The 144179-nt window shown below is 45.1% G+C and overlaps 4 protein-coding genes across 4 annotated transcripts; all 4 read left to right on the top strand.

Moving 5' to 3' along the window:
• The first annotated feature begins 28797 nt into the window (after nucleotides 1-28797).
• LOC133340988 (deleted in malignant brain tumors 1 protein-like) lies at nucleotides 28798-51034 on the top strand. The gene is made up of 23 exons (XM_061549557.1): nucleotides 28798-28812; nucleotides 30439-30456; nucleotides 31342-31356; nucleotides 32753-32770; nucleotides 33649-33666; nucleotides 34889-34918; nucleotides 35596-35715; nucleotides 36497-36511; nucleotides 37429-37446; nucleotides 37962-37979; nucleotides 38696-38815; nucleotides 39439-39450; nucleotides 39749-39775; nucleotides 40521-40832; nucleotides 40976-40996; nucleotides 41226-41252; nucleotides 42430-42617; nucleotides 43115-43248; nucleotides 44101-44227; nucleotides 44374-44483; nucleotides 44925-45021; nucleotides 47024-47207; nucleotides 48360-51034. The coding sequence occupies exons 14-23, from the start codon at nucleotides 40619-40621 to the stop codon at nucleotides 48521-48523; spliced, it is 1266 nt and encodes a 421-aa protein (XP_061405541.1). The 5' UTR covers nucleotides 28798-28812; nucleotides 30439-30456; nucleotides 31342-31356; nucleotides 32753-32770; nucleotides 33649-33666; nucleotides 34889-34918; nucleotides 35596-35715; nucleotides 36497-36511; nucleotides 37429-37446; nucleotides 37962-37979; nucleotides 38696-38815; nucleotides 39439-39450; nucleotides 39749-39775; nucleotides 40521-40618; the 3' UTR covers nucleotides 48524-51034.
• Nucleotides 51035-58841: 7807 nt separating this feature from the next.
• LOC133340830 (oncoprotein-induced transcript 3 protein-like) lies at nucleotides 58842-90686 on the top strand. Its single transcript, XM_061549257.1, has 22 exons — nucleotides 58842-58896; nucleotides 59145-59251; nucleotides 60636-60668; nucleotides 61085-61120; nucleotides 61645-61677; nucleotides 62175-62333; nucleotides 63372-63563; nucleotides 65991-66017; nucleotides 66568-66753; nucleotides 68170-68196; nucleotides 68730-68852; nucleotides 69785-69811; nucleotides 79736-79762; nucleotides 80214-80336; nucleotides 80700-80726; nucleotides 81016-81203; nucleotides 82515-82648; nucleotides 83732-83858; nucleotides 84692-84801; nucleotides 85933-86029; nucleotides 87649-87832; nucleotides 89577-90686. The coding sequence occupies exons 2-22, from the start codon at nucleotides 59185-59187 to the stop codon at nucleotides 89738-89740; spliced, it is 2091 nt and encodes a 696-aa protein (XP_061405241.1). The 5' UTR covers nucleotides 58842-58896; nucleotides 59145-59184; the 3' UTR covers nucleotides 89741-90686.
• A 6819-nt stretch (nucleotides 90687-97505) lies between these two features.
• Nucleotides 97506-113271, top strand: LOC133340981 (CUB and zona pellucida-like domain-containing protein 1). Its single transcript, XM_061549544.1, has 10 exons — nucleotides 97506-97770; nucleotides 99540-99563; nucleotides 100236-100355; nucleotides 100722-100903; nucleotides 102089-102222; nucleotides 103731-103857; nucleotides 106744-106853; nucleotides 108118-108214; nucleotides 109436-109613; nucleotides 111125-113271. The coding sequence occupies exons 1-10, from the start codon at nucleotides 97683-97685 to the stop codon at nucleotides 111265-111267; spliced, it is 1203 nt and encodes a 400-aa protein (XP_061405528.1). The 5' UTR covers nucleotides 97506-97682; the 3' UTR covers nucleotides 111268-113271.
• Nucleotides 113272-119381: 6110 nt separating this feature from the next.
• Nucleotides 119382-135328, top strand: LOC133341942 (deleted in malignant brain tumors 1 protein-like). Its single transcript, XM_061550787.1, has 7 exons — nucleotides 119382-119400; nucleotides 125408-125734; nucleotides 126902-127216; nucleotides 129867-130195; nucleotides 131807-132164; nucleotides 133448-133762; nucleotides 135282-135328. The coding sequence occupies exons 1-7, from the start codon at nucleotides 119382-119384 to the stop codon at nucleotides 135326-135328; spliced, it is 1710 nt and encodes a 569-aa protein (XP_061406771.1).
• The last annotated feature ends 8851 nt before the right edge of the window (nucleotides 135329-144179 follow it).

Here is a 144179-nt window from a genome sequence, read left to right as displayed (position 1 = left end):
CCCCCCCCACCGCTCACGTGACCACACAGACTCGTTGTGCGAGACAATTAATGTTCGTGAAAAAAAATTCAAAAATTTTACACTTTTTAGGGAAAACAAATTAAATATTTAATTACCAATTGCTTAATACTGGCAGACAATCATCTGACCCATAGGTGGCAGCCATCTCAAGCCAGAGGACGAGAGGACTCTAGCCGCCACGCATATAAAGGATTTATAGTGAAAAACTTTGTTTTTACTGGTTATACTTATTTAAATCCTTAATATTAAGTTCGCTTGCTTGCTTAGGACCGTGCAAATCTTTCGGTCGTTTTTTAACCAACTTCCCGTGATCCAATCGAGCTGACATTTTGCACACAGACTCGTTGTGCGAGACAATTAATGTTCGTGAAAAGTTTTTTCAAAAATTTGACACTTTTTAGGCAAAAAAAAATATTTTACATTTATTCAAATAGAACTCATTCATGGCTTTGGCTGAACGTCACCGTGTAGAAGCCCAGAGCGTGACACCTCCACAGGCCGTGGCGGAGTAGCGCAGTCGGTAGCGCCCTCGCTTCCTATGCCAAAGGTCGCGAGATCGATCCCCGCGTCCTCCACAGGCGAATATATTTTTCAATCCTTTATATTAAGTTTTGTTGAATTTCGATTTAAAGCTTTCGTGACTGCAGGGATTCATCTTCTTGGTTCTTTCGGTAAAGTCACGTAGAAGGGAAGTAATAAAATAATAAAAATAAAACATAATAAAACAATTCTCACGACGTTTCGGCCACAACGCAAGCAGCCGTCTTCAGGTGAAAACCAGGTCCGTCGAGGCGACAGAGTCTGAATGAAACAGCACACGAGCTTGGAGCATATATATAAGCTGGGCGCATTGACAAAGGAATTTGCATATCAAAAGGAATTTAGCATATTTATGGGAAATGCAGGAATGTGATTAGTACTGCATATGCATGTGCATTATGCAGGATTAACAGCATCAAAGGGAGCTGCAGTTACTGCTGCTGCTGCAGTTGCTGCTGCTGCAGTTTCTGCTGCTGCTGCAGTTGCTGCTGCTGCAGTTGCTGCTGCTGCTGTTACTGCTGCTGCTGCTGCTGCAGTTGCTGCCTTATCCATTTTAATTAATGGATAAGGCAGCAACTGCAGCAGCAGCAGCAGCAGTAACAGCAGCAGCAGCAACTGCAGCAGCAGCAACTGCAGCAGCAGCAGAAACTGCAGCAGCAGCAACTGCAGCAGCAGCAGTAACTGCAGCTCCCTTTGATGCTGTTAATCCTGCATAATGCACATGCATATGCAGTACTAATCACATTCCTGCATTTCCCATAAATATGCTAAATTCCTTTTGATATGCAAATTCCTTTGTCAATGCGCCCAGCTTATATATATGCTCCAAGCTCGTGTGCTGTTTCATTCAGACTCTGTCGCCTCGACGGACCTGGTTTTCACCTGAAGACGGCTGCTTGCGTTGTGGCCGAAACGTCGTGAGAATTGTTTTATTATGTTTTATTTTTATTATTTTATTACTTCCCTTCTACGTGACTTTACCGAAAGAACCAAGAAGATAAGTTTTGTTGCTTGTTTAGGACCGTGCAAACCTTTCGGTCGTTTTTTAACCCACTTCCCGTGATCCAATCGAGCTGACATTTTCCACACAGACTCGTTGTGCGTGACAATTAATGTTCGTGAAATGTTTTTTCCAAAATTTTACACTTTTTAGGACAAAAATATTATATTTAATTACCAATTGCTTAATGGTGCAATGCAATCATCTGACCCATAGGTGGCAGCCATCTCAAGCCAGAGGACGAGAGGACTCTAGCCGCCACGCATATAAAGGATTTATAGTGAAAAACTTTGTTTTTACTGGTTATACTTATTTTAAAATCAGTGAAGAAATAAAGAATTGCAGCGCAAATCGGCCGCAGAGTTTCGGTTTGTTTTTAACCGGCGCGTGACGTGTTACGTGTGACCTCTGGTGGACAAGTATTCAATGCGTGGTGACGTCTGCTATCTGGTGGACATGTGCAGTGCAGGCCAACACAGCACGCCAGCAGTTGCCGTTGTCAGGCGTCACCCCCGAGTTGTGAGTCGCTGCTGCTGCTGCTGCGGCGGCGTTCTGGCGTTTGTTCCAAGCGGGTTGGCTGCAATGAAGCCGTGAAGACACCGAACAATTCCTCTGCTACAATTAGCGCGCTGAGGCGCTGCAGTTACACTACGTGGCCACACGGTGGCGCTACAGCAACCATGTTAAATTTCGATTTAAAGCTTTCGTGACTGCAGGGATTCATCTTCTTGGTTCTTTCGGTAAAGTCACGTAGAAGGGAAATAATAAAATAATAAAAATAAAACATAATAAAATATAATTCTCACGACGTTTCCCTGTCCCCAGACGACCTGCTTGTCAGTTTTGATGTGGTTTCCTTATTCACCAAAGTTCCTGTACCTGACACCATCGCAATCATTGAAGACTTGGTTCATCAAGGACTGAATGCTGGGGTACCCCCCCTGGTGAGACACTGCTTAACCAATACATACTTCACCTGGAATGGAACTTTCTACAAGCAAACTGAGGGCACCCCAATGGGCTCCCCCCTATCTCCGGTTGTAGCCAACGTCTTCATGGAGAAATTTGAGACTGACGCCATCCAGACTGCCACTCTACCCCGACCTTGTGGAAGAGGTACGTAGATGACACTTTCGTCATCTGGCCACATGGCCGGCCTGTTCTAGACCAATTCTTCAACCACATCAATTCCATACACCCAGCCATCACACAGTGTACACACAATGTACACACGCACAGTGTACACACACAGTGTACACACACACACACAGTGTGTACACACAATGTACACACACAGTGTACACACACACAGTGTACACACAGTGTACACACACAGTGTACACACACAATGTACACACACAATGTACACACACAGTGTGTGTACACACAAAGTACACACACACAGTGTACACACACACAATGTACACACACACAGTGTACACACACACACAGTATACACACACACAATGTACACACACACTGTCCATGTGTGTGTACACACACAATAATGTCCACATTGTTGAGCTGAGCTCACACACCCAAGGGGTCTCTATTCAAATCACGTTTTTGCCCCCCAAATCACGTTTTTGCCCCCAAATCACGTTTTTGCCCCCAAATCACGTTTTTGCCCCCCAAATCACGTTTTTGCCCCCAAATCACGTTTTTGCCCCAAAATCACGTTTTTGCCCCCCAAATCACGTTTTTGCCCCCCAAATCACGTTTTTGCCCCCAAATCACGTTTTTGCCCCCAAATCACGTTTTTGCACCCAAATCACGTTTTTGCCCCCAAATCACGTTTTTGCCCCCCAAATCACGTTTTTGCCCCCAAATCACGTTTTTTGCCCCCAAATCACGTTTTTGCCCCCAAATCACGTTTTTGCCCCCAAATCGCGTTTTTGCCCCCAAATCACGTTTTTGCCCCCAAATCACGTTTTTGCCCCCAAATCACGTTTTTGCCCCCAAATCACGTTTTTGCCCCCAAATCACGTTTTTGCCCCCAAATCGCGTTTTTGCCCCCAAATCACGTTTTTGCCGCCCAGTCTATAATGTAGACTGTAGCCTGGTTATTAAGCTGGGTGAGTGCACTGGCAGTCTATAATGTAGACTGTAGCATGGTTATTAAGCTGGGTGAGTGTACTGGCAGTCTATAATGCAGACTGTAGCCTGGTTATTAAGCTGGGTGAGTGTACTGGCAGTCTATAATGTAGACTGTAGCCTGGTTATTAAGCTGGTTGAGTGTACTGGCAGTCTATAATGTAGACTGTAGCCTAGTTATTAAGCTGGGTAGTGTACTGGCAGTCTATAATGTAGACTATAGTTTGCTGCATCAAGTGAGGCATGATTTATAATAATTTTATTATTTTATTTCTATTTTTACTTTTATTAATTTTAATTTCATTTTTTACCTACGTGGTGACTTTACCGAAAAAAACCTAAGAGTACGTGAGTTGGTGTGTTGACCGACTCTCTGTGTTGCATTACATTAAGTGTCTCTCTCTGTGCAGTCTCCAAACCTCCAAGTCTCTCATTGACACAAGGCCGTCATTATAACATGTTATAATAAGTATAATATTATGTTTTAATATATAATAATTATAATGTTATAATAAGTATAATATGTTATAATAATTATATTAATATATATTAATTATAATGTTATAATAAGTATAATATGTCATAATTATAATGTTATAATAAGTATAATATGTCATAATTATAATGTTATAATATGTTATAAGTATAATAATCAAATATGCCTCCCCAATATGTTTCTGTAAAAATATTTGTAAATAATAATTGCGATGCTCTGTTAATAAAGACAACAATTTGCTAAACCTTGGCCACGAAATCTGGACTTGTCTTCATATAACAATGCATAGATTCCTGTTTGTAGGATTGCGTTGTACTTTATGAATCCCTAATCTCTGCCATTACATACTATGAAACAAGAAAGGTAAAAAAGAAAAAACAGAGCAATGTATTACAATACACTATTAGACATTATTGTATCAAATAAAACAAAGTCCATCCCATGTGCTAGTGAACTTTTAAAAATATTTTAGGGAGGAAATGGCAGGAAAATTGTTTTGAAATTTAGATATTTTTCTGGGGGGGCCACCCCAGACCCGTGGAAGATTTGGTCCCCCCCAATGTTGACTTCATGGCTACGGCCTTGCATTGACGTGCTAGTTTCTCTACCCCCCCCCCCCCTCTCTATTTAAGGCCTCAACACAGAGGCGTTGTTTCTCTGTGTGCCTATGTGTGTCTCTCTCTGTGTGTCTCTGTGTCATCTCTCTCTGTGTGTCTGTGTGTTTCTCTCTCTGTGTCATCTCTCTGTGTGTCTGTATGTGTCTCTCTCTGTGTGTCTCTGTGTCATCTCTCTCTGTGTGTCTATGTGTGTCTCTGTGTGTGTATCTCTGTGTGTCTCTGTGTCTCTCTCTGTGTGTCTTTGTGTCATCTCTCTCTCTGCTTATGTGTCTGTCTGTGTCTCTGTGTCTCTCTCTCAAAATGAGCAATCTTTGGAAGAACGTTATCAACCAGGTAGGGTGTTGACTGTTATGTTAGATGACTCTAAGTTTACTAGGTTTTTTTTTCTCTTTCATTTGTGCCTGATGATGATTGCTTGTGTTGCAGTTGAAACGTCGTATGCTATTATATAATGTATTTATTTATTCTACGTGACTTTACCGAAAGAACCAAAGAGTATCTTGCTTAAGTTTTAATTACCCTTCACCTGGCTCGCTACTTTGTAACTTGTTTTGTTTTAAATATTCACACAGTTTTTTCATTTTTTACCAGGCCACGCTCGCTTGAGCTGCTGTACCGCTCTTGTGTTCAGAAGCGACCTGCCCACAACAACAACAACAAGGTGAGGCTTGTCAACAGCGTGGCGGTGTTCACTCTAGATGCGTGGTGGTGTTCACTCTAGACACGTGGCGGTGTTCACTCTAGATGCGTGGCGGTGTTCACTCTAGACACGTGGAGGTGTTCACTCTAGACGCGTGGCGGTATTCACTCTAGACACGTGGAGGTGTTCACTCTAGACACGTGGTGGTGTTCACTCTAGACGCGTGGCGGTGTTCACTCTAGACGCGTGGCGGTGTTCACTCTAGACACGTGGTGGTGTTCACTCTAGACGCGTGGTGGTGTTCACTCTAGACGCGTGGCGGTGTTCACTCTAGACGCGTGGCGGTATTCACTCTAGGCACGTGGAGGTGTTCACTCTGGACGCGTGGCGGTGTTCACTCTCTACATGTGGAGGGGAAACCCGGGGATCGGGAAGGAAATCCACGCGACCACGGGGAGAGAGAGAGAGACACGTAAATTACAAATATACAGCAGGCGTCAGGGTCGGGATCGAACCCACGACTTCCTGTATGCCAGGACAGGTAGTTAAAATCTCACCACAGAGAGACACGCAGCCTCGGCTGTGTTGGTTGATCCTCGATGAATTACTTGGTGGAGTGAGGAAGTATTAATACTGAGCAGGTGAAGGTGGCCAGGCGTGGGTCTGGACACACCACCACCTGTGAGCCGTGCCAGTGTGTGACAGTGCTGGAGCCAGTGGGGGTGGGGTGGCACGTGCCCCCCCAACGATCCGATAGAAATCCGTAATTTCGATAGGATCATTGGGGTTTATTAGTAACTAGCTTCACTACCCGGCTTTGCCTGGGACTTGGATTCTTGTCTTGGATTAATTTAATATTCCCTCATAATTCAATGAAAAACCCTGAAAAAATTGATGCTTGCAAGAAAGAAGCCGAAACACTTCAATTTACCTAAATCGGATGTTTTCACTCAAGGAAATTCAACCTGAACCCACTGCTACGTCAGGTCGATTTTTGCCACTCGGGAAGGGAATGACGCGGCGTTCGCTTAGAAATTCCAGACAGCATAAGCTGTGAAAATGTCATGACGCCAGAGCTCACAGCGTTGGAGAGTTTTTGCTGCTTCACACAAACAAACAGGTGTAAGTTCTGTTTTATATTTAAGATGGCAGTTGTACCCGTTCTTCGCACGGATTTGTATTGAAACTCCGAGAAGCCATTGACTTAATCGGCCAGGAGCGAAGCGCCACCTAAAATCTCCCGGCACGCTGTGAACAGCTGTAGAAGTACGGCGTGCGAAGAGCCATGTGGTAGGGGGGTAAGCATTGCAGAGCGCTTAGCTCAGGTGTGATGCGGGTTGATGCCACATACGTTATGGTCATTCTCCCCCCCCCCCCCCCCCCCAAAATACAAAAGTCTATTTTTCTTTCCTGAAGGCATCAACACGTTCAGCGAGCGCGATGACGATCACACGCGTCGAATGAAAAGCAAGGGACAAGTCCTTTCTTACTAACAACTCCTTTCTCACTAACAACTCCTTACTTACTAACAACTCCTGTAATGTTTCATTGCTGGAGGGGTTTCCCCCCCCCTACCTGAAAATCCTGGCTCCACCTCTGAGTGTGTGACAGTGTCAAGTTTGTATTTGCAGTAAAGTCTATTAACTCTATTGAGCACAGAGGTTATATAAAAACAGTAGTTTATTTTAGTTTTCCTCTGGAACTCTTTGTAAGAATTGAGTCAGTAAGTGATCACAGCACACACGTGCAGCAGCTGAAGTCGGAACTGCTCATCCCAGCAATCAAGGACATCTGTGCCTGGCTTCACACCTCTAAGTTGCGATTGAACATTAATTTATGCATTTGTGCATGACACAAATAGTATTATTTTCAACACCCTTTGCTATGTCAGCTGAATTTAGCTTTCATAAACATTTATTTTGAAGCCAAACAGCTGAAATTGTGTGCCCTGAGTTTTGGGTTAACGTTCATTTTGAAGATACGAGGGCTTCCAGCCATGTTTATGACCATTTGCCCTCTCATTGTGTGCCATAACAGCCCGTGTGATAAATTTGGGACACTTTTTCACTATATCATGAATATATGAATAAGTATAGACGTGTAAGTCACGTGTGACTGTGTATATGCATTCCTCTGTGCCTCGATACTGACGTGTAGATGGTGTGGATATTCTTTGTTTCTGTCTGCAGCTGTCGCTGCCTCTGCAGAAGTGGTCTCATGGAGCAAAGGCACTCGGCGCGGCTCGGTGCAAAAAGGCAACAATGCGACCGGTGTCCATACAGCACGGATTGTCCTGCACATTTGACACGGCACCAGAGAACTCACACAGGAGAGAAACCCTTCAAGTGCAGTGTGTGTGGGAGGGCGTTTGCACAGTCATCTGTTCTTGTAGCACACCAGAGAACACACACGGGAGAGAAACCCTTCAAGTGCAGTGTGTGTGGGAAGGCGTTTGCACAGTCATCTGCTCTTTTAAAACACCAGAGAACACACACGGGAGAGAAACCCTTCAAGTGCACTTTGTGTGGGAAGGCGTTTTCAGATTCATCTACTCTTGTAGCACACCAGAGAACACACACGGGAGAGAAACCCTTCAAGTGCGGTGTGTGTGGGAAGGCGTTTTCATATTTATCTACTCTTCTAACACACAAGAGAACACACACGGGAGAGAAACCTTTTAAGTGCAGTGTGTGTGGGAAGGCGTTTGCACAGTCATCTACTCTTGTAATACACCAGAGAACACACACGGGAGAGAAACCCTTCAAGTGCGGTGTGTGTGGGAAGGCGTTTTCATATTTATCTACTCTTCTCACACACAAGAGAACACACACGGGAGAGAAACCTTTCAAGTGCAGTGTGTGTGGGAAGGCGTTTACACAGTCATCGGCTCTTGTAATACACAAGAGAACACACACGGGAGAGAAACCCTTCAAGTGCAGTGTGTGTGAGAAGGCGTTTACACTTTCACCAAATCTTCAAAGACACCAGAGAACACGCAAGCATCAGAAAATCCACAAGGAGTGGAGTGTGAAATCAGCTTGTGAAAGTCAAAGTGCCTCAATGAGCCCATCCCTCATCAAACAAGAACTGGAAGAAAATCCCAGCTTGGACACTTTTGAAGAAATCAAGGTGAAATATGAAGAGATGAAGGTGAAATGTGAAGACGTGATGGTGAAGAGCGAAGAAGTGAAGGTAAAATGTGAAGATGAAGATTCAACTCCCAAATCGGACCTGCACATCGATGGAGACAACGTGAAGCAGGAGGAGAATTCTGACTGTGAGGCAGAGCGAGGCAACTCCCAGCAGTTTGTGGAAGTGGAGGTGTGGGTGGACTTCCTCCGAGACAATACAAAGTCAAATGGAGACCCGGGAGATGCGTAAGCCTTAGACCAGTGGTTCTTAACCTGGGTTCGATCGAACCCCAGGGGTTCGGTGAGTCAGTCTCAGGGGTTCGGCGGAGGTTAAGACACACACCTGACTCATATGATTGTGCACCAGTAAAACATGTACCTATGTTTTGAATTTGAAAAAATAATTTTATTTTTCCAATTAACAAGGGTTATGTGAATGCGCATATGAAACTGGTGGGGTTCAGTACCTCCAACAAGGTTAAGAACCACTGCCTTAGACGATGCCGCTCCAATAGATGCACCTTTGTCACAGGCCTTTAATGACAAGAATGTGAAGTTGAACACTCAGTTCCTAGGTTCAACCTGCAGGGTAAGAGCGGCCAGTCTTTGTGGACCTGTGTGTTGGGTAGATCTCTAACCAGGAGCGAGAGCCAATAAGCTCCCAAGCATTCACTATGTTATCATAATTGTATTTATATGGTGCTTGCTTAATTGCCCCAGCAACACTGAGTTTTGTATCGTATCTCGTCTCAAACACTCGAAGAGCATCCCCAAGTAGCAGCTGCCCCTGTGTGGCACAAGGTGGTGGCCCTGCACCGGCCTGCATGTGGACAAGAGCCTGTCAGTAGGGGGCGATGGTTGATGTGGTGGAAGACGAGAGAGAGAGGGGGGGCAGGGAGAGAGAGAGAGGGGGGCATGGAGAGAGAGGGGGGGCATGGAGAGAGGGGGGGGGGCATGGAGAGAGCGAGGGGGGGAGAAAGAGGGGGCAATGAGAGATTGAGAGATGGAGAGAGAGGCAATGAAGTGATCACTGGACAGGGGGGGGGGCGTGTGTGTGACGACCCTGAGCTTTGTATATTTTACCAAAAACTACCACCACCACCACCCCCATCAATCAGTCTACTTGTTGTTGTAGATGATGTCGTGCTTTATCATCGTTGTTGTTGTGGAGATTGACCTTCAGATCCCGGGAGTCCTGGCAGCATACAGGATGGCTCCTCATGCGGCGACCGGATTCTCGCCTTTTTTTTTAATGTATGGCCGCGAAGTTGACCCGTCTGTCGCGACTCAGTTGACAGTTGCCGCACCACACGCTAAATCCAAGCTGGCGGACCATGTTAAGTTTAACATCCTCCGGTTGGCTGAGGCACGGGAGGCAGCCATGCAAAACTCTGACTCTCGCCAGAAGCAGAATGAAAGGTTGCGATCGCGCCGGTCACACACGCACGAATGGCACCCTGGCGACAGAGCGTGGCTGCACTGCCCCCAGGTGCCATTGGCCACCTCGTCTAAGTTGTTGCGACCGTGGAGGGGCCCCGTGGAAATTGTGCAGGTTATGCGGCCTCAATGTGTTCGCATTAAATGGGGGAAGCGTCAGTGGTTCGTGCACCCTTCACGGTTGAAGCCGTTCTTTGCTCCACATGCTTCCTCTCATGACTGTGGCCGAACATGTGGGGGGTCCACGGACTCCTGGAGGGTGGGGTCGCCGCCAGCCTCTGATCCGCTGCTAACTCTAGATTTGAAGCTTTCGTGACTGCAAGGATTCACCGTACCTCTCCATAACAAAGGCTCAGCCTTTGTTATGCAGTCTATTCTTAGTCTTAAGCCTCACCTTACCATATGAATAAAAAGTGTGCTTTACGTGGCCCTTTCCCCTCCATCTCTCTCCAACCATTATATAAAAGGAGTGGTAGCTCCTGCAATCTCTCATTTACTTGATACAGATGTCGTGGCTGTGACGGTTCCACCTGAAGACGGAAGCTTGTGTTGCCTCCGAAACGTCGTGATTTTTATTTTATTTTACTTTTATTAATTTTAATGTTTTACCTACGTGACTTTACCGAAAAAACCTAAGAATATGAACCGCTGCTAACTGTTCTGTCTTCAGGGGCCCAAGGACTGACGCCCTCTCGGCCGCCAGCCTCCCCCGAGGGGGTCGGCGCTGGCTCGTCCAGGAAGCCGGAGGGCCAGGCACCTGAAAATTCAACACCTGCCGCCGACCCTACCGAGTCGGGCCTTTGTGACGGGCCCGCTGCACGGACACGCGCCAAGACGCGCCGGTTGTTATGAGTTGCTTTCAGCGCGTGTTCCGCTGCTGGAGGACTCGCTCACCTGTTTTGATTTTTTTTGTGGGTGGGGATGGGGAACCACGTTCTGTACATATGTTGCATTTGGGGGCGGTGGGTATTTATAGGTGACCGTCGGTTGTTGTTACACTTGTTCTTGTTATTGTTACGAGGCACACGCGTGTTGACTGTGTTAAGTCTTTATTCTTGGGTTTTGAGGGATTGTTGCAGCCGGGACGGCTGCGAGCTGTACAGGGGGGGGGGGGGGTGATGTAGGGGTTATTACGGGAGAAAAGCCGGACGGGAAACACAGGGGTGTCTGCACCCACACACACGGGTGTCTACACCAACGTCCGCAGCCGTTAACCACTGGGGGGCCATGGGGGCTCTGTGATCCCCCATAACTCCGCCCCTCTGAGGAGATCTCTATAAAAGGCGGGGAGCCAGAGAGCTCGGGGCCAGTTTTACAAGAAGCTGATCAGTGAAGTCTGAAGACCGGCAGACTATGCCCTGGGACTCCCCTGTCTCGCTGCCCTTGTCAGGGCCAAGCTGGGTAAGCCAGCAGCGCAGCCCAAGAGCTCCCGGACCTCTGCCCTTGTAAGGGCAAGGCCGGCTTAGCTGGGTGCCGGGATCTGTGTTTACCAGGGCCAGATCAGACAGCCTCCCGTAGCCTATTAGAGGAGGACTGGGAAACAGGACAGAGGACTTAGTACTAGGGTGGTTTCCCAGCTAGTACAGGTGAAGGGGCCGTTACCCCTTCAACTATTGTGTCTGTCCCTGAGTTAATAAAAAGAGTGTGCCTCAACTCCGTCGTCCGTCTCCCTGCAACTCACTACACATGTTTCAACTCTATTAAGCAACCAGTAAATATTGAGGCAACATGTGTAATGGGTTCAGGAGACACTTGTAGAGGTAACTTCTTTAGTACGATCCAACACTCCAACACTCCAACAGTCCAACACTCCAACTACTCTGTTATAGCCTAGGTACACAGCCTAGATACACTACTCTGGCTACGCTCTGGAACTCGCCCTCACAAGGTCGTAGAGTCGGGAGTTCCAGAGTCCCACCACTGGCTCTCACAACATCCCAGGGTCCTGAGATGGCTGGTCTTGGGTCTTGGGTCTTGAGCTTCAACTGGCCCTGATCGTCCAGGGAGCTCCCCTTTTATGCCTAGTCCCCAACGAGGGGTGGGGCCGTGTGCGCCCCCAGATATCCCACAGAGCACACACAGCCCCCCCCTTTGGCGGCGCCAAGGGGCTTAAGCGCCTGGGAACCCAACGCCTGGCGCCAAGAGGCTTAAGCGTCTGACCCGCCTGGGAACCCAGCGCCTGGCGCCAAGAGGCTTAAGCGCCTGGCCCGCCCAGGGTCCCAGAGCCCCCAGCAGCCCCTCCCTTCTTATGTCACTACATTACCCTCCTCTATGTAGCCTCCAGCCATCCCGGCTGTCAATAATTATAAAGTTTAAATTAACGAAAGGGAGAGAGAGAAAAAAATACGCGAGCCTCAACAGGAAAAGAAAAGAGAACAAGAAAGCAACCATAAATACCATAACCAACCTGTACAACTTTACACTATGTACAAGCGTCAATCAACAAAAAGGTGAAGCAATGACACGTGGACAAACGACCCGCGGCACACCTAACCCTCCTCGGGATCCACATAGAAAACAGGGAATTAACAACAACAAATATACAGATTCCGACGCGTTGGATGCACAACCACCGCATGGATGGCAGGGTTCCACACCACCCTACCAGCCTCCCATCCATCAGGTGGAGAGAAGGCGAAGACCAACGTGTCGAGCATCCCTCTACACACACTAATCCGGACGTCTGTCTACTTCCCGGGTCGAGAAGTCGTACTTCAGGGCCGACCCATGTACTGGGCAAAGAAGTCGCACTTCAGGGCTGCTCCAGTATCTACATTTTAAAATATATATATAAAATTGACATGACACAAACAAAATAAATCTGCCTGCTCCTGTCCATAAATGGTGGCCGCACGCGCAAACCGCATCTCCAAGGCATCCCGTGCTTGCGTCCCAGCAGCCCTCAATGAGGACCACCACCGACATTACATGTCAACCATTAGCACCCCCCGCCTTTCCAACGTGGCGTCTCCATCCTAAAACCGCACATGTCGGCCATATCGGGAGGGAATTTCCATGTTACCACCCCACCGCCTTTCCGACGCGGCGTCACAACCAGTAGCACGCGTCGGCCATATCGGGGGAACTTCAACCCAGTCTTTCTCCAAGACTCGCATCGCAGCATATAGCTGTACCGACCGAGCTGAGACCTAGTCTCTCTCCAAGACTCGCATCGCAGCATATAGCTATACCGACCGAGCTGAGACCCAGTCTCTTTCCAAGACTCGCATCGCAGCATATAGCTGTACCGACCGAGCTGAGACGACCGATCGTTCACTCCCTGCACAACATGCACCCTAACAACTGAGGGATACAGTCCCAACGTAACGGGACAACTACACCTGAACACCACGAATCTCCAGTCCACTGTTTCAACGTGCCTCGGAGTGTTTCAATCTCTGGGTCGTCAGGGCGAGCCTACTGCTCCAGACGCACCACGGAGGGTCTCAACCTCCGGGCCGTCAGGTCAAGCCGTCAGCGATTCCATGACGGGACCACACTCTCCGAGCCATGTGAGCGCACAGCCCACTAGGCTAGACCTGCCACGGAGTGTTTCAATCTCCGGGCTGTCAGGTCAAGCCGTCAGCCATAGCATGACGGGACCACAACTCTCGTGTTAGACACGCAACACCCGCTGGGCCATCCTGGTCAGGATCTGCACCCCAAGATATTTGAGAGCCAGCATGACAATTCCAAATCCTTGGCAGCATGTCACCATCTCAAGATAAATGCCCCATACAGTCTATACATCATTAACAATGACAGCACAAGCTATACATTAACAATCACGAACAAAGCTCAATACAAACCATACATTGTTAACAATCACAAGCAAAGTTTCGCACACACATTGACAACACTCACGAGCGAAGCTCCACACAGTTTACCCAACAACAATCACGACTCCCCGACGACAACGAAGAAAATGTCAACAAAAAAATCATTAATCCGGAGCGCGTAAATGGACGAAGTGTCAGGGGCCTGTTCTCCCGACCTCCAACCTTTGGCCAGAGCAGCAAAGGCGACGACCAGCGTGTCGGTCGATGTGCCGGCCCCGGCGCCGGTTACAGTAAGAATGGCGCTCTCACTGTCCGGTCGCAGCGCTGATGACGCGGTATGCTAGGTTGAAGCCAGCTGTCGTCCGGCAGTAAAGGTCGCAGCGCTGATGACGCGCGTTGTTTGGTTGGACCACGCTGGGCCCGGAAGTGACGTTGCTCCCAGCGGTCATTGCTCCCCCGGCAGAAGTGACAACACACCCGGAAGCATCCCCCACATCCGTGGGGGGAACGCCGGTGGCGGGAACGGCAGTGGCGTCCACCATGTTTGTGGCGGCGGCGGGCTCGGGCGAGCGCCGCGCCTCCTCTCTCCCTCCCGCCATCGCCTGTGAGCGCCGCATCTCGCCCAGGAGGGAGGCGGTGGCGCAGAGCAGCTCTGCGAGGCGAAGCAGCGCCTCCTCCATCCCTGCTCCCGACGCTGGAGAGGGGACGGTCGGCGGAGCAGACAGCTGCTCAGCCGGCGGTGCAGCGTCGCTGTCGGCCGGCGGTGCGGCGTCGTTGTCGGCCGGCGTTGGCCGCCCCATCGCTGCTTGCTCCTCGACATCGCCGTCAGGACTGAAGGTACGTGGCTTACTTCTTGTCTCCATGGCCACTTCTGACTCCAAATGTAATGGGTTCCGGAGACACTTGTAGAGGTAACTTCTTTATTACGATCCAACACTCCAACACTCCAACAGTCCAACACTCCAACTACTCTGTTACAGCCTAGGTACACAGCCTAGATACACTACTCTGGCTATGCTCTGGAACTCGCCCTCACAAGGTCGTAGAGTCGGGAGTTCCAGAGTCCCACCAATGGCTCTCACAACATCCCAGGGTCCTGAGATGGCTGGTCTTGGGTCTTAGGTCTTGAGCTACAACTGGCCCTGATCGTCCAGGGAGCTCCCCTTTTATGCCTAGTCCCCAACGAGGGGTGGGGCAGTGTGCGCCCCCAGATATCCCACAGAGCACACACAGCCCCCCCCTTTGGCGGCACCAAGGGGCTTAAGCGCCTGGGAACCCAACAGCTGGCGCCAAGAGGATTAAGCGTCTGACCCGGCTGGGAACCCAGCGCCTGGCGCCAAGAGGCTTAAGTGCCTGGCCCGCCCAGGGTCCCAGAGCCCCCAGAAGCCCCTCCCTTCTTATGTCACTACACATGGAGTGGTTTTAGCTTAATGGGCAAATTAACAAAACCAGGATGTTTGACCTTGAAAATAACAAACTTTAATTTTAAGTTGCACCCCAGTGTGCACATTCTTTACACTGGATGACACTGTGCAAGCACCCTTAAATTGCCGCTGATCCAACGAATCTCAGCTCTATCCACACAACATCTCCCACACATGTTACCTCCTCAACCCAGCTGTCGCTGAGACCCGTGCCCCCATCACACCTCGACTCAACTATCGCAACTCTGACCTCTTCCAAAATTTCTCATCTTCAAACTCCAGATGATCCAAAATGCCACTGTCACACTTCTCAACCGCACCCATAAACAATACCATCACTCAACTAGATGCGTCCAATGGTTCCCAATTCAATCAAAGATAATTTTCTAGATCACATTCACCATCCAATAAATTCGACCCTGCCTCTCATCCTATGCTACGAAGCCGCGTGAACTCTCTGCAACCAAGGCTTTCTGTCGAAGTCCCCAGTCAACCTTCACTCAGTGATGGGAGGTTTATAATTCTCCTCTGCTGCCCGTGTAGTATGGAACATCTTTTCCCGAGACACCAGTTCTGTTGACTTACTGCCCCTGTTTAAGTGAACGCTTAAGATCTCCCTTTTCCCCCAACTCACTATTTGACCGACTATCTCTCTCTGCAAAATAAAAAATAACCCACGGTTTTTGAACAGCGTCATGAGAAGCGGATGCGTTTAGGATGCTATAGGAATAAAAATTGCATTCTATTGTATAAAAGTCACTATTTATAAAAAAGGTCCCCAAAATTCTTTGATAAAAGGTCCGACTCACTTGCATCTAACCTTAAGAGAACCCACAATGAGCGTTTCTACAAAGAGAATTGTAAACGTATTCACATTTATAGCCAACCCCCATGCAATAATGGGCCTTTCACCTTTGAAGACAAAGAAGTTTAAAACGTGGAGTACGCACTTTCTGTTCTCAACGTTCCTATTTTTGGGGAAAATGCAAATGACTCAGTTGCAAATGACACTCAAAACCGGTGTTAAACTTAGTGCCGTTCGTTGGAGTTTCACCCACATCTCTTTGACCTTTGGAGTTGTAAATGTCTATTCATAATAAATACAGAGTGGTCCAAAAGTCAGGACACAGGGTTATTTAACTTATTTCAACACTGGCATTATTTATTAATTATTTATTCGTAAAGTTAATATTTTATATACAGGATTATCATTATTTAAAAAATCATTTTCTTTAGATGATGTTTGCTAAACTCGACCAAGAAATCTGAATGAATTGAGACGAAACATGTCTGCAGAATGTTAAAAGATTACACCTGTAACCTTAAAACAAAGTCCTGAATGATTTAAAAAAGATTATTAATTCAAGCATTCATATTAATTGGGTCAGTTTGCACATCTGTTCAAATAAATGAAACAACCTTTTGTGAGTTGTTAAAATTAATCTAATAACCCTCAATACTATACCGGCTTGACAACAGCACTTGAACAATACAGTACCTTTATTAATTCTAGATTTGAAGCTTTCGTGACTGCAAGGATTCATACTCTTAGTTCTTTCGGTAAAGTCACGTATCACTGATTTTATTGTTTTATTTTTTATTAATTTTAATTTCATTTTTTACCTACGTGACTTTACCGAAAGAACTAAAAGTAAGTACCTTTATTAGTTTATGATCTGCGGTTTTGCATGAAGAGGCTTATTCAGCTTTACACCCGTGAGAAAAAATGGTTAAACAGCCCTTCGAGTTACGGACCAATCAATAGTGTAGGTTGGTGGAGGTGGGAGGCATTGATGTGGGACCATAGAACAGTACAACAAATGTATATTGCTACATGGATTTCTTTTTCGGTGCTTGCATGGTTGCCCATGTCATGTTCGCTCCTCACTGTCAGCTCACAGTCAATGGATTCAATGAACCCACAACTTCAAGGTGAGATAGGACCCTTCACTGCAGCCATGGGTTGTCGGCCATAAACACGACACCAGTTGGTCACCTATCAGTTAAAGTGTCCCTAAAAGAGCTACAAAGTCTTCTGCAACAACAATCTTGAGATAAGTAAAAAACACCCAGATGGCGTTTGTGGATAACTACAAAAGTAATATCTGATAGTACCTATTTACTTTTTAAATATTTTATTTTAACAGGTGAACCCAATTGAGCTATTAGCTATTTTTCAGAAGCGGCCTGGCTACAAATGACTGTTCAACGAAGTGGCTTATTACGTGGAAATTTATGACAGCCAAATACTCTAAACGCATGTTTCTAAATGTGGAACGAGGACCCGGAGGAAAATCCACACAATCTCTGGGAGAGAAAGAGAACATGTAAACTCCAAATATACAGGCGTCAGGGTCGGAATCGAAACTACGACCTCTTGCATACCAGGCGAGGGTAATAACATCTCGCCACCGCAGTGCCCCTCACCACTGCCACGCCCCATAATGCACAGAGTTAATGTGCACCATGCAATTGCTTGCCTATGGCACTTTTCGGTAAAGTCACGAAGAAGAACCAAAGAGTATGGATCCCTGCTGTCAGGAAAACTTCAAATCTAGATTATGGCACTTTTGCTAATGCCTTGGAAGTATGAGCACCCACAAATTACTCTATCAGCACATACAACCTGCCAATCGACTGTGGTGTTTAGTGCTGCATTGGGTAGACAAGAGGCCGGGGTGATATAAGTAACTTGCACCATTGTTTTAAAAGAACGCGTCGGGAGGTCAAATTGAACCGACGACCTAAGGAGTGCGGTTTCCCAACTCCTAACCATTACACCACGGCAGTACTTGAAATCTTGAGTCAAGAATATCCTGATATGTTTCATGACTTTCACTTCAAACGCTGGATCTTTTCGTCTGTAAATTATTACCGTCTAACTCTAAAGTCACACCTTTTTAAATCCTTTATATTAAGTTCGCATGCTTGCTTGCTTGCGTGCTTGCTTGCTTGTGTAGGGGTGTTAAAGAGAGGGCCCGTTATGCATGGCAGCCTATGGAAAACAAACACAGTGGGCGGGGCTACGTAAGTGCACGAGCAAGTGCCCTCTACGACGTCCGAGCCAGACACCCTGGGGGGGGCTGGTTCGAACGTTATGATCCCCCGGGGCCCCACCCCTCAGGGAGGGGTTGGGTATAAAAGGGGATGTTGAAAGGGCTCAAGGCAGTTATGTTTAAGCTAAGGGAAGAAGATTGACGATGTCTTAGACAGAGCCCTGGACTCCCCTGGTTCGATGTCCTTTTCAGGGCCGGACAGGATTGAGCCAGCGGCGTGGTCCCGAAAGCCAGAGCCGGTGCTCTTGTAAGAGCTGGTCTGGAACTCCGGGTACCGGGCCCGACTTACCAGTGTCGGGCCAGTTAGCCTCCCCTAGCCCATTAGTGGAGGATTCGGGGCTAGGACAGAGTTAGCTAGGGGTGTATCCCGAGTTATACGGGTGAGGGGGCCGATACCCCCTCGAGTGTGTATATGCCCACTGTCATATTGTGAATAAACATACGTGTGCCTCAACCTCGGCGTCAAGCGTCCTCACCGGTACTTCCACTGGTGTCAGAAGTAATTCGAACATGGACACGCGGAAAACAGCGCGGGCCAAAGTACCGCAGGAAGAAGACACTGCCGAGATCGTTGAGCCCGAGACGGCTCCACAAGACAAGGTGCAGCCGGGGCCTGACGCCTCCTTACCGGGGCATCGAAATGAAGAGGGGCCGCAGCCAGACGCGTTTTGGCTGGCTCACGGGAGGCTGGCGGAGCTGCTGTATGCCGCTGCCGCCACGCTGGAGACCATCACGCGACTAGGGGCCGGTGATCCAACACGGGGCGAGGCGAGCCAACGACCAGGGCGCCTTCCCGCCATTTCGGAGCAGTCCGAATTTGAAATTCCCGCCATCGACGCTACAGCTGTTCGGGGCGTGGCCAGCCTAGACATCCACTCCGACATCGCCGTCGCTGAAGCTGCAACGTCATCACAACCGCGACAGGCGATCCCATCGGCCGCTCGCACCGACGCACAGCCGAGTGGTGGTGACATCAGCCTGCGGGAGTCTACAACGACCGCTGCGCTTCATCAGAGACTGCCCCCGCTGAAGGAGTTCATCGGCGCGGAGGGGGACTGGGCCGGTTTTCGCCGACGTTTCCTCGCCCATCAGGAGATGGCGAAATGGTCCGATGAGGAGGCTCTCTGCGCGCTGCCGGCGCTCCTCGACGGCGACGCGCTCGCCGCCCTCACATCGGCGCCGAGAGAGAATCGGTCTACGTTACCGATGGCACTACAGCTGCTGGGCGGGGTCTATGGACCATTGGCTGAATGCCGACAGCAATTTTACGACCGCAAGCGGGGTGAGAAGGTGTCGCCCCTAGCATATCGGACGAGCCTCCTGGCGATGGCTAAGTCGGCCTTCCCTCGTATGGACGACGACGGCGTGGACGCTATGGTCACGGAGAAAATCCTCCTCCTGGCAGACGACCTTGATATCGCTGTGGTCGCGCAGGAGGACGCGGAGATGACATCGCTCCAGGCGGCAAGGCTCCTCCACGCCAACCTCCTGTCGCTCCGGCGGAAAGCCAGCAGGGCATCGGCGGGGCGTGCGGTGGCTGCAGCCACCCTTCCGACGGAGGAGCTCTACGCCGTCGACCACCGACGGCAACAGGCGACGGGAGCACGGTCGGGCCGGGATGGGTCGGGCCGTTCCGACCATCCGTCACCTCCGACGGCGCTCCCGCGGTGTTTTAACTGCGGCGTCCGGGGCCACGTCGCCTCGGGGTGCCGCTCTCCTCGTCAGCGCGGGACGACACCTCAACGGGACGACGGGCCTCATCACAAGCTCCACCATCGTAACCTGGCGAGTCGCGGCACCCCACACGTTTGGCCCACACACACGCCCGTCACGCACTCAAACACCGCAACGAGAGGGGGGCCGATATCGCGCACCATCGCACCATCACGCACCACTCCGGGTACTCATATCGAACCCGGCCAGTGGTCCGTGCTGGCCGATCGTGTGATAGCCGCATCGTCGGGGTCGTCGGCCGTTGTGGGGCACATCGACGGGGTTGAAGTGCGCATCCTGGTCGATACGGGAGCATCGGCGACCATTATTTCGGAGTTAATTTACAATATTCTCCCTGTCCGGAGCCGTCCTTTGATGCCTGTTAACGTACCATTCTATGCGGCTAACGGGGGCTCACTTGGCATCATCGGACAAATTCGTGCCCAAATTTGTATTGGGGAAATTAAATTGTCTGGGCCGATTTTTGTTTCCTCCTCGCTGGCGGTTCCGTGCCTGCTGGGGACGGACTTCCTGGCCAAAATGCCGATTAGGATATTAATCGACCAGGGATGTATTGAGCTCCCGTCGGGCAGACGTATGGCGTTTCTGCCATCGCCAGTTACGACTCGGACGGCGTTCGCGACGGTGCCGGCATTCATAGAGAGAACGGTGCGCGTCCCTCCGGGGGCGCAAATGTTGATTCCTTTGAAACTTCGGCGGCCCTTCGCTAAGGGTACCGGGGCCCAAGGGGTTCTGTTGGGGCCGTCTAGGGCCGGGGTTAGTGGACCTCATTTACTTCCGGCCCAGACCATAGTAAGAGGGGACGGTGAACCCTTCATCGCGGTCCTCAATGTGGGCTCGCAGGCGGTGGTGGTCCCACAGGGGACCGTGCTTGCTCACGCAACGCCGGTGCCATGTGAGGAACCCGTCGCAAATCACGTCAGCGTTGTCCCTGCGTCGCGACCGCATTCGGACAGCGATGAAGGGTGGCTCGAGGCGCTTTGTGCGGGATCGACGGACCTGTCAGATTCAGAACGTCAACAACTTAAAACACTACTGCGGGAATTTTCCGACGTTTTTAGTCGGAATAAATACGATTTGGGTTGTACTCACCTGCTGTGTCACCATATTGACACGGGTGACAGCGCGCCAATTCGCCAAAATCCGTTTCGGTTGAGTCCCGCCGAAAAGGACCATGTCAAATCGGCTATTGATGACATGTTGGCCGCCGACATCATTTCTCCGTCCACCAGCCCTTGGGGAGCGCCGATTGTCCTGGTTAAAAAGCAGGACGGATCGTTGCGGTTTTGCGTTGATTTTCGGCGCCTTAACAAAATTTTGGTTGCCGACGCATGCCCGCTCCCTCGGATGGATGAATCGCTGGACGCCTTGGCGGGAGCGCGATTCTTTTCCACACTCGATTTACTTTCGGGATTCTGGCAGCTTCCTCTGGACGATGATTCAAAGCCTAAAACTGCTTTCCGTACACCGCACGGCCTGTTCCAATTCAACCGGTTGCCGATGGGCTTACACTCAGCGCCGGCAACTTTCCAGCGTTTGATGGAATTGGTTTTGGCTGGATTGCAATGGGAGTCGTGCCTCATTTATTTGGATGACGTTATCGTCTTTGGTAAAACTTTTGATGAACATCTCCAGAGGTTGCGGGCGGTTTTCCTAAAGATGCGGGCTGCTAATTTGAAATTCAAACCCCAAAAATGCCATTTGTTGCGCGATTCGGTGCGTTATTTGGGGCACATCGTGGGACGCTCAGGTATTGCTACCGATCCCGCCAAAACGCAGTGTGTCAGCTCCTGGCCGACTCCCACCTCGGTGGGAGAGGTCAGGAGTTTCATTGGGTTCGCGTCGTATTACCGACGGTTCGTCGCTGATTTTGCGACAATTGCAAAACCCCTGCACGCTTTAACATCTAAAGGGGTTCGGTTCCACTGGGGTCAAGAGGAGGAGGCTGCTTTCTGCTCCCTTCGGGACGCCCTGGTAAAAGCTCCTCCCTTGGTTTACCCAGATTTTTCTAAGCCCTTTTTGCTCGACACCGATGCGAGCAACACGGGTATTGGGGGTGTGCTTTCCCAGGTGGTTGATGGCGTGGAACGGGTGGTCGCGTACGGTAGTCGGGTGTTGTCTCCTGCGGAGCAAAGATATTGTGTCACCCGTAGGGAACTGTTGGCAATTGTCCATTTCATCCAACAGTATCGCCAATATCTGTACGGTCGGCATTTCACCGTCCGCACAGATCATGCGGCACTACAGTATGCCCTGCGAGTTCAACAACCATCGGGACAGTTGTCTCGATGGTTGGAGGTTCTCCAGGACTTTGATTTTGAAACCACCTACCGTAAGGGCGTTCGCCATACGAATGCGGACGCTCTGTCGCGCATGCCAACCACCTCCGAATGTGCATGCCTCCTGGGGTCGGGACGTTGCAGGCCTTCAGGGGACGCATCGGTTCCGGTCTTGGCAGCCACCGACGACGACGAAACATTAGTTACTAATTCGATCGAACAACAGGGAAGAGATTCCCTGTTGGGGTTGCCCGTCACTGAATGGGGGCGCCTCCAAATGGAGGATACCTCCCTCCTCGGGTGGCGTCGTCGCGTCGGGGGTGCTGGGCGGGTGAAGGGTGATTCGGATGCATGGGAAATGGTGCAAGGTCTGCTGATGCATTGGGACGGCAAATCCCAGCGACATCGGCTGGTGGTCCCTTCGGAGTTGCGAGGCAAGGTGGTGTGGGCCGCGCATGAGCGCCTATTACACCTGGGGACCCAAAAGACTCTTGCACTGCTACAACTTGATTTTTTTTGGCCTGGTATGACGAGGGATGTTGGGGATCTATTGGGATCATGCCCTCGGTGTGCGCAACGGAAACCGCCGGCGCGGGAGTCTAACCCGCCCTTGCAATCGATCAAAGTGTCCAGAATAAATGAGCTTGTCGCGCTGGACATTTTGGGCCCATTTCCCGCCACCCCCAGGGGCAATAGGTATTTGTTGACAGGTGTCGAGTATTTTACGCGCTGGCCTATGGCCTGGCCCCTTGCCAACCAGTCGGCAGCAGCCATCGTGGAGGCCTTTGTTCAGGGATACGTCCTGGACAAAGGTGCTCCGGAGCGGCTGCTGACCGACCAGGGCAGACATTTTTCCGGTAAATTACTCAAACAAGTCTGTGACCTCTTAGGCACAAAGAAAATTCGTACCTCCCCGTATCACCCGCAAACTGACGGAATGGTCGAGCGCCTGCATCGCACCATTACGTCAATGATGTCACAGCAGGTCTCGGACTCGCAGACTGACTGGGACCTGCATATTCAAGGGGTCTTGGCGGCATATTGGATGGCACCCCATGCAGCTACGGGATTTTCCCCCTTTTACCTCATGTACGGTCGCGAACCAGACCCGCCTGTTCGCGCCCAGCTGCAGATCCCCGACCCGCAAGGGAAAACTAAATTGGCTGACCACGTCAAATTTAATCTGGCCAAATTAACAGAGGCGCGGGATGCTGCTATGCTAAACTCGGACCTCCGTCAAAAAGCGAATGAGCGCCTCAGGCTGGGTCGGGCGCACGTGATACAGTGGAAGCCGGGGGACAAGGCATGGTTGCACTGTCCCCAAGTGCCCCTGGCTACCTCCCCTAAGCTGGCGCGGCCGTGGCGGGGCCCTGTGGAGGTGGTCGAAGTTTTGCGACCACAGTGCGTGCGCATTAAATGGGGGAAGCGGCGATGGTTCGTGCACCCCTCTAGGTTAAAACCCTTCATTGCGGTACACAAACCCACTTCACACATGCGTGGCCAAACGTGGGGGGGGTCGACCGTCTCATTGGGTCCGTCTCCGTCGTTCTCACCTAATGCCTTGCCGGCCGTGCCACCTCCAGGTGCATCAGGACTGACGGGCTCACGCCCGACCACCCCTCCTGAGGATACCGACGGTCGCGCGGCATCGGATGAGGTCTCACTCCGGGACGGACAATTGCCACCTGACGGTCCGCCACCCGGGGTTACCCCGTGTGAGGGGCCCGCTGCAAGGACGCGCGCAAAAATGCGCAGACTGTTATGAGACCGGAAGATGTGTACATAGGTTGTGTTCATCGTGTGTTGTGTGGGTGGTGTGTTCCCTGCCCAGTGAATGTACATATGTTGGGTTCATTGTGTGTTGTGTGGGTGGTGTGTTCCCTGCCCATTGAAATGTACATACGTTGTGTTCATTGTGTGTTGTGTGGGTGGTGTGTTCCCTGCCCATTGAAATGTACATACGTTGGGTTCACCTGGTGTTGTGTGTATGGTGGGTTCCCTGCAAATTGTATATAGGTTGTTTTTTTTACGGAATTCGTATTTATTCAAGGGGGGGTGCGTCGGGTTGTTTTCTCTTCTTGCTGTTGCATTTTGTTGTGTTCTTGTCATTGTTGAAAAATAGTGAGGCACACGCGCGGTCAAGGTATAAATGCACTTTTATTGTCATTTTTGTATGTTGGCAGCCGGGACGGCTGCAAGCTATGCGGGGGGGGGGGGGGGGTGATGTAGGGGTGTTAAACAGAGGGCCCGTTATGCATGGCAGCCTATGGAAAACAAACACAGTGGGCGGGGCTACGTAAGTGCACGAGCAAGTGCCCTCTACGACGTCCGAGCCAGACACCCTGGGGGGGGCTGGTTCGAACGTTATGATCCCCCGGGGCCCCACCCCTCAGGGAGGGGTTGGGTATAAAAGGGGATGTTGAAAGGGCTCAAGGCAGTTATGTTTAAGCTAAGGGAAGAAGATTGAAGACGTCTTAGATAGAGCCCTGGACTCCCCTGGTTCGATGTCCTTTTCAGGGCCGGACAGGATTGAGCCAGCGGCGTGGTCCCGAAAGCCAGAGCCGGTGCTCTTGTAAGAGCTGGTCTGGAACTCCGGGTACCGGGCCCGACTTACCAGTGTCGGGCCAGTTATCCTCCCCTAGCCCATTAGTGGAGGATTCGGGGCTAGGACAGAGTTAGCTAGGGGTGTATCCCGAGTTATACGGGTGAGGGGGCCGATACCCCCTCGAGTGTGTATATGCCCACTGTCATATTGTGAATAAACATACGTGTGCCTCAACCTCGGCGTCAAGCGTCCTCACCGGTACTTCACTTGCTTGCGTGCTTGCTTGCTTGCGTGCTTGCTTGCTTGCTTACGACCGTGCAAATCTTTCGGTCGTTTTTTAACCCACTTCCCGTGATCCAATCGAGCTGACATTTTCCACACAGACTCGTTGTGCCAGACAATTAATGTTCGTGAAAAAAAATTCCCAAAATGTTACACTTTTTAGGCAAAAAATTTTTATTTTACATATATTCAAATAGAACTCATTCATCGCTTTGGCTGAACGTCACAGTATAAGAGCCCAGAGCGTAACCCCTCCACAGGCCGTGGCGGAGTAGCGCAGTTGGTAGCGCCCTCGCTTCCCATGCCAAAGGTCGCGAGATCGATCCCCGCGTCCTCCACAGGCGAATATATTTTTAAATCTTTTATATTAAGTTCGCTGCCACGCATATAAAGGATTTATAGTGAAAAACTTTGTTTTTACGGGTTTACTTATTTCTCAGGCTTGATGTGTTTTATGAAATGCCTTTGAATTGTCAATGCAGAACATCTGATTATCTGTGCTAGGTACACAGTGTTGGTCAGCAAAATACAAATTAAACTCAGCCCGCCCAAAGTAGAAAGTACCCACAATTCAAATAGACAAGGTCAACCTTAAACGAAATACGAAATACTTGGTGAGGCTATAACAAGATCAACACAGTCTTAATATCTAGGGACTAGCCTTTTGCCCGTCCAAGGACGAGTGTATTGCAGTAAATCCGTTCAAGAGCAGAAGAAATAAGTGAAGAAAAGTAATGCACTGTGATGCTGCGTAGACATCTAGGGATGATAGTCCAAACTCCAGTGCACAGTCCTGGAAGCAGAGGTGTGATCCTAAGCTCACAGGTATCGGACACAGGCCCAAGCCTGGCAGTTGAAGTCACAAGTTCACAGGTCACAGACCGAGCAAAGTTGTACAGCTCAAAGGGTTCAAGGGTATTGGGCATTGACAGAGCAACTTTTTAGGCAAAAATTTTTTATTTTACATATATTCAAATAGAACTCATTCATCGCTTTGGCTGAACGTCACAGTATAAGAGCCCAGAGCGTAACCCCTCCACAGGCCGTGGCGGAGTAGCGCAGTTGGTAGCGCCCTCGCTTCCCATGCCAAAGGTCGCGGGATCGATCCCCGCGTCCTCCACAGGCGAATATATTTTTAAATCTTTTATATTAAGTTCGCTGCCACGCATATAAAGGATTTATAGTGAAAAACTTTGTTTTTACGGGTTTACTTATTTCTCAGGCTTGATGTGTTTTATGAAATGCCTTTGAATTGTCAATGCAGAACATCTGATTATCTGTGCTAGGTACACAGTGTTGGTCAGCAAAATACAAATTAAACTCAGCCCGCCCAAAGTAGAAAGTACCCACAATTCAAATAGACAAGGTCAACCTTAAACGAAATACGAAATACTTGGTGAGGCTATAACAAGATCAACACAGTCTTAATATCTAGGGACTAGCCTTTTGCCCGTCCAAGGACGAGTGTATTGCAGTAAATCCGTTCAAGAGCAGAAGAAATAAGTGAAGAAAAGTAATGCACTGTGATGCTGCGTAGACATCTAGGGATGATAGTCCAAACTCCAGTGCACAGTCCTGGAAGCAGAGGTGTGATCCTAAGCTCACAGGTATCGGACACAGGCCCAAGCCTGGCAGTTGAAGTCACAAGTTCACAGGTCACAGACCGAGCAGAGTTGTACAGCTCAAAGGGTTCAAGGGTATTGGGACATTGACAGAGCAACATTGCACAAATCTCTGTTTGAAGTTCTCGGCTCGAAGGCTCGAATGTCTCCAAGCAGACTTGCAGAGGCGAAAATGTCGCAAGGATGAGTTCTACTGGGAATAGCCACTTTAAAGTTTTGCTCTCTGGCTGGCCGGAGGGAGGGATGGACAGGCGGATGGTCACGCCGAAAAGGACGTGCAGGTTGCAAGTCTAGTTAAAAAGAAAGCATGGGGATATCTGTCTAGCTTAAAATCCAAACTTGACTTGAGACCTGAAATGGTGGCATAACGTATATAATATAACCAGTGTCCTTCTTTGGCAATCTTATCGGACACTGACCCGTACAAGTTTCATAAGGTGCAAACAACCCTGATAAGAAAAACAACTTCCTCCTCTGCAAACAGGGTGATAAACTGACTATATAGGCAGTGAGGTGTTACGTAATATACGCGTATGCACGTACACAGCACCACTCTCAAACTTGACCTTCAACTTCAGAAAAAACTAAATATAATGAAAATACGAGGCGTGTAGAATGAGGAGCGAGGAGCGAGAGACACCTCTGCTATAAAAGGGTTCGCCTTCAAAGTGGCACCCACAAGTCGCCCAAGAAGAATGCTCTAACAGATTAAAAAACATTTAGAATAATAATATCACTACTCGTGATTAAAATAACAGACGGTGATGATGGAAGGTGACCAACAGCAATCTCTGGCTCTTCGCCTGTGCGCTGCTGTTTGCAATGGTAGCAAGTAAAGGTAGTGCATTGCACGGTTCGGGTATTTTAATTAAAGCCTCGTACAACCTACAAGCATTAGCGATTTCCTCGGTGGGGTTGTCTTATCAGCTATAGGGATAGTGTCCGCCACATGAATGTGTCAATGTAGTCGGCGGTTTAAACTTCTTTTTTTTCGTTTGGCTGTCATGATGACAAAGCAGGTCGTATATTCCTGATGGACGACGGCAGATGTATATGTCGTCGCAATAAATCATGGTGGCACACGATGGGACGTCAATTTAAAGTATATGTGTTTTAACAATCGTCACTATTGCGTGCTGTTGGTATTAGATTATCATGAATGTACTTGAAATAACAATGCAATCAATGTCCGTGTTATATACTAACCATTTATTTGTCTCTTCCAAACGCCTTTATCGTCGTCAACAAAAGCACAAGGTGAGACATTGCACACATTTCTGTTGGTAAGGACATACCTTTCACAGTGATGCCGACCTGTGGATTTGTGTGAACTAGTCTACGCATTCGTCTAAAGAGCACGGAAGATGAAATGATAGTGATGTTCTGTTTTGGTTTTCCTCTGCACAGTCATTTACTTCATATAAAAGGGAAATCAGAGAGAAGGAAGGATTCGATGTGATAATCATAATTGCTTCAGCACGATGTCATTAGGCCCATAATCCCAGGTGCCCTGTCCTAATTAGCGTAGAGGTCTTATCCACCTTCACATCGTGATTGCCGCAATGCTTAGAGCATCCCATTGCAGAACAAATCAAACAATTTTGTCACCATAACACTCCGCTGTAAGAAATTCACAACGACGAGTTCTGCAGTGCTTTACTTCCTTGCATAAGCTTTGTTCTGAGGGTCACAACATTGATGAAGAGCAGTAGTGGAATTGTCTGTGTAATTATGAGCGATGCCAAGATAGTGTCAGTCGTATAATACGTGTACTGTATTAATACTTTACCAACATACATGCATACCTTTGTGTTACAGCATGAGGCAATCGATATGGGTATTGTAGACACCCATTACCGATTGCCAAGCTTTATAAACCCGAACACGAAGGCTCTCTGTATCAGAATCAGAATCTTTATTTATCCTGAAGAAAACCGATGAGATATGAAGCTCTGTTTATGTTTGCCAAATAAAATGTGTAGTTGTGCAAAATAAACATTTGTAATATATAATTATAAAGAATATCCCGTAAAGCAGACTTAATTGATAACTGCGTTTTTTTACATTTTACATATTTTTTATCACCATTATCTTCAAAAGGGACAACTACTTCAGGTGAGACCTCCACACACAAAATGCAGGTTAAATGGACATTTAGAAAATGATTCTGGCTCCGTGCAGCGGGATGATTGATGCTTGCTAAAACAAAGCAGAGACGACTTCTGAACTTAATTCTGTACAGAACAGGTACACGTTCAACCATTTACAAACTCGGGGTTCATTTATCTACTTAAGGGGCACAGGTTGAGTATCCAAGTGGAAATAAGGGATAGTCTAACCGTAAAAATATCGATAACGTTGTTGTGCTACTAATTACTTTCACATTTAACAGTTATCCAAACCAAATTTTAAATTTTTGTCGGCAATGCCTAGATTTTTCTGGATGATAGATGTTATAATCCTGGATTAGAGTCCATTCAGCATATCTCTCCGCAGTCATTTCTTTAGATAAAAATATATTGTGAAAGTGCATCCTAAAAATGGCGTGACAGCACCTTCCAAACCCCTACCCTCATTCACACTCATTTCATGCTGGCAGCTGAGCAATCCACTCTCACGTAAAGGCTCACCAGTCTGAGGTCCTTACACTGGCCAGCTTCTGATAGTTGGAGCAAAGTAGTTCCAGTAAAAGTTGAGTACATGCATCAGCTTCTGTTGTGGTTTTTATCTTTACTTTCATACTTAAAATGAAGGGGATAGCGGAGAGGAATTATTGCACTTGATTATATTATCAGTTGTTTGGGCACGATGCCTGGTGCCCTCTCCTACTTAGCTTAGATGTATCATCCATCGTTACATTGTGATTGCGCAATGTTTAGAGGATCCCGTTGCAGAACTGATGAAAACCATTGAAATCACCGTAACACTCCGCTGTAATAAATGCATGAAGATTATTTCTGCTGTACATTACTTCCTTGCATTAGCTCTGTTCTTAGGGTCACAACATTGAAGAGGAGCAGTAGTGGATTTCGTGTAAAACTAAGGGTATGCTCATTGAATGTTAAGATGGTGCCAGTCATATATGCCTGTATTCCTACTTTACCAATACCTTCATGTTATTAGGCAATCTACGTGGGTATTGAAAACACCCATGCCGATTGGCAAGCTCAGGGGTGGGTATCCTGAGGCTCTGCAGTCACATGTGGCTCTTTGGGTTCCCTCTTGCGACTCTGGCTGCCCCCTTGCAGACAGATTGTTTTGTTAATTAAGTCTTAAACATAATTTAGCGAAATATAATTGAATACATTTGGCAGGGAAGGAGTCACAATGGAATGTCTTGGTGCCAACAATATACAGCCAAACTGTATTGTTAAAAGGTAAAAAATAATAATTAGACGCAGTTGATATCCATCACCTGTTTTGTTTGTCAGAATTTGTAATCTGATGTATATCTGCTGTGTTTGTGTATAAGTATCTCTGCGTGTGATGTGGATCTCAAACTATTTTGGTGAAAGACAAAAAACAAAACATGGCTCTTCTTTGAAAGGTTGCTGACCGCTGCCATAGCTTGATAAACCCGAACACAATTAGTTCCACGCATGTTTGGCAAGTGAAATGTGTAGTTGTGTACGAGGACATACATTCAAAATATTAGAAAATTACGAAGAATATCCCACGAAGCAAACTTCATTGATAACTGCGTATTTTTATGTTCATTTTACATGTTTTCATCACCATCAGAAGTGTTGACTAATCCAGGTGAGACCTTCCACACATGATACAGATTGAATGGACATTTAGAAGCAGGGATTGTTATGGGCGCAATAGTCGGAGAAAACTGATGGAGAACTAATACAAGTATTTAATGACTGTAAACACTCCGCTGTAAGAAATTCCTAATCATGATTTCTGCAATTCTGTACTTTCCTTGCATAAGCTATGTTCTTAGGGTAACAACATTGATAATGAGCAGTAGTGTACTTCGCAGCTGTTAAGATAGGTAGCAGTCATTTTAATGCCTGTATTCATACTTTACCAATGCCTTGATGTTATTAGGTAATCAACACGGGTATTGAAAACAACCATGCCGATTGCCTAGCTCAGGGGTGGGCAGCCTGCGGCTCTTTGGCTTCCTCAATGCGGCTCTTTGGCTGCTCCCTTGCAGGCAGATTTTTAAAGTGTAATATTGAACGTAATTTAACGTAAAGATAATTTATTAAATTTGGCAGGGAATGGGTCACTACGGAATGTCTTGGTGCCAACAAAATGTACAGTCAAATTGTAATGTTAAAGAATAACTTAAGGAAGAAAACAAAAGACGCAGTTTATTCCATCACCTATTCAAGTCAGAACTTGTAATCTGCTAAATACTTGCTGTGTTTGTGTACACGTATCTCTACGTGACATGCAGCTCTCAAACTATTTTGGTTAAACACAAAAACCAAGGTTGCCGACCCCTGCCCTAGCGTCATAAACCCTAACATAATTAGCTCCGCGCATGTTTGGCAAATGAAATGTGTAGTTGTGTACAAGGGATACATTTGAATTATTAGGTATTTATGGAGAATGTCCCACAAAGCAGACTTCATTGATAACTGTATATTTGTATTTGTTCATTTTACATGTTTTCATCACCATCATAAGTGTCGACTACTCCAGGTGAGACCTTCCACACACGATGCAGGTTGAATGGACATTTGGAAGCAAGGATTGTTATGGGCGCCATACTCGGAGAAACCTGATGGAGAACTAATAAAACCTATTAAATGCCCGTAACATTTCGCTGTAAGAAATTAATAACGATGCGTTATGCAGTGCTTTATTTTATTGCATAAGTACTCTCAGGTTCTTTCGGTAAAGTCATGTAGATAGAAACATTGATAAAAAGAAAACACGACGTTTCGGTCGCAACACAAGCAGCCGTCTTCAGGTGAGAACAAAGACGGTCGCTTGTGTTGCGACCGAAAATGTCGTGTTTTCTTTGATTATTTTTTCTATCTACGTGACTTTACCGAAAGAACCAGAGAGTATGGATTCCTGCAGTCAGCGAAAGCTTCAAATCAAGATTCCTTGCATAAGCTATGTTCTTAGGATAACAACATTGAAGAGGAGCAGTCAGGGCCGGATTGAGATGTTGTAGGCCCCTGGGCTACAGCTACTGTGAGGCCCCCAGTAATATTTTTAAACGGGAAAACAAAAGTTGAATAGAAATATAATTACTTTTACAAGGCTAACAAAAAATAATATTCAGCATTCACAAGTGAAACAACTTTTCACTTCATCTCTGGAGGCCGCTACAGCTGGTGGAGGCCCCTGGGCTGCAGCCCCTCAAGCCTCGTGCCATAATCCGGCCCTGGGAGCGGTAGTGGACTTCGTGTAAATTGAAGGGTATGCCCATTGAATGTTAAGATGGTGCCAATCATATAATGCATGTATTCATACTCTACCAATACCTTCATGTTTTTAGGCAATCAACATGGTTATTGAAAACACTCATGCCGATTGCCTCGCCCAGGGGTGGGCAGCCTGCAGCTCTTTGGCTTCCCACTTGTGGCTCTTTGGCTGCCCCTTGCAGGCAGATTATTCTAAATAAAATCTTAAACGTAATTTAACGTAAAGATAATGGATTAAATTTGGCAGGAAATGAGTCACTATGGAATGTCTTAGGTGCTAACAAAATGTATAGTCAAACTGTATTGTTAAATAATCACTTAAGGGGGAAAACATTTACGCAGTTTAAGTCAGAATTTGTCATCTGCTATATACTTGCTGTATTTGTGTACAAGTATCTCTGCGTGTAATGCGGCTCTCAAACTATTTTAGTGAAAGACAAAACCCCAAAACGGCTCTTCTTTGAAAGGTTGCCGACCCCTGCCATAGCTTCATAAACCCGAACACAATTAGCTCTGTGCATGTTTGGCAAGTGAAATGTGTAATTGTGCACAAGGCATACATGTGCAATATTAGGGAATTATGAAGAATATCCCATGAAGCAGAATTAATTGATAACTGTATGTTTTTAATTGTTCATTTCACATGTTTTCGTCACCATCAGAAGTATCGACTACTCCAGGTGAGACCTTACACACACGATGCAGGTTGAATGGACATTTGGAAGCAAGGATTGTTATGGGCGCCATACTCGGAGAAACCTGATGGAGAACTAATAAAACCATTAAATGACATTAAGACGCCGCTGTAATAAATTCTAATGATGATTTCTGCAGTGCTTTATTTTCTTGCATAAGCTATGTTCTTAGGGTAACAACATTGATAAGGAGCAGTAGTGTACTTCGCGGCTGTTAAGATGGTAGCAGTCATTTTAATGCCTGTATTATACTTTACCAATGCCTTGATGTTATTAGGTAATCAACACGGGTATTGAAAACAACCATGCCGATTGCCTAGCTCAGGGGTGGGCAGCATGCGGCCCTTTGGCTTCCCCCATGCGGCTCTTTGGCTGCCCCCTTGCAGGCAGATTTTTTAAATGTAACTATTGAACGTATTTAACGTAAAGATAATTGATTAAATTTGGCAGTGAATGGGTCACTACGGAATGTCTTAGGTGCCAACCAAATGTACAGTCAAACTGTATTGTTAAAGAATAACTTAAGGAAGAAAACAAAAGACGCAGTTTATTCCATCACCTATTCAAGTCAGACCTTGTAATCTGCTAAATACTTGCTGTGTTTGTGTACACGTATCTCTACGTGTCATGCGGCTCTCAAACTATTTTGGTTAAACACAAAAACCAAGGTTGCCGACCCCTGCCCTAGCGTCATAAACCCTAACACAATTAGCTCCGTGCATGTTTGGCAAATGAAATGTGTAGTTGTGTACAAGGGATACATTTGAATTATTAGGTTATTATGGAGAATATTCCACAAAGCAATCTTCATTCATAACTGTGTATTTGTATTTGTTCATTTTACATGTTTTCATCACCATTAGAAGTGTCGACTATTCTAGGTGAGATATTGCACACACGATGCAGGTTGAATGGACATTTGGGGGCTTGTTATGGGCGCCATACTCGGAGAAACCTGGTGGAGAACTGATAAAACCATTTAATGACCGTAACACTCCGCTGCAAGAAATTCATAACGATTTCTGAAGTGCTTTACTTCCTTGCATCAGCTGTGTTTTTAGGGTCACAACATTGAAGATGAGCAGTTGTGGACTTGTCTGTATGAATCTAAGGGTATGCCCATTGGATGTTAAGATGGTGCCAATTATGTAATGCCTGTATTCATACTTTACCAATACCTTGATGTTGTTAGGCAATCAGTATGGGTATTGAGAAACACCCATGCCCATTAGCTAGCTCAAGGGCAGGCAAGCAGCGCCTCTGGAATTGCATGCGGCTCTTTGGCTGTCCCCTAGCAGGTAGTTTTTGTTATTAAATCTTCAACATAATTTCACGTGAAGATAATTTATTACATTTGGCAGGGAACAGGTCACTATGTAGACGTTTTTATTTGTTTTTATTACCATCATCTTCGAACGTGACTATAGCTGAGACCTTGCACACACGAGGCATGTGAAAGAGACATTTTGAAAGTGATTCTGGCTCAGTGCAAAGGGATGATTTATGCTCGTTCGAAAAAGCAGGGACGACCTCTGGACTTCATTCTGTACAGGAAAGCTACACGTTACGTTCAACCATTTACAAATTAAGTATCAAAGGTGGAAGTCAGGGATAGTATATCCATTAAAATATATATCAGGTGGTTGCGCTAATTACTTTGATATTTCAACAGTTATCCAAACCAAATTTGAAGTCTTTGTAGGCACTGCCTACATATGTCTGGTGTATATAAGTTGATAGGGATGTGGTTGGAGAGCTTAAATAATAATGAAGAGTTCAAACCCTGGGTTGGAATCCATTCAGTACATATCTCCTAAGTCAATACGCTGAAAAAAATGTGTTTGCGTAGAGTATCTCGTGCAGTCATAGTCCAGTGATATGAATCCCATGGGGATGGAGAGTGTCTACCACCGACTTTGGGCCTCCATTGGAGGTGCAACAGGGAGACACGTTTACATCTATAATAAATCATCTTGTAGAGTTTTCCAAGTGCAAAGTGTTTGCTTTTGTAAATCTGATAAATGGTAAAGTATGCATGTCATTGAATGCTAATGTGTTTATGTATTTTCAATGTCTTCTGCCATTATCATCCGACTTTTGTAGATACCGTAGATACTGCGTCTACTGCTTACTGTGAGTCCTTGCATATTGCAGAAAACATGAAAATACAAATGTGGATGTGATACTTGTCGAGCTTAGTGGCTTCATGAGCCTTTGTAGTCGGGGTGCCCTGTAAAATGCATCCTCTATCGGACAGGGATATTTTATCACACGCATCTGCCATGATACTTTAATATTCAGAGATTTCCCTTTCCTTCGATAAAAAGTGGATCCCATAAATGCTGTGACAGCACCTTCCATCCCCCTATCCTCACTCACTTCCTGCTGGCAGCTGAGCAATCCACTCTCACGCAAAGGCTCACCAATCTTAGGTCCCGACACTGGCCAGCTTCGGATAATCGATGGAAAGTAGTTGCATTAAAGTTGAAGCATGTATCAACTTCCGTTGTGCTTTTCATATTTACTGTTATTTACTTCATATGAAGGGGATAGCAGAGAGGAGGAAAGATCGAATGTTATATTAGTTGTTATGGCACGATACCATGACTTAGGCCCGTAATACCTGGTGCCCTGTCTCACTTAGCTTAGAGGTCTCATCTACCTTCATATTGTGATTGCCACAATGCTTAGTAGGATCTTTATGCAGAACTATGAACACCACTGTATGACCGTCACACTCCGTTATGACATTAACCCAGTGAGACAAAACATCGGGTAGTGTGACACCATGTGTGCTCGTTTCTGTACAGCGGCGTGCCACTCGAACCCGTGTCTCAATGGCGGCACCTGCGTCGATTATTGGCACTCCCCCGGATACTACTATTGCCATTGTGACTGGAACTTCTCCGGCCACAACTGTGAATATTATGGTGAGGAAAATAACTTTTCTTCTGTTTGTTTAATACCAAACCTTAAATGTGCTCACGTAATTGTAAGCACTGCTGATGAGCTCGGAATACTTGCCACTAATGGCTGTTGGTGTGTAATTGTTTATTTAACTTGTTTTGACCTTAATCAACTAAAAGTGCATACGATGACCACAGGTAAGACCTTCCACGCATGATACAAGTCAAAGGGACGTTTAGAAGGTGATGCTGGGTCCGTGCAAGATAATTATTGATGCTTTCTAGAAGAAGCAGAGACAATGCGAGGATTTACGGGCTACTTCCACGGTCCTATTGTAATGGGCCTCGTCATGGGAGAGCCCTGCTGCAGGACTAATCAAACGACGTAACGACCGTAACACTCCGCTGTAAGACATGCATAACGATAATTTCTGTAATGCTTACTTCCTTACATCAGTTATGTTCTGAGGTTCACAAAATTAAAGAGAAGTGGATTTATAAGTGTAAATCTAAAGTAAAAGCTATTGGATGTTAAGTTGGTGCCAGTACATTGCTGTATTCATACTTTACCAATACCTTATGTTATTAGGTAATCGGCATGGGTGTCTTCAATACCCATGCCGATTGCCTAGCTTCATAAACCCAAACACTAAGGCTCTGTGTATGTTTACCAGGTCAAATGTGTAATGCACAAGGCATACATATGTAATCTATGAAGGATATCCCACGAAGTAGACTTCATTAATAACTGCGTAATGTTTTATTTGTATATTTTACATGTTTTCATCACCATTATCTTCAAAAGTGCCAACTACTCCAGGTGAGACCTATACACACGATGCAGGTTAAATGGACATTGAGAAGGTGATTCTGGCTCAGTGCAAGGGAATGATTGATGCTTGCATTTACAAGCACATTTCTTACATTGACAAGCTAATCTCTCACAATATAATGGCCACCCCCACAGCTTCGTTTTTCAAGATTTACCCAATCTTATTACACAGACACGATTTCAACTGAGAAGATGGGTACAAACTAAGCAATCATTGGAAGGACTGTTATTAACCAGGTTAGGTCATAACTGGCTGTGATGTTCTCTCCCTACCTACCTATGTTAGCAGTTATTTTCAACTTTCTAAGTTACATTCACTAACACATCCACCGTTAGCTGTATTAGTAAATGGCGGCTTGACATCCTTTTCTACCTCCATGTGGTGATGCTCTTGCCGAGCTCTCTCCGAGCTTACATTTACATGCAAATCTCTAACATTGACATGCTAATCCCTCACAATACAATGGCCACCCCCACAGCTTCGTTTGTCAAGTATTACCCCATCTTACATTTACATACAGATTTCATCTCTAGCCCCTCCCACTGACCCTTGGGCTACACCCATCCTAAACTTTTATAACTCCTTACCTTAGCAGCGCTCCCACCATGTATTCCCAGCAGCTCTCCCGCGATATTTCTCACCTAATGACGATTGCTTGTGTTGTGATCGAAACATTCGTGATATTGTTATTATTTGTTTTTATCTACGTGGCTTTACCGAAAGACCCAAGAATATGAAACCCTAACACAATTAGCTCCGCATGTTTGGCAAGTGAAATGTGTAGTTGTGTACAAGGTATACATTTGTAATATTAGGTAATTATGAAGAATATCTCACAAAGCAGACTTCATTGACAAATGCGTATTTTTTATTTGTTAATTTTACATGTTTTCATCACCATCAGAAGTGTCGACTACTCCAGGTGAGACATTCCACACACGATGCAAGTTGAATGAACATTTGGATGCAGGGCTTGTTATGGGCGCCATACTCGAACAAACCTGATGGAGAACTAATAAAACCAGTTTGTGACCGTAAAACTTCGCTGTAAGAAAGATAGAACGATGAGTTCTGCAGTGATTTAGTTATTTTTATCAGCTATGTTTTGAGGGTCACAACAATGAAGAGGAGCACAAGTAGATTTGTCCGTGTAAATCTTAAGGGTCATGGGTAATGGATGTTAAGATGTTACTCGTCACAGAAGACCCATATTAAAACGTACCTGTTTTTTTCTATTACTGGAAAATGCTTATGCTGCTAATTGCCTGGTTTATTAAAAGCTGACACTACGGCTCTATTTTGCAAAGTAAAATGTGTAGTTGTGCATAAAACTGCATTTGTAATATTAGGTAATAATACCAATCCTATTGATGAAACGTCATAACTACATATTTTGTGTTTGAATGTTTTACATATTTTCATCACCATCCGCTGCAGCCATTACTACTACTACATGTGAGACTTTGCACACTTTACTCATTCATGAGGAACCTTAAGAAAGTGATGACGGCTCAGCTCGTCTTCACCTGAAGACGATTTCTTCTGTTGCGATCGAAACGTCATGATCTATTATTTTCTATTTACGTGACTTGACCGAAACACCCAAAAAGTATGAATTCCTGCAGTCACGAAAGCTTTAAATCAACGTTTTATATATTTTAGCCAATGATAACAAAATTTGCATTTCACACTGGACTAAAACCATTGTACAGATTCCATTGATCATAATATATTTGGGCCCTAGTCACCTCTTGATTAAACACGGGTCATTTTGTGCAAAATTTGGGGAAAAACCTTCATGTCCTTTTGACCAGTAAAGGAGTAAATCCAGACTTGTTCTCACATACATACATTCATTCATTTGTTTTGGTTGTTGCAAAATATATCAACAGATTTGGCTACAAGAGTTTCCAATGCAGGAAAAAGAGACCCAACAACACTTTTTTTATTTTAATCAATTAAATGAGAATAAGAATGTATTTCACCACTGTAAAACATTATATAAAAAAGGTGATCATCGTCCCACACTTGTTTGAGCATGGAGGTACTTCGACTCAACTAGATGTTTGAACTTGAATATGGGATTACCCCATTATATATTATGATTTTGTGAGCCAATGCTAACAAGGTGGGGGTTTTCAAAAAAAATGTGATGTCTGTGCTGAATGCAGCTGGCCAGTGTGCGTCCGACCAGTTCCAATGTGCAAACGGATACGAGTGCATTTTTGGACACTGGTATTGCGACGTCATCGTTGACTGCAGTGATGGTTCGGACGAATACAACTGCCCTGGTGCGTCCCACTCCCCATGAGCACTCCCTTGAGCACGTGGCACTCTTCCTTTATAGAGGCAATATTGTGCCCACGCTCACTCCTCGCAGTTAGGCACTGGTTGAATTTTCTGCACGACCGATGTGCACTGATACGATTTCTGTGTTTTCATCAGGTTGACATTGCGTTAGGCCTACTTCCACATTATGCAGTGCAGACTTTTCAGCACACATGAGAAGACCTAGCACTCTTAATTTCATGCAAAACTGCCGCCTCAAGGGGTCCCTATATATTGTGTTGAGTGTCACACTCATTGTATCTTATCGACTACCTTTATCTCTGCGCATGCGTGCTCGCTTCATTGCGTGGTTTGAACTGTAACGTTAGCATCACTCGTTAAATACTAACCAAGGAAAAACGCATATTCGAAAGTCACAATTATCTAACCTTCAAACTCATCTTGGGCAGCTCAGGATACCAGACTATTTACAATGGTGTTTAAGGTTAACATGCACTTTTAGTTCTAAACATGTTTTGAAACTAAACGTGAATGAAACTTGTTTTGCGCAGGTGGTTATTGGTTGTGTATTCACCGCGTGCTTGTACCTCTCTCTTCCACATGTCTTCTATGCCACGCGGAGCAGGTTCAACACCTGGTAAGATATGGTTTTATTCACCAATGCTATGGCAGTGCTCGTGGTAGTAGTTGTCAAAGTAATAATACGCACATTTATTTGTCCAGTGCCAAATATCACAATGTATCAAGACAGAGGAGGGCTGTGGCGATTGCTCCAAACAAATTGTACATAAAGAAAACGAGCAAAAAAAAGTAATTGATTCTCAGATCATTTTGCAAAACCTGAATTGTGACAATTCACCCAATTGCGGGAAACAAGTAAATCAACACATGGCAAGTGCTTATGCAAATTATTGATTTTTGTTTTTATTTTACAGGATACACATCCACATCAAGCTACCAAAGTAAGACTCATATTACTGACTCGTAGTTCTAGAAAGAGGTATTATCTCTATGATTGCAGTTCCATCATCATCAGTCAAATATGACAGCTTATTAGCAACGATGGAGTCGAACACATTTACACAACGGTCCTTTTCCTTTATTCAGTATTACTTATTCGTCCATTCTCAATCATGTTCTAGAATGGTTATTACCACTGCACCTACCCACCTGAGGGCAGTGTTCCTTGCTTAATAGTGTGTATCCCCCTTGCTCAAGTGAATAATGGGGCAAATATTAACTCTCTGTCGGCAACCTTCAGGCGGAGATGTCAGCTTGCAAAGATTACCGCTATGTCTTCGACAAGATCGACTCAGCCAGAATGGGCATTAATGTAAAATATAAAGATACAAACAAACAAAGCATTTCCAGTTCTCATTCACGTAAATGTAAGGTACAGTAAGCTAAGGACGCACATTATAAATAACAATTTCATCAGAAGAAAACACGCTAAAATGTAATGACAATGAGTGAGAATGGATTGCTGGGGATGGGTGTTTTTAAAATAGTAGATACAGTAGGATGCATTAATGAACAAAACCACAAAACACACGCGCACAGCCAATGTGACTTCAGATGGCTCTGTGGTTCAGAGGTCAAGTCCGCCGGGGTCGGATCCACGTTTGAGCCGGCAAGTGAACAGCCCGGGTCCCCAATAACTTTGGTCCTTCCCTTAATTGAGACAACTCCGTCTGGTGTGCCCACCAGATGTTCCGGTCCGGGTGGTCGCGGGTGGCTGGTGTGAGGGCCGCGTGGAGGTGTTCTACGGAGGCTCGTGGGGCACTGTGTGCGACGACAACTGGGACATGCACGACGCGGAGGTCGTGTGTCGCCAGCTGGGCTGTGGCCATGCTGTGTACGCCCTGCAAGCAGCACACTATGGGCAGGGCAGCGGCCCGATCTGGCTGGATGGCATTAGTTGCTCTGGCTACGAATCTGAGCTCTCCCACTGCAGACACCATGGATGGGGTAGTCATAACTGTGGACATTCAGAAGACTCTTCCGTCGTATGCTCACACGGTAATTTGTATTCATTTACTGTCGCCAAATATCGCAGTGCAATAATTTTCCGTGCGATTTGCCCTTCGGACACCCAGTCGATAATACTGTAAATTAACTTTTTGTCTTTCAAATGTGTTCATCATCATCGTCAATTGGAGCAGCTGCCTCTGCATCTACCACAGGTAAAACATCTCCCACATCCTGACCGTGGTTTGTTATTTCGCCAAGCACCTCCACTGTGAACACTTCAGCCATTTCGGTGTTGTTTTGTACTGGTCACAAAAACTATAGTCTTTGATTCATGCAAAGTCTGTCTGATCCATAACTGGTAACATTCATTTTCATAATCAAATGTTTTCCCATGAATGTAAATGTCGTACATTAATGTTCATAACTTTGTTTATCTCCTAGTTAACTATTGGTCTACAACACCATCATGTAAGTTTATGTACAGCATATATAGCATACATTGCACACATACTGCTTTTACATATATAAAGACAAATATCCCTCATATATCTCGATTTGAAGCTTTCGTGACTGTAGGAATCCATACTCTTTGGTTCTTTCGATAAAGTCACGTAGGTAGAAATAAAATTAAATAAAACAAATCACGACGTTTCGATCGTAACCTCTTGCTACGGCAGCTCTCTCGCCTACTTCAGCATTTTCTTGCTGTGGTTGCTCCACCTGATGAAGATTGCTTGTGTTGCAATCAAGACGTCGTGATTTGTTTAATTGTATTTCTACCTACACGACTTTACCGAAAGAACCAAAGAGTATCCCTCATATAGCCTAAACAGAATGTTGGGTAAGTGCTGTTAGTGAGCACCAATGAAGGTTGGCACGGCACACGTGGGGATGGGTGGCCAGCACCACGCGCAGCTGCCTTTGTCTCCCAAGTGGCGATGTTTACACACTGCACCAGATACTCATTTGAGGCTGAGTCGACCTAGGGGAGGCTCAGTTTAAATTATTGCTCTCACTGGCATTGGTAGCCGTGAGTGGGAATTGAAATTGAGTCACTGAGTTCATAGCACAGCATGCAAAAAATATATAGAGACACACATAATTACATATAAAGCATATGCTCATTAAGGTGTACTTTTGTGTGCATATGCAAATGTAACCTTATAGCGGTGTGTGGTTAAAGGCTGAAAGTTCTTAAAGATTTTTACTACGCCGTAATGGCAATTTGGAGGGGTGGTGTGAGCAGAACAACATATGTGTAACCGTTTTAAATGTGACTTGAAGATGACAACCCAGAGAGACATGCGCATATTCTAAGGGGAACGTGCACAGGATTGCACAGGGACTCGGAGAGATTTCTTGAGCCCAATGTGATGTAGAGAGCACCACCACACGGCAGACATTTTGGGTCGGATACTGAACATCTGTGAAAGAGAGCTTTATAGCTCATTGGATTCCTCAAGGATAAATATTGCGATACCGATGACCCTCTCGCGTTGATCACCATGCATATAGGTATCGAACCCATGTCACGGGATTGTAATGCTTTGCCCGCTCCCCATTAACGCTGTGCCCCTAGGATGACGAGCACACTGACTCGCTTGTACACGAACCAACAATAAACGTTACACATGCGCGTTCACAGACAATCTGTCAAAGCAGTTCCACTGCGATTCGCATTCCATGGAGCTGCTCATTCCCCTGAGTGAGATCTCATCACGCGGGCTATCCGTGTACGACATCCACCTTCAGGACCCATCGTGCCACGCCATAGTGTACGGCCAATACGCCCGGCTCCTAGCACCGCTCAACGGCTGCGGCTCAAGGACGGAGGTAAGAGCAGGGCAATAGAGCAAGAGCCTGGGGCTAGAAAGTTCACGAGCTACGGCTTAACTGTTAATCAGTGGCGGTGCATCGTGGTTAGAAAGTGTTTTGTTACATTATCAACAGTGTTGAGGCAGGGAAATGCAGGAGTTGATATTGGTTTCTGTACACTAAACCACGCAAATTCAATTACCTTCCTTATCCAGGATCCCAACTTTATATGCTAAATAACTAAATGTAAACTCGGAAAAAGTGAGATAAAACGTTTACAACAACAGACAGCTCAATAAAATACGTTTAATAGACATTGCTAGCGATTCATATCAACTGGATTTCTAAGCACAAGTAATAATATAATTGGTGGTAGCTATCGTGTTCTGGCACAAACATGAGCCACACAGCCACTCCGAAATGTTTACCGACATATATGAATCTGTCGCCATCACTATTAACTCCGATTAAATACGTTTTTAACCCAGGCTAGCTTTTTTCATTTATTTTTACAGACGAATGGCGACACTATCGTCTACATCAACACGGCGTACGGCTACGCGGCTCCAAATGGCGCGAAGCGGCTGCGGGTCCCCATGCTCTGCTACATGGGATCGAGTGGCCGTGTTCAGGCTAGCTTCACCCCCAGGTTGGTACAGCACTGGTTGCCCGCTCAAAGGCGTTCAAGCCAGTCCCGTGGGTTCAATGAATCTCTCTTGGATTCAAAGCTCTCTCCTGCCTCGCAACTCACTCGCATGCACATTTATTGCACAATTGTCCTCGAGATTTTCCTAGGCCTCACACCTGTTTTCTGTCCCTGCCCTTAGCTTTCACCACACTGCTGACAACCCCTATGGTCCCTCCATTCCATCAACATCTGTTTCCTCTATAACTCCGGTGTCAATGTCCTATCATTGGGTAGTAATATTGGTCGCGAAAGCTACGTGTTAAACATTGGGTAGTTGTTTCTGATTTTACTATGCTGTCTCATGTCTAGAACTACACCCCACATCGTCTTCACTGCCACTTTTCTCCCACGGTTTTGTCAAAAAAATGTTGTTCTAGGTTTTCTGGCATCAAAAGTAGTTATTATTGTACAGGTGAATACAATATAAAGATCAACATCAAGCAGCCAGAAGGTAAAAAACATACCACCTGCCGTGACCAAACACGCCACATTACTGCTATTGTTTTTATAGAAGTGGAAAACATTCGAAATATATACAAATAACAATATCCAAGACACAACGTTTCTTAATCATAAACTATAAAATCCTGGACCGAGGCAAAAGTGATACTCTGAGAAAGTCAAACGTTATGGAGGAGCAGGCCCCATGATGAGAATGTGAAATTAGCTCAGGGCCACCACCAGAGACAATTGCCTGTTCAGCCAGCTGGGCATGACTTTTTTTGAGTGACTGTATTTAAATAAACATTCCACGGATTTCCTATAATTTATTAATTATCTGCGGATTTCTATGGATGCTCCTTCTTGCTTCAGGGTACAGGACATGGTGAGCACGGGCTCCTATGAGCTACAGGTGCACTTCTACACAAACCAATTCTTCCACCAGCCCGTCTACTCCTACCCATACGACGTGGAGCTGGGAAACCCGCTCTATGCTGAGGTGAGGGCAGGAGAAGGGCTGAGGTTGAGAACTGGCATTGGAAGATGGGGGGCATCACTGAGCGGAGGGAAGAGGCGGCAGCAGTGGGTAGAGGGACGTTAGCGTGATTCCACTGCCGACGATGAACGGCGTTGTTTCTCTGGCAGGTGACGCTGACCTCTGTGGCCTGGGACCTGCAGCTCTTCCTGGAGACGTGCAAGGTATCGCCCTACCCGGGGGCACCGGACAGCGCCTCCTTTTTCCTGCTTCAGAACGGGTGCGTGTCGATAAGGATTTACCGTGCAGTTGACTTCTAATAGAATTTGGTGTGCTATTTATAATTTTTGTTGAGCTGCTTTCGCCAACATAATCAGTTCCTGATTACTTGACGTTTTAGAAATTATTTTCTCGTATAATTCATAATTGGGTTTATTTTTGGTTATATTGTGGAGTTATAATGCAATTTTTTTTACTAATCAAATTTTCACGTGGGTAAATTGATTTGATTGGCTTTGTCGGGTGGTTGAGGGTGTATAGTAAAAAAAATTGCATACCTCCAGGATCTAACCCAAAAGAAACAAATTTTGATTCATAAAATTGGTCTTCAAAGCCTCCATATAAAATTAACATTGTTTGGTAATTTAAAAGTAATATAATCTTGTTACCATAAATACAGTATAAAAAATTAGAGATTACTTTTCATCGGTGGGCAATGCAGGTGCCACGTGGACCCCACGTACACCACCTACTACAGTGGCTCCAACAGCAAGCAGCGCTTCAGCTTCGTCAGTGTCGAGTTCTTCGTCGACTCGCAGGTACCATGTGCCAAGCAGCCATTTTGTTTTTGCCCTTTGTTGAAAGGCGTCCCTGCAAATTGCACCACGTGGCTTCACTTGTATGACTGCATATTATAGATATAATAAAATAAGAGGCAATATATTATGATTTAAAATAATAATGAAGAGTTGAATTGAAAAACACCCAAAGAGGACCAATCGTTAAATTCGCTGTACATTTTTGGTTAAACATTTAAATTAGGCGATGGTTATAAATGTGCCTATCTGACGAGGGCTGGTCCTTGCCGTAAACAAAGTTGAGTGGCCCGACTCAAATGAGGATCAGGATGACTCATCTCTGTTTCTGTCTCAGTCAGACGTGAACATCCCATATTTATACAGATAAATAATTATCAAGGTTGCATCTTCCTTCACGTATAATTGTAGCATTCTTTTAATTTTCATTCATATTTAAAAGTGATGGTGTTAATGGTGATGACAATATTTGAGAGCTCTATGAATGTCTGATTGAAAGATGAAGTTGTCCCTGGCAGGTTTACCTGGGGTGATGCTGATGAAGTAGCACACTTTAAAGCACCCGGGCCAAGTGTGTTTTCGATTTAATTGGTTTTATAAATAAAATAAATCTGAACGTTTTATAAATATAAAATCTTACACACAGCACACATCCAGCACACACAAGCAACATTCAATAAACCCTAAAAAATAAACATCAATCGGAACATATATATTACAAAAAATACACTTCATTGTACTGCATTACAAATGTCACTCTCAAAAGTAACTGTGCGGCCTACTGAAATCCCTTCTGCCCTGGAGACAACTCTGTAACAACATTGACCATTTTACACCCACAACGTCAAGTGTATTCCCCCAATAAAGCTTTAGTTGTGCTCAGTAACAACCTTCCACGCCACAAAATCTTTATAAAAGCGAACTTCCTCACCCGAGTGACAAATCATGTAATCTTTTAATGGAGGACAACACACTCTGGCCTAAGGGGCATTCTCAACATAGCCAGATGTTATACTGGCGGCTGCTCAAGTCTATGCTGTGTGGTGCACCCTACTGACCCAATGTGCTCTGCTCACTTTTCAGAGCTCGGGCAGTCAGTCAGTCATTCAACCAGGGGGCTAGATCAGAATGAGCCACTACATATATTAGCACTGTGTGTTCATTCTGGTGGTTCTCAATGACCTGCGAGATCCACCAGAAGGCTTGGACCAACACATACTACTGGTGTAATATATTGGCATGAAGTACAAGCTCTAAGTTATATGTTTGTAATGTGTGTCCCTTTAGTCAGGGATTTTTATTTGTCATGAACATATAGGCTACGAATGTGTTATATTGTTATCTGTATATTATGGGAGTGGGTATTTTGTATACCCCCGACAACGATGATATCTTTCGATTTAAAACTTTCGTGACTGCAGGGATTCATCTTCTTGGTTCTTTCGGTAAAATCACGTAGAAGGGAAGTAATAAAATAATTAAACATTATAAAATAATTCTCACGACGTTTCGGCCACAACGCAAGCAGCCGTCCTCAGGTGAAAACCAGGTCTGTCGAGGCGACAGCATTCAGACGCTGTCGCCTCGACAGACCTGGTTTCACCTGAGGACGGCTGCTTGCGTTGTGGCCGAAACGTCGTGAGAATTATTTTATTATGTTTTATAATTTTTATTATTTTATTACTTCCCTTCTACGTGACTTTACCGAAAGAACCAAGAAAACGATGATATCGTTCATGCAAGGTGTGCCTGCAGTGATGACAATGATGGAGGCGATGATGTGCTTCCCTGGCAGGTGTACCTCGAGTGATGATGATGTGGTTTCTGGCAGGTGTACCTCGAGTGATGATGATGTGGTTTCTGGCAGGTGTGCCTTGAGTGATGATGTGATCCGTGGCAGGTGTGCCTGGAGTGATGACGATGATGGTTATGACGATGATGTGATCCGTGGCAGGTGTGCCTGGAATGATGACGATGATAGTGATAACGATGATGTCCCTTGCAGGTGTACCTGGAGTGCTCAGTGCGCGTGTGCAACGTCTCGGACTGGGGCTCGCGGTGCCGTCGAGGCTGCATGCGGGGAGGGCGGGTGGCGCGAGACCTCGGAACGGTGCACGGAGATGCACGTCATGCCGAGCACTCCGTCGACCTGTCCCAGGGCCCCATCAGACTGCGCAAGACTCGTGAAGGTCAGACCCCTGGTTTCGCTGTTGCCAAAATCTCTCCAGTCCGCCAATGCATGTCCATTGAATGCTGGCAGTAGTATGAGCAGGACGTGACGTGACGTGCCGGGCAATGGTGGCGCATGTCTGTAATGCAGCATTCTGGAGGTGAGGGTTAGTGAATCATACAAAGTTGTGAAACACTCTGTGGGGGTCGAGGTTGCTATTGCCTTGTTCGCCAGGAGATGGAGGTACATCAACTGGATTAAGTTCTGTTACCATCTGTGGGGTAGTGTAACCCTCCCTTCTACTTGTGGGTTTTCTCCGGGTGCTCCGGTTTCCTTACCCATGTATAATCACTCATTAATGGAATTGGCAATATAGGGCCAGACCTTGGGCAATTGTTGGTGCTGGATCTGACTGCCATCCCATGTGTCTGTGGTTTCTCTCTGAAGGTAACACCTTTGACTCAAGGGAAAAAGTATCACGTTACAAATTTGTGACTTTTAGTTTGAAATAAAATGGTAGAAAACTGTTGTTTGCAGGTGTCCGCTTGCACAAATTAAGATGCATAGGTTGATTGTTATTTAAAACTCAACTGGTACTGGGCCGTTATGTGAATGATAACTATTTATGGCTCTGCCTTATTCAACACCTGGCTTGCCAGTGGAGGTACATTCCTGTAATTACAATTTTGGAGGAGGCGTTTGTGGCCCTTGCAGAAATCACTCTGTGCGTGAGCCGTACACACCTGGAGCGCTGCAAGGTGGCCATGATGTGGCAGCAGAGCAAGTTCGTTTTACACTTGTGTGTGATTCCTCCCCGTATGTATGGGTCTGTCCAGGGTTTTCCAATTCCCACCCAATTGCAAAACGTTCTTGCAACACCGGCTGAGCATCCCAAAGCTGAGAATGGTCTATGTGGATAAAGGGGATTTATTTATATATATACACATCGATACATATAATTTCTTCATTTAAAATGAGGACCACTTTTCAGACAATAATCATTTCATAAAACGTTGGGGAACGTGTGAGATTGTCGTAATGAAATTACTTGTTTTGTTTGTGCTGCTGCCGTCTCTGCTGCTGTTTTTGTTGCTGCTGAACTTATTGGTAATGGTGCTGTTGCTTCTGATTTTGGTATCGGTGCTGCTGTGGACCCCCCTCCCACCCATAGCCTCTCTGAAAAAGCAGGGCAGCGATGGGTTGCCCGGCTGGACAGGCATGGTGTACGCCCTGGCTGCCACCATGGCCGTCGGTGCCGTCTGTGTGATCACAGTGAAAATTTACCGCCACCGCGCTGCCAGGATCCAATACCAACCGCTCAGCACTTCATATTAATTTACAACTTACCAGGCTTAATGTTGCTTTTTAACTAATGCAAGCAACATGTAAAAGTAATTTTCATAAATGTTTTGTCAAGGGTTTCCAGTAAATACACAAAATCGTGCAGCAAGATGCACAAAACAGGAAATCAGAGTTGAAAATTGTAGCAAGTATTGACGACGTTTTACACTTCAAATACATGAGCATAACAAAGTGGCGTCTACAGAGCTAAATAAGTGAGGGCATTAATATACACTTGCCAAATGTTGCTTTAAAATTCATTGGCACAAATGTGGTGTTATGTCATCTCAAATACAATACATGTCACTCGAATCCAGTTCTCAAATAAGTCCAGTAAACTACTTGTTTGGATCTCCAGGATAACCTATATATATATACAGTAAGCCACTACATCTAACTAAAATATTTGTTTTGGTGCTAAATAATGTCATTGGAAAAATACTGAGGTGTAGAGATAAAATATAACAAATGTTGCCAAAATTATGTAATCATTTGAGTAGCTGATTTGTTTGAATTATTCTACAATAAACATGTTGCCGACTCATGTCTCCCAAGATAAAAGTACATGATTTTAAAAAAAATCGTAATAGGAGCTTAGTTGTAGTGTAGTAGATGTGGATTAGTACGCTGTGATGATCAGACAGACCTTGGGGAGTGATATCGAGAAGAAGTGTATCAATAGAGTAGTGATAGTGAAAGACACTTGACTAAAATAATTTCAAGGAATTATGAAAAAATTATGGATCTCTGGACATGACCTTGAGGCATGTTCAGACCTTCATTAGTTTGTTTTAAGTACCATGCAAACTTTGAAACTGAATCAGGCAGAGTTCCATAATTCATTCAAGAATAGACACGAAATATTAAACAATGTTTTATTTTACCAGGTAAGGCCCAATGAGCTATATAGTTCTTTTTCAGAAGCGACCTGGCCACAAATTATAGCCCAATGAATTAACTTATTACATGGACATTTATAGCAGCCAAATAATTTAAACACGTTTCTAAATGTGGAGAGAAAAACCGAGGACCCGGAGAAAAATCCACACGAACACCGGGAGAACGTACAAACTCTAAACATACAGGCGGTAGGGTCGGGATCGAACCCTAACTTTAAATGTCCTGGGATGTGACATAACTCCACACAGTGGCTGTAAATTGTCTAATCTGAGTACTTGTTTATTCTATCACGGGACTTTCTGAGATTGTGTGTGTTTTTTTAATATGTCTATTAAACCAGGTAAATGGATATTGGGTGTTTAACAAATTCAATTCGGGTTGTATTCACGATTAATTTTAATTGATTTATAAAAAAATATATATTGTTTAGGCAGGTGAAATAGAGTACTGTACTTACTTCCTGGAAATAAATACATTTAGGAAAGAAGAAAATGTCCTGAAATGTGTTAATCCCTGCTTCACTCCAGGATTGCCATAAACAGGGAGTGGTAACGCCAATTGTTGGATTAGGTTGTAAGATAAATAACATCAAGTGAACAAATACTTCACCTGTACTCACTTTACTTTACGGTAATCAGTATGGCAATTAGTAAAGGAGTGCCTTTAGAATGAGCGTCAAGGAAGCCTACAAGCAATCGGGGTTAATATGTTGTGTGGGTTAAATATTAGTGACATTTTAAAATTATTTTCTGGGATCTATAAAATGTTTGTGTGAAAATTGGTTTGGTTAGGGTTGCTCACGTGGGTGCATGGGGCTTGCAATCTACTTGGCAAAAAAGTTATTATTCCTTGTGGGCTCTGAGGATGGAACCAAGGAAAAGGGGGGGGGGGGTGTCATGGACAGTGAATCATGTGCCCCACACGTGGCAGATATCTATGGAAATAGATGTGTATTGTGTTGTTAAATGGGGTGAGGTGTCAGGCTGGGCTGGGAGCCTAACTCAAGCGGTCTGGAGATGGGAGGACATTTTGGGAAAATTCCAAAGATGTGTCAAATTTGGGATGAGGTCTAAAAATAAAAATCTAATCTTTTTATTTATCGTCGTTGTTCATGAAAATTCCATCTCACAATCGCCGAAGAATCACAGACAAGCTAGAAGGCTGCCAGGCAGTGAGCCGACGCCAACAATTGCTCTGCTGTTCTCTATATATTACGATGAGAATACCCGCACATGCGAGGGGGCAACACTATCCCATACAGAAGAAGAGATGATATCGGTTCAAACTTTGCTGTACTGAATTCTGTTGGCGAGCCAGAGTATTGCACCTTGATGCCTTCGGGAAAAGTTTTTGCAACATGTCATCCACCAACCCGCGCCTCCACAGTGCTGGACTACAGGCCACGTGCATAGCCACCACCGGCTGGCACTGGTAGCTCACAACAGCAACAGAGGTCATGTAATCAGCAATGGGCCAATTAGGTGGCAATGTGGTGACATTGGAGGGGGCTGTGGCGCATTCAGTCTGGGTCCAAACCGAATTGAGCTGGTTACCTGGGGGCTGTTCAAGCAGCATACTAAGAGCATTCGGGGCGTTCAACTATGACTTGTGGCCTGCGTGGCACGGTGCGTTGCCTCTCGTCGCACTCATCCAATGGCAGACTCCGCCTGATTCAGCTAGGTAGAAGCCTGTCCTGCCCCGCTACAGGGAGTTCTCAACCACAAGTTCTGCTTGTGCGTTACGAGAGAATGTTTACCACTTGGTTCCGCTTGACCTGTGTTTATATGATGTTGTGTAGCCAAAAAAGTGCCCACTATAATGGTAAGTTACTGATTAAAGACGTTTGCATTGCAAGGCATACGACTGGAAGTGCCATGTTGCCAGGTTACTCGATGATACGTGGAGACATGAATAAAACTAGCTATCAAGGGATGGATAAATGCTGTGCTATTACACAATTATGAAAACCACGAAAGAGCTGGTTGGAGCGCTTCTGGAAATTAAGATTTAATGTAATTATATTGCCATATAATTAAGCATACTTAACGTGCTTAATGAGCGATGCTATTCAGTATATACTGCCCGATAAGACCAATACATTGCAACATGAATACTGACAAATACAATCATGGAAACACAACTTAAAAGGAAATAACGAAGCGTGGAGATATGATTATTGGAAATTACAATGAGAGCTAAAAGAGAGAAACACGTGGATCAAATCCAAATCATAATTGCCGGTGTCCGAGATTGGTGATGGAATGGCAGTCAAAAGAGCATACACGCCCCAGAGTTTGGCTAGCATGGAGATGGAGCGATGACGTTAGCTCGAATGCAGGAGTGAAATTATGGAACTAGAACAGTGATAGTGATGGTGTGGATAGGCTTTCATCTCGCACTGGATTGATCATGGCTTTTGATGATAAATGAGCAATATTTCCATTCACAGTTAAAATTGCACACCCATATCAAGTCAATCTTCCTCTCGTTTACTGGACATTTGTGAAAAAGAGCTTCATAGCTCATTGGATTTGTCCAAGATAAATAAAGATTCTGATTTTGATCATAATCAACTTCACTATTGGTGGAGTGCCATAATTGTCAGTCCTATAGATAGCATGGTTCCTGACATGTGGGCATGTATTTTAACCACCGGCATTCAAACTGAATATGATTTTGTAAAGGAGGTCCTCGTATCGAATCATATAAGGAGCGGTTTGAGAGATACGAGCAAAAGCATTATCAAAGTGTTGCCAAGACACCTACACAGTTATGGAGACACTCGAGGAGGATGAAGTCGTGTATGGCATCAAAAGCAGCAGATAAAACTCGGATGCAGTGTCAGTAGCATTTGTGGAGAGCAATATTTCGGACCTCCTAGTCCCACATTCATTAACCTCGCACTGCCCAGAATGGTAAGATATCGTCTACAAACCTAATTCAGCATATGACTATAACACTGTGGGCGTCGAGGTCGACTAAACACATTCCACCTCCGATGTCTCAGGCGCATCCTCGGTATCAGATGGCAAGATCGCATGCAGGATGGCAGAACACCCAAGGATGTCTTGTACGGCGAGCTGGCATCAGGCACACGGGTCACTGGTCGCCCAGTCCTGTGCTTCAAAGATGTCTGTAAAAGGGACATGAAGAACTTCGACATAAACCCAAATGACTGGGAGAAAACTGCCGGTGACCGACTCAGCTGGCAGCAGGCTATGAAAACAGGCCTCGGGAGAGGCGAGGAGAAAAGACACACCGCTTGGCAGACCAAGAGGGAGCGACGTGAAGAACAAGCAAACAAACACCTCTGGAGCTGCCACCGCATTCACTTGCAATTGCTGTGGCAAGGATTTCCACTCAAGGATTGGCCTACTAAGTCATTCTAGGCGCTGCAAAACCTACAGCTGACCTCATAAGGCGCAAAAGAAATTGTCTCTCGAGACACAAAGGCCTATATGTACAAACCTAATTCAGCATATGACTATAACAAAGGACTTAAAAAAGTATTAATATATTAGATTATGTATAACATAAATCAATGGCGTATTTGGATGTTTTTCCATGACGCATATGCAAACTTGGTGTAAATACGCGTCTCGCCAAATCGTTATGTGACTCATTCCCTCCCCCCCGCACCTGTTTCATTCTCACCAGCTGTGGTGTGAAGGTTCATCAACAAAGATTAGGGTTACAACCAGCACACACGCTATTTTTTCCGGTGGCGATGGTACTTCTACCGTTGCACATGACCAGCAAAAAGGTTTCGTGGTGCCCTCCATTTTGCTGGCCACTCAGTTCAGTTTATTTCAGTTCAGTTCATGTATTAGGTATAGCCCTGTGAGCCATGCGGCTCTTGAATCCGGTGCAACCGCAACAAAAACATGAACAATTAGGGTTGACTACGCGCAACAGAAAAATCCAATGGTAGACTCACAGCTGCAGTCCGTGCCTCCGAAGCAGGGAGGCCCGTGTCTATGTCGAACTGCTCCCGCCAGGTGCGACGAGGCCAGGCAGCGAGACACTTCCTAATATTCACTTCGTGATCCCTACTTGGTCTCACTGCCATGACTCGACCTGAAATGTCATGGGAAGTCTGTTTCAAAAGCTATTGAGTAGTTTCGTTTGCCCATATTTACCAGCAGCCACAGTTTTCAATAACACCCCCATCTCCCCTAAATTCCAAGCCAAACTGTCTCTATGCTCAAACTAGTTTCTGACGGTCCTTGCTAACAGCGACACCTTGACTTTCGTCCACTTGACTTTCGTCGCTTCGCTCTTTCGGCCGTTTTCAATTATAACCACATTTCACATTTCGTCCACGCGCTTTCCTCTTTCGTCCGATTTCATCCCAAACCTTCCACGATGTTGGCGCCATGCGCCATCTTTTTCGTTCAGTCTTTGAATAAAAGTCGCTCAGTGAGCATCTCTTATATTTGTGTTTATTCATACATTATTAATACTGCACTTATTTCTGTGATTATACTGTAATTAATTAAGTTATTTTTGTGATAACAGTATAATACAAGTGTTCATAGTTATTTTCGTGATTATAAAACACGTGTACAGTATTCATACTGTGCTTATTTTTGTGATTACTGTAAAATACTTATGCTCTAATATATTAACCTTATGGCGGGACCCCGGGGTCCCATAAGGGGCCATCCATTTAGTACGTACGCAAAAATCTGTCAAAACTTGACCCCTCCCCTTCTCCATGTACACCCCCCCCCCCGAATCCTATAGAAAGGCCGATATTTAATCCACGCAGAAACGATCAAGGATTAATAATGTAGTGTGTTCTATTGAGATGCACTCTTGAGTATGGAAGCAACACGTTTTATTCACTAACACAACAGGTAAGTCTACACTCAACGGAATAATGACTAAGGGTGGTGACCACCCTATATAGCTACATAACACACACGGTAACACTATATAATCTCCCGGGTCAGCTAACACATTGCCTGGCTCTTGACAACTTCTCCCGACGCCCGAGGATCCAAGACTTGGCAGGCAGGTCCCATCTCTCTCCGACAGCACTCCAACGACGGCAACCCTGCCGGCTTCTGCGCACCGGCTTATATCCGCTACGGCGTTCCTCTCGTCCCCCTTCCACCTCGTCATGTCACGTGTCCTTCTGGGTTCACCCAAAGGCCATGTTCTCACGCGCTCTCTCTCACCGTTACTCAGCTATGCCCCTACAGCACCCCTTGTCACTGGGTACTGTGGCTTCCCTCGAGTGACATCTACTATGTTCTTAGGTTTTTTCGGTAAAGTCACGTAGGTAAAAACATTAAAAAGTAAAATAAAATAAAAATCACGACGTTTCGGAGGCAACACAAGCTTCCATCTTCAGGTGGTACCGTCACAGCCACGACAGCTGTATCAAGTAAATGAGAGATTGCAGGAGCTACCACTCCGTTTATATAATGGTTGGAGAAGGTGGTGGGGCAAGGGCCGCATACTTTTTATTAATATGGTAAGGTGAGGCTTAAGACTAAGAATAGACTGCATAACAAAGGCTGAGCCTTTGTTATGGAGAGGTGCGGTTTGTGACTCAACCTGTGACAGGGAGACAACCACTAAGCATGGTAAAACTGTAATAGTTGTCTGTCAAATAAGATTGGCAAATAAGTGTAGTTAAATCTTTTTTGCATGGTTAATCACATCTTTCCAATGATTACTCAGTTTGTAACCGTCATCACGGTTGAAATTATGTCTGTGTTTGTATATTTGTATGGCTTCGTGTACAAACCTTTGATGGTAGCCAGGAGGTTTGCAGAGAACCTTGGTCTCGGAAAAGACAATTTCATGAGAGCCCACCGAGTTGTAGCAATGATCGGCAACGGCCGAAGAATCAGTTCTGCCGTGTTTTAGATCTGACTTGTGCTCGCGGACACGATCAGAAACATGACGTTTCGTTTCTCCAATGTAGCAATCACCACAAATGCAACTCATCTTCTTGTTTCTTTCGGTAAAGTCACGTAGAAGGGAAGTAATAAAATAATAAAAATAAAACATAATAAAACAATTCTCACGACGTTTCGGCTACAACGCAAGCAGCCGTCTTCAGGTGAAGAATGAGACACTACCAAACTAGGAGCTTATATATAAGCTGCATTGGGGGTTGAAGAGCGCCTTAACAAAAAAAGAATGTGCATGTGAAGAGGGATTTAGCATATTCATGGAAAATGCGTAGGCGTTGGGCGGGGGGGTGTCAAAGTCATATTATGCCCATGCATTATGCAGGATCAGCAGCAACCAAGGGGGGTGCAGGGATTAGCAGTAACAAAGGAAAGGAATGTTAATGATATGTAGCTGCAGTTACTCAACAAACACGTAGAAAACTAAAGTATAAACTACATAAAAAACTAAAGTATAAACTGCATCGCACCATCAGTATACTTACTATACTCTATAATAAGCTGAGTTACTAACAGCAAGTAATACATTACAATTCTACCTCGTAAAAATTCTATAATATGCTTCCATCTAAACCTTATTCTCTTACATCACACGAGCATATACCGTACTATATACTGCCATAGATAAACCCAACATTAAATTATATACTGTATTGCTGTAAACCAACCTATATCTTATACATTTAATATCACACTATGTATTATTCTACACACCGTAATGTGTATCGAAATGGTTTATTACGTCCTTCCAATGATTGCTGAGCCAGAATCCATCTTCTCGGTTAAAATTGTCTCTGTGTTTGTATATGTGGATCGCCTCATGAACGAATCTCTCATGATAGCCAGATGGCTTGCAGAGAACCTCTGTCTTGGAGAAGTCAATATCATGTGAGCCCACTGAGTTGTAACAGTGATCTGCCACGGCTGAGGTGTTAGTCCTACCGTGTTTCAGGTCAGCTTTATGTTCACGGATGCGGTCCGAGACATGTCGTTTGGTTTCCCCAATGTAACTGCTACCACAGAGGCAACTTAGTTTGTAGACGCCAGGGTACTGTATGTCTGGAACCACATCTTTTACAGACGGTACCAGATCACGGATTTTATGTACTGTGTTGAATCGGACCTGGATCTTGTGTTTAATCAGGATTTTGGAGATCTTTTTTGTGACCCCAGCAATGTAGGGTAAGGTGATGGTCTTGAAAGGCTCCTCAACAGGATCCTTCTTGATGGTTGGAGTGATGGCTTTGTGGATTGTATAGTCGGAGTAACCATTTGCCTTAAGAGCTTGGCGTACGTGTTTGAGTTCACTGGAAATGTGTTCATGGTCGGAGATGCATTGGGCTCTATGATATAGAGTCTTGATGAGGGAATTCTTCTGGGATGGATGGTGGTGGGAATCCGGTTTTAGATAAGCATCCGTGTGGGTGGCTTTCCTGTAGACAGAGTGGCTCATTGAACCATCAGGTCTCCTTTTGAAAAAAAAATGCAACTCAATTTGTAGACTCCAGGATACTGTAAGTCAGGAACGACATCCTTCACAGATGGAATCAAATCACGGATTTTATGCACTGTACTGAATCGGACTTGGATCTTATGTTTGTTTAGAATTTTGGAGATCTTTTTGGTCACGCCTGCTATGTATGGCAACGTGATAGTTTTGGTCGGAGTTTCATGTGGCTGTATCTGTATGGTGGGAGAAACAGCTTGGCGGATAGTGCGGTCAGAATATCCGTTCATCCTGAGGGCCCGATGTACATGTCTTAATTCAACGGCCAGGTGGTGTTGGTCAGAAATGCCATGGGCTCTGTGGTATAGCGTTTTGATGAGAGAATTCTTTTGAGATGGGTGGTGGTGGGAATCCGGTTTCAAGTAGGATTCCCACCACCACACATTTTTGACATGCGTTTTTCTGGATTTTGTTGTTGTTATTCTGTCTCTCACTGTTCAAATAAACCTACCATTAAAATTATAGACTGATCATTTCTTTGTCAGTGGGCTAACGTACAAAATCAGCAGGGGATCAAATACTTTTTCCCTCACTGTACGTATATTGTCAGTAGACCCTCCATACGCAAGCGTACGCATTTGGGTAAACCCCCCTCCCCCCTCCATACTAAATAGATGGCCCCAAAGCCCCCGTCTCTCGCATAAATTGCGTTGTAACATCATTTTATGTCTGTTGAAGGCGAATGATACGGCAATCTATTCCTCTCGTCGAGCTCTACACTGTGCGCTAATAAAAGTTTCAAAGTTTTGTTTATGACTACTGCATTTTTGGAAACATGACAACAGAATAATCTACGCCAGGTGGGTCGCGGCATTTATGTGCGCGGTGGGACATAGTCACAAAAAATAAATAAAATAATTGTGATTTTGACTTCCGTTTATTCGGGACCCCGGGGTCCCGCCATAAGGTTAATATTCATAATGGGTCCTAAGTGTGGTCATAGTAAAGATAAAAGAACCCATAAGGTTCTAAATTTGCAAAAAAAGCTTGACATAATCAAACTTAATGAGCAAAACTAAATAAAGGCTCTGCTTTGACATTCGTCCATTTTTGACATTCGTCCATGCTCTGGTCCCTAACCAGACGAAAGTGCAAGGTATTCCTGTATTTACCGCAGTATTATGATGGGCTGCACTTACGCCAAACTAGTACGCATTTTAACTACAATTTGGCATTGAAATGTTTTGTATTGCTTTCTGTTGTAACCTGCTGACCCGCCCATATTGGACATCCGTGAAATAGAGCTTCATAGCTCATCGAATTCCTCCAGTCTAAATAAAGATTCTGATTAGATTTTAAGTCAAGTGCTGTAGCCACAGCGAAACATAAACTCAGATTCGAGAACATATGCTTGTTAGAAACCACATTAACTGTTAAGAAAAATGGGCTTATGCAGGGCATGTTCTGAGAAAAGGATAAGCCAACGGTCCAGACTAACAACGGAGTGGCAGACAAAGTATGAAAGACACCTGCAAATATGTACACTGTGAAGATGGAGCGATGAAATCAGCTCCTGTGCAGCAACTAGATGGATGTTGAATAGCATGACCGAAAAATATGGCGACGCCTTGGGGAGGCCTTTATCCAGCAATGGATTGATCATCGTTGATACTATAATGGTAAAGGAATTTCTGAACAAGATTGGCCCATCCTCCCCATCATCATAATCACCACCAATAGTCGATAATATGAATACTGGATGGTGAGACTATGCAATATTTTTCTGCACGTCAGAATTCACTTATACAGAGTGAATGTTCCCTGTCTTACAAAAGTAGAATTTCAACCACTGCCTCAGATGGGAGCTTTGACATGCGGTGCCAGCTGTGTGTCTGGCACAAAACACATTATCTGAACCACTGACTTTTAGCCAACATCAGGGGTATCAATATCGTCATCATTGGCCATGATCAATCCGTTTCCGTCGGAATTTCTCTCAGGAGAACCCCCCCTCCCCGAGGGGACATACACAGTGGAAATAGAGTCAGCTCGAGTGCAGGTGCTGGATGGATTGTTACACAGCAACATCAAAGGTACCCTGCCCAATAACCATGACACATTGCAGCATGGACTCTTTTTACAATACTAATACACGTGTTGATGTTATTGTCAACTCCACACTTGTTTAGCCTCGAAACATGATTGATTTAAAAATCAATAAAATCGAGCCAAATTTTATAATGCACAGCAAGGTAATTTTTTATGACCATGCAAATACCTGGGAGTTTTGATGTAGGGTTCCAGCTGTGTGCAGCATTAAAACCCCGTGTATTTTTTTCAGTCTGTACTTCGGGGTGAAAACCCCATGCTGTGAAAGTTCTATGAAGATGCATCCTCCATTGCATGGTGTAGCTTGGGTGCTCCTGCTTCTCGCCACTCAGCAATGTGGTAAGAATGTCTTTTACAAGTGTTATTTGTTGACTAAGATAATTGTCGTGCACTTACAGCCTTTGTCCCTATCGACTGCTGCATGGGGTCTCCCCACGCCGCATAGATCATGGAGATTGTTTTCAAGCTTCACATGGATCATTGTGTGCTGGTAAAAAGGGAAGCATAGAAGTACAACACAACAATGGATTTTGTTACACTGTCTACTGCTCAGTAGATAGCCCAAATAATTATACCAAACAAACCTGTAATGAATTGTGATCGCACATTCGAGCACTATGGAGGCTCAACCTGCTCAACTTTCAGGATCTGTCACGAGCCACACTCCACAATGTGCGGATTGGCCAAAGCACCCTGAATGTGCCCGATCTCGTCGGATGTCAGATGCTAAACGGGGTTGAGTCTGGTTAGTACTCTACGGTACTGGAAATGGAGACTGCCTGGGAATAGCAAGTGCTGGATAAGCTTGAGCTGCGATGTAGTCAGGAGATGGCTTGAGTCGGCGAGGTAGTCAGTATAGCATTACTGTTCTTCCACATCCTGTGCAGAGCAAGGGTAGGAGCGGTCTCCAGATTCTATGGTAACTTACCATAAGCCAAATATTCACTGATGAAATTGGCCAAATATCCCAATGCAAAACCTTCCTAAACAAAAGAGTTCAGAGGTTCAGTAACGTTTTCCTGGATAAAAGTGTAACATTAAAACATAACAATAGTGTCATAATTCAGGCAGTGCATACTAACAACTAAAATTAGAGAAATAGAACTGTTACACCGGCCGATTCATGCAACTTATATAATGCAATTCATACTAAGTTATAATCATAGTAAAAATACTTAAGAGTGGTGCAGTATTTTGTGCACTGCACTTTGAACCAGTTGTCAGAATTACAACTGAGGTCAGTGGACAAGTGATATGAGGTGATCATGGCTTTTCTTCTCCTTCATCGAACCTCCCGACAAGTGTATTGTGTTGCTGGGAGGTCTTCATCCAGCAATAAGGCAAAGGGCTGATATTTTATATTATGTAATTATTGCTTGAGTAGGCGACGAGCTTGTTGAATTGTAAAAAGTCTTCATCTGGATATCGACGAAATTATTCCCAATCATTGTTCTCCAGTAGTATTTGTGTCACTAAATACGACAACTGTGCGCTGGTTTTGATACTCCTCAGTATAATTTCATTGTGACGTATTAATCAGTTTTATAATGTACAGTATGTGTGAAACAGACACCCAAAGATTTTAAAAAGAAAGCTGCCACGAATGTATGTTGCCTGTGAAATGTATGATGCAATTTGTGTATATAAAATAAATCTTGTTGTCGATTACACTACAACACAGCACTTAAAAAATAATGTATAATGTATTATTTCTATTCCACAGCAAACTCTAGGCAAGATAAATGGCACACAACTGGTAAGTTTTGGCATTGTGATAAAGACACAAAATGTATCCCACCGCATTAATCTTAATGTCTATAAACAATACAGGAAAGCATTCATTCATATGTAAGAACTATACAAATAAAGTGTGCATGTTTTTAAAACTAGCTTTGTATGATATATTTGGTTCAGAATTTATCAAGAGTGCTTTTTGTGAAGCACAAATAAAACATTGTGATCGGCTGATTTAACCGACTTGGCTTCATCTTTGACCCAACCAAAATGTGTTGACCTTATCACATCCTGACAGTCTGAGTGCATGGTTTCTGATTATTATAAACTATAAATATACCCAATGTATATTGCTATACGAATTAATCAGCAAATGAAAATAAAGCTTGTGTAGATTACAGCACTTTCTTGACTTATTTGTAACGTATTGTTCTCTAGAAATCTCTCAGCAAGAAGAGAAATGGCACACAGCGGGTAAGTTATGGCGTTGATAGAGGCCCCCACGATGTATCCCGCAACATTAACTTCGAAGTCTAAGAACAATACAGACTCATAGACGGGAGAGTACATTTGTATTTACTCCCTCGAAAACTCAAGTGCGAGTAACAGTCGTGTGGTGTGAATGTGGCTCCACACTCAATGAGATGTGGCTGAAGCGACCTGGTCACAAATGATAGCTCAACGAAGTGGCTAGTCACGTGGAAATTTATAGCAGCCAAATACCCTAACTGCATGTTTCTAAATGTGGACTGCAAAAACAGAGAATCCGCAGAAAAATCCACGTGACCACTGGGAGAGAGACGTGCAAACTCAAAATATACAGCAGGCATCAGGGCCTGGATTGAACCCACGACCTCCTGTATACTAGGCGAGGTAGTTCACATCTTGCTACCGGGGCACCACAATTCAATGCTAAATGCTACGAAATCTTGTTGTGGATTGAACATTAGCACATTTTGTAAAATATTAATTTGTAATGTATTAATTCTACTCCACAGAAAGCTCACGGCAAGAACAGAAATGGCACTCTGGTAAGTCTAGGCATTGTGAAAGAGGTATCCACAATTTATCCCACCGCATTTACCTAAACGTCTATAAAGAATACATAAACACATACGCACGTATTTTCTACTTCAAAAACGTAGGTGTGTATGGCTTTTTTTAGTAATTAGGGGTGCAGGATGTAGTCTATTCAGAAGGTATCGCGAGTGTTTTGTAACTCTAATATTAAGTCATCTCCTCTCTATTTGAACCATTTGTTGTTGCTATACCATGCTCACTTGAGCAGATAGGAACTTTGGACACATAGATTCATCATTGTACTCGTCATCACATCCCATTGTCTACCTACTTCTAAATAAAGGCCTCCCCATGCTGTCACCATCTCTCATTTCCCTGAGATGCCAACGTCCATCTCACTCCGGCCCGTGAGCTGATCTATTTGTTCTATATAAAAGCAATATGTATAAACTCATTATTGCGTGAGATCTGATGCAGTGAATGACAAATCAGGACCTGTGTTTTGCAGCCTATTGCGGCTCATACTCATGTATGAATGGAGGGATCTGTGCAAACGACTGGCACCACTGGCATTGGCATAGCCAGTGGCACTGGCACGAGAACTGGCATCAAGGTTACTATTGCTACTGCCCACCAGGCTTGTATGGCCCCTACTGTGAATACTACGGTAAGATTGGATGGTTTTTACTTTGGTAAATGTGTAATGACTGAAAAATTACCTCAAGCCAATATGCAGCCTAACGTCTATTTGAAAATAAACAAAGGTCTCGGATTGGTAGAAAGCGACCTCCACGGTGATTGCTCTGGAGGCAGACTTTTAAAGGGATTGGAGTAATAAAGTTTGAACTGGATTAAGCGGTAAAGAGAGAGGATCCAATCTAGATCTGAAGTTTTCGTGACTGCAATGATCCATACTCTTTGGTTCTTTCGGTAAAGTCATGTACCGAAATAACCAAAGAGTATGGAGAGAGGATCCGTTAGAGGGGAAGGACAGGGATTGGCTTGGGGGAAAAAACAATAAAGTTCCAGAAAGGGGGCTCGAGGAATATAAAAGGGGAGAGCACAGGGAGTGGGGACGTTTGGAGGAAGTTATAAGCTTTAGACAAGAACAAAGCCTAGGGTCCCGCATTGTGGCTGTGTCCCAATAAAGTGGCTCTGATTGCAACGTTGTCTGAGTCGTTACAAATGGGTCCAGTGAAAAGCAGTTTTGCAAATGACCAGTTGCAGCCATTGCGTGCAAATGAACCTCAAAAATGGAAACAGTTGGAGTCAATGATCGCTAAACAAATGATAATAATCCATAATAGAGGTTTTTGGGTTAAAACGCGTGAATATATAAATGTGTCGTGAAAACCCGCCACCACCACCCAACACAGCCAACTAGTAAGGGTTGTCACGTAAACAGAACATGCCAATTCGTCACTAGTACAGCACACCGGTGTGTTGGAGAGCCAAGCCACAACATTTACAAACTGAAAATGACGTTTCGCCAGTAATTACAACTAGTTTCTTCAGGCAACAGCCAGAGAAATTTCCAACACACCGTTGTGCTGTACTAGTGATGCACTAGCATGTTTTTTGTCTCACAATGTATTGTGGAAGTTAAGGAGAAAACTGTATGTGAATACATTAACATGGGGGTGGTGAAACAAGAAGGAGTTTGGTGATTCCGAAAAGGAATAACATCCGGATGTTTTTTTTCCAGACGTATGCAACTCGTTCACATGTTCAAATGGAGGGATCTGTGCGAATCACTGGCACCCGTACTGGCACTCGGGCTGGGAATCAGGCTGGCACTCGGATTGGCATTGGCACCCGCAATGGCATTGGCACTACAACCACGGTTATTATTGCTACTGCCCTCCCGGCTGGACTGGCCCCTACTGTGACCAATATGGTAAGGTTGTATGGTTTTACTTGGATAAATGGATCCAGTGAGACCAATTTGTTCATGAATAGTTGGAGTTATTGCATGCAAATAAATTTCAAACGTAGAATCGGTTGGAGTCATTGGACTAAAACTAAATAATGTGAATATTTTCTCAGTCTACACAAGCCAACGCATTTTCAGATTTCAAACCCTCATAGTGATGTATGATGATGCCTGCCTGGCTATCAATGTACACCACTCCATGTAGAATATACAAAAACAGGAAAAAAAACCTTGAATCTGACACAATCTTGTTAAAACATGTTTGTGTATGTCTCTATGATATGGCAGTTTTCCCGTCATTCTGCAGTGAACACCCTCCACCCAGCCACATTTTAATTATGTAATTCCATACAGGAAAAGCCTCATAACTAATATTATCATTGGCTGAGTTTATTAGTTGACGATCAGGTTTGTGTCACCCCAATAAATAATTGTTTTCAAGTTAGTTATGATTGATAGGGAAGTGTATTTGCATTCGGCTGCAAATTGTCTAAAAGTGTCAGTTTGCAATTCAAAATAATACAATGCATAAAATGTACTCTTATCAGCTAAGTAATCAATCATATTGTGAGTGGAAATAGTAAGTTGGAGACTAAGCAGCCTTGTGTATAGTGAAATATCAAATAACTACCAAATACTGCGTATGTAATTTATCAGCCAGAAAGATTAAATCAAAGTTTGTAGATTAGTGGACTGCAAAACATGGTAGCTTAGCAAATAATGAACGATACGAGACATAATAAAATGGTTTATAAATGTCAAGGACGAGAATCTCTCTCCAAAATGTGCAGGACTTGAACTCCAAATATGAGTCATAAGCAAGCAGGCCACCTTTAGAGCATACTTGGGGAAATCCATACTGATGATCCCTTAGATGATGATCACTATGATCTATAGTGCAACTGGAGTGTCAGTATTGTTATTTGTTTCTACTTTTATTATTTCTGTCGTGTTTTTTTTATACTTGAGTTTTTGTTCTTAATATACAGCTCTTTGGGATATTTTGATATGAAAGGTGCTTTATGAAATGAATATTATTATTCAATCTTAATTTTGGAGCTTTCGTGACTGCAGGAATTATTCTTTGGTTCTTTCGGTAAAGTCACGAATAAAGATAAAGTAATAAATTAAATAATAGCATACTACGACGTTTCTATTGCAACACAAGCAATCATCATCAGGTATAAAAGAAATAGCAACAAAAATCTAACCAGAAAACTATAGACAGACATATAAGCAGACAGATATCACAAAGATACACAGAGAGAGAACACGTATCGGCACAAAGAAAGAGATCGTCTCTGTGACGCGGCCTTAAATATAGAGAGGGGGCGGGGGCGGAGAAAGGGAGGGGGCAGAGAAAAAATTAGCATGTCAATGAGTGGACGACGACGTGGTACGGTACGCAAGCTTGAAAATTAGGAGAAAGACACACTAAAATTAAATAACCTAGCAAAATATCGAAATGTAATGTAATGCAACACAGAGAGTCGGTCAACACACAATTAACGCATAGCCTGGTTGATTACGTATTTCAAAGATTGCTAAGTTAGAATTTAAGTGTGAAAATTCCAAAGAGAGGACACAGGCAGAGAGAGAAAACAAAAAACCAGAGACAGAGAAAAAAGATAAGCTTAAAACTTCTCTGTAGAAGTGGTTCAATCTTAATTTTGGAGCTTTCGTGACTGCAGGAATTATTCTTTGGTTCTTTCGGTAAAGTCACGTATAAAGATAAAATAATAAATTAAATAATACCATACTATGACGTCTCTCTCTGCCTGTGTCCTCTCTTTGGAGTTTTCACACTTAAATTCTAACTTAGCAATCTTTGAAATACGTAATCAACCAGGCTATGCGTTAATTGTGTGTTGACCGACTCTCTGTGTTGCATTACATTACATTTCGATATTTTGCTAGGTTATTTAATTTTAGTGTGTCTTTCTCCTAATTTTCAAGCTTGCGTACCGTACCACGTCGTCGTCCACTCATTGACATGCTAATTTTTTCTCTGCCCCCTCCCTCTCTCCGCCCCCGCCCCCTCTCTGTATTTAAGGCCGCGTCACAGAGACGATCTCTCTCTTTGTGCCGATACGTGTTCTCTCTCTGTGTATCTTTGTGATATCTGTCTGCTTATATTTCTGTCTATAGTTTTCTGGTTAGATTTTTGTTGCTATTTCTTTTATACCTGATGATGATTGCTTGTGTTGCAATCGAAACGTCGTAGTATGCTATTATTTGATTTATTATTTTATCTTTATACGTGACTTTACCGAAAGAACCAAAGAAATATTATTATTATTATACAGTGCAGACTCGGAGACCATCACATCCAGTGATCTTCCTGCTGCCTTTTCCATCACTGACCATGTCTGTGAAATGTTTAATTCCCAGATTATTCAACGTCGACACCAAGCACAGGTTAGCTAAGATTATTAACCCTAACATCTACAAACAATACATGTGCCAGTTTTTTTTTACCTTAAAAGTATATTTTTTTCAACTCGGGATATACGATGAATTTGGTTTAGACCGTATTAAGAGTGTTTTTTTTTTAGGAGCAAATAGAAAATTGTGATAGTAATTGAACCAACATGGCTTCGTCAAAATGTTATCCAACCAAGATTTATTTATCTGATCACCTTTAAAAATGGAACATTTCCCTCTTCCATAAACTAATACAAAATTGTTAACCTTGTATTTTTGTTCATATCTTCCTATTAATGATATCGCCTGGTGAAAAACCTACCCAAGGATATGGAAAGATGTGTCTCACAATGTATTCGGGTGTTGTGCTTGTTGGTTTGAAACAATGTTAACATAAAACTGTGCGATGAATAGACCATACATTTCAGGACATTGTGGAAATTAGGGAGAAAACTGTATGTGAATACATTAACATGGGGGTGGTGAAACAAGAAGGAGTTTGGTGATTCCAAAAAGGAATAACATCCGGATGTTTTTTTTCTAGACGTATGCAACTCGTTCACATGTTCGAATGGAGGGATCTGTGCGAATCACTGGCACCCGTACTGGCACTCGGGATGGCACTCGGGCTGGGAATCAGGCTGGCACTCGGCTTGGCATTGGCACTACAGCAACGGCTATTATTGCTACTGCCCTCCCGGCTGGATTGGCCCTTACTGTGACCACTATGGTAAGGTTGTATGGTTTTACTTGGGTAAATGAATCCAGTGAGACCAATTTGTTCAGTAATAGTTGGAGTTATTGCATGGAAATGAATGTCAAACGTGGAATCGGTTGGAGTCATTTGACACAAACTAAATCAAGTGAATATTTTCTCAGTCTACACAAGTCAACGAATTTTCAGATTTAAAACCATGATAGTGATGTATGATGATGCCTGCCTGGCTATCAATGTACACCACTCCATGTAGAATATACAAAAACAGGAAAAAAAACCTTGAATCTGACACAATCTTGTTAAAACATGTTTGTGTATGTCTCTATCATATGGCAGTTTTCCCGTCATTCTGCAGTGAACACCCTCCACCCAGCCACATTTTAATTATGTAATTCCATACAGGAAAAGCCTCATAACTAATATTATCATTGGCTGAGTTTTTTAGTTGACGATCAGGGTTTGTCACCCCAATCAATAATTGTTTTCAAGTCAGCTGTGGTTGAAAGTGAAGTGTATTCGCATTGGGCCGCTAATTGTCCGTCACTTTCAGCTTGCAATTTAAAAGAATGATGCACAAATTGTACTTTTATTAGCTAGGAAATGTATCATATTATGAATGTAAATAATAAGTCAAGAATAAATCAAGTCGGAGCTGCAGTAGTGGAGCTCCAGCAGCGGTCGTGGACTCCTCACTTTCGCATGCTCCTCGCTCGCTGATTGCAGATCAATCTTGCCAGTTTGACTGCCTTAAATATTGTATAGAGCTAGTATGAACCAATGCCACCCGGCATCTGAGTATTCAAGCATACCAAACCCTCCAATTGACTAATCAAATAACTGGGTTCAATTTTTTTTTATAACAGATGCAGTAAACTATGAGGGTCTGCAACCTCAGTCACATTCTGCTCCATCAAACCAGTTTATCCTGGATTTACAGTATGCCTGGTGAGCTTAAAGACTATATATTCCACAGGTTTAAATTATCTGGACAAAGCTCAGTCCTTTTCAAAATGTATTGGTATAGACAGGCAGCCTGCTGATTGTATATTACCATATAGCAGGGTTTCTCAAACTGCAGTCCTTGTGACCCACCACGCTTCGTCTTTCTGCGTTTACTAATTTACTCCCTAATCAAATTAACTCTTTTCACACAGCACGTGCCAGATGATTGTTAAACATGTTCCACGCTACACGCTAAGCAATTAACGCCGCCTGCGGCACGTGGAAACACGTGCACTCACGCACTGGGACGCCTGGAGATTCAGAAACTCTGCGATAAAGTGCCACCTTATATTGTCTTATGCATGACGATGTCTTGTGTGATCCACCAACCCTACCTGTAAAGTGCTGGCTGAGAAGTCAACACACCTGGATGTCTTTCTGTTGCCTTTACATCAGTGATAACGTGTGATTTTTTTTAATTCCCAGAATATTCTTTGTCGACACCAAGCCCAGGTGAGCTATATTTATATTGTGCATGCACATTTGTTGGCATATGAGTTCATATTTGAAGCGAACACTGCTAGATGAAGGCCTCCCCACACTGTCTGTCCTGGGGGTTATGTCCACCTTATAACAATAATCATTTAATTATTCATCTGTAAAAGCCACAGGAAGTCGTAGGATACTTGACTCAGTAAGGTCCTGCAATATTGGGTTTTTATTTTAAGAGATTTTCAGTTAATTAAATGATTTGCGTTCATACAAGTGGGATAAAATCGGAGGACCTGCAGAAAACTCACACGTGCGAGGGGGCAACACGATGTCCGTACAAATGGAAACAGCGATTCGTCCACTTGCTATATTGTTTTCTCCTAGCGAGCCACAGTGTGACACATTGACACCACGGAAAGGGAGTTTCACAACATTTGTGTGATCCACCAAACTTGCCTTCACAATGCTGAATCACAGGCGTGTGTAGATAATCACCACCCAATATTTGCATAAGGACAGTTTAATTTCATTATTTTTTGTTATACGTTCTACAGATAAGTGTCAACCGAATCCGTGTCTCAACGGTGGGACCTGTGTGGATTACGGGTCTTGGCATCCTGAAAACATCCATTGCTACTGCTATGGAGGTTATTGGGGCGACATCTGCCAATACTATGGTAAGTGGACTTTACCTGCAGGCCTGCAAAACTACATTCAGTATTTGTGTAGTGACATAGCGCCGGTAACTGCGGTGGACAGTTAGCGCACACGCCGTTGAGCATTTCCACGGGTGTGCCAGCAGGGCAGAGGAACTGGGGCTAGGGTCACGGGAAGACCTCATCGGGAAGCCCCTGGAACCCGCTGATTATATCGTTGCTGAGGATATCAGTTGATAATACAGTATTAACTTTGAAGTAGACATGCACTTTGACTAAAGGCTTTAGGAATCAAATGAATATGAATGTACATGATTTCATCGCTTTGTCTCCATGGTAAACGTTCACTCAGACGTATACCATTCATTGACTGGCACTTAATTATTATGGCTGCCAAATCCCACTTTTCGAAACGGCTGAATGATATTAATCTACATACGTTCTCTAACGCTTTCTTATTTCTGTCAATGTAATTCCAAGCATGCAATTCTCCATACTTTTTTCACAATTTTTATATTTTGTTCTATTTACTTATTTAGGAATATCACATACTACTTTACAGCATAAACTCTCCAAACGTACTCCAAATTGCTTTTGTCTGTATCTATATAATAATTTATATTTCTCCAAATACAAGTCACAAGCAAACAGGTCACCTGTAGAGTGTGCTTGGTAGAATCAATACTGATGATCACGAATATGATGATTACTATGATTTATAGTGCAAGTTGTTAGTATTGTTATTTGTTTCAGCTTTTATATTTCCTGTTGGATATTCTTTACACTTGTGAGTTGTTTATGTCTCTATTAATGTACAGTTGTTTGAGATGTTTCGATATCATCGGTGATTTTTAACATTAAAATTATAAAGTGCTGGCTCAGAGGCCACCACACCCAGTGATCTCCCTGCTGCCTTTCCATCAATGACCATGTTTGAAATGTTTAATTCCCAGATTATTCATGGTCGACACCAAGCACAGGTAAGCTAAGCTTATATCACGTTATCCTTAACACCCACAAAGTACATAAACATAGATATGTATGTAACTACCTGGGAAATTAAATGTGTATGTTTTAGTTCACTTGTTATGCAGAATATATTTGGTTAATAGAGTGCTTGTTATGAAGAGCAAAACAAACTGTATGGCTGGTTAAACCAACATGGCTTCATCAGAATGTGACCCAACCAAGATTTATTGATGTCATCACCTTCAACTACAGCTAATCGCAGGGTACCTGTTTATTTGGAAACTGTTAACATTGTCCCCTCCCTCCTCCTAGCTTTCCCGGGGCGTTGCACTTTCGTCTGCTTTCCTCAGCCAATCCTGTACTCGCTCGCTGACCACGTCATCCACGTGATGAGTTACCAGTTATGTAATGAACGCGGATTGCTTCTCGGCATCTTCTACGCGTGCAGTGGAAGTCATTTAAATAAAAAAATAGGTAAAACTAGTTTTTCAATACACACACTTTAATTTGCACTTCAAAGTAGAAAACACATTATTTTGTTCCCAGGATAAATCAAATTTGATGGGTTGAATAAAAGTGGGTGGTTTGCCTTACCAACACTTAATTCACCTGGAATGGTACTTTCTACAAACAAAATTAAGGTACCCCTATGGGTTCCCCCCTTATCACCAGTGATAGTGAATGTTTTCATGGAGAAATTTGAAACAGATGCCATCCAGATATCCACCCTACGTCCTTCCTTGTGGAAGAGATATGTAGATGACACTTTTGTCATTTGGCCACATGGCCTGCCAACATTGAACCAATTTTTCAACCACATCAATTCCATACACCCATCCATAAAATTCACCGATCAAATCCATCACATTCTTAGGTTTTTTCGGTAAAGTCACGTAGGTAAATTTTTTTTTAATATTAATAAAAGTAAAATAAAATAAAAATCACGACGTTTCGGAGGCAACACAAGCTTCTGTCTTCAGGTGGAACCGCCACAGCCACGACAGCTGTATCAAGCAAATGAGAGATTACAAGAGCTACCACTCCGTATATATAAAGGTTGAAGAGAGGAAGGGCCAAGTACGGCACACTCTTTATTAATATGGTAAGGTGAGGCTTAAGACTAAGAATAGACTGCATAACAAAAGACTGAGCCTTTGTTATGGAGAGGTGCGGTTTGTGACTACGCCTAGCCTACATAACAAAAGTGTGAAAAAAGAAAAAACTAAACCTGGTAAAACAAAAACTGGCTGTCTATCAATAACCTGTAATAGTTGTCTGTCAAATAAGATGGTCCAAATAAGTGTAGTTAAATCTTTTTTGCATGGTTAATTACATTTTTCCAATGATTACTCAATTTTTAACCATCATCATGGTTGAATTGAATCTTAAATTGTCACATGAGACGAGTTTGTGTAGAAAATTTCAGCTCGTTAGCCTTGGTAGATCCGAATATATTAAACGTCAAAGCTTTGAAAGAATATAAACAGACAACAGGGCAGGTTAAATATAAAATGTGTACAAATACAGCACACAGACTTTCAATGAAATGTAATAAATGTGCATCACACATCAAGTCAAACGACCTCAAAATATAAGACTTTGTTAAGGACTATTTCCTCTCAAGATGGCAGATTACATTGTTTTTATGAGCATGGCCATTTAGCATCACACAAGGAGTTCACAATGGCCAAATAGATGTACTCGTCGTCGTCGGCTGGTTCTTTACTTGCGAAGATCAGGGAGGATATATGAGATTAATGTAGTTGATAGGCACGCTGGTGGCTGTACAGGCCGATCCTTGATTTGCATATTTTGTGGCAGGTGGTTCATTTGAACTACTAACCAGTCGGGGCCAGAGTGGGGGACGTGTCCATGGTGGTAGTCTTTCTGTGCCTCCGTTTTTCTGTTGAAGCTTTGTGCCTCGTGCGGTCTGCAATTTTAGCTGTTTATTTGGCTGTGGAGCGCCAGCGGTCTTTCTCAACGGCCCTGAGCTCCCAGGTTCGGGAATCGATACCCACAACAGTCAGTTGCTGTTTGAGCTGGTCCATGAAGCGTCTTCGAGGTCCACTCCTGTCTCCCTTCCCATGACACAACTTGTTGTAGATGACCGCTTAGGGCATCCTGTTGTCCTCCATGCGTGAGACGTGGCCAGCCCAGCGTAGCTGATGAAGAAGCAGGATGGATTCAATGCTGGGTGTTTGAGCTCTCTCCAAGACTGTTGTTTGTGACATAGTCCTGCCATCTGACGTACGTGATAGAGGGCAGGCAGCGCTGGTGGAAACGCTCCAGCAGCCTCAGCTGTTTCCTGTACAGGACCCAGGATTCTGAGCTGTATAGAAGGGTGGTTACTACAACTGCCCTTTATACCTGTATCTTTGTTGTGAGACGAAGTGAGTAGCTCTGCCAGACACGCTTGTGGAACCTGCCAAAGGAGCAGTTTGCCTTGGCAAGTCTGTTGTCAATGTCCTTCGTGATGAATGAGTTGTTGGATATTATGCTGCCCAGGTATGTTAACTGTTCCACTGCGTTGAGATGGGTGTTGTCGATGGCGATTGATGGTGTGGTGTACACTCCACAAGATGAGGGCTGGAATAACACCTCTGTTTTCTTGAGAATGATGGTCAGGCCAAAAGCCGCATCAGAGAAACAGTTCACAATGAGCTCTAGGACCTTTCCATGTGTGCAAGAAGTGCGCAGTCATCTGAAAATAGCAGTTCCAGAACATGTTGCTCTGTGGTTTTGGTCTTGGCAAAGAGACGCCGAAGATTGAAGAGACTGCCATCGGTCCGGAATCGGATGTAGACGCCTTCTGTCAGCCCCTCATTGGCCTTCTGGAACATCAGGCTGAAGAATATGGCGATGAGTGTAGATGCCAGCACGCAACCTTGCTTGACCCCATTGTTGATGGGGAAGCTGTCTGAGAGGCTTACGTTGTGTTTGACCTGGCCTTTCTGTCTGACGTGTAGTTGCTGCACGATGGTACGGAACCGGGGAGGGCAGTCCAGTTTTGATAGTATTCTCCAGAGACCATCACGACTGACTGTGTCAAAAGCCTTGTTCAGGTCAATGAATGCAGCATAGAGGCCCATGTTCAGTTCCCTGTACTTTTCTTGTAATTGTCTCAGAACAAAAATTATATCTGCCATTCCCCTCCTTGACCTGAAGCCGCACTGGCTTTCAGGAATGACTTCTTTGGCAATGGTGGACATCTAATCTGTCGAGTCGGACCCTGGACAGAATTTTGTCTGCGATACAGAGCAATGTGATTCCACAGTAATTGGAGCAATCAGATTACACCCCCTTGTTCTTATATTGGGAGACAATTACTGCATCCCGGAGATCTTGGGGTATTGCTCCCTTCTCCCAGCAAAATGAGAAAAGGTCTGTGAGGCTGTCCAGAAGTGCATCTCCTCTCTCCTTGTACACTTTGGCTGGGATCCCATCGATACCAGGTGCCTTGTGTGATTTAAGTTTATTGATGGCAGATACAATATCTGTCCGTGTTGGTGGTGTGTCCAGTTCAGTCCTCACTTCGCGCTGTTAGATCTTGGCTATGGATGCTTCTTGGACTGTCTGCTTGTCTGCAAAGAGACCGCTAAAGTGTTCTGACGATCGATGCATGATAGCTTCCTTGTCTGTCACAAGGGTTGTGCCATCTGATGATCTTATGGGGGACTGTGTCTGGTGCGAGGGTCCATACACTGAGCATAGGGCTTCATAGAATGCTCTTGTATCCTCCATGTCTGCATATAGCTGTGTCTTTTCTGCGAGGTCTATTCACCAGTTGATTTTGAGGACTCTCAGCTTTCTTTGCAAGGTTTTGCATGCAGCGCTCGATGCAGCTTTTGTACGCAGTACTGTATGCAGCTTTTGTGACTTGGTAAGTGGGACAAGAAGGTAGTCTGGAATGACAGGACCGTTTCGTCTGGAGGAGTGATTCAATTTCCGGATCATTCTCATCGAACCATTCTTTGTGTTTCCCTATTGAGAAGTCAACCACCTCCGCAGCTGTGTCCTGAAGAGCTGTTTTAGATGTTTCCACTGCTCTTCAGGGTCTGCATCCATGCCTGGGTCTTGATGTTCACTGAAACTGGTCTTAAGCTTATTCTGGAATTTCTCTCTTAACAGGGGAAGCTTCTCTTCTTGGAGCTTCTTGGGGTGAAGACCTTTATTCTTGGGTGGTGGTTTGATCCTGAGGGTGACTTTTGCTCTGACCAATCTGTGGTCTGTATAGCAGTCAGTGCTGGGCATAACTCTGGTGTGTAGTATGTTCCTTGCATCCTCTTGGCAGACAAGGATGTAATCCAGTAGATGCCAATACTTGGAGCATGGGTGTCTCCACGTGGGGTTATATCTGGATTTTTTTTGAACAATATGTTTGTTATGCAAATGTTGTGTTCGGCACAGAGCTCCAGTAGCATACGACCATTGTAGTAGCAGTTGCCAAGCCCATGCTTTCCAATGGCTCCCCTCCAGAGGTCATGGTTCTGACCGACTCTTGCATTGAAGTCTCCCATCACAAGAAGCTTGTCTTTGTGGTCAACCTCCCGGAGAAGAGTTCTGAGGTCATGATGAAATTATTCCTTTACATCTTGATCAGCCTGTAAGGTTGGTGCATAAACACTGATGATTATGTTCTCATTCTATGTGACTTTACTGAAAAAACTGAAGAGTAATTCCTGCAGTAACAAAAGCTCCAAATCAAATTTTACTGATTATGGTGTCAAATTGGTTACCCTGGGTGGGTAGCCGTAGAGACATCAGGCCAATTGAAAGGCTCAAGCGCTTTCCAGCGGTGGTGTTCTTCATCATGAGGCCAATGCCTGAAAGGCGTCTCTCCTTGTTGGCTTTCCCTGACCAGAACCGGGTGTAGCTCATCACGTGCTCAGTCAGGGATCTCTGCTCTGCGAAGCCAACTTTGCTGTGTGCTGCGATGTCAATGTCAAGTTTCACAAGCTCCCTTGTCACGAGAGCCGAGCATCTTTGTCGTCGGTTGTTTTTATCTGAGTCTATCGTTGTGCCAACGTTCCAGCATTCAAATTTTGAGAAGTTTGGTTTCTTTCTTTCTTTCTGACAACGTAAAGAGATGCCCGTTGGCTGCAGTAAGCCAACCGGGTGAGTTGAGGCAAGCTTTGTTTAGGCCACCTTTTCTCGGCCTCTCTCCATCAGGAGCAAGCAGTGCTGTCCATTGAAAAGGCTGCTTGGTCGCTCAGGGTGCTGCCGGATGATGTTGTTGCCTCTAGTCAACAGTCAAACGACCAATACAGACGAGCCGCCTACATGCAAGTTCAACGCTGTAGATGCCAGTGCAATATATGTGTAGTGAGTTCAACTGAGTTGCAGACATAGACTTGGAGGCAACACATTTATTCAACTCCAACACACGGGGTAACTTTCCCCTTAACAGAATAGCAACCTATGTTGGTGACCACCAGGCTAACTATACTAATTACAATGTAACTGCTACTACGGACCGGGACCAACAGCTTGGGTCCAGGTCCACGTGTTGAAAACTCGTTGAATAGAGAAGGTAGGTGAAGGTTTATTCCAGGATGAACAACAACCCTGGTCCCTCTCGGGACCTGGATTATATTCTCTGCGGCGTGGCTGGCTCTGCCCTTGGCCACGACCACCTTCCAGAATCCTCAGGAAGGATTGGGAACCCAACCACGTGACCACCCCTAGCCCCCACTTGGGGCCCCTTTGTAGACTTAACTGGTTACGTGTCCTCCCGGGTCAACCAGAGTGCCATGGCCTTTAGTAACCTCACCCTTCGGCCGGCACTCAAACACCCTGTCCTGTAGGGTTGGCACTGCACGCCAAGCGTGGTACCATCCAGCGCCATCAATGAGCGCTCACCGGGCCTCTCTAGGGTTGGTACTACACCCACACCACTGTGGTATCCACGATGTTGTTACACCGCACGCCGTGCCTCTCTAGGGCCGGCACTGCACGTCAGAGGTCGCAAACGGGTTTTGATTCCTTACCCGTACCCATACCCGGCCGCACCAGGCTCGCAAACGGGTACCCGATACCCGTACCCTACCCGTACCCGGCCGGGTACAGGTAGGGTACGGGTATCGAGTACCTGATTGCGACCTCTGGGATGAAGCCATGTTGCAGGCGCGGGTGGGTTGATTCTAGGAACTTGAATTGTGAGAAGAGACAAGACGTTGGGAAATGAGTGACAAATGGTTACTCACCAGTGACTCACGGTCCACCCGTACCCGTACCCGGCCGCACCAGGGTCGCAAACGGGTACCCGTACCCGTATCGGGTAGGGTACGGGTATCGGGTACCCGGTTGCGACCTCTGCTGCACGTTGACATCCCGCGATGTCACTACATCTGTACACCGTCGATTATCTGGCGGCTTCGGGGGAAAGGATGCGCCAGGATTTTTTTTAAACGCCGGATAATCACATTATTTAAAATACCTTATTTTTTCATATGCCTGCATAACATGTTTTAAGGTGTTGTCTTTTTTTGTGTTTTACATTTGTTTACTATTGAAATTTGCATGAGTGAACATCCATAATATAGTTTTTTTGGGTTAGGTCGCGTAAATATAAATGTGTCATTAAACCCACCACCACCCAACACAGCCAATTAGTAAGGTTTGTCACATAAACAAAACATGCCAATTCATTACTAGTACAACACACCGGTATGTTGGAGAGAAAATCCACAACATTTACAATCTGATTACGACGTTGCGCCAGTAATTACAACTAGCTTCACAAAGCGACAGCCAGATTTGTGGAGAAATCCTGTTGTTTCATCACTTAGAGGGAAAGATGTGATTACGTCACTTATGAGCCCTTCTTGTGCATAGGGGGGGGGGAGATTAATTAATTCATAAATGACAATGGTTAGCAATTGCCGGTTGGGTTATTCATATGGTAATCAACGTACATTATGAATGAACATTATGCATGCACATTGTTCTTGTACCTCCTGTAATTTGCGTGCAATAAAATAGCAGTACCTGTTATTGTCTGTGTACAGGTAATCCACATTTATGTATGGTGACCTGCATGCATATCAGCAATGTATTATTTGATGATTCGCTTCCAAGCAGCACTAAGCCTGTAGCTATCCGAACGGTTAAAATTATTTTTATTTCTCTCAATTTCGATAGATGCTCGCGCATTGTTAACCCATAAAACCTATATTATGGATGATATTTGTCGCGAAAGCCTACGTGTTAAACATAGACCACAATAAATATCCTACTTTCAAAAAGTTACCGTTTTTACTTTACCGTATTTAACGACTCCAATATTGCAGAGTGCATGGGGTGCTGTACATACTACGCTCTTGTTTCAACAACATTTGTTTGACGATCGTTGATGAAGTCTTCAGACCAGCGAACGCCGAATTATACACAACTTTCGCCGGATCGCACTGTATTTTATGTTTTTATCTCTGTAGTTATTAGTAATGAAAATGTATATATGTGCAATGTTTTCATTGTTTAAGTTGTATCTATGTAGTGTATAATGACCTGTATATAATTTTGGCAATGAAATCAAGCCTGTTGGAAGCCGGATAATTGTGCACAGGATAATTAATGATCAACTCTACAGTATTTAGAAATTGCACAGTTTCCTCTTTTGTAAACTACAACTAAATTGTTAACCTTGTATTTGTGTTCGTATCTTCTTATTATATTGATAGCATTGCCTGGTGAAGAACCTACCCAAGGATATAGAAAAGATGTATCTCCAATATTTTCTGGTGTGTGATTGTTGGTTTGAAACAATCTTACTGATCGTGTGATCTATATGCCATGCATTGCAGGACATTGTGCAAGTTAAGGAGAAAACTGTATGCGAAACATTAACATGGAGGTGGTGAAACAAGGAAGGCGTTTTATGATTCCAAAAATGAATAACAGGATCTTTTCTTGCAGACGTATGCAACTCGTTCACATGTTCGAATGGAGGGATCTGTGCGAATCACTGGCACCCGTACTGGCACTCTGGCTGGGAATCGGGCTGGGAATTGGATTGGCACTGGCATTGGCACCCACAATGGCAATGGCACTACAACAACGGCTATTATTGCTACTGCCCTCCCGGCTGGACTGGACCCTACTGTGACCACTACGGTGAGGTCGTATGGTTTTTACTTGGGAAAAGGGATCCAGTGAGACCAATTTGTTCATGAATGGATGTCAAATGTGGAATCGGTTTGAGTAATTGAACTCTTGGAAAATAATGAGAACAATTATATGAATTTTCAGAATGCAAACTCTGGCAGTGACGCATGTTAATGCCTGCCTGGATATCAATGTACACCACTTCATGTAGAAAATACAGAACAGGAAAACAAACTTTAAATCTTGTTAAACATGTGTTTGTGCATTTCTCTATCACACAGTACTTGGAATGACATTCTTCAGTGTACACCCTGTATCCAGCCATATCTTGATTAGGTCATTCCATACTGGAAAAGCCTAGTAACTAATATTATCATTGGCTGGGTTTTTTAGTTTAAGTGATCAGGTTTTTGTCACTCAAATCAGCTGTGATTGATAGCGAAGTTTATTTGAATTTGGCCACTAATTCTGTCACTTTTAGCTTGGAATTTGAGGAATGTATCATATTGTGAGTGGAAATAATAAGTCATAAAGAGAAGAAATAATGTCGAAGACAAAGCAGTCAAACGATGAAGGAGCTGAGTGTTGATGATATATTTCACAATTAGACAATAGTGACTCTTACATTATTGATTGACAGGCAAGACCTGAGCTTATTTCCAGGTTAATGTTACAGTGTGGGTACTGGGAGAGCTTATATGATTGGGAACTCAAGCCTTAAGAAGTATTCAGACTGCATATGTGCATAATGCATTGATAATCTTAGTTCTTTCCTCTGTTTGCGAGAAGGACTAATAATTACATGGCCCCTCTATTTTGATCAAGAGTTGAATATACTTTTAAAGGCGCCAGATATTGACCTTGTTTGTTGTGTCTTGGATTATAGGTTCAGATTATTTGTGCCTCAGTATCACACATCTGTTCATTTGAATATGAAGATATTATAAACGGTTTGCTACTCTTAATCAGGCTCAAGTGGACTCCAGCTGCAGTTGTGGACTCCAGCTGCAGTATGGACTTCTCTCTCTGGGCTTGCTCCGTGCAGTTCAAGCTTGCCAGTTTGGCTGCCTTAACTATTACCTGGAGCTGACATTAACCAATGACACACTGCCTAAGTATCCGGGCATGCCAAACCCTCAGATTGATTCATCCACTCACTGGGTTATATTTATGAAATAATAGATGCAGTTAACTATGAGGATCTACAACCTCAGTCACACTCTGCTCGGTCAAATCAGTTTGTCCTGGCCTTATGTAGTGTGCCTGGTGAGCCTTAAACAATAAAGCTTCCACAGGTTTAAATACTATGACGTAAAAAGTAAAAACCTTTCTTCATATTACTTACAAGTTCGCCTTTGTGTTGTGGGAGGACAACAGCACCTGGACAAAGCTCAGTCCTTTTCAAAATGTATTGGTATAGACAGGCAGCCTCCTGATTGTATTACCGTATAGCAGGGTTTCTCAAACTGCAGTCCTCGCGACCCACCACACTACGTCTTTCTGAGTTCACTAATTTACTCTCCATTCAAATACAAATGAACTCGTTCTACGCTGCACGCGTTCAATTATTTTTAAACAAGTTCCACGTGATGCACTTAGCAACTAACGCCATCTGCGGCATGTGTAAATACGTGCACACACACACTGGGGGAGTGGAGTTTGGGAAATCTTGCCGAATAATCATTACTGTAGATTGATTGTCTCGCATGCATGATGACGTCTGCGTGATCCAACAACCACATCTGTAACGTGCTGGCTAATAGGCCACCTGGTTATCTTCCCGTTGCCTTTCCATTACTGATCACGTGTGTGATTTTTTTTTTTATTCCCAGAATATGCATTGTCGACACCGAGCCCAGGTGAGATGTATGTGTTTTGTGCATGCGCACGTGTTAGCTTATGAGTTACCATTTAGAACGAGTACTGCTCGGTGAAGGCCTCCTCACATTCTCTCTGCCCTGGGAGTTACTTCACCACAATGGAAAGCCACACTCTTGTTCAGGAAAGTACTGCTACATTTGGTTTTTATTTTAAGATGTTTTCAACCAATTGTTTTTTTGTGCTCATACAATTGGGAGAAAATAGGAGCACCCAGAGAAAATCCACGCGTGCGAGGGTCAACAGCCGCCACACTGCGTTGCCTTCTAGCGAGCCAGGGGGTAGAGCACCTCGACGCCCACGGGAAGGGAGTTTCACAACATCCACCAATCTTGCCTCCACAATAGTGAATTGCAGGCGTGTGTAGACATTCACCACCCAATATTAGCATACAGACGGTTTAAATTCGTTTTAAAAACATACTTTCTACAGATCAGTGCCAACCGAACCCGTGCCTCAACGGTGGGACCTGCGTGGATTACGGGTCTTGGCATCCTGAAAACTTCCATTGCTACTGCTACGCAGGTTATTGGGGCGACATCTGCCAATACGATGGTAAGCAGACTTTACCTGCGGGCTTGCAAGAATGCATTCAGTATACGTGTTATGAGTTATTAACATCCTTGGGTTTCTTGGTCTCTCTCAACCTTAAGAAACTGGAGGTCAATGTTGTGAAAACTATTAATGATTAAAATGGTTTATGACGACGGTTTTGAGATTGTATATATAATAAACAACACACGCGGCAAATTGATCATCTTTTCTTAGGTTGTCAGTCTATAATATGAACTTTTAAGTATACATGAGCTTTAACGAAACTCTGCAGAAAGTGGCAGAAGGCTTTTTAAATCAAATGTACAGTATCTTCCCGTTGCCTTTCAATCACTAACATGTCTGATATTTTTGTTTGATTCCCAGATTATTCACGGTCGACACCAAGCCCAGGTAATTAATATTTGTTATTGCTACGTGATGAATAAGAGTCATTGCTTGTGCACCACTGTCAATGCAACGTAAGCAAGTGATATATTTATATTGTGCGTTCCCACATTTTGGCATTTGAGTTGCCATTTTTATACGAGCACAAAGGTAGTTACTGCCCTTTATCAATCAACTGCTGCATGAAAGGCTCCCTACATCGAGTCTCTGGGGTGGTAATGGTGTTGAGGGTGAGATATTTTATTTGTGCCTCGATAAAGCCGCGTGCTCTTATTAATCTGTACAAATGTGTTAGATGGAGCATCACTGCAAGTGAACTGCACTTCGGAATACATAGAGTTTAAGATCCCGCAGAGTAAAGTGAACTCGCTCGGCCTCTCAAATTACGATGTCCACCTGGAGGACCCCTCGTGCCGGGGATACTCCACCGGACACTACGTGGTCCTGCAAACCCACCTCCAGGCCTGTGGCACCACGAGCCAGGTACAGTATTCATTGCCCGGACCCAGATCCCTACTCATACACACAGGTAGCTTGGCAACCAATTCGAACATTACCATGGCAACCCATTCACACTCGTACCTGGGAGCCAAGACTAAGGACATGGGACTTTATCGTCCACCACCCATTGGGGCTGTAGAGCCAATATCTCACTCACAAAAGACATGATGTCATGGACCTTCACCCCTCTTGTGTGGGACATTAAGTTCAAATTTTATTGTGGGTTTAATAGGAGGCGGTGGTAGCTGCAGCTGTACATACCTCGTCATATGATTAGGTGAAAATGAAATTGATAAATAAATATTTGGGTTTACCTGTTGGTATTGTAAAAAGCACAAGTGGTCTGTAATCATGGTCAACGTTAATCAAAATTGAGTCCGAAGTGGCTGAGTAGCTTGGGAGGATCATAATGACCATTATGAAGCACGTACATCATTTGTCACTTTGTGACTATCGGAACTGGATGCATTATGGATTATTGCAGAAGGAAAGTCCTTTCAGGATGGAGGTTAACTCCATTTCACCGAACATAACAAAAACAATGCGCTCCATGTATAAATTTGCTGGCATTGAAATATCAACGTGGAAATATGGAAAATAGATTGGCATGCCTTTCAATTTAAAATGGATCCTGATTGTCCGCAATTTCACTGATCGAGATTTTTTTGTTTTTAATCAAAGTCACACCCAATTGTAAAATATTTGTAACACCTATTATTGAAGAAGATGAACACTAAACCTAGTTGTATCACTGTCTTGAGTGAAATGTATTTATCTGTGTGGTTTATAATGTTAATGAATATTTGCATGCGTTTCTAGGATTTTCTGTTAGACCTGTGCATGGTTACAATGTTAAAATACTTTTTAGTGGCAGTTGTAATGTTCTGTTTAAATAATGCCTACGATGATGTTGGGTAAGAGACTTATTGAAGAGACTGAGATGGGTTTATAGTATTATATTTCATTTCCTGACAAGATCATCACGATAAAGATGTCAAATTTTTCCATTAAAGGGAGCTCTGGAGGAAATATTTCCACCCCATGACACATTTTGCTGAAATAAGTTACCAACTGTGGTCATCTGTTGGAAGCCCTTGCCCAGTGAAAAACCATCCTCATTCTCATGGTAAAAACAAATATGTATTTAAAATGACCACTGTTGACCAAACCACACAGACTCACTTCTACCCCCGCCCGAAAATAGTGAACTCGCAACCCTCCGTTTGTGGTGCAAGTTCTGTAACCACAACAGTGGGTGCACCGCATTGCTTCCGTCTCGCTTTTCCCCAACAGACAATCGGCGACACCGTTGTGTACACGAACACGGCGTACGGCTTCATACCAGGGACGAAGTTCAAGAAGCTGCGCATCCCCTTGCACTGCTACGTCGGCAACCAGGGAAAGGTCGTGGCCAGCTTTGCTCCAAGGTGACAGCAGTAACGCTGGGACACGACGAGGAGGAGGAAGGTTATCTCCCCCCACTTGGCATGCTTGGTAGATGAACAAAAAAGCCTCTTGTCCATCAAATAAAAAGTCTGTGGAAAGAAAAGATGCAGACGTAGTGTACAGCAATGTTTTTTTTTGCAGCACCAAGAAGTCACCCATATGCAGGGATACTGTCATGAAAACAGCAATAGTTCCCATCGAATGCTCTGACTCAAACTCTGCCCCTCAGCCTAACTCAATCAGAACAAACACCCCTATTGTCCAAGTGTGTTCCCCAAATTCAAATTGACAATGGGTGGCGCTCATCTCAGTTGGTGGCCCTAACATAATGATTGGACATTCCACGTTCCTGTGGCAGAGACTGTTTGTTGAAGCCCACAGGGAGTGATACATTCAATTTGGAACTAATTCATTGTTTCCATCTTGCCAGGACCTCCCTGGAAATGAGATGCGAATCTTAAGGTGGTTATTCTGGTGAAATAAAGTGTAATTAGTATTTAGACAGCTTGGCAAATAAAAACTATCGTTCTTATAACAGGATAATAACAACATCCAAGCACTATCCAGGCTCAACCCTGCTTATTCATTTGTATTTGTCTTAGCCCAATCTTAACTCCTAACCAATAGAACAAGCTTTTCCAAAATTCAAAACTAAACCTAAATGTTATCATAAACCACACCGTAACACTTCCAGCTGTGACTTGGCTCTCAAATTAAGGAGCAGCACTGTACAAGGTATCCATTAGAATGACTTGCTGATGGCGTGTTATCTTTCTGTATCTACAAATCAGGGTATGAAGGGCATCAACATTCTTAATATTTATTCTTTAAGCTCGAGATACATGTCTTAGTACAAATATGTTATTTTGATTCATCCGTGTAAGTTGCAATGCACGCCGCGTTAAGCCTCCAGCCACTAGAGACCGCTACGTTCACCGCAACATAAAAAATAATATTTTCTTGAATAAAATCGCCACCCTGACTTGGGAGGGCGAATCATTAGATCCGCTTACATTTATTTTTTTGTAAGAGAGCCTCTGAACATCCCTGTGTTCTCATGGCAGGGTTCACGACCAGTACAGCACGGCCCATTTTGAACTGAGTATGAAGCTCTACACGAACTGGCATTTTGACCATCCCATCTCTTCGTACCCATTCTCAGTGGAGCTCGGAGATACAATCTATGTGGAGGTGAGGACTGTGCTCTCAAAAAAACACAAATCGCATGGTAGGTGGCGTTTTGGAAATCTGCAATCCTCATCTCTGAAGTTGGACGTAAGCGGGGCAACTTTGTCGCACTATCTTTTAGGCCTATGTGTGCCATTGCCCGAAGCATTCAACTATTCATTAAACATTGTTTCCTTTTAAAGCAGTGTTATTGATTAATGTGACTTTATTTGTGAGTTGAACTTATGCACCACTGTCAATGCAGCATCATAAAATACAATGTGTTTAATTTTGTTGCACAATGTATGCTCGAGTCTCCAGATATTATGCAAGTGCTTACATTTAACATTTTAACTTTGAATAAACTCTCATTGCTTTTGGTCTGCAATAAACAATAATAAACAATTATATCCGGCTATCAGCTATTGTTTTAACCATTATTACAGTACCATCGAATAAGCAATTTGTTGAACTGGGTTTTAAAGTCGAATAGGCAATATGGGTAAATAAAGTCTATCCTCCTTGCCTCCCCCATCCCACCAACTTTATATATGTGATGGATGTATGGAGAATCGTTTGTTTCATATAGTTTGCTCTGTGGAAAATATTACAGTCCATTGTCAATTTGCATGCAGGTTTGGCCATACTTCGCCATAACTGATCAGTGTGAGTTGGTGAAAGGGAGGCCAAGTGCTGATGTTAGAATCAGAATCTTTATTTTTTTTAGACTGGAGGAATCCGATTTAGCTATGAAGCTCTTTTTAACAGATATCCAGTATGATGTTGTTAGTAATACGTTGACACAAACTGGTTCTGGACAAATGATTGGAGCTTCGATCTGTCTGTTGTTTCACCAGGTGCTGCTCAACTCCTACGAACATGACCAAGAGCTGATGCTGGTCACGTGCAAGGCCTCCCCCTACCCAGGGGCCTCGGAGAGTGACTCCTACATCTTGCTCCGAGAAGGGTACACAACATGGCTTATTGTCTTATAGGCATGTCACAAGACATCTATTGTCTTATAGGAGTGTCACAAGACATCTATTCAACTGAAACTGTCTTATAGGCGTGTCACAAGACATCTATTCAACTGTCTTATAGGCGTGTCACAAGACATCTATTCAACTAAAGTTGTCTTATAGGAGTGTCACAAGACAACTATTCAACTGAAGTTGTCTTATAGGAGTGTCACAAGACATCGATTAAACTGAAATTGTCTTATAGGGGTGTAACAAGACATCTATTCAACTGTCTTATAGGCGTGTAACAAGACCTCCTCATCTGAAATTGTCTTAATCCCATGATACATGCATCGAAGAACGTGTGTGAGCATTCATTTTCTTCGTAGAGTGTGTATACGTGTATCTATATATGTAAAATCGCAAATCTGTCTGTCTGTCTGTGTGTGTGTCTGTCTGTCTGTGTGTCGCCGGACCATACGCAGTTTCATTGGACGAAATGTGAGGGATTTGCGAGACGCGATTGGTCCGTTTGGTTTTCCACAGCGGTTGCCCCTGGCAATGGGTAGCGACGCATTCACTGCGGGGTGGACGCCATTTTTAATCCTCGTTAAAAATATGCGCACGCATTAACACGCGACTCTGAGGTAAATTCATCAAAGTTTCACGTCCTCTTCACTCCCCCCCCCCCCCCACCCCAATGTGTGCAATTACTATTATAGGGTCGGTAGATAATAAAATTATAGCGATTACACAGTATTATTGTAGCGCGCGGGGGGGGGGGGGGGGGTAACGGCCCCGGTACCCAGCCTCAGCCGGGTGGGCAATTTAGGCGAGGCCGGAGGCTCTGCACGGTACTAGGCCTCGACACCCCACCACACTATAGGCCGTACATATTACTGCACAGCGGCCGAGGAGATTGTGGCTGGGGGGGGGGGGGCAGGGGTAGCAGCCCATCTGTGTATATATGTAAAGTTATTAAGAAATATATTTTTCACCCGGGCAACGCCGGGTACTTCTGCTAGTGTGTATATAAAACTGAAGTCAATGATTTGCACACTATTCTCGTAAAGAGATTAATAAATTCTGTTGTCAATTGGAGAGTCCAGGATTGCATGCATTCCCTCTGTTGGCTGTAGGTGCCCTGAGGACCATTCTTACAACATCTACCCGAGCAGCGATGACACGAAGAAGCACTTCAGCTTCCAGAGCTTAGAGATGAGCAACGGTGCACAGGTGCTCTATTTCTTTCAACGATTGCATTGAATGCAGCTGCGGCCACTAAAACTATAAACTATTTTTTATATTACCGGGTAAGGCCCACTGAGCTATGTAGCTCTTTTTCAGAAGCGATTTAGCCACAAATGATAGCTAAACAATGTGGCTTGTCATATGGAAATTATTAGCAGCCAAATATTTTAAACATATGTTAATTCTAAGTGTGGAAGGAAAAACTGGAGGACCCGCAAACTCGAACTATACAGCAGGTGTCTGGGTAGGGATCGAACCCACGACCTCCTGTATACCAGGCGAGGTAGTTAACATCTCACCACCGCGGTGCCTGTGGACTAGGAGAGTCCACAGGAGACACGCGAAACACATTTCCGTTTCAACGTGTTTCGTGTGGTAGTTTTCGTAGGGCCCATTTGTCAACCCGCTGCTGGATGAGGGCCTCACCATGCCATACAGGTCGTGGAAGTTATTGGAACATACTTCACCACACTGGTCAGTTCTGGAATTGGAAGTCGTGGAAGCGTAGCTCTGGGAACATAATACAGTACATGTTTCCCTCGATTTATGCGATAGTGGATGTGTTACAAATCAAGTGAAAGTGCAAAGCATAAACTACCGTCACCCTGACTACAATGCAGTGCACGAGGAGACAGCTTTCTGCTGAGTAGCACATACAGTCCACACAATGTTGTCTCCTGTCTTATCGCATAGACACATGTGGGTGAATTAAAACCGCATATAGAGTGTTTGGGTATAAATAAGTTCGCCACAAGTACACGAAATTTCACAAACTGAAGTCGGGGAAACTTGCACAAGAATACATTTGGCTGCACTGTCCTCTGGTGCTCAAACACAGCCCGCAGCAGCCTGCTGAGTGCAGGGTGGTCGCCCATCCAGCCACTGGCCAGGCTCAATTCTGATTTGCTTCCGAGATCTGACAACATCAGGCGCGTTCCGGGTGATTTGGTCCTCCTCTTGTTGGAGTGCATATCACGAAGAGGTCATGGGACAGACCCAGGTGGCATGGGTTCACTGAATGAGATGACTGGCAGAAGCACCACCTTGTACAGTTTATCCGCCCATCACTGCGCTAGTTGTTGTGAGCAATGCACCTCTGCCCTCCACTGTTGTTGGATCACGATTGCTTGCAGCAGAAAGACAAAGATCCCCGATATATTTTTCGATTTAAAGCTTTCGTGACTGCAGGGATTCATCTTCTTGGTTCTTTCGGTAAAGTCACGTAGGGGGGAAATAATAAAATAATTAAAATAAAACCTAATAAAATGAAATTCTCACGACGTTTCGGCCACAACGCAAGCAGCCGTCCTCAGGTGAAGAAAAAGAGCTGTGGGAAAGACCGCGTCTTAATGAACACTGCTAAGCTTGGCAGCGTATTTTAAGCTGGGTGAGAGGAGGAGAGAGCCTTGACAAAGGAGTTTACATAGAGGCCGAGTCGACCTAGAGGAGGCCTTAGGAGTGATTCAGATAAGCGTCACTGGTGGTGATCGTGAGCGGGAATCGAACTCGGGTGGCCGGGTTCGTAACGTAGCACGCTGACCGCTGCCTATATGCACACGCGCACACACACACACACCAAGTAATGCTTAGCCTGGATCATGCAGGTCTATCTGGAGTGCACTGTTCACGTGTGCAATGCCTTGGACTGGCACTCGCGCTGCCGACAAGGCTGCATTGAGCGCGGCAACCGGACGGCACGCGACGTTGGAGAGGAGCCGCACGCGGCAGCGGAGAAACCCATCGACCTGTCCCAGGGCCCCGTGCTCGTGCTGCGCAAACAACGGGACGGTGAGTGTCGCTTCTCCCCGGCCTCGTCCTCCAAATGTGTTCGCACAGATTTCGGCACTCTGTGTGTTGTTCTCGGCTTGGACCTTTCCCCCACTGGGGAATGAGGCTTCCCTCAATTGCTTCCATGCCTTGCTATTTCCTCTTGTTCAGTAGTGTCCTCCGAATTATTTGATTGCATCTCACTCTCTCTTCGGCTGCTGTCCTCTGCTTATTTTGCTCTTTTTCTCTCTCTTGGTATCCACCCCGTCGTTAAAGTTGCCCATCTCACGTCCGGTGTTACCATTGCATGGCCTGCTCATTACATTTAATTCATTTTGCTTTAATAACAGCATCCTAATCCATGTTCTTTTCCTTATTTCTTCATGACTACTCTTTGGGTCTTTCGGTAAAGTCACATAGAAAGATAGAAACAAGATCACGACGTTTCGATCACAACACAAGCAATCGTCTTCAGGTGAAAAAAAATACAGCAGGTGAACTGCTGAGGCAGGAGAAATATAGCGGGAGAGCTACTGCAATAAGAGATGGATGCAACCCCCAAGGGTAAGTGGGCGGGGCTAGAGATGGAATTTGCATGTAAATGTAAGATCGGAGAGCCTGATATACATCACGACTGTTTCATAGATAAAAAAACTGTTTTCACTTGTCTGTGGTCCATCAACAAAAACTGATGAAATATAAGTGGACACAGCCTCACATACATGATGATCAAATGGGTATCATTAGCGTTTCACTTCTGCTCTACTGCTGCTTCTGTTGCTACGATCGCTGTTCCTTCTCCTCCTGCCGCTCTTACTGCTGCTGATGCAACATCTGAGGCTGTTCCTGCCACCGCTGCTTCTGTTACTGGTAATGTTTCTGCCGATGCGTTTTGTTGTTGCTGCTATTGCTGCCTGTCTTGTTGCCAATATCGCCGAGTCTAGTACGTTTTATTTGTAATTAATCTTTGGCGCCTGTCTGTTATAGATCAGCCATCCAAGGCGCAATTGCATCAACAGCAAAAAAGAATACAGCAAAAATTATTTAAAAAAGGTTAAAATGCGGGACTTAACCGTGTATATCAATTTTGATTTGAAGCTTTCATGACTACAGGAATCCATACTCTTTGGGTCTTTTGGTAAAGTCACGTAGGTACAAAAAATTATAGATCACGATGTTATGATCGCAACACAAGCAATCGTCATCAGGCGGGACAACCACAGCAATAAAAAAAACTGCTGAAGTAGGCGAGAGATCTGCCGTGGCAAGAGGTTATATAGGCCTCGGCAGTGGGGGGGGGGGGGGGGGGAGAGAAGGGGGGGGGGGGGGGAAGGAGGCGGGGCAGAAAGTGCACCCCGCAGTAGCAACCGGGTCACTGGAGTAAAGTGGGCCACCGCAGCAGCACTGGAGGGGTCGGCTGCAGGGGGGGGGGAAGAGAAGGGGGGGGGGCAGAAAGTGGACCGTGTATATCACCTTCATTATTATTTCTGCTGAAGCACCCAGTCAACCAACCCTAGGTGGGAGGTCACTCATTCTGCTCTGCTACGCCCATGCTCTGAAACTCACTTTACCCCAGCTGCCAGTGCTATCGATTCTCTGCCCCTGTTCAGGTCCAGACACAAACACAATTTTGTCCTCGGCCCACGACTGCATTCTATACTTGATGCATAAGTACACCGTTTGTCTACAGCGTCTGCAGATGTGATTGCATTGTTGTGCATTTCATAAATCCACTTTGCATTGCGTTTTGGACAACCTGCCACAGCCTCTCTGGAGCAAGGCAGCTCTGGAATGCCCGGCTGGACGGGCATGGTGTATGCCTTGGCTGCCACCCTGGCCATCAGTACCGTCTGCGTGGCCACGGTGAAAATCTACCGGCTTCGCACCACCAGGATTCGGTATCTCCCAATCTCCACCACTGATGAATGAATGACTGAACAGGCCGTGCGCTCTTTTTGCTTAAATTATGAGCTGCACCACGTACTTTTCTAACCATAAATCACTTAAGTCTCACTTTAATTTGCCATTTATTTAAACTTTGATTCAAATAGAGTAGAGCTGGTTAGTTGCAACCATTTATTGAGCTCGCAGTGTATTCAGGTATCATTGAGATATATGTTAACTTCCAGAGGTGTGAAGATACCTATATTAATTAAACAACATTGCTTCTTAAGGCTTACATCTAGTTGCGTGTGTAAAGAATGGTTGCTTTTCAATTCATGGGAAATATATCAGAGAACACTTTCCAACACGTATAAGGAGACTTTATGTAAAGCATAAAAATACATATTTCTAGTCATCAAAGCTGGAATATTAGCCAAATTAATAAAAAATGTGGCGGTTTTTATATGCAGTGATTGGTGACCAGGCTGAGATAATAAATTCGCTTTAATTGAGAATTCGGCTTAATCACAAAATAATTAAGTGGGGGTTTTAAGCGAGATGTCCAGCGGTGTTGGGCGGGACTCCTGAGACAACCAGTCCCCTCTATTTTGCAAAGATCTTATGTACAAAAAATACACCTTTTGAGTGTCGTCAACTGACTGTGAACCAGATGTTGAACCAGGTGGATGCATGGAAACGGTGGCGGTATTTGAAGGCATCGACAGCATTGGCCATGATGATCATTTTACATTTCAATACAAGTTCCTGGATGCAACCGCTGCACTCTCTCCAGTGCCATTTTATCGCTACTACACTTATTAGTAATTACTCTTTTAACTTATCAGTAATTCTGAACACTTATGCGGAACATGTCCTGTTGAAATGGAGTTCGTTTTTATTATGCAGCGTGATTTTTTTTGCAAGAAAAGGGATGTCCAACATATGTTCGCCTGCTTCCTATTATCCTGCACAAATAAACCGTTCAACATTCGTATTTCTCCGTCACTTCGTTTCTACCGGCGTTTGACAAAAACACGGATCTGCGTCTGGGTGCGTGTGTCGGCTGGGGGTGAAACCGCCCAATGCACCTGCCAGCGAGCTTCTGGTATAGACCTGTGATGCGTGCTTCTGAGAAGGACACCATTGGGCACTGCACTGCCTTTTTCAGGACTGTCGGCAAAAAATGTTGCATTCTATAGGTACGTATGTTGAACTTAGTTCGCACCCTATGAAGTCAACCGTGTTAATCGGAGGTGCAGGGGGAAGGACAACGAATTAAACACAAAAAACTGTTCTAAAGAAATTAGTTTTACAATCGAGATTTCAAATTGCGTAGCTTCAGTGGCTTCCTAATGCAGCGAGTGCCCAAGCGAGCGTTTGGTGGCATTCACCCTCCCTTGACGGCTGCTGAGCCCTGGCGGTGAGAAGTTCACACTACTATTCTGGCACATTAGGAATGGACCACTCTTTTAATTATTTCCTCGTGCAGCAGCAATGGAGTAAAGTGTGGTTTTGTGAAGGTTCTTATGTGCTGTACAGTACATAAATGAACGTCTACACCAGCATGCGATACTGAGTCAGGCCTGTAGGTGGCTGGCAGGGTTATTGAGTAACCTAACCTGGACACCAGTTACATAGTTAATGGCGACTCGGTTGAGGATTGCTGTGTGTAACACGTGCTGTTGCATTTTACAGATTATAGCAATTCATGTGTTTGCCCTCGATTTGGAGCACTTGCCGACGTCCTTCATTTCGAGTGTGCAACACTATGGTGGGCGCCGGTCTCTAAAGGAGAACCACTGTCCCGACTCAATGCATCGAAACACGGGGGACACTTGGGATACCATCGCTTCTTCTTGCATCGCGGTGGCATGAGTTGCTAACTTGTGGGGATGGATAGTAGAGCTTACGTGTTGGGAGGCTGGATGGCGGACTGGCCCTGAACCCCTCTGCTCAGGAAAGTTGCTGGACCTTACCCTGTGACTTTTTGCTGATGCTCAGGATTTTTGTGGCTATTGTCCCTCATTATGGTTATTTCATGGATATTATGCAAAACTTTTAAACTCCCCTGTATGCCCTCATATATTTAACATTTTTTGCTCTGGTGATTTTTTTCGTGTTTTGTAAACATTTACAAACATTGCCATGATTTGTACCGTGTCCAAAAAGTACAATAACATGTTATAGTGCCTGGCCAACGCAGTACATTTCGAGGGTGTATTAGTGTATTCCTGTCTTTGTTACGGCAGAGCGGAATGCCAAGTACCACTCGCTTATTGTGTGCGACACGGCGGGTGTGAGGAAGTCGCAAAGAACGGCGGTTGCAAATCGCCAACGTAATCTACTCTGAGATGTAAATTATTATTAGGACTTTGCCGGGAATGTAGATAAATGATTGTGACTGATAATGCATTATGATGCTAATTTATTTTATGTCTTGGAAGGGAAGTGATCGGAAACTGAAATATTGGTCCATCAGAGTTGTGTTTATTTTTGTCGCTATAAACTCTAAAAAGAACCATATTTTTGTTACAAATGTCCCTGGTCTATAATTGCACGCCACATATTTTTTTACCTGCACTTTATTTATAGATGTTTTCAAACGGTCAGATTTCGAAACACAATGTTCTTTTGGCGTTGGCCAACCTTACCAGCATGCGTCCGGCATTATGATGGCTCAGCTGAAACCAATGCGAAGGAAACAATCACACGTTGCTCCAGGATGTTAACCTGAAAGAGTACACTTATTTTATTAATGTATCGCGTCAGCGTCTCAACTTTTGAAGTCTGAGTGCCGAACCTAAATATATATAGACATTTAAGTTTGCACGCGAGTTACTTTAATAATTATTGTTATGTGGGTATTTATCAATGTTTCTGTGGGTGCTGTTATGCAAGTCCCCTCGAAGGAAAGCCCCCTGGGGTTTAAATTTGACCTTCAGCTCGGCTCACCTGCAGTGGGGTGCTCGGGTATCTATTGTTGTAGACGAGCCTCCTCAAAGTACCCTGGAGTAAGCAAAATGACACATGATGAATGAAGGTGTCATTTTAATGATGAATATGTAGTTAGAAGTAAAAGATAGTTTTTTAAAGAAACATGACACATTTTTATGCTATGAGGTAGCAAAGTAGAAATAATTTATCAGGCCACAAATGTTGGTGGTGTAAAACGTCGATTTTGGTCCATATGCTTCTGGGAAATATACAAATTTAAGTTCACTCAGCTGATTTTTAAATGCTGTACCCTTCCGATTGTTTATTTTCTCCCCAAGTGTATTCCCCAACCCATCTCTGCTGGGTACGCTATCGGTACCCTGTTCATGTTATGAGACAAAGAATCGAACTGTAAAATAACTTGGAGCATTGCGAACAGAGAGCTGAGAAGGGGTTGCCCTAAAGATTTTGACTGAATTTGTAAAAACTCTGCAAGTGCCCTTTACAAAAGGTATCTATTTAATGTTTGAACATCTTGGCACGTGTTTTATTGTCAGAAAGGGTAAAACGTATTCTTATTTTTTCATGCCCTTTGTATCCTTACACATTGGAGGGCGCACTTGGGATTGGCGTTCATTCATGTGTAGTGGTTCAACACGGAGGCAGTAATTCTTGAAGGCACTTTTATTATACTTAGTATCTCAATCGCATACCCTACAGTCGCCTAGGCTACACACATCCTAGCCTATACACAACACTAGCCGTCCTTACATCGATGGCGCTGACCAATACAGCCAACAAATGTATAACATAATCAACGTTTTTGGGTTTAGATCGCGTTATTTAGAAATGTGTCGTAACCCTCCACCACCCGACACGGCCAATCAGTAAAAATGTGTCACGTTGACAAAGACAAATAGTTCACTGCTTTAGCCCACCGGTGTGTTGAATGAAATTGTAAATGTTGTGGCTTCAACACACCGGTGGGCTAAAGCAGTGAACTCTTTGTCTTTGTCAACGTGACACTTTTACTGATTGGCCGTGTCGGGTGGTGGAGGGTTACGACACATTTATAAATAACGCGATCTAAACCCAAAAACGTTGATTATGAATAACATTGGTCGCGAAAGCCTACGTGTTAAACTAACTGTATAACAGCACAATATCAAGCGATGACGACTGCGGCGGCTAAGAGAAGAATGGTGACAACGACGACGATGGACTTGAGCATCACGACGGGGATCCCACTTACAATCAACAGCTCTGAGGTCCCCCACAGGGGCCCTTCTTATACTGTCAGCATGGACTGGCTCCGCCCCCGGCCACGCCCCCTTACTAGAACCTACCAGCGGGTTCTTGGTGTGCCCCTTCTGTGACCTTTTCCCTAGACCCCCCCTCTGGTGTGTAACCTGGCCTGCTGACGTCAGGGCTGCCGTAAGCCGCAGATCCCCTTCCCTGCCAGCAGCCAGCGCTATGCTGCTACACTACTATTCTATGCCACTACACCTGCATAATGACGGGCAACCGTTATTTTTATTAAATTTGTCGCAGCTGGAATTTAGCCAAATTTAATATTGTGCAGTTATTTGTTATTAGTCTGAGACCATCCATGAAGTGGCTGCACTCGAGAATCCCAGTTTAAGCACATGTAGCTGGAACCTAGATTCAAACCCAGGATTGCAGTCAAGCTGACTTTCCACTCTTGACAACAGCACTCCAAGTCACTCAATGACCTCATTATCAATTACTGAATTGGTTAAATGTTTCCTTCTAGTGCTGGACGCAGCAGCTTATTTCGAGCTGGGGTAGGTGGATCACACAGTGTATGCCCGCCTACAAAGGCCACGGGATGTCTAAAGGAGGTATTGCAGATCTTTACATGCTTTACATCGTTACATTTCCCCTGAATATGTTTTCGCTTTAATTGAAGTTGTATATAGCCTTATGCATAACCTTATAAACTCAACTCCAAAGGGCTAATGCAATCCGTAATACAAACTTAACTTTAGACACACAAGGGTGACATTTTCCTAATCACTGTCCATTGTCCACCAATGGATGAAAGCCTTTCCACTCCACCGCTATCCCTACTAACCATATAAATAGCCCTAACCATAAAATGAAGCCGACCCCAACGCCATATCCATAATATGAACCAAGAATCCTACCTCCAAACATCTAATTCATCACCCGAACAGTAAATCATAATACTAATAGTGCAAACCCATGCACCGTTGAAGCTGGAAGAGGCTTACATAAAAAAATTCTCACAAATAAACATCATAGGTCAAAACGCGCCTGCAGAAAGCGTCCGTCAAAATGTAGTTACGACATTTGTTTGGCACGCTTCATTGCAAAACACGCGGCGTCAGAATTTTACAGGCCTAATTTGAAACAACTGTCAAGCCACACAATTGAATGTCTGTGTAAAATGTCAGACAAAAATTACCACAATGCCACTCTTCTGAAGACGGAATGCATTCGTAGGAGCATCACTGTGATCGAAGTCGCACAGCACAATGTAGCTGGCTAGCTCTTTGGTAATGCAGCTTTGGCAGAGGTGTGCAAGCACACTTAATAAAAACAACACATCCGACAACAACAGGCACTTCCTCATAGCACATTTTTCTCACTTTGAAAAACTGTTCATACTTCGTCATACAGTCTGTGTGAAAAACATGCATGCACTATCCACATAACTTGTTAATGTTTTTTTCTGGCAAAATCAATTGTTATTTAAAAGTTTATAGATTCCGACAACAGCTGAGTGCCGGCGAACAGTGTAAGGCCAGTTCTTAAAGGCAGCATAAGAAAAATGATGGTTGCGCTATTTCGTATCTAATATATGGTTTCATATGGATAACAATGCCAGACAGTTATCGCACAGAATAGGACCATAAAACATATCACAAATCAATGCCTGCTTCACAAAGACGAAGGAGGAAGCATCACAGCGATTCGCTACTCCGCTAGTCCTAACGAAATCATCGAGCTCAACCACCTCAATATACAATGATAGTTGTTACTCTACATGAACATGAGTCACGCGAAAAATATTATCACACTAATATTACTTTGTTATCACTCAGGCAAACCAACAAAGTACAAGAAAGAGCGAATACACAAACTCATCTGAAATGTTACATTTGACAATGTGTGGCCTTATACCGGGGTAAGCGGGCAAACACGTATGTTTTATGGAATAATTGACTGGTCGTGATAGCTAGCGGGCTTATATTTACGAATGGCTGAATTACAATGTTTTCAAGTCATCATCATCATCATCCTATATTGGTCTATTGAGATGTTTGTTATCACGCTACTAGTAATGTGTTAAAATATTTGAAAGATGTCAACCTTTCCACTATTAAGCCAAAAACAGAACATTATTACAAACATCATATTTTCAACTTGTAACGCACTGCGCAGTGTTCTTTAAAACTGATTTTTGTATTTAGTTTGTCCTTCTCCCGCACCTCCGATTGGCACGGTTGGCTACGTATGGTGCGAAAGAAGTTCAACACACATACTCTCGAAGAGAGAGAGCGACTCAGAGGCGCGAGGAGAAACCACAGACAAGCGGGACGGCAGCAGCAGCAATGAGCTGGCACCACCAACTGCCCAAGCTCTGCGGTCACCTCGAAATTAAAATGTCATCGTTCAATTAACGAGTTTTTACATTTAGGAGGAAACTGGAGCACTCAGAAAAAAAACCCATGCGTGCCAGGGGGGAACACCCTCTCACGTGCAGACGAAACAAGAGGAGTCCGCAGTTTTGCTGTACCGCCTTATCTTGGCGAGTACCAGGGTATGACACCTCGACGCCTGCGAATAGGGAGTTTCTCAACATTTAAGGTTAAAATGGGAGCACCACACCTCGCCCAGAGAGTGCTATCACGTTGATGGTCACAACACGCGTGCAGTGATGTCATTTGTCAATTATGTTTTCTATATTATTTCAGACCGGTTAAATAGTCCATTTAGACCACCATTGAGAGTAGAAATGTGTTTAATTTCAAGACAGAGAGCTGGCTCAAAGGCATTTAAACCAAAAAGGTTCTAAAATGTAAGCTTAGTATTAAACATTATAACAGCCAAACGGGTCTGATCATGCCACAAATTGGAGGCAGACATTAACATCTAAGACAGCAAACGGTCACATCAGTAATATGTTTCATAGTGACAGAGTTAAACAACTCAAACGTTTCCTCGAGTGCAACATCTTTTTTTCTGAAAATATCTGGGCAAGCATAAAATAGACGAAATGTTCGACAGTACAACAAAAGTACAGCGTTAAGCAACAGCGAATGGTCCTAGATTTTAAACAAATATTTGGTGATACTACCGCTGTTAGTGGTGCAAATGGGCCCTTATTCCTTATGCTACGAAGGGGCATTCATTACCATTCGTTGCTCGACAGATTGCCTTTCATTTTTTTACTTTTAAGGCAGTGCTAGTGACAAATGTGTTGAGTGTTTTTTTTCTAATTAAATACACAGTGGTAAGAAATCGTAGAAGACGTTCTAGATGGCAACAAATTGCAACACGGAGTTAAGCAAGTGAAATGCCCTCCAGTGAAATGACTCAAAGGACACTCAAGCAAGTAACCGGCGCGATTCAGCTCAAACGAACAAAAGGTGACGCGTGGCTATTGGCACGGGCTGCGGCCGGTCGCTAGGCTATTTATGTTTCACTAACCGCTGTCAGCCAATAACACGGCCACACCGACCTCACAAGAGGTATTACGTGGTCACACCCTGCCCAGGCGCTTTTCTGTCTGTGTACAGCAGCATCAGCGTATCACAGATTCTATTCAAATTCGGGGGACGAGGGGAGGAAACACAACACAGAGCCGTCACCGTCCTGTCCACACCTCGTGTTTTTTGAGTTATTGAATTTTCCACGTCACGTGGTGCGAGCGAGCGAGCGAGCTCAATAATCGCTTCGGTACACCCCCGAGATTTACGAATCACGGTGGTGGTGACGATGATACGCGTCGTCTGTTGTTTAAAGGACAAGTTAGAGCAGAGGGTCGACCACACGTTGCCTGCCAATGGGGATGATGCTGCCCCCCTCGTGGCTCGCCACTCACTGCCTCATCGTCCTCTGCTTCGCTGTGCCTGCCACTGCAACAACCACAGGTACATTGACTCAGCAGGCGCTATGACAGTACCCGTAGACTGCACGCGTGCCCACGGGCTACCTAGCACTCTCGCTGTTACTGGTCGTTGCAGCGCTGTGGAACATCTTGAAGTTTTTCATTATACTATGCGTGCGATGTATATACTGTTCTTTGTATAGTTATACATGTGAAGGAACTATATACAGTCATTGAATAGACGTGTATCATGCATCGCATTGCGTTACTCGCCGCACAGAGCATGCAGGCTACATGCGCTCGGCTGGTAAAGCACGCACGTCAGGTATAGGCTTACTGGACCACACACAATGGGACAACTATACAAATGTATCAATATTTGCTGCATATTTAGGCCCCCTTTCCCCACGCAATGATGGGCATATATAATATACGGCTCGGTGAGGAATCCGATTCGGGTAGGCAGACGCGGTGGCTAGAAGATGTTAACTCCCTCGTCTGGTGTACAGGAGCTTGTGGGTTCGATCCCGGCCCGGACGATGCCTGCAGCTGTGTATTTGGACTTTGGGGTGCTTCTCTCCCCGTGGTCGAGTTGATTTTTCTCCGGGTCATCCGATTTTCCCCTCCACATTTAAAAAATACGCGTTCAGAGAATTTGGCTGCTATACATTTCCACGTGATAGGCCACTTCGTTGAGCTATCATTTGTGGCCAGGTCGCTTTTGAAAAAGAGCTGTATCGCTCAGTGGCCTTACCTGGTAAAATAAATAAAAATAGCTTAGCTAGCTTAGCTTAGAAGCTTCAGCTGAAGAAGGCTATGACCTGCATAGTCACGTATCAAGATGGTGTGGTCAAGCCCCACGCCCGGCCGCCTTTGTCTCCCCAGTGCTGATGCTTAATACACACCGCACTGGTTACTCATGTAAGGCTGACTCGACCTTGGGGAGGCTGATGATAGGTTAAAATATTCGTGGCTGATGATGGCCGTGAGTGGAGAACGGAACGCGGGTTGTGTGCTAACCACTGCGCTGTGAAAAAAGGACGCCCGTATGATCTGGGCGCGAACAGGTTGCCAAAGTGTTTGCGGGGGACCTAAGTAGTAGACATTAGAGGGCAGTGCATGAAAATGCATTGTTGTACTGTACATATATCTTCAAATCAAGATTGTACATATATGCTTCCAAAATGTATGCTCCCCGACTTGACCAAACCCCGCACTGACTGGTTAAGTGGTCAAATAATACCCGGGACTCGATTCATCCAGCTGTGTGCATGTGCACACTACATCGGGTAATGCAGATTGTACGAGTTTTGTATATACATATGTAAAATACACTCTACAGCGGACGCTCAACATTGTTACAGACAGGGTTATATGAGACTTGACGTGCTTGTGGGTTGTAAATGAGCTTCTGTTCAAGATGCGCATGGAGATGGCGCGCCTACACTGAATAATTTTACGTGTTGCAACAGATTTAACACGGTGCACGCTTTTGCGAACCGATATTGCGATTCGTAATAGTTGTTTGGGTCAGATCGCATTCGGTTAAAGGTGTGTCGTGAACCCTCCTCCACCCGACACAGCCAATGAATAAAGATATCACGTGACAAACGAACGTGGCTAATGTTATTACTGCTTCAGCAGCACCACCGGCGCGTTGTTGTTGGGTGTAGACGTTTCGCTGATAGTGACAACCAGCATCATCAGGTAGTCGCCAGAAATTATGGTGCAACAGCACGTCTTAATGATGGCCACGTGCTCATGTATTTTCGTTCCATGTGCTCCCACGGACCGAAAAACGCGACTGTACAGTGCAGACCACATCTGCCTCGCCCGGTAAGCCCAGCATCTCTAACGTGTCTTTTATAGGCAGGGTACCATGCCCGTAGCACAATACATTTTTACATAACAACAATAATTCTATGTTTGCGCATTGCAGCACATCTGGCCATGATGAGAGGGCATCAGCAAAGGCCGTGTAGTTTTGCTGTTCCTCCTACAGTGGTTTTCTACACGGTCCATAGTTGAATGCTGTGACAACTTTGATCGTTCTGCTTGTTGCTGGCCGCTTGACATGTTTGGCCCTTGGGCCTGTGCTCAGCCAACAGTGGTTAAATTACTAAGCAAACAAATATTGTATACACACTTGTAAGGGTCGTTTAAGGGACATTGGGGTTAGGTGAGGACACGGAGATACACCCCCAAAATATTTAAATAAATAAAGAGAATGAAGCCGGGAAGAAGAGGGCAGGGGATTGGCCGAGGACAGGAGGAGGGAGATTTGGTGGGGAAAAGGGAGTAAGAGGAATGTTCTGGAAAAATGTGGGGGCAGAGGGTATATAAGGGGTGTGTAAAACGTGCCCAGGGCTCCTGAAGAGGTTCCTACCGGTGCTTATGAGTCGTAGTGTGAGGAGCTTCAATAAAGTCCAACGATCTCCTCGTATGGGCTGCCTTTCGCAACATAGACTTGCGAGAACCCCCTTTACCCATTACATCTGTGTGTGGCAGGGCCCTGCCAGCCGAACCCTTGTATCAATGGGGGTGACTGCAGCACTGATGGGGTGGACGCCGGGAGCTACAAGTGCCACTGCAAGCCCGGCTGGGTGGGCGACCGCTGTGAACACATCGGTGAGAAGGGACTGAGTGTGTTAACTGCTAGAGTAAGTCAGAAGTGCCGTTCCGCCACAAACTCTCCAACTTTGTATAGGTTTCCTGCTCAGCTTTCATAAGATCTGAGGGTCCATGTATATGGTCTATATAACAGGACTGGTAGCTCAGTGGTCGATACAATAGCTACCACTTATGAGGAAGTCAACAATGATTGTGCTTTAAAGAAACCTCCACCATGGCAATTTAGATTTTTTTACCACTGACTCAGGGGCTTTAAAACGGGATTTGATCATTACCTCGGTGCTCATTTTAGCAAGAAATCACCTGTTGAATGTGTGCCTTCATGTAGAAAACGTTGCGCATTTAATGACATTTCTGTTTCAGTATCGCCCCACCTAAACTGCACCTCAAGTTACGTTGAGCTGCAGATCTCATTGAGTGTACTAGAAAACCTCCACCTCGACCCGGCCAACATCCATCTGGAGGACCCTTCGTGCCACGGTTCCTCATCGGGGGATTATCTGATTCTGCGCAGTAACCTGAAGGCCTGTGGCACCACATCCGAGGTATTCAACTGGTACCAAGGTTCCCCCCCTCCAACCACTCAAAGAGCCTACCCACACATGGGATCCGACAAGACGGTTCACACCAAACATCTGCGATCTGGAACCTCACAAGAACACCCACAGCCAAAGCTGTCCCTATGGCATGGTGAATTGGGGTGACCGCGCTTAGACGTCACGTCAGATGTAACTCTTCGGGTTTAGTTTGAAGGCGTCGGGGGACCCATACAACGTGGGATTTGCCTCGGGCCCTGCACTCCACTATGGACAGCCCAGCTCACATCATTGCTTTATCATGGGTTGAAAGAGTGGGAAAATACAATTAAAATTATTGTTTTGGTTGCACATCCAACATCACTGAAATTGGTTTAATGAGGTCACGAGCCAACATGGCAAACATTTAATGTGGTTGTTTTTAGATGTAAATCATGTTTAATTGGAAAACCACGTTCGTTGTTGGTTCTCTCGTGTTATAACAATGAATTAGGCCAAGTGATAATTGCCAATTTCACTGGTGACTGAATAATATTTTTGTTACAGAGCAGAAAATGGAATATAGGTTCGGTCTTCATTTCATGGAAATTAGCGGCTAACTCCACTTACCAATTTCAGTTTCTGGTTTCCATTTGACACTGCTCTGCACAAACCCCACACCTATTTATCACGCAGTGCACTACCCACACCTAACACCGGAGATTGCACGACCTAACTATCGAGGCGGCCTGGCTCCAGGTCCTCTCGGATGGGGAGCAGGCAGTATAGCTGTCGTGTAGGCCACCATAACAGTGATTCACTATTGGGAGAGTGAATTTGTGTTGTGCGTACAGAGCCAAAGGGAAATAGTGGTGGTGCAGTGCCACTCCTGCACCACCCCTAGTTCCGGCCTTGCTACCTGCAGCCTTCATATGCAACTCAGAGCTCCACTTGCTGTTAGTGAGAACCTACGAAGGCCGGCACGGCACGCGAGGGGGTTGGGTGGCCAACACCACTCCCGGCAGCCTTTGTTCCCTAGTGGCGCTGTTTACACCTCGCACCAGGTACTCATTTGAGGCTGATTCGACCTAGGGGAGGCTTAGGATAGGTACAGATCTCCGTCACCGATGTTGGCCATGAGCGGGAATCGAGCTCAGCTCACCGAGCTAACCACCGTGCCACCGACCCCCACGTCTCCCATGCCTTCCCTCTTAGGCACACGGCGACACCATTGTGTACACTAACTCTGCGTACGGCTACGTGACGGGGACCAGGGCTAAGAAACTGCGCATTCCCATGCACTGCTACATCGGCTCCGAAGGGAAGGTCATCGCGAGCTTTGCTCCCAGGTAACGTGCAGCCACACCCCAGCACCTTATTTTGCCTCTCTCATTACCTACCGTGTCCCCTCTCGTCCTCTTCCTTTCAAATATGATCTTTCTTTCTCTCTATCGCTCCTCCCATTGCCCAATACCATTTTCGGTCCTTCTACCTCCTTGCACAGCTCCAACTGGAATAAACTTCCCCTGTACATTGAGCAGTCCCCCTCTTTAACCTCCTTCTGTTCCTCTCTTAAACCCTCACCTCTTTTCTAATGCCCATTCTCTTCCCTCCCCTCGCCCCTCCACTCCTTCCTGTCCCTCCCCTACCCTTCCATGATCCATAAGTACCCTCTCTTGTATTCTTGGTTCTTTCGGTAAAGTCACGTAGAAGGGAAATAATAAAATAATATTAATATTAAACAATAAAAATTCTCACGACGTTTCGACTGCAACACAAGCAATCATCATCAGGTGTGAAATCCACAGCAAGAAATGTTTTATTGTTTTATATTAATATTATTGTATTATTTCCCTTCTACGTGACATATCCGAAAGAACCAAGAATATGAATCCCTGCAGTCACGAAAGCTTTGAATCAAAATTTACCCTCTCTTGCTTTCACTCATTCCCCAAACCTTGTACACCCCTCCCAACTCCATCATTCCATTGTCATCGTTTTGTAATCTATGTCAAGCGCCTTAGGTGAAGGCACTCGAAGAATATAAATTACATTAGATTGTGATGCTGTCACAGGAAGAAGTTCTTTGGCTGAGTTCAGTTGTTCCTGACTTTTGTTACTACAGCCACCTGTTTGGAATTTGGTATTCCAGCGTTCCGAATCTTTCCACGGAATTTTCCAAGGATAATTATATTTTGTTGTTGGCGTAGTATGAAGATTGTCTTTGATTTCAATGTTTTTGTTCTAGTTTCTGTCGACAATTTAACTTTGCCCACAACGTGCCCCAAGATTGGGTTTAAACGAATAATGCAATGTACAAATTTGTTCTGAATATTTTACGTTACCAATTCTCATTTTTTACGGTCATTGTCACTCATTCCAACTGATAAACACACAGATCCAAGCGTTCGGGAAAAGTGCCGCATTTAGCGACATCATAAATAATGTAACAATAAAATTTGTCGAGATACAATTTACTACACACACACAGTAAGATGGCGGGACAAGAAACTGAGGGTACGCAGCTGCTTTACTGTATCATTGTGTGTACTATATCACTGTATTGCGCAGCCGTGCAGCTCAAGAAAGTAGTTCGTCAGAAACCGCGTTATACTGAGCGTATTTCACGTTGTGTGAAACGTGTCCCCTCATGGAATGAAAGTGTTCCCTCATATAGTGAAAATGTGTTGTGTGAAAGCGTGTTAAGCGAGGACTTACCGTACTGTTAAAATTCGTGGCGTCTGACATACCGCTGTTACTGAAAACGAATCTGCGCTAACACTCTGTGGTGGAAAGAGATGTCATGTGTGCCCTGTGTCATATGTGACGACGTCACCTTTACCGCTCTTGCCTGCAGGGTGGTGGATGAGTACAGCTCTGGCTCCTTCAACCTCAGCATGGTGCTTTACACCAACCAGGCCTTCAGCCAGGCCGTCAACTCCTACCCATTTGAGGTGGACCTCGGGTCCCCCATCTACGTGGAGGTGAGAGAGGGAATGGCATGAGCAGCGGAAGGATAGTGAGCAGAGTGAGACTCTCTGGTGAGGCCGATGCATACATCTCTGCCATGAATGGTAGTGCGACTGTGGCCAAGCAACCCAAACTAAGGACCATGGACTAAACAAACCCATTGTAATATGCGCTAAATCGATGGAGGAGGAATCGCAAAACTACACAAACTCTTGTCTCCTGAAGCCTTCTCTATGAACTAAACAATTTTTATTTTACCAGGCAAGGCCCACTGAGCGACCTGGCCATGAATGAAAGCTCACCAAAGTGGCTTATGTGGAAATATATAGCAGCCAAATACTCGAAATGCATGATTATAAATATGGAGGGAAAAACCGAGGACCCGGAGAAAAAATCTACGCGACCACGGGGAGAACATGCAAACTCCAAATATACAGACGTCAGGGTCAGGATTAAACCGACAACCTCCTGTATACCAGGCGAGGTAGTTAACATCTCGCCACCGTGGCACCCTGCTAATAGCTAGGAGCAGACGTCGACATTGGCATTCAGCTACTGTACCACATAGCTGCTGCCATCATCATAGAACCGGACTTAAATATAGATGTCGTGAGTGTTCACACTGCAGTCCCTAAGTGTCCTTGTTTTTCAAAAGCCCATCTTCAATGGACATATACGTTGATTTTTTTGTCCATCGCACTGCTAAATGAGCATCTTTCCACCGTGTTCCGGGGCATGGGGGGATGGGGGGCGATCATATAGCCATGCTTCACCACTCTGGTCGATGTAGGTCAGTGAAGGTGGCGAGCGAGACGTGGAAGCATGAGAAGTACAGCGAAACGATGGTTTTGCTGCATTGACCTCTAATCACCCACCATGTGGATCCACAGCCCTACGACTATCTTGCTTGCTCGTGGTGGTCGCCCGTGAGAGCATTAACCAGACTAAACCTGCTTAGCTTCTGATCCAAACTAAACCCTGCTTAGCTTCTGATCCAGACTAAACCCTGCTTAGCTTCTGATCCAGACTAAACCTGGCTTAGCCTCTGATCCAGACTAAACGCTGCTTAGCCTCTGATCCAGACTAAACCCTGCTTAGCCTCTGATCCAGACTAAATTCTGCTTAGCCTCTGATCCAGACTTAACGCTGCTTAGCCTCTGATCCAGACTAAACCCTGCTTAGCCTCTGATCCAGACTAAATTCTGCTTAGCCTCTGATCCAGACTTAACGCTGCTTAGCCTCTGATCCAGACTAAATGCTGCTTAGCTTCTGATCCAGACTAAACCATGCTTAGCCTCTGATCCAGACTAAATGCTGCTTAGCCTCTGATTAAAACTAAACGCTGCTTAGCCTCTGATCCAGACTAAACCCTGCTTAGCTTCTGAGGTCTGACCAGTTTGGGCACATTCCAGGTGGTGTTTGGCCAAGGCCCAACATCCATATTTCTGTCATGAATGCAGAAGTATAAAAACCAAGTAGTGACATATTGACAATTCGAACAGTGATTCAAACCAGACGTGCTGGACACATTCCTGTCATGCGAAACAAAACAATATCTGCCTTCACAAAAGAAATACATTTCATGCCATTCCGGACCAATGCAGCTCCTCACTTCCTCCTCCTTATCCTTGCTCTCTTGCTCAAGTACAGGCCTTCTTGTTTTCTATGCAGTGAGTGGCATTGACCCATCCCCTGAGCCCATTCATCTTCACTCGTCTCGTTTATTTTAAGTTGTCTACAGCAACTTCATGCGCAACTCGTGAACGTTATTCATTAAGGTGACGAAACATCGCAAGGCCACTGTTTTTTTTATTGCGTTGAGGCACCAGCGCAAGGGACTATTGTCTGTTATCTTGGTGTTGTTTGGGACTGCTTTGTTGTTGTTTTTGCTGCCTTTCCCAATATTGATGAATTGTACTTATATCATGAATCAAGTTACTTATTTATATTTAGTGACTTGCTTACCGTTTCCTCTATTTTGCCCTCCTATCATGCGTATTGTATTGTGTGCCTGTAACTGGCTGGCCCGCCCATACTGGACATCTGGGAAAAAGAGCTTCATAGCTCATCGGATTCCTACAGTCTATATAAAGATTTTGATACTGTCTTGCTTTAAATACATCACAAAAACGATCGGTGTTGGTATGCCTCTATCAGTGCAGTTTTCGGTTTGTCTAATTGGATGAGAGCTGGACTATGTAAGTGATTGACAACAGATTTTAGCAGCTGAAGGTATTGGAGAGAGCTGTTTGGTGCGTTCGATTGGGGAAGTCGAATTAGTGATGATTTTGTTGGTTTTAGTCGCCAAGGTATTGGTAGAGTCTCTGTTAATTTTGGTATAGCTGCCATCATTGAGAAGGTCTTGGATTTTTGTTGTTGTTTGTTTGTAGTTTTATGCCCTCCCGTGCCTATATAAAGCCACATCAGATAATTTTCTCACCTGAAGACGGACGCTTGTGTTGCGACCGAAACGTCGTGATTTTTATTTAATTTTTATTTTATTTTTATTAATTTTAATTTTTTACCTACGTGACTTTACCGAAAAAACCTAAGAATATGAATCCTTGCAGTCACGAAAGCTTCAAATCTAGAACAGATTATGGGTTTGATAATTTGACTAATTTAACATCACGAAAATAGTTGGGTCGTGATTGGCCATGTCATCTGCATGCTCACAGAAGTGATGGGATAATACACGTTACTCTGCGGGGATTTGGTCGTAGTTTTTTTTCTTTCTATCAACAGTTTGGTGTTTTATCAACTTGCAGTTGTCGACAGCTGTCTGTGATTATGTTGCAGCTGTGCATCGGTGTGCCTGTTAAGAATACAGGTGTAAACCATCATGTGTCCCCTTTTCCATCCAAGCATTCTTCATTAATGTCCCACAATTTGTTCACTAGGTCCTGCTCAACTCCTTCGATAACAACCTGCAGCTGCTACTGGAGACATGCAAGGCATCCCCCTACACAGGAGCCCCTGACAATGCATCTTACATCATCGTACAAAGCGGGTACATGGATGGGCCGTGCTTGTGATAATAATAATGATAATAATAGCGAGAATTACAGTAATACCCCGGTTTACGTCGTCGTATGCATTCAACGGATATCGATACGACGTGAATCAAAAACATTTACAGGGTAGGTGGAGGCGAAGGCTGAGAGCCGACGGGATATGAGAAAGGACAGATAATGCTGTCAGCAACGTGAGTGTGGGTTGAGGCGACGCAAATCAGGTAGTGGTGTTAATAAAGTGATGACGTATTTGCGAAACAAAGTAAAAGGGGGAGAATTAAATCGGGGTATTGTTTTTCTTTTGATAGAGCCACACTTCCATATGTCGGCGCGTCTCAGAGTGCTTGATGTCATCTCATCATCTCAACACATTTAAAAGAGCACCCCCAGTGGCAGCAACTGTCCCTGTGTGGCACAAGGCGACTTGGCACCTGGCCTGCAGACGGGGCCGTTAGTCTACCAGTAGGCTGTCGATGATTGTTCCGTGTATATGATTGAGTAACTTGCGTGTGTAATCTTCGAATTTGGATCATACAGCAGAAATCGTTGATCAAATTCATTCTGAAAATACATTGTGCCTTGCCATTCTCTGACTTTCCACATTGACATATGTCAAGTTCATTTTGAAATGCGTATTATATTCACTTGATCCAGGCTGGAGCATGAGGACTGGAGCTGGCATCTCCGGCTTTTACTCACTGTCCTTAAATTACCAGCACTGCAAGTGCCATGTTCCTATTATGATGCGTTCTCGCATTATTTAGTGAAAGTGTTAGATTTAAATGAGTGTTGCCATTAGGCAAGTGCTCATGGGGTCTCCATAGTGTAAAGAAGGTAAGCCCTCTCCATATATGGGAGGCATCAGATTGCTGTCAGCATTTATGACCGTACTCTATTGATGAGTCCTACTGAGAATGAAACCGGTCTATATTTGTCTCATTTTTTCACCGCTGCCCATTGTTGTGATGGCCACTTTAATCCAACCCAAGTGTTGATTTGGTGGTTTTTAAACAATGTACATGGCCACCACACATTCAGCTCTTCCAAGCTAGTGGCTGAGACAAGGCTGAGAAGCAAGCATTGCACTTGCAATGCGGTGGTCGTGTGAACTTGCATGCAAGGCATGATGGGGATTGTGCCTTCCCTGCTGGTTGTAAACAGCACACCTCTATGTGTAATTGAATCTTAACTACAGGTGCCAAGTGTCCATAGTCCAGAGAGTATTGACAGTGCTTGACGGCACGTGCCTAATGATTGCAGTTGTCAAGTGGACACGTCCTACGTGACCTACACCAGTGGGGACGACAAGAGGCAGCGCTTCAGCTTCCAGAGCGTCGAGCTAAACAGCAGTTCACAGGTGCATACTGCCCTCGCAAATCGCTTGACGCAACGCCGAGGGCAACGGGCAAACACCTTTTACATTTCTACAGCCCCGGGTTACACATCGATGCAATATTTATACGACAATTCCTTGTTTAATGCAGTCGATGCGTTTCTGAAGAGTAAAAATGCTAGGAATGGTCGTATATACATTACAAAGCAGGAATAAGAAAATGTGAATCTCATTTGCATTATAAAATGAGGCTGCATTCATCTTACGACGGGACAAAGAAATGAGATGAGGTACACTACGTACTGTAGCAGAATACCCAGAATTCCCATACCGCTCAACCATGTGGCTCAAGAAAGTAGTTTGTCGTCGACAATTCAGAAGCTGCATTATAACGGCGTGCGTTCCGCGTTATAAAAGGCACGTTCCTCGTTGTACAAAAAGTATTCCCTGATAGAAGAACGGCGTAATAGTGAAAACGCATTGTATGAATACGTGTTAAGTGAGGACTTTGTGTACGTATATATCGCATTCCCAACACGGTAGTTTAATGCAGCTTACAAATCAACTTTTGTAAACATCATTGGGCTAAAAATAACGTAACCGTGACAGTTTGATGGTCAAGAGTAGTGATGCAGTGGCATCCAAAGAGATGGAACGCGTCAGAGAGGCCTTCCACCTCGAAGATTGAGGAGCTGTGACGTCAGCTGACATGCAGGCATTGGGTGGCGACCTGGGGGAAGACCTTCAGCAGTTGATTGACCATGGCTGCTGATGATTATTACGACAAAATTACACTTATTTTACGCCAGCATTCACTTTCAGTTTGATCTTTTCAATCTGTCTCCCTCCTTGCACCCTTCCTCTGGAATCAACTTTCCCTATATATTAAGCAGTCCTCCTTCCTAACCGCATTTCATTCCTCTTAAAGCCTCAATTCCCCATTGCCCATTCCCTTCCTCTTCCTTCCACTAACCACTCCACTCCTTCCTGTCCCTCCCCTATAGCCCTTTCGTGACCCTTCCACGTGCCCTCTGTTATGGTCACTCATTTTTTGGCTCTTGCATGCCCCTTACCATCTAAATCACTCCATTGTTGTTACCACTTTTAAACTCTGTTATAGAGCGCACGCCTTGAGCTTAAACGCACGTTCTACAAATATAAAGATAAGCTCAATAAAGATCCAAACATCTGCCGAATATAACGACGACTGTGGCGGCGGTGGTGGCGGCGATGTTGACTTGATAGCAGGTGTACTTGGAGTGCAACGTGCGTGTGTGCGACAAGTCGGACGTGAACTCACGGTGCCGGCGAGGGTGTGTGCGTTCCAAGCGGTCGGTGCGGGACGTCCGGGCCAGCGGCACTCGCCCTGAGCACAACGTGGACCTCTCCCAAGGACCGATATCGATTCGCAAAAGGAGCACCGGTGAGTGCACACACTTGGTCATGTTTCACTTATACAGGGTGGCCCAAAAGTCAGGACACATGGGGTTATTATACAGGGTGGCCCAAACGTCAGGACACATCGGGTTATTGAATTTATGTTAACACTGGCATTAAGATAATATTGTATCTACTATCATTATCAACTTGTATTTTTCTTCTTCATGTGGGGTCGCCTTAAATTCGTCGTTTACAAAACTCGACCAAGATCCCTGAATGAATTGAGACTAAACGTAATTCACAAATGTTCGTAGATTATACCTGATCTTTTTCATTGTATTCCTAAATTATTTTCAAAAGATAATTCATACATGCATTAATGTTAGTGGAAGTCAGTTAGAACTTTTGTTAATAATAATAATTAAATAACCTTATATGATTTGATAAATACATTCAATTATCCTATATGTCCTGACTTTTAGGCCATCCTGTATTTGAATTAAATATCCACATGTAATGAGAACACAATAGACTGAATATGAATGTACTTTTGACTAGGAAAGTTAGCGGTGTCACAAAAAAACAAAGAAGACTGAATTAAGTTACAGACACAATCTGAATTATTGAATATAACTGGGAGAATCTAATGCAAAGTTATTGAGTAAATATCATGGACAGAGCTGAATGCAAGGAAGGTCATGGTCACCAACGTCTTTGAGAAAAGACACAGCTCGCATAGAGAGAGAGATAGACTGATATTGCCCAGAGACTAACATTCCCCATATACTTACATTGCCCATAGATTATAATCACCATTGTCCTTTGTTCATAGCATACAATAGAATATACGTTCTTGAGTATTATCACGGACAAAGCTGAATGGAAGGAAGGCCTTGATCGCCATTGTCTTTGAGAAAGGTTATAAGCCAATAGAGAGAGATATATACTGTACTGTACATGCACTGTACCAGGAGTAAAATCAGTCGCATGTGGTGGTGGGTAAAATGTGGGTAATTTCCAGCTCTTCCACAAAGTCTGGCTGGCGTAAAACAGCAGGCCACCACACCTATGTATTATAGAGGGGCTCTTTCGAATGCTCCAAGTGGAGGACCTCTTGCAAGCAGTGCCATGAGCAAGACATTGCAGGGTTGTACCTTTACCTTACGACGTAACGCCCAATAGAGTGGACTCTCCATTTACTGCGCTTCAGCCAGCCGCCCACAAGATCAATTGTGCACTCGGTGGAGTAGAATTTCTGTTGTTGTGGGTGCCAACTTTATTGTATTGTCAAAATTCTCGTACCAGCCTGCCCGACACCTACACACCTGTACGTTTCACCGCCTTTCTTATTTCGTCGTGACCTGCACTGTACATAATGCATGTGTAATAATGCATGTGTCCCCCTGGAAATATTTAACTCACGATATCCCCTGCGCCCCCCAAGAATAAAATAAAATAGTTTTGGTAAATTGAGAATCCTGTAAAATGTTGTGGAGGCTCACTGTATGGACTGGCTTGATTTTCTTTGTGCTTCTTGCACTGCTGCTATTGCAGGTTCTTCAAGCAGCGTGCCAGTGGCAGCGTACGCGGTGCCAGCAGCCCTGGCTGGCGCGGCGGCAACCGCTTTGGTCATCGGTCTCTTGATAAAATTAAAGTGTCTCCCGTGGATCAGCGGTGCCCCGTATAGTTTCATATAGGTGCACTCGAGCACCAGCACCTGCTAAGTCTGGTATAGCAAGTCAAGTAGCAAGTGAGTAATGGTGGGGCCCTAGGCTTAACACACTGTGTCCTGATATTCCCAGGAGCATCCTCTTTTCGAGGTAAGAAACTAAATAAAAAAACCGATTTAGTATCCCTCACATATCTATCTCTCAACATAACAAAAACAAGTTTTTTTTCCCACAACCCAGCACAAGCCGCACGGCTTTGTGGGAATGCCTTATTTTGGTGGTATCGTTTAAAGGCAAGGAAAATGTGGTCTGGTTGCGATATACAGTGTCTGATCAGCAGTGTTCAGGCTTGCTTATTTGAATCAATACTGGTGAACTACCGATTTTACAGGCAAGGACCCTGCCATTATAATATGGGGATCTTATTGGGGTAGCTGCTGCTGCTGTCCTGGGAAATCTACGAGTCTTTTCAGGACTTTAAATGTCCAGGTTTTTGTAAATTGTGGAACAATTCACCAGGTCACAAGACAAATCATTTACATGAAGTGTATCCCCCTGTTGCGGTGTTGTGAGATATTCATTTTCCCATGAGGTATGCTGTTTTTTTGTACCTAGGAAGTGCTTAACCCTATGGAGGCCAACTTTATGCAGATCTATACTGTCAGGTTTCGCCTGTCAAGTGTCGATTTCGGCTTACGGTCCAAGCAATTATTTTAGGCTGAGTTAATATAGGGAGGCCCAGGTGATGTTCAAATAACAATTGCCTACCCACTGTCTGTGGCCGGGAGTTGCACCCAAATGGTCAGCATTCCAGTTGCAGATTGCTACCAGCTCTGCTGTTGCTCTCCCAGCCAATCAGAGAGATCTTGTCTGGACTGCCCCACATCTCCTCACCCCCTCGTATGCCATGCCAACCTTAATAGGTGCTCACTTGTCCTAAAAGGTTATATCAAGAGATGGGTTTTTTTTTCTCTTGGAGAGAGATGCTTATATAGTGGGTCGGTAAACTTAAACATTAAATTTCTATCTGTATGCTCATCTTTTCCGTCTACACATTATATACAGGTTATAATGATTATATCAGACATAAATTAGTTCCTGAGCTCTGGTTGTGACATGCAGAAGTTCAAACGGTTTGCACACGTAGTTTTTTTTTACAGAATCACAATTCTACAAAAAAGACAATCGTGGGAATTTCCCCGCACAGCAGCACCGACTGTAGTGGCTCGGAGACAGCAAAGTTGCGCCCGGCGTGTTAAGCAGAAGCGCAACATGTGCCAGACACAAGCATGTAAGTGTCATGACTACGACTGCCAATAATAGTGCTACCATTAGCCCCAAGTCAGTAACCGTGACGCCACCGTGGGTGAGTTATTTCCCTCGCCTGGTATGCAGAAACACGTGGGTTCGATCCCAGACCCTGTCGATACTTGGATATTTGGAGTTCACAAATTCTCTCTCTGGGGTGGATACGTAGATTTTTCTCGACATCCTCTGATTTTCCCCTCCACACAAACACGTGTTTAAATTATTTGGCTACTACAATAAATTCCCACATGTGATTATTAAAGCCAGTTCGGTGAACTGTCACGTGTGGCCAGGTCGCCTATGAAAAAGAACTCACAGCTCATTGGGCTTTAGCTGGTACATCAATTTTAGTTTATGTCAGGGCAGCTTTACTTTTGTACGTGCGTATGTATGTTGACGGTAAAGCAATATTCGTGAATAGTGACCCTTTTTCTGACCACAGTTGGCACAACACAACATGATGCAGAGTCAATGGTGGTGGTGAATCGCACTGCGATTAAATGTTTACGGCAACTTAATCACAAAATAAATATTTAGCTATATTGCCACGTAGTGATTTTCAGAAATACGGTATTAATTCAGGGCTGGGGGACATGGGAAGTAAGATTTGTCATAATTGTCGTCTCCCTTCGCATTGAATAACCCAATTAAAGCATGTTTTATGAGCACATACTCTTGGTTTAATATTGTGTTTTGTCATTGAGAGTGCTCGTGAATGGTACAATGAATGCACACCTGTGGGTTAAAGATGCCAAGCATTCTGTACATATTGACGGTTTTGTGTATATACTGACTGATTAAACGTGTCCTTTTGGTGTAACCATGGTCGAGTCTCATTGAGCCTCTATTTTCATATTAATCAACGGCATTTGTACAACGTGTAAATTAACTCCGAACAGTAGTCAAGCTTGCGAAACGTACATCGGTTTATCAGATGCTGTTGGTGACAGCACTACCTTTAAACGACCGGACGCTGTCAGCGCAGTCAGCAGTTAGTATTTATAATCACAGACCTTCTGAACATTTTTACAAAGACACACTTGAAATGAGAAAGGATGGAGTTCAAAACTTCGATAATAATTTATGGAAATGTCATATATGAAGTGTTAATAGTGTATTGGGGATTGTTGGTATAAATTTTACAAGTCAAACTTGAATTACAAAATACAGACTTTAATAAATATTATAACATTACCATTGAGCATTGCAGGGAGCTGCCACAGTGGTGGAATGTTTCGCACAGTGGGCTCGCAACCTAGGGGTTGCTGATTCGAGTCCGTCTCGGCAGCTAAAAACAATGGGGCAAGCTTCTTAAATCGGTTATCGGTTAACAGCCCTATTTAATACTTGGCGGGAGCGTCGGCGAACACAAACACGTCTCGCTACTGCCTGTCAGTCGGGATTATTTTCTCATTGATGGTGACCAAAGCCGCTCGGACCACAATGCAATGATCCTTGGCCCCACAGTGTACGTGTGGGGGGCTCTGTACGTGTGGGGGGCTCTGTACGTGTGGGGGGCTCTGTACGTGTAGTCTCCCAAAGGCAGACTTGGCAACAGTGAGCGTTGATCACTGTACTGGGGTTTTTTTGTGTTGTTTGCTGCCTAATGCACAAAGGTCGGGTGCCAGTGGCAACGCAGGTGGCCCACAAGTGCATGCGTGGTTCTCGTTTTCTGTTTCAAGGCTAAACAACGAAATGGAGAGGGGGGGATAAAACATTATTAATGGAAGCACAGTCGTGGTTTACGTTTGTTTAGTGCAGTACACTGCCTCGTAAGTCAATAGTTAAAGTTGGCTCGAAGTGAACACGCCTAGGGTTGAATGAGTCTCAGCGGAATGCTATTTTGAAAACTCTTTAGTTCTTTTGGTAAAGTCACGTAGGTAGAAAAAATAAGGGTGTGACAAATTAAAGGACTGGCACGGTGGCCTACGACTGCGATCCGGTGATTCGGAGGCAAGGACTGGTGGATCGCGTAGAGAATTCCACAAGTCCGTTGGCCTGCGAGATGGCTATGAGGTGGCAGTAGAGAAAATTACTTTGCTTTGAATGTTGAACATACTTCACGCTGGTCAGCGCTGGCTGATGAAGGCGGCAAGGCCGGTTGAAATATTCCGCAGCGATGTTATCTGTGGCCGGGAACCGAACCCTGGTGGCCAGATTCACAAATCGCTGTGCCACTTCTTGCACTACATATTGTACAAGCCCTCCAATAATAGATAATAACACTGCCCTAAGATATTAAGGTCCTATAATAATAGCAGTTGTGCTATGAAGAAGGGCCATCGCCTAAACGTCTCCAATTATATATTTTATTTTAAGACTACAGTGTTATTCATGAATGTCGAGTTTTTTTTGCTGTTAATTTTGCTTCTGCACCACTGCCAATGCAGTATCAGCATCACCGAAAAATTATAAAATGGATTTGGATTTATAACTGAGTCAAGTTCTGGGATGTGGGCATGTATAATGTAAATGCCAATAACATATGAGTTAAATAGTACAATGAATGTAAAATCACAATAAGATATGTTCATGAATACAGGAACACCTTGCACTTTCGTCTGGTTAGAGACCAGAGCATGGACGCATGTCAAAAATGGACAAATGTCAAAACACGATAGAATTATACTGTTATCACAAAAATAACTATGAATTGTTTACAGTATCATCACAGAAATAAGTAGAGTATTCATAATGTATGAATACAAATATAAGAGATGCTCACTGAACGACTTCTATTCAACGACTGAACGAAAAAGATGGCGCGTGGCACGAACGTCATTGAATGAAATCGGACGAAAGAGGAAAGCGCGTGGACGAAATGTGAAATGTGGTTATAATTGAAAACGGCCGAAAGAGCGAAGCAACGAAAGTCAAGTGGACGAAGTCAAGGTGTCACTGTATAGAGATTACAGCAATAGCGTTGCCAACAACAAAAGGCACGCCATTTCATAATTTGTCTTCCGGCCATTTGGGCAAGAAAGGTAAAGCTGTGAAGTGACTGTTGGCACGTATGCCGCAATATGCCACTTGATGATGTACGACAGTCTACGTGATCTATGAAATACGACATCATGTTGATGTGCAAGCAACAGGTGAAATATTTGCTGCCATAAACAGGTCGATTAATTAATTAATTTCTAAACTCCTGATCATCTCAACATACAGATTTCACCCTTCTCTGTTGCAAGTCTCATTGTACTCTGGGGGCTTGAATCTGATTCCGCACCTTTACATCTCACGTACAAGGCTGGCTCGCGAAGGCAAATAACATATTTGTATGTCTTGATTTGAAGCTTTCGTGACTGCAGTAATCCATACTCTTTGGTTCTTTCGGCAAAGTCACGTAGGTAAAACAATAATAGATCACGACGTTTCGATCGCAACACAAGCAATCGTCATCAGGTGGGACAACCACATCAAGAACAAACTGCTTAAGTATTAAAAAGAACCAAATAGTATAGGTGTATGTATGTTGCTCTTCTTTCACACCCTACGTAGCCAACCATGCTAATCGGAGGTGCTGGGGAAGGACAACAAACACAATCAGTTCTCAACGTATGATAGCTTTCAGCACAAAATGCCACGGAGAAACGAGACTGTGGTTGACCACCACCACCTGCCATCGCAACTTGCGCATTTTGTGGGAAAACCCATGGCGAGATCATTTGTAAAAAAAAAACCTCGTGTTTTTTTCACGAACATCATAGGAATTGCTACACACATCGCTTGTTTTGCTTAACATCTCTGCAAACACCCCCGCCTCGAGTGTTCTTAAAGTCCCCACGTTAATGTCGTTTGAAGTGTTGAGGCAAACATGTCACGGTGACTTTAATCCGGTTACACATGTTACTCCGATCTCTCTGACGGACAAACTGTTCTCCACAATGAAACGGCGAAACATCATCAGCAGCAATGATCCTCCTGAAATAGTGAGAGGCTCTCATGGTAAAACGGACACATTCATCTCCAACGCCCTTGCAATTAATTGCTGCGTTACAGCGCTATAGAAATTGTAATTATCATGTATATATGTTGACCTTCTTTGACACCGTAGGGAGTTAACAATGATACTCATTCTTATAATAATAATAATTGTTGGATTCTGACCAAATAACACCCGATTTCATCACATCTCGGACTCTTATGAGCAGGATTGAGGCTGGATGGATAGTGCTTGTATGGGTGAGCACATGCATTCTACAGGCGGTACAGGTTATTGCGGGGGGCTACCATGTGCAGAGAAGCAGAGAGTAAGTGCAGACAAATCCACTTGTATTGTACAATACTCCCACGTCTATGCTCACTGCCCTCACAAATCCACAACGAATCACGACCCCGACACGATGTCGGGATGCACTTGTCCAGCAGTGGATAGATAAACGGGGCTGTTCATGGCGTATACATACCGTGCTTCGTGTTGAGATCTCTGAAAATGTGGTGGATCGTACACACGAGCAATACCTATACGTTTCGAATGTGCTAAAGGACACAGTGCATGCCTATTGTTGTTGTTTTTATTCACAGACAGAGCTCCGTCAACCCGCACCTTTGTTCCACCGATCCCGGCATAGTTGCTGCTGACAGTAAATGTGACAGAATAAAATTTCCCAAGTGTATCATCATCATAACCTTAACGGACCCTAATAACACCAAAACAACGTTAATTATCTGCTTCTCCTGACATAGCGTTAAACGAACAGTTGACAGAGGTAAACGACAAAGCACAGGGCAGCATAGTACATCCAACAGATCACACATCAAGGTGACATCATTGACACAGGAACAACTGAACATACGACCTCTGGAATGGAAAATAAATTGGTACTGTATTAAGGTATGATAGGCACGAGCCCATGCCCAGAAATATAGTTAAAGATATTTTCTTTTCTTAAACATAATATCATAGCCGTCTCTATGCTTGCGGCAAATCGGGCGACCGCCCCGGGCCCCAAACTTTGGAGGGCATTGCAGGGGTCGGGGGGCCCACAGTGTGATTTACTCCGGGCCCCGCACCCCCCTATGGACTATCGTTTTACCCGCACCTCGGCCGTGAAGTCTACTAAAAATATCCGTGCCGAAAACCGGAGCCTTAGCTATAAGCAACAAGGCGCCGGCAATGACGGTGTTGGTAGTAGACTCGAGTGATTGGTGTGTGTAAAAACAGTCACTGCCTGAAATCTCGACGTTTACAGCGGCATGGGTGCTTCATACCTGCACTGCAAGCGACAGTCAATCAGCTCGAGGGCGAGTTCTACACCTGCCCTTTGTTCACAAAACCAACCATTCTCTCGGCAGAAAATAAAACACTCAACACATTTTTCGATGTAAAGCTTTCGTGACTGCAGGGATTCATCTTCTTGGTTCTTTCGGTAAAGTCACGTAGAAGGGAAGTAATAAAATAATACAAATAAAACATAATAAAATAATTCTCACGACGTTTCGGCCACAACGCAAGCAGCCGTCCTCTCTCCCCCCCTGTCTCTGCCCCCTACCTCCCCCCATTGTCTGCTCCGACATTAGCGCTGGCTGATCGGCTGCACCGCCCATGCTGTCTGCGCTGCACAAGCTCACCTCCTCCTCCCAACTCCCCCTTTGTTGTGCTCCTGCATTAGCGTGTGGCTTGCTACGCAGATCGTTTTGCTCGCGCAGCTTATAAGCAGTTGCATTTGGAGGCTTGCTCCCTCTTTTCTCTCCGCCTGATGAAGACTACTTGTGTTGCGATCGAAACGTCTTGGTTTTTTTGCTTTTATTATTTTCAATTAATTTTAATTAAAAAATGTAATTTTTATGAAATTTTACTCTTTTAAAATCCTTTATATTAAGTTCACTTGCTTGCTTGCTTGTGCGCTTACGACCGTGCAAATCTTTCGGTCGTTTTTTAAGCTACTTGCCGTGATCCAATCGAGCTGACATTTTGCACACAGACTCGTTGTGCGTGACAATTAATTTTCGTGAACATTTTTGTTCCAAATTTTTACACTTTTTAGGATTTTTTTTAATTACCAATTTTTATTAATGGTGGCAGGCAATCATCTGACTTATAGGTGGCAGCTATCTCAAGCCAGAGGACGAAAGGACTCTAGCCGCCACGCATATAAAGGATTTATAGTGAAAAACTTTGTTTTTACGGGTACATTTTTTTATTTTGATTGTGGGTTTTTTTTGCTTAAAAAATGTTAAAGTTGTTATTTATTTTATAATTTATTATTTTTTCTATCTTCGTGGCTTCAACAAAAGAACCAAGAATATGAACTCCTGCAGTCACGAACGTTTTAAGTCTAAATTTAGAGGAGGGCATATATAAAGTATATACACACGAGAGATAAAGATGTAGCAAGATTAGGGAAATATGACCAACAAACAGGGAGATGAGCTGAGAGAATAGCACTCCCGGTAGTACGAAGATGAGCTTAGATTAATTCGTTCTCATATTCACTGGCTATTTGTTTATTTATTAGGATCTGAATTTGAGCAGATACGTTGTGTAAGCACCCCTCTTTTATCGTGAATCCCCTGGAGCTTCTCGGGGCCCCTTCGAAGTTGGCTTTGTGTGCTGATGCCTCGCGTCACCACTGCCGCGGTATTATTTTGTTGACGAGTTTGTGTACTCGGCAATGCCCATTGAGCTAGCTATTCGCTATTTTTCAGAAGTGACCTGATCACACGTGATGATAGCTTATCTAAGTGGCTTATATCATCATCCGGCGTGGAAATGTATAGTAGAAGGCAATAATCTCAACACATGTTTATAATTGTGGGCCACTACGGGGAGAGAGAACACGTGAACTCCAAATATACTGCAGAGATCGTCAGTGTCTGGGATCGAACCCATGCCCTCCAGTGTCGCAGGTGAGGGAGATAACTGCGGGGATTTGTTCACACAATGCAGTTAAAGGTTCTCATTGTTTGAAACTAGTAGCACGCATTGAGTCGTTGTTGAATACTGCATCGTGATATAGTTTGCAAAATACTGAATTTAATGAGCGGGTCTGATGTTGTGTTCCACTACCACTTGCCTATGCACCCCGCACATCCAATGGCGGAGCCAGGATTTTCAGGTAGGGGGGCAACCCCTCCAGCAATGAAAAATGACAGAGGAGTTGTTAGTATGTAATGAGTTGTTAGTGAGTAAGGACTTGTCCCTTGCTTTTTATTCGTGGCGTGTGCGGCGATGGCGCAGCCATCGATCGAGGGTCGAATTCGAACCATGTGTGATTGGCATCGCGCTCGCTGAAAATGTTTGCCTTCAGGAAAGTCGTGTACTCTATACGCAACTGCGCACAATTATGCGAGTCACTTATAACTGCTTTGCCGTTACTTATTGCCAATTATGGACTCAGACTATTGTCCTATCATCTCATAGATTCCCTGGCACCTAATCATATGCTACACAGTGGCAGTGGGGGTCGCAAAATGCCGATGTATTACTAATAAACCCCAATGACCCGATGGAAATTAGGGATTTCGATCGGATCATTGGGGGGGCACGTGAACTCCACCCCCCCCCTTCTCCCACTGGCTCCGCAAGTGCGCACATCCACTTGCAAAGGCGCGGAATAGACACACACATATACAGTTGGTGGCCAAGTCTATTTACGCCACCTACCCAGATGTATTAGTCAAAGTTAAACACCCGAGATGACGGCATTCCCCGAGGCATCAGCCCCCGTCGCTTTGGCGTTGTGTGATTCATATTGCGTCGTCGTGGAATGCACGCGTAAAAATAGTGCGACCGGCACGCCTAACACATTGAGCAACATGGCGTTTGATCACAACCTTGAACATTTCTTATCGATACTGGAAGAGAGAGCGCGAGGGAGCCCTCGCTAGTTAGGTTGGGGGCGCATCAGCATCCCTCTTGGGTGTCGTTTCGTGAGCCACTGCAACGACCAGGCAGGTGTGTGCGTTAGGACGCGCCGCGTTCAACCAGCTAGGGCCGTCTGCGAATCAGTTCCAGAGTGATTGATGATGGTGGTCGTGGTGATGGTCGCCAGCTGGCGCCGCGCTCTCTTGCTGCTCATCACCTGTCTCCTGGTATCACGTGCGTTAGCAACAGGTAATGTCGCACGCAGGCACGGCGTATGCGCGCGCCATAAATGCACCTGGGACATGCGTTAAGCACGCCTATTTATCCCGTAGGTGTGTAGATGTGTACGTGTTTGTGTCTTCGTATTTTTTTAAATATGTAAATGTGTGTGGATATTTATTCAGTTTGTGGGGACCGGTAGTGCAGTGGTTAACTCACTGCGCTTTAAACTCGACGACGCGAGCTCGATTCCCGCTCAAGGCCAACATCGGTGACAAATATCTGGACCGGTGCTGGACCTCCCCTCTGTCGACTCAGCCTCAAATGAGTACCTGATAAAGTCTCTCCGCGCCGTGTGGGTCATGGGGGGTATTTGGCCATACTTCACCACCCTTGTCAGTGCGGGTTTTTATAAACAGGGTGGGGCGTACACGTGGAAGCGCATACGTTACCATACAACAAGTGATGTTTACGTACTGAAATCTGCTACACATCGCGTAGCCCCCACAGCCTATAATACCTGTTATGCACGGTGATCGCGCATCCAGCCGCTATTCAGGCTCCATAGCTGATGAGATATGATGAGGTCTGGCGATTTGCGGGTGAGTTTGGCCAAGAAGCGCTATACGTGGAAACGGCATCCAAAGGGGCGACGAGATAACCGACCGGACAGCGTTGCGCTGTGTCTTGGGAAAAATCGCTGGTCCCACAATTGCAAGGTTGGATGGGTGGAGGGGGTCAACTTATCTCATATGCACGCGCGCACACGTTGAACTGCACCTTAACAGCCTCCTTTATCCGTACGATTGATTGATTCAAACCAGATGGTCAAGTTCAGCTTGTGGATGGTGGCGCGTGCTATGGCCGGGTGGAGGTGCTCTACAACGGCACGTGGGGCACAGTGTGCGATGACTTTTGGGATCTCCAGGAGGCCGCGGTCGTGTGCCGCCAGCTGCGTTGCGGCTCCGCTTCCTCGGCCCCGGGCGTAGCGCGCTACGGACAGGGCAGTGGCCCGATATGGATGGACAACGTTCGGTGTCTCGGCACCGAATCTCAACTCTCCGCGTGTGGGCAAAACGGCTGGGGGATTCATGACTGTAGCCACGGAGAGGACGCGTCCGTCGTCTGCTCTCAAGGTTCTCGTCGTCGTCGTTGTTGTTTTGCTGAGTGTGCTGAGTGTGCTGAGTGTGCTGTGTGTGCTGAGTGTGCTGAGTGTGCTGAGTGTGCTGAGTGTGCTGAGTGTGCTGTGTGTTCTGAGTGTGCTGAGTGTGCTGAGTGTGCTGTGTGTGCTGAGTGTGCTGTGTGTGCTGAGTGTGCTGAGTGTGCTGAGTATGTTGAGTGTGCTGTGTGTGCTGAGTGTGCTGAGTGTGCTGAGTGTGCTGAGTGTGCTGAGTGTGCTGAGTGTGCTGAGTGTGCTGAGTGTGCTGAGTGTGCTGAGTGTGCTGAGTGTGCTGCTGAGTGTGCTGAGTGTGCTGAGTGTGCTGAGTGTGCTGAGTGTGCTGAGTGTGCTGAGTGTGCTGAGTGTGCTGAGTGTGCTGAGTGTGCTGAGTGTGCTGAGTGTGCTGAGTGTGCTGAGTGTGTTGAGTGTGCTGAGTGTGCTGAGTGTGCTGAGTGTGCTGAGTGTGCTGCGTGTGCTGCGTGTGCTGAGTGTGCTGCGTGTGCTGCGTGTGCTGCGTGTGCTGCGTGTGCTGAGTGTGCTGAGTGTGTGAGTGTGCTGTGTGTGCTGAGTGTGCTGTGTGTGCTGTGTGTGCTGAGTGTGCTGAGTGTGCTGCGTGTGCTGCGTGTGCTGAGTGTGCTGTGTGTGCTGAGTGTGCTGAGTGTGCTGTGTGTGCTGTGTGTGCTGAGTGTGCTGAGTGTGCTGCGTGTGCTGAGTTTGCTGAGTGTGCTGCGTGTGCTGCGTGTGCTGAGTTTGCTGAGTGTGCTGCGTGTGCTGAGTGTGCTGAGTGTGCTGAGTGTGCTGCGTGTGCTGCGTGTGCTGAGTGTGCTGTGTGTGCTGAGTGTGCTGAGTGTGCTGTGTGTGCTGAGTGTGCTGAGTGTGCTGAGTGTGCTGCGTGTGCTGAGTTTGCTGAGTGTGCTGCGTGTGCTGCGTGTGCTGAGTTTGCTGAGTGTGCTGCGTGTGCTGAGTGTGCTGAGTGTGCTGCGTGTGCTGCGTGTGCTGCGTGTGCTGCGTGTGCTGAGTGTGCTGAGTGTGCTGAGTGTGCTGTGTGTGCTGAGTGTGCTGAGTGTGCTGAGTGTGCTGCGTGTGCTGAGTGTGCTGAGTGTGCTGAGTGTGCTGAGTGAGCTGAGTGTGCTGAGTGTGCTGTGTGTTGGCTTCATGTGTAGGGAGTGGCAAGTGTAGTAGTTAGCGCGCTGCGCCACGTACCCGGCGACTCGAGTTTGATTCACGCTCACGACCAACACAAGTGAGGAACATTTGGACCGGCCCTGAGCCTCCCCTAGGTCGACTCAGCCAGGTGCGGTCTGTAAACATCGCCACGAGCGAGACAAAGGCGGCCAGCCGCGGTACTGACCACCCACCCCCTCATGTGCCCCTCCGGCCTTCATCGGTGTTCCCTGACAGCACATGTATATTCTCACCAACGACGCTAATTATTATATGGTATATTTGTTTAAGTAGTGAAACGTGAGGGTTTTTTTACATTTTAAATGGCGTTCGTTTTCAAAACATAGATATTTTACAACCAGATGTTGACTTTATATGCATACTAATTACGCAATTATAATACAGGCAGACCTTAGCGCCTACATCTACAGGAACGCATCTTGAGCGCTAAGCGAGGTCTAATAATGCATTGACCAGATGTGCACACTGACCAACACGTGCTTTGTGTGTCTTTCAAATGCCATCGCCACTTGGTTTGGAGCAGCTACTGTGACGTCACCACCAGGTAAGATATTAAATCAACAACATCACTGTTGTTGCTGGCCATAGGCCCAACAGCTTCTAGTGTAAAGCGGTCAGGAGCATAGAAAAAAATAATAAACACGCTTCTTGTACAGGAGAGCGACCCTTCCCCGCTATACAGGTGGCCCAAAAGTCAGGACTCATGGTAATTATATTTACTTGAAGAAATCACAGAGGGTTATTTAATTTATTTTAACAAATGTTCAAACTGACTTCCATAAACATTCATGCATGATGCATTAATTATCTTTCGAAATCAATTTAAGACTTTTTTTTAAAGATGACAGCTCATCGTGGAGGTAGCTCTCTGATCTTATATTTACATGCAAATTTCTCACTTTAACATCACTAACCCCGCCCACTTCGTTTATGACCGTCGGGCTACACCCATTTCAAACCTTTAAAATAGCCTGCCTCAGTAGCTTCCCGCTCTTTTTTCTCCTGATGACAATTGCTTGTGTTGCGATCGAAACTTCGTAGTTTTTTGTAAAAAAAAATTGTTCTACGTGTCTTAACCAAAATATTCCAGACACCCATCCATCAAATTTACCATGAAAGTGGAGAAGGATGGCAAGCTACCATTCTTGGATGTTCTGTTTGAATGGCTCTTTGGGACATTCTGTCTACAGGAAAGCCACCCACACAGATTCCTACTTGAAGCCTGATTCCCACCACCACCCGGCTCAAAATAATTCCCTGCATCTCTGACCAACACCACCTGGCCAGTGAATTAAAACATGTACATCTGGCCCACAAGATGAACGGATACTCAGACCGTGCTATCCGCCAAGCTGTTTCTCCCACCATGCAGAAACAACCTCCTGAAACTCCGATCAAAATCATCACGTTGCCATACATAGCAGGCATTACCAAAAAGATTTCCAAAATTATAAACAAACACAAGATCCAGGTCCGATTCAATACAGTACACAAAATCCGTGATCTGATCCCATCCGTAAAGGATGTCATTCCTGACTTACATTTCCCCGGTGTTTACAAACTGAGTTGTTCCTGTGGTGATTGCTATATCGGGGAGACGAAACGACATATTTCTGACCGAATTCGCGAGCACAAGTCAGATTTGAAACACGGCAGAACGAATTTTTTTGCCGAAGCTGATCATTGTTTCATTACAGCGGGTTCTCATGATATTGTTTTCTCCGATACCAAAGTACTCTGTAAACCTCCCGGATACGACCAAAGATCTGTCCATGAAGCCATCCAGATATACAAACATAGACACAACTTCAACCGAGAGGATGGTTTTAAATTAAGCAATCATTGGAAAGATGTCATCAACCAAGTCAAACTTTAGCTGCCCTATAATTTTACAGCCATATCCATTTCTTCCAGTTTTTTACTCCCAGCCTGATACACCACCATCACTTGTCGTGCAGGCACTGCACTGATGCACAAACTCTCCTCCCCTGACATCACGAAAGAACACAGATGGTTATCTATCGGCTTAACTCATGCTAATCCCGTGCCCAACCGTCCACACGGCCTGCCACATGCCCCCCCCCCCGACCCCTTGACTCCTCCCCCCCCTAACACCCCATATAAACACGTTGTCTCGTAATAACTCTCTTCATACGCCTCAGTAATATTGCTGGAGCAGTCAACACCTGATGACGGTTGCTTGTGTTGCTTCTGAAACGTCGTAATTTAATTTATTTGTTTTCATTTTAATTTATATAATATTTTTTACCTACGTGACTTTACCGAAAAAACGAAAGAGTATTTACCGAAAGACCCAAAGAATATCGTTAATCTTTAGTAAAAAAAATATCCCCCATTTTTAAATGTCATCTGAGAAGGAAAAATACACATGTATATGAACAATGATAATAGATAAACAATGAACTTAAAGAATAAATTATCACAATGTTGTTGATCAAACTTTTGATTGGTGGGGGTGCGGGTAGATGTCCAGGTGCGCCTGGTAGGTGGCGGCACGTGCCACGGCCGAGTGGAGGTGCAATACCGCGGCGCGTGGGGCACGGTGTGCGACGACTTTTGGGAGCTGCAGGATGCCGAGGTGGTCTGCCATCAGCTGAGCTGTGGCTCCGCCGTGTCCGCACCGGGAAATGCTCGGTACGGAGCGGGCAGCGGCCAGATCTGGATGGACAACGTGCAGTGCAACGGTTCCGAATCTCAACTCTCGCAGTGCAGACACAACGGCTGGGGCACGCACGACTGCAGCCACGTGGAAGATGCTTCCGTCGTTTGCTCACAAGGTTGCCTGTGCGCGCGTGCGTGTGCATATATTAGTGCGCGTGATTGATTAACTTCAGTGTGAGAGTGAGAGTGGCGATATTTGAAACAGTCCTGAGCCTCGCCTAGGTTGAGTCGGCCTTAAGTGAATGCCTGATGCGTTGTGGAGGGAAATTGGCGTGGGGTTAACCACATACCCCCTCGTGTGCCGTGCCAGCCTTGATAGGTCGTCGCTAACAGTACTTGCCCCAAGTCTGAAAAATCTATACGGTAGATCATTGGATTTGGGAGTGGTGGCATAATGGCGAGCAGCGATATAATATCGGGGAGTGGAGAGATTGGCACTTTTTGGTTTCACTGCCACTCTGATCCCGGCCACGTGTGTTCGAGGCCGAGGCAGCTCTACGGATGTTGAGAGATAAGCATGGATTTGCTGTAGCTGAGGGCAACCAAAGATGTTCAGTTATGACTCTGCAGACGTGGATATAAATTTTCGCCTCTCTCCGCCGAGCGGTGGCGCAGGTTCAGATATAATGAATCTGTAACGTATCATATATGCTATCTAGTTAGTGAATATCAGTTAGACTGTACATCAATTCACAAGATAAACTCGGCAATCTTAACCGTGTGTGATTTGTCTTTCTTAACATGTCGGCCATTGGTGACTGGAACAGCCCCTACTGCAATCCCATCTGGTAAGGAAGCTCACGTTTGACTCACTGCAGTTCATTTATAAGTACGGACTCTTTCAGAACAATACTTCGCTGTTGTAGAACACCCAGTCTCTGTCATGACATTATCTATCAGGTTGCATTCCAGCGCCACTATAGATTATGGTCCAGGTACCGTTTACATGGCTGGACACATGATCATAAGTTTTGTCAGTGCAGAGTATGGTCGAGATTACACTCAACAAGAGTCGCGTTCTGAGATTTTGTTGTTGCTGCTTTTTGCAGTTGCATCCAAGGTGTGATATTGGCATCGTGTTGTGAGACAACGAATCCATTGGGAAGCCCACAGAGCAGCGTGACTCGCTGACATTGCGAATCACACCTTCAATGTTAACACCCAAAGACAACTCTGCCCTATAACAAGGCTGCATGATGCTCATCAATGAGCTATGCGACCCACATCAATATATATGCTTTGTAAATGTATATCTTTTAAGCAATGTAAATTGAAAGTCATGGTATCTGTTGTTTCAGTTGTTGAAGTCCGCCTGGTTGGTGGAGGCAACGCGTGCCAGGGCCGCGTGGAGGTGCTCTACGGAAGGTCTTGGGGCACGGTGTGCGACGACGTTTGGAACCTGCAGGATGCCGAGGTGGTCTGCCGTCAGCTGGGCTGCGGCTCTGCTGTGTCCGCTCTGGGAAACGCTTTCTACGGAGCGGGCAGCGGCCAGATCTGGATGGACAACGTGCAGTGCTCCGGCTCCGAGTCTCAACTCTCGCAGTGCAGACACAACGGCTGGGGCACTCACGACTGCAGCCACGTCGAAGATGCTTCCGTCATCTGCTCACGAGGTGTTGCGTTTGCTGTGGCTATTAATTTAATTATGGTGCATCTTTGCATCAGGCGCCTCGTAAAAGGTGTCCCTGCACGTGTGCCAGCAAGCTGGTACCATCCCGTTTATATGGATGGGGTGGCTTGCAATTCGCAATAATTTAATAAAACTGCCATCAATGGAGTGACATGAAGCCTTATTGGCTTTCCCAGTCCACCGAGTGATCAGATTTTTGATTAAAGTGAACACTGCTTTGTCTGCCCACTGGTATACCACAATTGCAATGAAGGATAACTTATAGCCCTCTCTATGCCTCACTGAGCATGGGACTTGTTCAGACTTCACCACGCTCGTCAGTACGATTAACATGGTGAAAACATTTTAGTCGCGATGTTTTGACCTAGGTCAGAGGTCGTAGAGCATCGTCATCTTTTATTATTTAATGCCATAGGGTATCAGGTTACTTACGCTTGAAACGGTGCCCGTTTTGCGTGGGACGGCATCTGATAGCGCATCGCGACAGGCCACGGAACAAAAAACAACACGCTTAGAGGCCACAGAGTAGGAAGTGCTAGGAATGTTAATGGGCGGTTGAAGGCTTCCTGACACCAAGGGGAAACCCCACAACTAGTGTCACCCGTGCAAGGTGCACACTCTAAGAGAAATAGCTCCCATATTGCCTTTAACCTCCGATGTCCCGCACCTCCAATTATTATGGTGGGCTACGTATGGTGCGAAAGAAGTTCAACATACATACAACAGACTGTTGGGGCAAGTGCAGTTAGCGTGTAGCACATACAAAGACCGGCATGGCACACGACCGGGGTGGGAGGCCAGCACAAGGCCCGGCCGCTTTTGTCTTCCCAGTGTTGATGTTTTACACATCGCACCATTTGTAGCCAAGTCGACCTAGAGGTGGCCTGAAACCGTGGTTCAAATATTCGCGAGCGGGAAATTAAAATCCGTTCACTAGGTTCGTAGCGCAGTGCGCGGACTGTTGCACTTACGCTACCATCCCACACACACAACCCTCCAACACTCATGTGACTCTGCATAAAATTGCAATGGTCCCAATCATTCTCTTAACCAATCGTCTCGACCAAGTCCAGATCCTTGATGCCCTCGCAGGCGTTGCTGTGTGTACGACCTTACTCAAAGTCTTCAAAAACACCGGTCGCATGACACGTGCGTTGCCCACGAGAAAGCAACCCCGTTGTGGCAGCTCAGTTGGCTCGTGTGTTGCTCCTCGTACACGGCCACTGTGCACACGGCCACTGTGCACACGGCCACTGTGCACACGGCCACTGTGCACACGGCCACTGTGCACACGGCCACTGTGCACACGGCCACTGTGCACACGGCCACTGTGCACACGGCCACTGTGCACACGGCCACTGTGCACACGGCCACTGTGCACACGGCCACTGTGCACACGGCCACTGTGCACACGGCCACTGTGCACACGGCCACTGTGCACACGGCCACTGTGCACACGGCCACTGTGCACACGGCCACTGTGCACACGGCCACTGTGCACACGGCCACTGTGCACACGGCCACTGTGCACACGGCCACTGTGCACCCAGTCGCGTCTCTGGGGTGGTCCACATGGTCTCACGTGGGCCATGACCTCTAGCTCCAGGTAATGCTCACTCCTTTTGCACGTATCGCCACCTGCGCTCTCCTCTGTACCGAGGTCTGTCTCGGGCTTCAATTTTTTATTTTATTTTACTAGGTAAGACCCACTGAGATATATATTTATTTTTTCCGAAGCGACCTGGCCACAAATGATAGCTCAACGAAGTGGCCTATCACGTGGAAATTTATAGCAGCCAAATACTCTGAACGCATGTTTCTAAATGTGGAGGGAAAACCTGGAGGACTTGTAGAAAAATCCATGCGACCACAGGGAGAGAGGCAACGAAAACTCAAAATATATAGGTGCCAGGGTCAGGATCGAACCCATAATCTCCTGTACACCAGGCAATATAGTTAACATCACCACTGCGGTATATGCGTGAGGTAGCTACCTACCCCATGCAATTTGCCCTCGTACCCTTGTGTTTTCCCTCTAGCAACGATGAAAATCGCTCACGTGGTGTGAACTAAATGAGTGACTGAAAATATTAAAGAAAGAGACAAGTTTGTCACGTGTAAGAATCATAATTGCATGATGTAAAATCAAACGTGCAACCTTGCATCCAGTCAGCATTGGACACGTGTGCTCATCGTAAGTGTTTTTTCCGGTTGCAGCGAAAGTTAAATGGTCAAATATCTGTTTGCAGAACTCTCATGCAAAAGTGCAATCTGCCGGAGTCGTTACTAAAGTATCAGTTAAACATCTAATCATGCATTGGTCATTTGGAAACGAGCAGAACGCATTGTGTACATCTTTGAATTCTACACTGCGACGAAGTTTCGGAAAAGAATTTAATCACGGCGTCTGATTTTGGATTCATTGGTAAATGCCATTATTTGATGATGATACACAAATGGAGCATTTTAATCTCTCCAGCAGTCTGTGTTCACCACACAGAACAGAACTGTCGAACATATAACGACTCAGTTCCCCGATTCACAAGATGAAGGAAGAGGCACCATCACAGGGATACACTCCGTTACTCTTATGGTGATCGCTGTAACGTTAGTGTGTGTTTTTGTTTCTTCAGGCGTTGAAGTCCGCCTGGTTGGTGGAGGAAACGCGTGCCAGGGCCGCGTGGAGGTGCTCTACGGAAGGTCTTGGGGCACGGTGTGCGATGACGTTTGGGACCTGCGGGATGCCGAGGTGGTCTGCCGTCAGCTGGGCTGTGGCTCTGCTGTGTCTGCTGTGGGGAACGCTTTCTACGGAGTGGGCAGTGGCCGGATCTGGATGGACAACGTGCAGTGCAACGGTTCCGAGTCTCAACTCTCGCAGTGCAGACAAAACGGCTGGGGCACTCACGACTGCAGCCATGTGGAAGATGCTTCCGTCATCTGCTCACGAGGTGTTGCGATTGTCGTGGACAATGAGATATTTTTGCACAAGTCTCGTAAAATGTATTTTTTTTAATTTGCGTGAAACCATAAGTAGCCTCATAGAAGTTAAAATCCACCACCTGGACCACTATTTGCATTAGATATCTTATAGAATACTGTCTACCTAATACGGTCTGCCAACTGTTAACTCCATCTTGGGGATGATACTAATTTAGAGTCTTTGTCAATCTACTGCTGGATGAATGTCTTCCCCATGTCGTGTGGGTCGTGTGGGTTGTTTGACCATTCTTCATAGATTACTACAGGCAGACCTCGCTGAACGTGGGCGTTGTGCTCCTGGAAAATACCTTTTTGGGCAAACTGCATTTTACAAATTATAGGCATGGTCAAAATAGGGTTGTGTTCCTGGGTCCGAAATTATCACCCTCTCCCTTTTTGTTTAAATGTCTCTACATGATTTCCACCGTTGTTATTATACTAAATGATGCTGAATTGCTCTACATTGATTGTGTGCGCACTCTTTATTTTCAACTTCACCTTGACACAAAACCCCCATCTCCATTACTCTTCCTGCACCGGGGCACTCACGCTCAGCGCTTGCTCCTGACACTGTCACTTGAATGTTAACGATTCACCATCGAGGCGTCCACCTAACGTCCTCAACATCTGGACGGCTAAATGGATGTGGCAATTGAAAACTAATTTCTTTAACAACTGCTATTAGTGCTTAGTTTGTTGCCCAACCCCCGCACCTCCGATTAGCACGGTTAGCTAGGTACGGTGCGATAGAAGCTCAACATGGATACATATATACAATGTGTGAACATTTGCGTTGTGCAATTGTGCGTGTTGAGTGTGTTACATTGTCACACTAAAACACTTACACAGAACATACATGGTTCATAAATAGTTCTCAGTCGATCCACTCACAACTTCCAATGGATGCAGCACCCTCGTGGCACTACTTTTCGACGCGGAGATGAGAATCTTAGCAGCGTGAAACCGCATACAGCCTAAACATCACCCGCGTGTTCCGGACAACAGACCTCATTAGGTAAACTGTGTACAGCCGAAACACGTATTCCATGAATCCGCGTTGGGAAAGATTTTCCTATACATAATAAAAAATCTCCTTTTTAAATACTCTTTGGTTCTTTCGGTAAAGCCTGAAGGTTTGCAGAGTATCTTGGTCTCGGAAAAAAACAATATCATGAGAGCCCACTGCATCTCTCCACCCTGGCTCCTCCTCCACTCTTACCTTATATAATCGCTTGTCACAAACAGCTCTATTTTCCCACTACAGTATTTTTTTGTTTCTTGCTGTGGTTGTCCCACCTGATGACGGACGCTTGCGTTGCTTCCAAAACGTCGTGATTAAATTTGATTATTTCTATTTTTAATTTTAATTTGTATTCTTATTTTTTATTTTATTTTATTTTTTCACCTACCTGACTTTACCGAAAGAACCAAAGAGTATGGATCATTGCAGTCACGAAAACTTCAAATATCCTTATTAAAGTATAATTACCGAAATGTTACTTGTTTCTTATATCCGTCAATCCACAACTTGTGGTATTACCACAAGCATGACACATTGGAGGCTTATATTCGTTTCCAGGCATCTTGTGTTCAGTGTGGACCGTTGGAAACATATGTGCGTGTTTTTGTTTCTTCAGGCGTTGAAGTCCGCTTGGTTGACGGAGGCAACGCATGCCAGGGCCGCGTGGAGGTGCTCTACAGAAAGTTCTGGGGCACGGTGTGCGACGACGTTTGGGACCTGCAGGATACCGAGGTGGTCTGCCGTCAGCTGGGCTGTGGCTCTGCTGTGTCTGCTGTGGGAAACGCTTTCTACGGAGTGGGCAGTGGCCAGATCTGGATGGACAACGTGCAGTGCAACGGTTCCGAGTCTCAACTCTCGCAGTGCAGACAAAACGGCTGGGGCACTCACGACTGCAGCCATGTGGAAGATGCTTCCGTCATCTGCTCACGAGGTGTTGCGATTGTCGTGGACAATGATATATTTTTGCACAAGTCTTGTAAAATGTTTTTTTTTAGTGTGAAACCATAAGAAGCCTCATAGAAATTAAAATCCACCAACTGATCCACTTTTTACATGAGATAGTTTCTAGAATACTGTCTACCTAATACGGTCTGCCAACTGTTAACTCCATCTTGGCGATGATACTAATTGAGAGTCGTCAATCTACTGCTGGATGAATGTCTTCCCCATGCCGTGTGGGTCGTGTGGGTTGTTTGACCATACTTCATAGATTACTACAGGCAGACCTCGCTGAAAGTGGGCGTTGTGCTCCTGGAAAATACCGTTTTGGGCAAAACTGCATTTGACAAATTATAGGCATGGTCAAAATAGGGTTGAGTTCCTGGGCCCGAAATTATCACCCTCTCCCTCTTTGTTTAAATAACTCTACATGATTTCCACCGTTGTTATTGTACTAAAGGATGCTGAATTGCTCTACATTGATTGTGTGCGCACTCTTTATTTTTAACTTCACCTTGACACAAAACCCCCATCTCCATTACTCTTCCTGCACCGGGGCACTCACGCTCAGCACTTGCTCCTGACACTGTCACTTGAATGTTAACGATTCACCATTGAGGCGTCCACCTAACCTCCTCAACATCTGGACGGCTAAATGGATGTAGCAATTGAAAACTCATTTCTTTAACAACTGCGTTTAGTGTTTAGTTTGTTGCCCAACCCCCACACCTCTGATTAGCACGGTTAGCTAGGTACGGTGCGATAGAAGCTCAACATGGATACATATATACAATGTGTGAACATTTGCGTTGTGCAATTGTGCGTGTTGAGTGTGTTACATTGTCACACTAAAACACTTACACAGAACATATATGGTTCATAAATAGTTCTCAGTCGATTCACTCACAACTTCCAACGGATGCAGCACCCTCGTGGTACTACTTTTCGACGCGGAGACGATAATCTTAGCAGCGTGAAACCGCATACAGCCGAAACATCATTCGCGTGTTCCGGACAACAGACCTCATTAGGTAAACTGTGTACAGCCGAAACACGCATTCCATGAACCCGCGTTGGAAGAGATTTTTCTATACATAATTCAAAAATTTTCTTACTAAAGTATAATTACCGACATGTTATTTGCTTATTTTATCTTTCAATCCACACCTTGTGGCATTACCACAAGCATGACACCTTGGAGGCTTATATTAGTTTCCAGGCATATTGTGTTCAATGTGGTCCGTTGGAAATATGTGTGTGTTTTTGTTTCTTCAGGCGTTGAAGTCCGCCTGGTTGGCGGAGGCAACGCATGCCAGGGCCGCGTGGAGGTGCTCTACAAAAAGTTCTGGGGCACGGTGTGCGACGACTTTTGGGAGCTGCAGGATGCCGAGGTGGTCTGCCGTCAGCTGGGCTGTGGCTCCGCCGTGTCAGCTCCGGGAAATGCTCGGTACGGAGCGGGCAGCGGCCGGATCTGGATGGACAACGTGCAGTGCAACGGTTCCGAGTCTCAACTCTCGCAGTGCAGACACAACGGCTGGGGCACTCACGACTGCAGCCATGTGGAAGATGCTTCCGTCGTCTGCTCACTCGGTATTGATCTTCAATTATGTATTTATGTTCACAATCCATAAGAAACTGCCATTTAAAACTCAATTTGTCGACAAAATAATAGTCATGCACTGGTCACATAAAAATAAAGTTACAAGCCTTTATTCATATTAAAGTTTTTTGGGTTAGATCGCGTAAATAAAATAAAGTCCTTAACCCACCCGACATTGCCAATTAGTCAGGTTTGTCAGGTAAACAAAACGTGCCAATTAGTCACTCCTTCAGCACATCGGTGTGTTGGAGAGTAAACCAGCATTTACTGTTTTGAGTACGACGTTTAACTGGTGATTACAACCAGCTTAATCAGGCAATTTGGCAGAATTGTGAAGACTTCTTCCTGCTTCCGGTCTTAAATAGAGCAAGATAATGTCATCAATGTGTGCCTATCAGGTGGAAAAAATTGGTCGCGAAAACCTACGTGCTAAAGCTTGCTAGCCTTCAGTTTAAATGTCACATTTATTCAGCCGGTATTTACATATAAATGGATCATACTTGCATAATGAATGTTCATTGCATACACAACATTGTATATATTGTTTACTGCATTGATATTGTATTGCCTTAATCATACCCATGGCATTAAGGTTGACCCATAGGATAATGTTATTTAACATTGAGGCCACTCCTTCACCTGAGCAATGGATGCGCATCAATGAAGGCAAATATTTCCACAATGCAACGGGATGATGTTCTCAATGTTCGTGCGAATTATTAACACAAGCTTGTGTGTGCGTGTCGTTTTCAAATGGCTTACATCATCGACATCATCCGGAGCAGCTCTTCGCACTACTTCCGGTAAAGTCTGAGTAAACGGCAGCTATATTCAGGATGTATAGTTGGAATGATTGAAATACCTGCAGTCGAAGAACATTTAAGTATGTAATATTTAGGTTATCCGAATGGCCGGTAACTCAGCACTGTGGAGGGGCAGTGAGGGTTGGTGATCACACTCGTGTTGCGAAACTTCCTTCCTCTGGGCATCGAGGAGGTGCCATACTCTGGCTTGCTCCGGTTTCCTGCCATATGTATAAACACTCATTCATTCATACTCTTTGGTTCTTTCGGTAAAGTCACGAAGGTAGAAATTAAATTAAATAATTTAATATATCGAGGTTTGTAGAGCTTGGGCAACTATTGGCGCTAGCTCACCGCCTGGCTGTCTTTCAGCTTGTCTATGGTTCAACGATTGTGAGATACAATTTGCATAAACGACGCCGCTATATATGAAAAGACAAACAATATTATTTTCATTATTTGTACTGGAAGCACAGAAAACTGGAAAGTCAATGCAATAAAATAGCGATATTTATTTCTAAAAGTGATGGGAAACTTGTATTGCAATGAGAGGTGTAGCGTGAAAATCTTGGAAAATCATATCGCCGCAACTCTAGCTGTAAGTTCCAAATTAAAAATCCCAATCAGAAGGCCGCTGAATAGTCGTCATTGATTGCAGAGTACCAATTTGTTGTGTGGGGTTGTGAAATGTCCACCACTGCCTCAGGGATGGCGAAGAAGATGAACTGCACCCAAGACTCCTTTGAGCATTGAGTCACCATCTATTTATTGCTCGTTCTGAAAAAAGAAAGCGTTTAACATTTCCTGACATTTAATAAGTTTAAGTTGTCCACTGTTGCTAACAAAATCAATATTTCACAGCACTACGTCCACACATTCTTACAATGTCCCTGTGGGCAATGGTGTTAGCGTAATGGTGATCGGCACTGCACTTTTAATCCAGCAACAAGTTCAATCACCGCCACCAGCTAACATCTGTGGCCAGTGATACCTCAACTGATATCCCTCCACTGGCCAGCGTGGTGATGTATAGTCAATCAAACCATCATGATTAATACGACCATGGCGGGGCAAGGGGGGGGACTTCCTCCAGAAGTGGACTAACACTGGCTGAAAGTTGACATTCGTAATGCATCATGTCCACACAGGACAACAGCACTATCCGGATGGAAATATTCTTCTGCATTGTGCAATAGTTGGGAAGGCTATTAACATGTGAATTGATATGAAGTTTGTGTGACTGCATGAATCCAGTCTCTCCCTTTAACGCAGCTGCTGTGCGTGCGTGCGGTGACGGAACTCCTTTCCATCTCTGACCCTGCCTACTTATCCTTGGGTGACACCCACCTCAAACCTATATATAACCTCGTGTTGCAGCAGCCCTTTCTTGTTCAGCAGTTCTACTGCTGTATCTTTCCACCTGATGACCACCGCTTGTGTTGCGATCGAAACGTCGTGATTTATTATTTATTTTTATACCTACGTGACTTTACCGAAAGAACCAAAGAGTATGTGAATTGAGTCTGTCCTGTTTCTCTCTTTTGCAAATGTCACCGTCATCATATGGAGCAGCTCTAACCACCATTGGCACCACCACCACCACCACCAGATCCACACCCACCATTACCACCACCCCCACCAGTACCACCAGTACCACCACCACCACCCCCACCAGCACCACCCCCACCAGTACCACCACCAGTACCATCCCCCACCAGTACCACCCAGCACCACCCCCACCAGTACCACCACCAGCACCCACTCCACCAGTACCACCACCGCCACCCCACCAGTTTCCACCACCAGCACCACCCCACCAGTACCACCACCAGCACCACCCCCCACCAGTACCACCACCAGCACCACCACCCACCACCACCAGTACCACCACCACCAGTAACACCACCACAGCCTACCCCCACCAGTACCACCCCCACAGCACCCACCCCCACCAGTACCACCACCAGTCACCACCCCCACCAGTTATCCACCAGCACAGTCACCCGTACCACCACCAGTACCACCCCACCAGTCCCACCCGCACCCACCCACCAGTACCACCACCAGCACACCCCCACCAGTACACCACCAGCACCACCACCCCCCACCCAGTACCACACACCAGTACCACCCACCAGCACCACCCCCACCAGTACCACCACCAGCACCACCCCACCAGTACCACCACCAGCACCACCCCCCCAGTATCACCACCAGTACCACCCCCACCAGTACCACCACCAGCACCACCCCCACCAGTACCACCACCAGCACCACCCCCACCAGTACCACCACCACCAGTACCACCACCAGCACCACCCCCACCAGTACCACCCCCACCAGTACCACCACCAGCACCACCCCCACCAGTACCACCACCAGCACCACCCCCACCGAGTACCACCACCACCAGTACCACCACCAGCACCACCCCCACCAGTACCACCACCACCAGTACCACCACCAGCACCACCCCCACCAGTACCACCACCAGCACCACCCCCACCAGTACCACCACCAGCACCACCCCCATCAGTAGTACCACCACCAGCACCACCCCCACCAGTACCACCACCAGCACCACTGGCAGTACCTCCACCGTCGCCACCAGCAGCAGCAGCAGCACTGTCACCACTGCCGGTAAGATCTCTTAACATCAAGTGACGTTGACATGAGGGTTGTAATGATAGCTGCATGTACTGGGCAACACCGTTTTGTGGTTGTGAAATGTAACCAATTATATCATACACTTGGAATCTAAATATGCGATTCGCTCGTTCCAAACACAGAGAGGATGCCAGAAAGGATGCCACTTAAAAGTTTTATACAATGCCGTATACATTACACAGATTCTTTGGAGCACAATGTGGTATAGGTTACACCTAACGTGGTATGCATTCACGTAAATATATTTAAATAATAATGAAGTAAACAATACTGCACTGTCTGGTTGCACACCATCATTCCGGTTAAGGATCACGGCCTCCTCATAACCTGTTGGTCATGAGGTTTGTTTGACCATACTCAAGCGCCGTGGTGACGTCACCGCCACTTTATGACGAACGGCGGTTGTTGTTGTTGACAATACTTTGACCATGCTGGTCAGTGAGGGTTGTTGATAAGTTGGGTGGTGATGGGGGGCGTCGTGGTGGCAGAGCCGGGGGAGTTCAGATATACTTCGCCACTTGTGTTAGCCTTGGCTGGGGAATGGAATTGAGGTCGCATTCAGAGAGCAGTTTGCTGTTGTGCCACCACTACTACACACAGTTAAAATAGCCCGTGCAGTAGATGCATACCTCACTCTTTGTCCAACCGTCCAATAATTCAGCGTATCTTCGTGTTCGAACGAGCACAGGCCATCACTTATTAAATAGTCCTCATGAGCCAGTCGAGTAGATTCCACGTTATTGCTATCCTATAGCCAGGACCGTCTAAATAAATAGGACCAGTATTTATTTTTACATAGTGGTAATCGTCAATGAAGGAGTCCAGCAGTATATTGATAAAGTGTTGAGAATGATTATTATTGTTGTGGTATTTTCCACACACGCAAACATAACTGCCTGGATGACAATGCTGCCCTGCCTGTTGGTGATTGGTTGGAAGGCCATTATCACTGGAATTGAGTTTATCGCGTGTTTTTTTCTACTGAAAATGTAAATCATCATTGTATGGAGCAACTCTCACTACCGACGACACGACCACGACTGGCACCACCATCGCCATCACCAGAGCCACTATCACCCTTGGTTAAAAAAAAACTTACATCACGAAATAATGTGAACAATTATCGGACACTGTTTTGTCACTGCAAGATGAACGTAATTGCACTACATTATCATTATTAAAAGTAATTGTCCTCATGCTCTGAATCAATTAAGTCGACTTGTTTGTACCCACTAAAGCGGAAAGAATGTTTATAATCTCGCATGCCTAGCGGTAGTTCGTAGAATGCATGGGTAGAAGATTTGTCACCGGCTCTCTCATTGTTTACACAACAGGGCAGGTATCGCAACTTGCCCCTCCACTCGACTGGGAGATTGACACATGACAATCCCATCGATATATATTAATTCTCAGAACTAAAATTTATTCAAATAAGGGTGAAAATACAAATTTAAACATCTCGTTCGAGAGACAAACATCGCACCTCCTGGCTTTTTTTCTCCTGGAAGACACTGGTGGAACGGTAAATAATAATGATAATAACATTTTAAATAGCGTCGTTCATGAAAAACTGCATCTCACAACGCTGGCCGATGCGCACATCTCCTTATTGGGTGGAGAATTAAAGACACAAGCCAGAGTAGTGTGGTTGTGGCCATGCAACACAAACAATGGATCACAATAAGCCCCCTGCAGCCTGCGCTTCTTCAATGGAGCAGGAGCAGTGAAGCAACAGGACCTCTCTCTCTCTCCTGCCGCCCTCTCATTGTGGCGAGCAGCAGACCCCGACTTTGGCATTTAGCTGCTGTGCGTATTGCCTGCATCATATGCAAGGCCAGAATTGAACCCACAGTTTAAGGTTTGATATACTGTATGTTTTTGTATAGTTAAATTAGTATTGATGTAAATGTCGTGAAGACTTCTTTTTGAATGAACTCGCACAGCGGCTTGTGGAAATGGATCCATGCGGTGGACTAAGCGTGCGTGAAATATTTTTAGGGCTTGCAAAAAGGGGCCGCAATTTTGTCGCCGCAATGCGCACTGTGACTTTATTTATTTTTTTCAACTTCCCCGCCGAAGGCGGAGGAGGCAGTTTAAATGACGGCAATTGATTAATCACGCCGAACACCCACGGCACATTAGGAGTAGTTACACGGATTTCGAAATATCGTGTTTACCTGCGTGGTTACCATTTTTTTACTTCACGCAAATCTTCCAAGACCTTTAAACGTGGCCCACACCACGCGCATCCACACCGATGTTGTAATTTGAAGTCTTTCGGGGTGGGGCGGGGTGCAGGGGTGAGGTATTATAAAAAAAAAGCCGCGCTCAGTTTCAACCCAGTTCCATATTTTACCTCCAACAAACACTGACTGGTGCAACGCAGCTACTCGACTAATTATCAACGATGTGGTTCGTCCAGTGCCTTCTCACCTGTGTCCTGGTGGTTCGTGCTGTGGCAGGTAAAGGCGCACACGCGCATACAACTCACGGGCTTTTATATGCAACCAACAACAGCGCACTTTCTGCCGGCTTCAATACAACGTATATATTTGTGTGTATATGTGTGTGTGTGCATATATATGTGTGTGGATATGTATATGTGTGCAGTGGTTAGCGCGCTGTATTCGATTCCGGCCGACCGAGTTTGATTCCCGCTCACGGTCAACACCAGTGATGATTATCTGAACCCGTCCTGGGATTCCCCTTTGTCGACTCAGCCTCAAAGGAGTACCTGGTGCGGTGTGTAAACATTGACATTTGGGAGACAAAGGCGGCCGGGCGTGGTGATGGCGACCCACCCCCTCGTGTGCCGTTCCGGCCTTCATATGTGCTCGCTTAACAGCACTTGCCCCAAAAATATAAGGCTGTAACAGGGTATTTTGTCTTTGTATGTATACATGTGTAACGTAGGTAATTTAAATGAAAGATTACAACGCTCGTGTTTGTGAATCACTTCTAATCAATCTCATGGGTGCAGTATCCACGAGACATTAGCGAGAGGTGCATTTATTGTTCTCTGTTCGTAGATATTATGTTATTAGTTACACGTTATTAGTTACATGTGTGAATGAAAATGATGCGCTTTACGATTCGTATAATGTCCTTTGTAAAACAAAACCCCGAAGTGAATCGAGATAACTTGAAAGCGTAGCATTATGCCGGGACAGTGTTCTGCCATAATGACACCCTTATGGGGTGGCTTTCCTGTACACATAGTGGCCCATTGAGCCATCTGGTCTCTTTTCGATTAAAACATTCAAGAATGGTAGCTTGCCATTCTTTTCCACCTCCATGGTCAATTTGATGGCTGGGTGTATGGAATTGATGTGGATGAGGAAATATTTGATCGTTTCTGCGTGGATTACGTACACAGGTGGTGGGGGGGGGGGGTCGAAAAGTACGCATTTATACAGGGAGGGGAGGGGTCAAGTTTTGACAGATTTTTGCGTACATACTAAATGGATGGCCCCTAAGGAGAAATAGGTGGGTGGGGCCAAGCAGGTAGTGGTGGGCGGGGCCATTAGGTAGTGGTGGGCGGGTCATCAGGTAGTGGTGGGCGGGGCCATCAGGTAGTGGTGGGCGGGGCCATCAGGTAGTGGTGGGCGGGGCCATCAGGTAGTGGTGGGCGGGGCCAATCAGGTAGTGGTGGGCGGGGCCATCAGGTAGTGGTGGGTGGGGCCATCAGGTAGTGGTGGGCGGGGCCAATCAGTTAGTGGTGGGCGGGGCCATCAGTTAGTGGTGGGCGGGGCCATCAGGTAGTACTGGGCGGGGCCATCAGGTAGTGGTGGGCGGGGCCATCATTAGTGGTGGGCGGGGCCATCAGGTAGTGGTGGGCGGGGCCATCAGTTAGTGGTGGGCGGGGCCATCAGGTAGTGCTGGGCGGGGCCAATCAGTTAGTGGTGGGCGGGGCCATCAGTTAGTGGTGGGCGGGGCCATCAGGTAGTGGTGGGCGGGGCCAATCAGGTAGTGGTGGGCGGGGCCATCAGGTAGTGGTGGGCGGGGGCCATCAGGTAGTGGTGGGCGGGGCCATCAGGTTAGTGGTGGGCGGGGCCATTAGGTAGTGGTGGGCGGGGTCAGGGGTAGTGGTGGGCGGGGCCAAGCAGGTAGTGGTGGGCGGGGCCATCAGGTAGTGGTGGGCGGGGCCATTAGGTAGTGGTGGGCGGGGCCAAGCAGGTAGTGGTGGGCGGGGTCAGGCGCAGTGGTGGGCGGGGTCGGTAGGGGTGTAGAGCGGCTTAACAACGACCAACATCCCTATTCGGGCAGCGATATAACAATAGATGTCTTGTTGAAAGTGTAATAATGCTCGTTGAAACGACTTCTGGAATCCGTCTTTTATTCAACTTATGTTACAGTTACTTCACGCTGCTGATAGGCAGCGTGAGAGGGACAGATAGAGAGAGAGATGCACTGCCACGTGGCAACTCGGAGCCCCGCTCCCGCGTGGCCCCCTTCCTCCGTTCGTTCCCGTTCTGACCACGTGTCGTTCGTCTCCACCCCTATTTAATACCCGGGTCACGTGGTACGTTTCCGCCAATCCTCGTTAGCCTGCATGGAATCTTCCAGGCTCCCTCGTCAGCTCCCGGGACCACGCCCCTGACTCATCTCCCCATTGGCTGTGGCCAAAGCCAGCAGAACCAATCCTTATAGCTGTCACCTTTCCATCACGTCAGGGCCATGCCCCCAGGCTTCCCCCCATTGGCTGTAAACCAGGACCGGCAGAGCCAATCACCATGACGAGTTGTGATACGTCAGTGAGCCGGATATATCCTCATATTACAAAAGCATTCATGCAGATGCATGTCGACATCTGTTGAGATACGAGGTGCCTGTGTAGCTCAGAGCGTTTAGTTAGGGCGCTTAATCAGCAACCACCACTGAGTTACCGGGGTTAAATGCGAGTTTCAGTCAACTCTGATTGAACCGCTTCTTAAGTGGAGCGAGTTGATGGTTAACCGGGTTACCAATGACTATAGCACACATTGCTATTATTGTAAAAAAAAACGTTTAATGGGTTACATTACAGCTGTGAAATTCACACCACCTGTTCGGATCGCAAATGAGAATGTATCCGAGTCGAGTCGAGTACTCAAGCAGCAGGCCGGTTGTAGGAAAGTGTGCTCTGCCTTGTGTGGGAGGAATAACAAAACGGTCTGATGTTGTCATAATAACACGACTGTAATGATGAGGGGGATATGCACGACATCTCGAGCATAGGGCACCAGCGCCGTGCAATGGCCCACTGCCCATTCTCTCATCGTCTCATAGACGAGTGTGCCCTCCTGCGCAGCTACGAGAGTTCCCAATGGATTGCTCGTCTCGTCACATAACGCCCATCGCACTGTTTCAATACAACTGAGCAGACGAACACAACTATTAAATAACTTATTTCTTCCGTCGACAAGAATTCGACATTGTGTGATCATTTTCACGTTTTTTGCGCGCGACTAAAGTGGTGTAATTCAGCAGTAAAGTATTATCATTAATTTAAAGTATCCCACGAAATACATGTTGGCACATACAATGGCGGAGCCAGGATTTTCAGGGAGGGGGGCAACCCCTCCAGCAATGAAAAATGATAGAGGAGTTGTTAGTGAGTAAGGAGTTGTTAGTAAGTAAGGAGTTGTTAGTAAGGAGTTGTTAGTGAGTAAGGAGTTGTAAGTAAGGAGTTGTTACTAAGTAAGGAGTTGTTAGTAAGTAAGGTGTTGTTAGTGAGTAAGGAGTTGTTAGTAAGTAAGGAGTTGTTAGTAAGGAGTTGTTAGTAAGTAAGGAGTTGTTAGTGAGTAAGGAGTTGTTAGTAAGTAAGGACTTGTCCCTTGCTTTGTATTCGCCGCGTGTGCGGCGATGGCGCAGCCATCGATCGAGGGTCGAATTCTACCCATGTTGTGTGATCGGCATCGCGCTCGCTGAAGGTGTTTGCTGCCTTCAGGGAAGTCGTGCACTCTGTATACGCAACTGCGCACAATTATGAGTCACTTACAACTGCTTTTCCATTACTTATTGCCAATTGACTCAGACTATTGTCCGATTATCTCATAGAGTCCCTGGCACGTAATAATATGCTACAAAGTGGCAGTGGGGGTCGTAAAATTCTGATCTATTACTAATAAACCCATTGATCAGATCGTAATGAGGGATTTCGATCGGATCATTGGGGGGGGGGCACATACATGCCATTACGCATACCCTCTTGCATAAGCTCAGTAGCTACTCATTTGGATAGAGCACAGTTAACAAGATCGTACAGGGCGTGAAATCGAATTCCCTGCCAAGGTCGAGTCGAGAATCCCTCCCCAATGACTGAAACAAGTTGCACAATGGGGCGGGGCTTCCGTGTGTAGTGGGCGGGGCTTCTGTGTGTAGTGGGCGGGGCTTCTGTGTGTAGTGGGCGGGGCTTCTGCGTGTAGTGGGCGGGGCTTCTGTGTGTAGTGGGCGGGGCTTCTGTGCGTAGTGGGCGGGGCTTCTGTGTGTAGTGGGCGGGGCTTCTGCGTGTAGTGGGGCTTCTGTGTGTAGTGGGCGGGGCTTCCGTGTGTAGTGGGCGGGGCTTCTGTGTGTAGTGGGTGGGACTTTCACGTCATTAAATCACAAGCGGAAACTACTGCACACACAATGAGCCTGAAGGATAAGTCCATCAATCCGTAGTGACATCACACGTGATACATAACCATTATGTCATTTAACATGGGATGGACCCCTCTTCGACAAATGGTGGAAATTTTGGCGATAATTCCCATCCTCGTGTAGTTTCATTCGCTCAACATTAAAGTGACATTGGCATCATCATTATCCATGCTCAATCCATTGCTGGATGAAGGCCTCCTTTACGTGAAACCTTGACATTTTTAAGGACCGTTTCACCATACTATAACTGACAACAAGGCCGTAGCCATGGAGTCAACATTGGGGGGGACCAAACTTTCCAGGGTGTCTGGGGGTC

The sequence above is a fragment of the Lethenteron reissneri genome, chromosome 2, assembly GCF_015708825.2.
Source record: "Lethenteron reissneri isolate LAM-NWPU_2019-01 chromosome 2, ASM1570882v1, whole genome shotgun sequence".
Classification (NCBI taxonomy): domain Eukaryota; kingdom Metazoa; phylum Chordata; class Hyperoartia; order Petromyzontiformes; family Petromyzontidae; genus Lethenteron; species Lethenteron reissneri.
Note: the sequence above shows the minus strand (reverse complement) of the source record. Positions and strands in the feature narration are given on the sequence as shown.

Excerpts from the sequence above, each read along its gene's own strand:
- LOC133340988 (XM_061549557.1), top strand. The coding sequence starts at position 40,619 with ATGCACGACGCGGAGGTCGTGTGTCGCCAGCTGGGCTGTGGCCATGCT. Across the intron at positions 45,022-47,023 it reads AGTTCTTCGTCGACTCGCAG|GTGTACCTGGAGTGCTCAGT; the intron begins GTACCATGTGCC and ends TGTCCCTTGCAG. Across the intron at positions 47,208-48,359 it reads ACTGCGCAAGACTCGTGAAG|CCTCTCTGAAAAAGCAGGGC; the intron begins GTCAGACCCCTG and ends TCCCACCCATAG.
- LOC133340830 (XM_061549257.1), top strand. The coding sequence starts at position 59,185 with ATGAAGATGCATCCTCCATTGCATGGTGTAGCTTGGGTGCTCCTGCTT. Across the intron at positions 68,197-68,729 it reads TTTGTCGACACCAAGCCCAG|ATAAGTGTCAACCGAATCCG; the intron begins GTGAGCTATATT and ends TACGTTCTACAG. Across the intron at positions 83,859-84,691 it reads GAGATACAATCTATGTGGAG|GTGCTGCTCAACTCCTACGA; the intron begins GTGAGGACTGTG and ends TTGTTTCACCAG.
- LOC133340981 (XM_061549544.1), top strand. The coding sequence starts at position 97,683 with ATGGGGATGATGCTGCCCCCCTCGTGGCTCGCCACTCACTGCCTCATC. Across the intron at positions 102,223-103,730 it reads ATCGCGAGCTTTGCTCCCAG|GGTGGTGGATGAGTACAGCT; the intron begins GTAACGTGCAGC and ends TCTTGCCTGCAG. Across the intron at positions 108,215-109,435 it reads AGCTAAACAGCAGTTCACAG|CAGGTGTACTTGGAGTGCAA; the intron begins GTGCATACTGCC and ends TTGACTTGATAG.
- LOC133341942 (XM_061550787.1), top strand. Across the intron at positions 125,735-126,901 it reads ACAAGGTTGCCTGTGCGCGC|TTGTTGAAGTCCGCCTGGTT; the intron begins GTGCGTGTGCAT and ends CTGTTGTTTCAG. Across the intron at positions 130,196-131,806 it reads CACGAGGTGTTGCGATTGTC|TGTGGACCGTTGGAAACATA; the intron begins GTGGACAATGAG and ends TCTTGTGTTCAG.